Source organism: Coffea arabica, chromosome 7e, assembly GCF_036785885.1.
Source record: "Coffea arabica cultivar ET-39 chromosome 7e, Coffea Arabica ET-39 HiFi, whole genome shotgun sequence".
Taxonomy (NCBI): domain Eukaryota; kingdom Viridiplantae; phylum Streptophyta; class Magnoliopsida; order Gentianales; family Rubiaceae; genus Coffea; species Coffea arabica.
Window position 1 is genome coordinate 15,158,647 of NC_092323.1, and position 113,181 is coordinate 15,271,827.

General features: G+C 36.1%; 13 protein-coding genes and 1 pseudogene across 17 annotated transcripts; 4 read left to right on the plus strand and 10 right to left on the minus strand.

Annotated features, from left to right (window-relative positions):
- Positions 1-14,259: 14,259 nt before the first annotated feature.
- LOC113702082 (uncharacterized) lies at positions 14,260-20,566 on the minus strand. Of its 4 annotated transcripts, XM_072060256.1 has the most exons (11): positions 20,260-20,566; positions 19,793-19,895; positions 18,704-18,811; positions 18,009-18,118; positions 17,812-17,919; positions 17,658-17,703; positions 17,281-17,412; positions 16,490-16,587; positions 15,895-16,050; positions 14,730-14,794; positions 14,260-14,641 (listed from the first exon to the last, which is right to left on the minus strand). In XM_072060256.1, exons 1-8 carry the CDS (start codon positions 20,475-20,477, stop codon positions 16,567-16,569), a joined length of 846 nt encoding a protein of 281 aa, XP_071916357.1. In that variant the 5' UTR covers positions 20,478-20,566; the 3' UTR covers positions 14,260-14,641; positions 14,730-14,794; positions 15,895-16,050; positions 16,490-16,566. The 4 variants fall into 4 exon arrangements, with proteins under 4 accessions (XP_071916357.1, XP_027078855.1, XP_071916356.1 ...); XM_027223054.2 differs by lacking the exon at positions 16,490-16,587 and having other exon boundaries at positions 20,260-20,563; XM_072060255.1 differs by lacking the exons at positions 14,730-14,794; positions 16,490-16,587 and having other exon boundaries at positions 20,260-20,563.
- Positions 20,567-21,980: 1,414 nt separating this feature from the next.
- On the plus strand, positions 21,981-22,388 carry LOC140011245 (egg cell-secreted protein 1.2-like). The gene has a single exon (XM_072060015.1). The coding sequence runs from the start codon at positions 21,981-21,983 to the stop codon at positions 22,386-22,388; it is 408 nt and encodes a 135-aa protein (XP_071916116.1).
- A 5,445-nt stretch (positions 22,389-27,833) lies between these two features.
- Positions 27,834-30,448, minus strand: LOC113701527 (putative late blight resistance protein homolog R1A-10). Its single transcript, XM_072060016.1, has 4 exons — positions 29,888-30,448; positions 28,527-29,630; positions 28,275-28,413; positions 27,834-28,177 (listed from the first exon to the last, which is right to left on the minus strand). Exons 1-4 carry the CDS (start codon positions 30,446-30,448, stop codon positions 27,834-27,836), a joined length of 2,148 nt encoding a protein of 715 aa, XP_071916117.1.
- A 2,355-nt stretch (positions 30,449-32,803) lies between these two features.
- LOC113701116 (citrate-binding protein-like) lies at positions 32,804-33,895 on the minus strand. The gene is made up of 2 exons (XM_027221627.2): positions 33,516-33,895; positions 32,804-33,375 (listed from the first exon to the last, which is right to left on the minus strand). Exons 1-2 carry the CDS (start codon positions 33,762-33,764, stop codon positions 32,992-32,994), a joined length of 633 nt encoding a protein of 210 aa, XP_027077428.1. The 5' UTR covers positions 33,765-33,895; the 3' UTR covers positions 32,804-32,991.
- Positions 33,896-40,458: 6,563 nt separating this feature from the next.
- Positions 40,459-42,269, minus strand: LOC113701267 (citrate-binding protein). Its single transcript, XM_027221834.2, has 2 exons — positions 41,922-42,269; positions 40,459-40,978 (listed from the first exon to the last, which is right to left on the minus strand). Exons 1-2 carry the CDS (start codon positions 42,168-42,170, stop codon positions 40,595-40,597), a joined length of 633 nt encoding a protein of 210 aa, XP_027077635.1. The 5' UTR covers positions 42,171-42,269; the 3' UTR covers positions 40,459-40,594.
- Positions 42,270-45,922: 3,653 nt separating this feature from the next.
- LOC113700480 (zinc finger BED domain-containing protein DAYSLEEPER-like) lies at positions 45,923-50,038 on the plus strand. 2 transcript variants are annotated; one of them, XR_011818012.1, is made up of 6 exons: positions 45,923-46,162; positions 46,986-48,125; positions 48,763-48,882; positions 49,011-49,144; positions 49,257-49,362; positions 49,761-50,038. XR_011818012.1 is itself a non-coding variant. In XM_072058425.1 (6 exons), exons 2-4 carry the CDS (start codon positions 48,109-48,111, stop codon positions 49,115-49,117), a joined length of 396 nt encoding a protein of 131 aa, XP_071914526.1. In that variant the 5' UTR covers positions 45,923-46,162; positions 46,986-48,108; the 3' UTR covers positions 49,118-49,144; positions 49,257-49,362; positions 49,761-50,038. The 2 variants fall into 2 exon arrangements, 1 of the variants encoding a protein (XP_071914526.1); XM_072058425.1 differs by having other exon boundaries at positions 48,611-48,882.
- A 2,149-nt stretch (positions 50,039-52,187) lies between these two features.
- LOC113702393 (putative disease resistance protein RGA3) lies at positions 52,188-57,134 on the minus strand. Its single transcript, XM_027223585.2, has 2 exons — positions 53,522-57,134; positions 52,188-52,763 (listed from the first exon to the last, which is right to left on the minus strand). The coding sequence occupies exon 1, from the start codon at positions 56,988-56,990 to the stop codon at positions 54,924-54,926; it is 2,067 nt and encodes a 688-aa protein (XP_027079386.1). The 5' UTR covers positions 56,991-57,134; the 3' UTR covers positions 52,188-52,763; positions 53,522-54,923.
- Positions 57,135-73,618: 16,484 nt separating this feature from the next.
- On the plus strand, positions 73,619-75,049 carry LOC113700586 (gallate 1-beta-glucosyltransferase 84A24-like). Its single transcript, XM_027221058.1, has one exon. The coding sequence runs from the start codon at positions 73,619-73,621 to the stop codon at positions 75,047-75,049; it is 1,431 nt and encodes a 476-aa protein (XP_027076859.1).
- A 621-nt stretch (positions 75,050-75,670) lies between these two features.
- On the minus strand, positions 75,671-77,420 carry LOC113700587 (citrate-binding protein-like). Its single transcript, XM_027221059.2, has 2 exons — positions 77,065-77,420; positions 75,671-76,202 (listed from the first exon to the last, which is right to left on the minus strand). The coding sequence occupies exons 1-2, from the start codon at positions 77,344-77,346 to the stop codon at positions 75,819-75,821; spliced, it is 666 nt and encodes a 221-aa protein (XP_027076860.1). The 5' UTR covers positions 77,347-77,420; the 3' UTR covers positions 75,671-75,818.
- Positions 77,421-80,416: 2,996 nt separating this feature from the next.
- Positions 80,417-87,286, minus strand: LOC113700588 (citrate-binding protein-like; annotated as a pseudogene).
- Positions 87,287-90,648: 3,362 nt separating this feature from the next.
- Positions 90,649-92,627, minus strand: LOC113700589 (citrate-binding protein-like). Its single transcript, XM_027221061.2, has 2 exons — positions 92,293-92,627; positions 90,649-91,190 (listed from the first exon to the last, which is right to left on the minus strand). The coding sequence occupies exons 1-2, from the start codon at positions 92,623-92,625 to the stop codon at positions 90,801-90,803; spliced, it is 723 nt and encodes a 240-aa protein (XP_027076862.2). The 5' UTR covers positions 92,626-92,627; the 3' UTR covers positions 90,649-90,800.
- Positions 92,628-97,009: 4,382 nt separating this feature from the next.
- On the minus strand, positions 97,010-99,007 carry LOC113700591 (citrate-binding protein-like). Its single transcript, XM_027221062.2, has 2 exons — positions 98,659-99,007; positions 97,010-97,573 (listed from the first exon to the last, which is right to left on the minus strand). Exons 1-2 carry the CDS (start codon positions 98,947-98,949, stop codon positions 97,187-97,189), a joined length of 678 nt encoding a protein of 225 aa, XP_027076863.2. The 5' UTR covers positions 98,950-99,007; the 3' UTR covers positions 97,010-97,186.
- Positions 99,008-101,300: 2,293 nt separating this feature from the next.
- Positions 101,301-102,507, minus strand: LOC113700592 (citrate-binding protein-like). Its single transcript, XM_027221063.2, has 2 exons — positions 102,168-102,507; positions 101,301-101,801 (listed from the first exon to the last, which is right to left on the minus strand). The coding sequence occupies exons 1-2, from the start codon at positions 102,438-102,440 to the stop codon at positions 101,418-101,420; spliced, it is 657 nt and encodes a 218-aa protein (XP_027076864.1). The 5' UTR covers positions 102,441-102,507; the 3' UTR covers positions 101,301-101,417.
- Positions 102,508-106,186: 3,679 nt separating this feature from the next.
- On the plus strand, positions 106,187-107,032 carry LOC113700593 (citrate-binding protein-like). The gene is made up of 2 exons (XM_027221064.1): positions 106,187-106,459; positions 106,649-107,032. The coding sequence occupies exons 1-2, from the start codon at positions 106,187-106,189 to the stop codon at positions 107,030-107,032; spliced, it is 657 nt and encodes a 218-aa protein (XP_027076865.1).
- Positions 107,033-113,181: the final 6,149 nt, after the last annotated feature.

Consider the following 113,181-nt stretch of genomic DNA (forward strand, 5'->3'; position numbering starts at 1 on the left):
AAAAAATTGCAAGATAAGAAAGATAAAGGGAGTCTTCCAACTCAGTACCTTAATACCTCTAGGAGAAAGTGAAAAACCAAGGCTTCACTCTCCAAAAATCTCCACTATAAGCTTCCTTGCTACCTTATTGTAACTTTGTTCGGTTTAGATTTGTGATTCTTGTTGATCTTCACTCAAACAAAATGAAGCTTTCTTTTATCTTTTTTTTTTTTCTCTCTCTCTCTTGCTCGGCCAAAGAAGGAAGCAAATGAATAGGTTTGAGGAGAATTTACAAGATAAAGACTAGAATGGTCTTTGGTCAAGTTGGCTTGATGGCCAAGAGTTGTCGCTCTACCATTTTTCCTCTTAGGGTCTGTTTGTTTGAATTCAAAATATTTTCCAGAAAATAGTTTTCCGATTTTCTGGTGTTTGACAGTAGAAGGCGTTAGGCAAATATTTTCCAGTGTAAAATGTTTTACGCTACGGGACGTAAAATAACTTAAAGAGCAGACATACAGAAGTTAATTTCCATCAAACTCATGAAGCCAATCAGCCATTTCAGGGCTTACCTATTAAGATACTCACAAAAAATAAGAAATACCAATACTGAGACCATCATTAAAAATCCATCCCTGCGCCTGCTACGAAAAACCCCATTGTCTACCACCTTTCCCTCCTCCTCATCTTCGCCTATCCTACTCCTTTCCTCCCATGCCAGCATAAACAATGCATCCATGGAGATGTAGAAAATCTATACCGAGAGCGGGTCTTGATAAGTTTTTGGGTGAGAGAAATCTGGAAAAGTGAAGGAGATAGAATGGAGGAAGACTTTTATGCAGAAAAGTTTGCAACAGAATTCAAGAGCTGCTTTTCCGTATGATGATTGATCAATTATAAGGTTTTAATTACTGAAGTAATTTTTATTGACATATTATTAATTTGAATCTTTATTGGTATGATGTGTAATTGGTCTGAGAAATTATGAATTCCTTTCTGAAGTTTGATAGATTTGGAGATTGAAAGAATCTCTGGTTGAGATGGTAGATCCAGTGTACGTGAGATGACGGTAGTTGGAGGGATTCTACCGGGGAATCTTCTTCTTGTAGGTTTTAGTTTTGTGGTGCATTTTCATAAAACTGCACCAAACACTGGAAAATAAATGAAAATGAAAATTTTTTCAGGAAAATTATTTTCATTGAAAATGTTCTCCTTGGGAAAAAATTTTACATTGAAACAAACGGTCCCTTATTTTTGTTCTTTTTCCTCTCTTTTTTGGTCAATAATTTCAGCCAGCCATAGGGAAAAATTAGGGAAAGAAAAATGAAAGAAAAATAAGAAGATTAGGGAAAAGAAAGTCTTGGTCAAGTGGTGTGCTTGATCGATAACAAACGGCTCGAGTTAGTTCATGCCTATCTCTTTGTTTTCCCTTGTGGTTCTTATAGCTAATCCATCTCGTTTCCTCTAATACACTCTTAACACTTCTAATCATATACTCCCTCTAATACCACACTCGTTCTCGTCCACCAAATTTAACGCACACATCTCACTAATCGGTCAACTACTTTAATTCTCTACGGAACTTAACATGCACTAAAATATAAAAGGGGAATGATATAACTCTTGACTCAATCAAGAAAATTACCATGAAATTAAGGCAAGAATAAGAGAGTTTATAAACTAAATTTTTTTTTGGGTTCTCACATGGCATATCACCTAAGAGCATCTTAATTGGACCATAAGACTCAAGACTAAATGATTATATAAAATGCAACCACATAATCTGAATATTTGCGTCAAATCAGAACTTCACATTTGTTACTTAAATTTGTCATTGGGGTTTATAAACACTCTCAAAAGATTCTTGCCTGACTAGACAAATCTGTATCAAGAAATAAGCAATCAAATAGGCTTAATTTGAGTATAAAAGGAACCGTAAGGAATATGCCAAGCATATGATTGGTAGCTGACGAGTTCCCCTGCAACAACTGAAACTAGACTTGGATTCTTGCTCGTTTCCGTTTTAGCCAAAGTTTTTATACACTGATTAGAATAAAATTTGATGACGCAATCATATAGGAAAAGAAGATCGCACAAAATAGAAAAACAAAGACATTTTCAAGTGGTTCAAATGTCTAATCCATAGCAAATTTTTTTTTTTTTTAAAAAAATCTCCTTAATTTGTTTCTTTTATTTCTCGTTGGTGACAAAGTGCAATGGCTGGCAAATGATTTTATAACTGCATCTCTCTCTCTCTCTCGTTTTTTTTGGGGTAGGAATAATTGCATCTTTGGTCTTCTGGTTCTAACAAGTGTATCTCAGGATTGCACAGTTCTCTGAAGTTGCGTTATGGTGAAAGGCGTGTCTAGCATAGGGCTTGCTGCAAATTTTTGAGCCTCAGCAGGGCAAGATTCTGGGGAAGTAGGGATAGCTTGACATTGTTGACTTTTTTTTTTTTTTTTTTTTTTGTGGTGGGGTTGTTGGTGGGAGGAGGGGGTCTTAATTGTAGAAGAATGTAATTGATTTTGAGATCAGGCAGAGAATTTTCGAAGGAAAAAAAAACTTATGATTGGGTGTTACAACAATTGGAGGACAGGAGTTCATGTGATATAATAACTTGTAAAGGGTGAGACTAAAGTATGTTGTACAACTCACAACTATAAGACTTGAAAACAAGCCTTTTCAATCAACTTCTAAGGCTCGAGAACTAATTAAAGTATTAAAACCAAGGTTAATTTGTTAGTGAGCCACACAAATATACAAGAAAGGTGTATTTTAGAAGTTGTTAACTTTCTACTAATGATACCTTTGGAATAAACAAGAAAGCTATACTAACGTATATTTGTGAAGTAAAGTTATTTCACTTGTATCTATTGTAAAAAACAAAATGAAAAGATGCAAATATCAACTTATGCTGCAGATGCCTTGCTAATTAGCCCTCCTATAATCAACTTACACTATTAAGCATGACATCTTATGAACAATGAGGGGTTAATAATTGTGGTTTTTGAAAATATTGAGTAATTTAATTATGTTATCTTCTTAATTAGGAGGTGAATAGCATCACTCAACTTCCACAAATTATTCTCTGGCCCCAAGAAAAAGGACAAAGATAAAAAAAAAAGGAAGATCTTCCATAAAGAACTGGGGTGGCATTTGGCTCGCACATCGGAATCGGATTCGGATTCGGAATCGGATATCCTGGGTTTGGAACGAGATCATTCATTCCAATACATTTGTTTGGTTCAAATACCTGGAATTTGTGTCATTACTATAGTTGATGTTTGATTCGTCGACTCTTTCAGAATGGAATATAATAAATATATTATAAACCACATCGTAAATAATTGTTATTGGCTCTTTGTAAATGGGATATAAGAAATTTTCACTAATTAAATATATTAATATAAATGTATTAGTAAATTTAGTCTAACTAATTAAAAATTTCTATTAGTAAACATGTTTAGTTATTAGTATAATTGATAATATTAATTATATTACATAAATTAATATACATTATATAATACATATAACTAATAATAATATTATTATAAGTTCGTAACTAATTAAATTAAATATTATATATAATTAGACATAAATATATAATTACAATTATATAATATATACAAATATTAATTATACAAATATTTTATATAAATATAATATATATTACATATTAAATATAGTTATTATTATATTTAAAATAATAATTGTAATTATAATTATATAACTTATTAATATTACATACGTGTATATATTATAATTATATGCACATATAATAGACATTTATATTATAAATATATTATTATATAATATTAATAAATTTATAATATATATTATATAAGTATAATTATATTTAACTAAATAATTATAATATATAATTATATAATATAATAATATCATTATTATAAGTTTGTAACTAATTAAATTAAATATTATATATAATTAGACATAAATATATATTTATAATTATATAATATATACAAATATTAATTATACTAATATTTTATATAAATATAATATATATTACATATTAAATATAGTTATTATTATATATTATTATATTTAAAATAATAATTGTAATTATAATTATATAACTTATTAATATTACATATATGTATATATTATAATTATATGCACATATAATAGACATGTATATTATAAATATATTATTATATAATATTATGAAATTTATAATATATATTATATAAGTATAATTATATTTAGCTAAATAATTATAATATATAATTATATAATATAATAATATCATTATTATAAGTTTGTAACTAATTAAATTAAATATTATATATAATTAATTATAATTATACAAATGTTATAATAATTAATTATTAATTATAAAAATGTTATAATATATATAAATATTAATTATACTAAATATTATGTAATTATAAGATTTTGGAATCATACTTGGATTTTGGACAAAACCCACCCCTTTATTAAGGAATGGAGGGTTGCCAAATTTTTAGAAATCATTCCAAAATTTCAATTCCCATACCAAACACTAATTATGGAGTTTATTTCATTACTTCATTCCGATACCCTTTTACCAAACGCCCCCTAGGTTGTAATTCAGTCATGAGAAGGAGATGTAAGTCAAACCTACAGTCCAATAATTAGACCCCATCACTTTCTTGGTCTTTGGCAGCTTGTATTATTGTGGTGATGACCATTGTTTTCATTCACGTCATTTCCTTGAGGCAAAACAGGATGATTATGTAATGCCCTTTGCAGAAATCATAAGAAAAGTGCTTGTAATGTTCAAACAAAAAATTGCTGCAGTATATTAAGAAAATAACTTTTGTTAAATGTTGGAAGTTTTTTAATTGATTATGGTGCTGTTGTGAGTGCAAATTTCGTGGGCTAATTACTTTTAGGTTATAGCTAAAAGAAGGAAAAAGAAAAACAATAATGTGGCATGTGGATGCTCTTCTTTTACACCTAGTTATGATATAAAAGCTTAATGAAAATTGTTTCTTTCCCCCACAATTTTGATGCATGGAATTAGATTTTTTTTTATATAAGGAAGGCCGTATTGGTGATACATCTTGCATTTTAGTCTAGTTAGAATTCCATGTGACCTGAACATTTTCGTATAATTCTGAACCAAATATTGGAAAATTCACTGTCTTTCATAAACTTTATAACATCAAGTTGAAATAAAAATGAACGAACTGAAAAGCCACAACCTTACATTTTGTTAAATAAAAAATACAATTACTAATAAACGACTGATTATTAAATAAAACTCTTACAAATTGAAGCATAATTTTTTCCCTTACATTTTGTCATAGACTTAAGACTAACAAAATATTGCACCAAAATCATGTCCAAATGATGCTGTATTAGCTCTTATGGAGCTTATGAAATGGCCTAATTTTCTACACTCCGAGATAATGTCAAATTTTTTGGGGAAAGCTAAACTATTGACAGGGATCGAATTGATTTGTCTAATAAAGCTAAAGGACTATAATGTTTAAGTACGATTTCCTGAATGAGTTTAGGCACCTTAGGGTTACGTACCCATTTTGGTTTTTGACCATTTATAAGCTACGTGATTCACATGCATAGTGCTATTATTGCACACATAAAAGTTCAAATACAAATATTCTTAAAATTGAAGGGTTCCATCCGTCCAATCATTGATAACGTTGGCTATTTGTTGTATTATAGTAATATGACAATAGCAAATTATCAAAATGTTATGGTGTTGCAATTTTCAAATCGAAGAATCTTCATATCTTAAAAGAATTTCATTATAATTGATTAATAGGATAGGAGAAAATTGAAAGACTTTTCAGTTTCTTTTTTGATAAGAAAACAACAAAAAAATTTTATTACTGAGATTACTGGAAACCGTCCAGTACGATTTGCTTGACAAAATTTGGAGGAGCAGACCAAAGAGATTCATGAAGGGTGGCAATCTTTGCTTGGTTGGCTAAGGTATGCGCAACCTCTTATTTACCTCCCTTGGTATCCATTTGACATCAATACAAAGTTGATCTAGTAAGGCTAAGCATATGTCCTCAAGAATCAAGCCTAAGTCAGACAGGATGTCTTCCTTAGCGAGAATGAGTTTAATAATTGAAGATGCATCTTCCTCTAAAATAAAGCTTGGGATCATTAGATTTCGAGCCAAGCAGACCGCTTTCCTAGCAGCATGGGCTTCCGCTATTTCTGCACTCACCGAACCAACAAATTTCTTTGCGAGGCCAGCTATAAAAGAGCCTTCATGGTCGCGGACTACTACACCAATGCCAAAGATGCTTTGAGCTGTGGATATGGCAGCATCAAATTAATTTTAAAATGGGGGGAAGGCGGGGCTGACCATTTCAATTGAGCAATCTGTGATGGAGTCATAGTAGGACGAGCATTGGCCTCATGAAATTCACTAAGACTGTGCGTTGCCAAGTTGACTAAGGACATGGGATGCCAAAATATGCCATTGAACAGAGCAGAATTCCTGTTGTTCCAGAGTGCGTAGTACAACACAGCAAAAATTTCACATTCAGCCCCAGTCAGCGAACGAATAATTTCCTTGTACCAAAGCTCAAAACTGGAGTGTTGGCAACTCTGAATTTTCCGCTCTAGGAAGACAAGTGCCCAGACTTGCACTGCCATTGGGCAGTAGAAGAAAATGTGGGATAGGTTGCCATAGGTCCCTTTGCAGATAGCACAAGTGACATCCGATAGGATTCTGCGCTTCATGACGAGGTGCTTTGCTTTTGTTGGGGATATCGAGGGCCCAAATCTTTTCAGTTTCTAGAAGATATCCCTGTGTAGCAAATCCAAAATCTTTAGATTGTTCAATATTTTGTGATCATCTATATGTATTTGAAATTTGAATATACAGATGATCACAAATCTGATCACACAAACACACACGATAAAAATATATACATATACATATATATATATATATCACGATAAAAATATATACATATACATATATATATATATATATATATATATATATATATATATATATATATATATATATATATTGTCATTCAAAAAAGCTCCATTCCAGAACCATACGTGAAATTTTAGCTTTATACGCTCCTGCCCTCTGTGTATAAGGAAAATAATACAAGGACTTAAAAAAGATTAAAACATTCTCATTATGAACTGGATGGGGCTAGTGTTTTTACAAAAAATATCTAGCCAACCTTCCTACAAGAGATCCAAACCTGTTGGGACTATAAATAAAAATGATACCTACAACAATTTCTTTGTTTTCAACGCTTCCTAGTTTTTATCCTACCAAAATAAATAAATAGAACTTAAGCCCCCTTTTGATATGGGAATGAACTTATGCCCCTGGCCCCTACCTCTTTGAGAAGATATTTTAATTGTATATAAAATGAAATTTCCACAATAAATGCAAGTCCTTTTTTCGCCTGTTCCTCATAGAAAGTCGATCAAACAATTCCCAATCATGGTCCCCTCAATTATTTTCACCATATAGAGATATAAGCAAGCATTGCGAGCAGGTGATGCGAGATAATATATATATCCCTAAGTGTAAATTCACATGGCAAAATCTAAATCATACGTTTAAAAATTTAGAATGAGCGGCCAAATCATGAACACTAATCGCAATTGAGAGTCGACAACAAGTGTGACTCTATCCATTTAAATGGTAAACTACTTCCACCATTGAGAAAACCCACATTCAAAATATGTTAATGTGACCAGGCTATTTTCTATTCACCAAGATATTTTATTAAGGGAGATCTGGTCTCTATCAGCACGCTACATAATTTGTACTATCGGACTTTGTGTTGAATATATTAGAAACTTCGATAATTAAAAAAAATATATCAAAGTAAAAAAAAAAAAAAAAAAAAGAAGCTAAATCTCAAGTACTCATACAATTGGTGCACATGTCCATATTATTATTATGTCACTTAAGACTGTATTTCTTGATTGGGGCAGCACGCATTACGTAAGCGATTCTCCATATTTTGGAGTTTGGCTTTGGCATGCGCAAAATAGTAGAACTTGTCTAATTCATTGTACTAGGCATGATGATGGATGCCATAGTGTCAATTGCAACTTGCAGTGAGAAATGCAATAGTCAATGATGATTGTGCTAAATACGTTACATATATACATTATATACACATATACATATACATGTATATTTGTATTTGTCTCTTTGCAGATTGTAGAACTTGTATAATGGTGAGTCACATCATCAACTGCTAAGAAATTCTTGCAAGTAAAGAGATGCATATATTGTTATCTGACCACTATATATATATAAAAAAAATGTATGTGTGTGTGTTGATATCATAACTAAATCAGGTAGTATAGCCTTGCGAATAATCACGTAGTGGGTGTGAAAGGACAAAATTTGAGGAACAAGGTAGGGTTAATTGAAGATTTGCATGGATTAATTTAAATTGTCAATTGTCTTTTGAATGTGCAATAAGTTGCAAACAAAGTTTAACTCACGTTTATACTTTATAGGTTTGGATAATAGATGCCGTGAGCGCATTCTTTAAATATAAGTGTGTGCATTCATATAATAAATTAAGTGCAATATATATGTACTAACGAGTGTCCCAATGGCACTCATTAAAAATTGGATGTTTATATACTTAGGTATACTTGTATTAAAAATATATTATATCAATGAGTATAGAAGATTAATCTAAATATAATGGAATTGCCTTAGAGTTCCATAGTAATTCCCTCTCCCATGTACGCAGAGCACACAATTCTATTATCATTAATAACAGTATTGATTTTTTTTAAGTGTGTCCTGCAAGGAGTGGACCCCGCAAACTATTCACCACCCTCAGCAACTTGCTAGCAGCAAGGTTCGAACCAGGGACCTGAGACTCCATCTTCAGCAACCTCAACCACCAGACCAAGCCCCTGAGGGCAATAACAATATTGATTGATGACAAGCCACTGCCAAAAATGTGAAATTCGTATGATGTAAATTGAATAATTACTTTTTTGGGTAGGTCACTACAAGAAATTTGACTTTTTGTGATAACATTCTCAATGACAAAAGAGAAATTTGTTACAATTGCGAAAAGGGTAAATTCCACTTTGTCCCCTCAAACTATAAGCAGAATCCCACTTCAATCCCTAAACTTTAAAATGGGACATTTAAATCCTTAAACTATAAAACATGTCTCGCTTTACTCCAATTTTTAACAGAATGCACGAAACTTAACGGAATAGTTGCCAATTCTGTTAGTTATTATTATAATTAAAGTTAACCAAATCCAATAGGGACATAAGTGTAATTTCTTGAAATCCAAAGCTTTTGATACGCTCCAAATTTTTAAAAATTATTCATTCACCTTCTTTCTCTTCCTCCCCATCTCTCCCTTCATCCCAGCCACACACCACCCATGCCACCCACTACCACCTTTTGCCACCAGAAGCTCTAACCCTACCCTTGACTCGTAGCCTTGCATTAGTTAATTCTTGTAACATAATCACAAAAAAAAATAATTAAATATCAGAAACCAAATCAATATCAACAAAAAATTTTACAACAAAAAAAAGGAAAGAAGAAATTCAAAGAACATGCTTGGTATGAACAATTTTGGAGGGTCTGACATTTTTGGGGTCATTATTAACAAGCTACGAGGCTCAAGACATGCAACTCAGTTTGGACAACCTAGAGCTATAGACAACAAAGAGGAAGAGTCGAAAAAAGAATCTCCTCCAACTCCAACATAATTACACATTCCCAAACCCAATCTGAATCTCATCAAGACTACCTTCTGTTGTTGGTTTGGATATGAACACCCATTCATCTTCTTACTTTTAATCTATTTTCTTATTCACAGATCCAAACCTATGTAAAAGATAAACATATTCACGAATCCCACAAAAATTAGTCGTGCCTAGAACAAATGGAAATGAATTTAGGAGATGATATAAAAATTGAAAAAAATAATAACAACTAAATACTTTTATTAGCACAAAATAAATGTGGAAAAATAATGGGTTTTAAAAGAGAGAAAGGGATAGGGGCAGAACTTGGTGGTGGGTCATGTGGTGGGAAGAGGAGAGCAATAGAGCAATGGAAGGCTAGGCTGATAGAGAAAGTATGGAACGAGAGATTTTTGGTGGGGTGAATGAAGAAGAGGGGATAAGAAATTGGGTGGGGCGGCTATTCAAAGAGGAGACAAAAAACAAGTTACAGGTTGTGATAAGTACAATTGGTGATGTATTGGTATGGCAAACATTTTGTGATTTCTTCTGTGATAAATGTCTTATTTTTGGATTCATCACTGGGGAGTGGGGAGGAGAATGAAGTAGTAAAGCGTGGCGGACGATGATGGCAGGAGAAAAGGGAGATGATGGTGTAGCAGTGGTGGATGTGCAGTATTGGAGGAAGAAGGCAGTGAAGAAAGAAAGAAAAAAAATAGAAAAGGAAATGAAAGGAAAATAGAAAAAAAGGTGGAAAAAATAAAAGAAAAGGAAAGTTTAAAAAAATGGTTTTTTTGTTTAAAAAAGGGAAAAACTTTAATTATTATTATTAAAGAGGTAAAATTATCTTTATTTCTCTGTCTCTTTGTTTTTTTTTTATATTGGGTCTCATGAAATTAAATTTATGTCCCTATTAGATTTGATTAAATTAAATTATAATTATAACCTAAATGAATTGGCAACTATTCTGTTAGGTTTTGTGCATTCTGTCAAAATTTGGAGTAAAGTGGGACGGATTATATAGTTTAAGGATTTAAATGTCCCATTTTGAAGTTTAGGGACTGAAGTGAGATTTTGGGCATAGTTTGAGGGGACAAAATGGAATTTACCCTTGCGAAAATTAAGTGATAACTTTTGATGTCATCATAGTTGACCATGGGTACACTCATCAACAGTGACAACAAGGGATCAGTCGTCACAATATGGATGGCGCGCAACTAACGGGTGTGGCAGGAGATCACCACTGTGATGACTGGAAAATAGGTTATACTGAAAAATTCATACGGGTGCATAGTGCACCTGTCTAGTCTGATAGTGGTTTAGTTCGCATTAATTTCCTGTATATCTAGTTAGACCTCTCCCTAAGATTATATTAGAGTAGGGTAGTATAGATAAAGTGACGATGACAAAATAAAAAAAAAAAGATGATTGAGGAGAAATTTCAGTACTCTAGTCTAAGCAATTGTAGCAAAGTTATATATTGAACCGTGTATAGAATATGTCTTATCAAATCGAGTGAAGAGGACAACTCTTTCTTTCTCCTATTGACAATTCCTTCAATTTATGAGAAAATAAGATCGATTTATACATTGACTTTTTTTATTTTACATTTACAGACGAGAATTTTTCAAATCTCTAATTCTATTTGTTTCAACAAAAAAAAATTTAGTAAAAACTTGACTCGATTTTTGAATGGTGAAGCCATGTTAAGATAACACCATTAGTTGTAAAAATCAAATAATGCTAATTCGAGATAGTTTTGGGGCAGAACTATGATTATACACGTGCTACATTAGACAGATACTAGCAAAAATTAGAGAAGACAAGGGACTAAACTCATATTAGTAATTATTAAGTCTAGTTATAAACAAAAAATTGTAAATGCATAAAGCTAAGCAAGAGCGGACTTGTGCAACTTTTAAGGGTACAAATTTGTCCACTTGAGCTACGTTGATAATTCAATCAATTTATATATAGTTCATAAATATTTAGAATATCAAAATAGAGATTCTAAACTTTGCAAAGGGAAGAAAAGAAGGGAATGGTTAAATGTCAAACCATTTGTTACTTTTTTTTTTTTTTTTTTTTGTTGCTTGCGGAGTGGGTGTTCGGGTCAATCCTTACGGGGCCCGACTAATCCCACTTCGGCTAGGGAGGAGAGGCCCCATCCCCCCGAACACGATAATCACAGGACTCGGATCTTTGCGGGTACTGGACACCAGTTCCTAAGAAGGTTTGCTGAAACCAACCGAATTACCCATGAGGAACAGACAATTTGGTGGCCCTGACCTCCCACCGGTGGCCACTGAGCTTTAACCATTTGTTTACTTGGTCATTGTCCTTCTCAATTCAATTGAACCGACCATTATATTCAATTGGACAAGTAATTGTTGTATACCTTTTAATTTTACCTAATCAGCCAAAGCGGGGCAGGTCTGGTCCAAGAACACTCAGGTCTGGGCAGCGACAAATGAGCTAAGTAGAACCAATTAGTCCATGGGCATGAGCCCAAGCGTGGCATCAAATGATGGTGTCATTGAAATTTTTTTTTTTTTTTTCAAGTATGAGTGGAAGATCTCGAATTCGGAACTTCTCATTTACGTTCTCTTCCCGTACTGTTCAATCTCTCCCTCCCCCTGGTGTTATTGACTTGATTGTTCATTTGTCACAACATCGAAAACAATTGATTGTAGGAGAGCAAAAAGTTTAAATTTCATCATTAGTTCACAAATAAAAGACACATCAATTTTTTTCCTAGAAGGAGAGGATAAAAATTTATATAGAAAATATCTTCAGATAGTATTAAATTAGTAATTAACAATATGTGGAGAAAAAAATCAGTTTCACATATACTACTGTTTCTAGAAAACCCAAGTTAAAAAAAAATTTCTTAGAGCGTTCTCTGACTATATATTTTAATTCACATATGATCTTCACTATAAAATGACTATAGTAATAATTTAAAAATAAAAAACACTTTAAAAACAACCATTCAAGTAGATCCTAAGATTTGCTGATATATGGTGTTAGGAATATAACCACATATTATTATCTTTCTTTCTTGTATTTTTAGGTAAATCAAGAATTTGCACTTCATTTTCAGGAAAAAAAAAATCCCCATGTGCTATCAATTATTAAGATGATTTCCATAAGAAGAAAGCAATTAGGTCATTCAAAAATCAAAGAAGGGAAAGGTCAAAATCCAAAAAGGGACAAAGAGAAGTGAGAAGACAAGAGCTACAACTTGGATATACAGTTGGCAATCGGGAACAGGAGCACCAGCAGTTGCTGCTACAAATCACGGGTTTCCTTTGTGTTTCAGTGCGTGAATGTGTGTGTTGGGGAGGGGGTCACTCACTGTTCAGCCAAACCTTTCTACGACCTTCCATGTGACAAATTGACCAACAACACGTTCGGATGCTTCCCTGATCGAGGGGAATGGACTGCACCACACCTTGCGTACTTGAGCTGTCGCCTGTCTTGTACGCGCAACCATTTCCAGCCATTTCTTGATGTGAATGGTCATCATTATTATAAGGGAAGGAAAAAAAAGGGTTAAATTTTGTGAGAAAATTTTAACATTCTCCTAATATTATATTAATTTTGAAGGTGTTTTTTTTAGTAATTTAGTGGTGGTTTAATGTTGTTTAAGTGCTTTCACTTTGAGTTGAATTGTAATATATTAGTATTAATTTTGTCGTCGTGACATAATTGTAATTTCGTCGACAGAAGTGTTCTTGATTTGATGCAATTATGAGAATTGCTTCTTAAATTCTACTCCTCTTTTGCTAATTTTTTTTTAATAAAAAAAAACTGCTTTCAGTTTGAGTTGCTGAAATGCTGTTTTGTAATCTATTGATGTTGATTCTGTAATCATGAATGATTAAATCCCAATTTCATCAATAGAAATGTGTTCAATTTAGGGTAACTATGGGAATCATTAGTGGGCAATCTAGACTTAATAGGGGAAAAATAAAATTTAATTTTTTTGGGGCAAGAAAAATTATGCCATATCTTAGACCAATATTTAACAAAGATGTTTGGACTTCAAATCCCTAAAAACATAACTAAATGGAAATTTGAACTCTCAGTGTTTCTTTCTTTCCCTTCTTAGCTATTCACAAAGGCACGCATGATGTCTAGTAACGGTTGACCAAATTATATGCTCTCTTTTCCTAAGAATATCACATGAATTTGTACAAAAGCAACTCCATCCAAAGTCTTCATTCGATTTTTCTTATGAAGGACAATCAAACTCTTTGAGTTCAAACATGAGCTTTAGAATCTACTTTCAACTTACGTTTTAACTTTGGAGAACTATCCTTACCAACCAAAAGAGTTAATGGATTTTGCTTGCCTGAGTGAGTTTTTCGATCCAGGCAACTGCATTAACAACCCCACTTTTAGTTCAACTTCCCACGGGGCCGGTTTTGCCTTTCCCAATCCTTACCTGCTTCAAGAAAGTTTTAACCAAAAATGAAGGGAGATATCAGTTCTAGTTGAGTTGCTTTAGAGAGAGATCTGTGAGGATGAGCAAGGAGGGGAAGCAATTGCTTCCCCATCAGCAAGGGAAAACAGGAGTGTCACCCCAAAAAAGGAAAATAAAGAAATGGAGACCAAAAACCATTCATTACAAGCTTATCAGTTGCCAAACTTCCAAGTGAAACCCTCATAACTTTTTACACTTTCGGCCTAGGGACCGGCTCAAACATATCAATCAACACCCTTTTGGTTGCTTTGACATTCCTGGCTTCCAACTGGGATGATTAGGAGGGCTGCACTTGGCCAGCTCCTCCTCATGTTTAGATGCCTCTTAGAAAGGGGAAACCTGAGAACCACTGCTACAAAGCCATCAAATATGGTCACCTCCCCAAGAATATTAGCCACAAAGTCATGAATTGGTAGCCTTTGGACCCAAAAGATTTGCAAACAGGGGGCTTAGAATTTCCCAGTTGACATGTGCCTGAATATTCAGAATAAGTTAATCACTACAGGCTTCATAAGAACCAGAATCAAACAGTGGTTTTCAGCTCCTCCAAGCATTTTCTGACCTAAATTTCATTTTCTTAGTCCCCTTATACCGTGATTTGCTGACTGAAAGACCAGTCCCACAGACCTAAAAGAATAATTCAATTAGAAACATATGGAAATATGGTAAAGACCCTGAATTGCAGTAGATTCTGGAGGATATAGGGATCAAAGAACTGTTCAGCAACATAAAACAAGCCCATTTGACAAGAAGAAAGGCAATATATATACCCGCCACACTAGTTAAAATTCTTAGCCATTTCTTTTTATGCAGGGGGGATATGATAATTAGCAACTGCATGCCAGTAGTAAGCAGGAATGAGAACATTATTCCATCTGAAGCAACTCCAGCCAGAAAACAAAGCTAGGACGGGAATAATAAAGCATTAGATAGCTCGCATGCAATGCCTTATGCATCGCCAGATGACAAAAAAAATCTAATTATCACAACACAACAACCTCTTGACTACCCATTTTTATTCTTTAAAGCCAGTTACGAACACTTTCACACAGAAACCAGAGGGTAAAGTATAAGACATGGAAAACGCTCACTTTCAGCAAATGGAGTCCATGTTTTGATTGCTAACCTGCCTATAAAATATGTAGTTAAACTCCTAACCAATAATCAAAATTTAAATCTGACAGGATCGGGAATCTGATAATGAATATCGGGATTGTTTTCCCTTTGGACTTTGACCAAATCAACATTGAGTAATAGAAATGCCAAAAGAAGCTGGTGTCATCTGGCAAGTCCAGAGAAGATGTTTCTACCGCACAGACAACATTCCTATAGACGTCAAAGTACCTCAGCCTTAATAAAACAGGTAATTCTCACGTCCATACAAATAATTACAAGAGGGGATAACGGAGGATAATAAATTACAAAGCATTACTATTAACTGGTTCACTTCTCTTGCTCTATACCACATCGTACATAATGTGTCTTTACAGGAGGCCTGCAAAATATTAAAATAAAATAAACCGAATGCAGCTTTTGTCATTTTGAATGGCACATTCACCATAATTAAAACTAGAACTAACTTCATATACTGCTCAACGAGAATCATAAGTGTCCTTTGATGAACTAAGTTTACATTCAACAGATCGTGATTTTACTGATAAAAGGACATAGACAAGGCCTTAGCTTATATACTTATAAGAGAACAAAAAATACATTTATCTACAAACCTGAGTAACTCTGATGAGCAAGACCAAGAATCATGGAGAAAAAGAAAGGAAATATGGAGAAGATATCTTGTCTTAGGTTTTCCACACCCGGATAGTTCCATCAACAGATGAAGTCACCATACAGCTATCTGTTGGGTGATAGCTGACGCTAGTCACCTGCCACCAGTGAAAGCATTTGATGTCAGTCCAATTTTCACAATATAGGAAATTTAAAAATACATTCTTTCTTCATGTACAGCAAAAAATGTATTCAGATTTTTTCCCTCAGGATTATTCTTGGAAAAGGTAGGCGATCCTTTACTTTGTTGACTATATTCTTTTTGGTATAGACCAGTAGTGAAATGGCATAGTCATAAACTTTTGAGGGTTCTGGAACATTTATCTTAACTCCTCTAGGACTCCCACATACACCTTTGCCCAAGAAAACAAATAACATTAGATTTATTTCTCCTCCAACAAGCATGACGTTGGGTTGTAATATCTAATGCAATGATTGAAACCATAAATGGTTGGCTGCCTAATCTGTTAAAGATGAAGATAACTTCTACAAATTCGACAAACACACAACAAAATGTTGTTGATTGAATCCACTCACCTAGTACCAATACACAAGTGTTATCACATGTTGTTGAAGCTGAAATTGTGAAGACTAATGTGAAGTTCCAAAATGGGTCAGGTAATGATAATCACTCGCTGCAGACACAAAATACTAAATCTTCAATTTCCAGTTTTCCTCATTTAAAAAACCATCCTAACATCTATAACTTTTACATGGGATTCTGCAGATAGGTAGATTATTAGTACAAGCCCCAAGTGGCTTGAAATTAAACCCAAAACTTAAAGTTAAGAAATCTTTACCCACCTAGAGATCTAACCAAAGATCTCCTCCCTTCAGAGAGAGAGAGAGAGAAAGAGAGACAGATTTACCCAGAAAAAGGTTAAACTTCATAGGGAAAATTCATGAATGCGTACTTTATGATCCTGGATTAGAAAATCAATAAATAAAGGCATACGAAAATCTCAAGTGTCATGACACACCCTCAACGTATGCTAAATAAGCTTTTTAACATACGCAAAGCAAACACTAAATCATGCAAAATTAGAAATAAGGCATAACTTTCTCAAAAGGGTATTTTGAATTTCAAAAAGGCTATGATGCTTCACGTATCAGAAGCCGCATTCATCTATTAAAAAAGATAATTAGCCATTTTCCTGAAAATATAAACAGATTAAGAAAAGTGGACTGAAAAATTTTACTTCGTGCACTAAAAGGCAGAACTTTGAATATGAGGGTTGCCCCAATTGAGATCAACTAAAACTCAAAACAGTTATATTAGTTAAACACTGAGTAAATGCAATAACAGATATGTCAGTGTAGAATGTTACCACTGAGGAGTGAGCTCGGAAGCTTGATATGGCAGATGCATCCACCAAATCCCAGAAGTAGATAAAGCCATCTTCAGAACCCCCAGTCACATGCGCATCACTATTTGTGAGGCAGCAGTCCATCTTAAATGACTGATACGGCAAAAACAAAACAGAGAAAATTACTATTCACAGACAAAACACTAAGACACCATATAAACAAAGTCAAAACTTGCTTTGAAATGGGGAAAAAATGTAGCAGTGTCATCACAGAAAAGAATTGATCTTGAGTATTAAGACGGAGAAGTGCAGTATGTTCCTGTTCAAAGTTTAGGAAAAGAAGTATAAAACTTATACTATGTCTATATTAAGGACCAAAATGAGGCTCCACAAGCTACCTTGCAAGTATGACCTTTATATTCTTGCAAAAGTTCACCAGTAGATCTATTGTCATCAGAGAGAAAACGAGATCATGTCAACGATTCAACAGATAAAATACAAGGGCATTATACAAAAGTATATGACAAAAGAAAAACTCCCAAGGCCAATTACCTGTCCAATAGTCGTAGAGTTGAATCCAGGCAGCTTGCTAAGATACAATTACTGTCATTTGACAGAGAGATACAGTTGACAGGTTGGCCCAAGTCATCAGAAATTTCTCTAAGAAGCACCAAAAATTTGTTAAAAGATAATCCCTAAGGAATCAATCCTTAAAAAGATTAAACATTGCTATAAAGTCAAGTGCATACCTACCAATTCGAATATCAAATGTCCGAACAGTTCCATCAACACTTCCAGCAATTATCTCAGTTTTTGTTAAACAAACAGACATGACAGTATCCCGAAAAGTATCAATGATCTGTAGAGTTATTAAAATATTCAGTTCAAAGTAATCAAATTCCAATTATTAGAACTGTGAGAGTAGGGCAAGACACAGTAAACAAGGAGCAAACTAAAGGAAACACCAAAATAGTGCTCCTAAAAGTGAAGCGACATATGATATCTTTTCTTAGATCTCAAGAGTTCTGGAATTTTCATTTTCATGTAAAGCTAGAGCCAAATGTTGTTGAAGCAAAAATTGCTGCTATGATGATGGTCTATTAATACTTCTAGAGAGTCAAGAAACTTTAGGAAATTTGGCGTCAAGAATTCCTTGCAAACTCCATCTATCCAATCTATCTACACAATGTAACCAAAACTCCGATTGGCACACAACATTGTCGTTTTCACCCTTGAGATTTGGCATTAGGTAGCAACATAACCTTCAGCTTTCACATTTAAAATGGTCACTTAAATAAGTCTTATCAATGCAACCATTCCCATGCCTTTCAGCAATTACAGGAAATGCTTATCTTAACAATCCAGAAACTCCTATCTATCACCCCCAGTCAACATCACTATTCTATTTAAACAAGTCAATGGAAGAATGAATAACGAAATTGACCTGAATAGGCTCAGTACTATGAGACCTGCAGTCCCAAGCACGCAAAGAGTGATCATTTCCTGCTGATACTACTACAGTTGCATACTCATTAAACTTAACAGCATTCACCTGTAAAAAGATGAAAATGGAGCAAAATGTCAGATAAGACTGATTGACACGATACTCTTCTTTATTCTCTACATTCTAACATCTTGGGTATCAATGACAACCAAATATGCATGCAATCATTACTTCCAATGAGGCAAAAACATACAACGAGACTTAGTTTTGTTGACTTAGTTTTGTTTAAAGGTTATTAAGAACTCAAAAAACAGTTAAGTTCTTCAAGGAGATTACAGGACTATGTAAACTAGTTTTTAACTCAAATTGTTACCTTTAAGCTTTAAAATCAAGAAAATAGCTTCAAAGAATTGTAGAAAATTGGCCACCAGTGGACTACATGATAAGGCCTCTTTTACTCATTGCCACAAGTTTTCTCAAAAACTCAAATATAGAATTAAAAAAGTGGGATCGGACAGACATCATGGATAAGCATAAAATTTCAATGTCACATATAACTGTATGAAAATTATCTGAGAACAAAACATACACACATTTCATCTGAGGAACTGGGCAGAAGCTTTGAAGATTTCAATCTCAGCTTTAATTGGATAAATGAATAAAGCATTGGACTGCAATTTAAAAAGGTAACCAATTCTTTAAGAGATCAACCAACATGTCAGTCCACATTATACACATTCCAACTCCCACCACCAAGCACAATATAATAACGCCAAAAAAGAGAATCTCTATCATCAAGGAACCAAAAGGAATCTTTTATCAAATTCAAATCTGATCTCTGAAACCTTCTGAATTCAACAAATAGCTACATAGGTCATTATTGATCTCTTAAATGGAGTCAATTGGAACTGAGTGCACAGATTTTTTTCATTTTTTTGGTGGGGGGATTGCTTAAAGAACTGCTGCTATGAGAAGTGAGACGAATTTATTATTAAACTTATTCTGATAAAACTAACAATTTACTACTCCAGCTGTATCTATTACAAAAAAAAAAAAAAAAAAAATTCTAGTGATGGAATTGCCATTAACCTCACTGTCATGGCCACGGAATTTTCGAATTACTCGACCACTTGCTACATCCCAATAGAAGACTTGTCGATCACCACCACAAGAACAAAGCTTGGAATTGTCCCTACAACACAAATAACCACTATTAACCCAAAATATCCACCAAACTCGATAACTATAAAATCCACATCAGAATTCACCATATCAATTTAGTAAACCACAGATTCAAAAATAATAAAAATTGCATTTTGCTGGCGAGAAAACCAAAACAAGCTGATAAAAAACAATCCACACACAAAAAAAAAAACTTTTCATCTAATTCAACCGTATTTTTTCCTGGCATAAAAAATAGAGTTTGGGATTTGCATTCGAATTCTACCCAACCAAAAGTAGAAAAAATAAAAACTCAAAAAATTTAAAATCTTGGTTCGAAAGAATTAAAACCCATGTCAAGGGACTACTGGAAAAGGGAGAGGAAGAGTTTTTACGGGGTGACATGGACATCCCGGACTTCACGGCCATGGGATTTGTAGGTTTTGATGTGAATTCCACGGTGGGGATTCCAGAGGCGTATGGTACGGTCCTTGCCGCAGCTCAGACAATACTCGCCGTTCGAGTTGAATCTTGCTGCTAAGACGGCACCCTCGTGTCCTTTCAGCACGTTTACTTCCTTCGTCGGCAGGCTCTCGGCGCCGGTGTTGCTCATTTTCGGGTTTGTACGCCGGAAGGGGTGAAAGGCTCAGCTGATGAAGCAGAAAAGGGCGGCAAAAATCTGGGTCGGAAAAATTTTCAGGAACGAAATAGGAAAATTTTATTGGGCTTTAGCCGGATTGGGCCTAACAGACTGTAGGCCTGTCAACTGAATCAGAAATTTATGCCTGAGTCCAGCCTTCGAAAAGCTTACAAATGCAAGAACTAATCTTGGCCCATCTGTATTTGGGATTTTAATTCTACCGTAAGTGTATGCTTAGAATTTTTAATTTTTTTTCCCCTAATAGCAGCGGCGAGACGAAGGATATTAAGAGGTGGGGAAGGAAGAGGAGGATTTGAACGTAGACTGAAGTCAATATTAGCCACTAACCAAAATGCTAGTTTAGAATACTAATTTGAAAATTATTTTGGAATATCATTTTTAGCATAGTTTAGATTCAGATTAGCCCCTTATGTTTATGCTTCATTACATGTTGTCTTGTCCCTTTCTTTCTTGTGCCTGTTTTTTAACTCAATCGCTCATCTTTTGGCTTCAACACTTTGGACCCTCACTCTCACTAATTTGTAATTTTAGTACGTTGTTCATCACGTCATTGTCCTCCCACCGCATTGTTCTAGAAAGGGAAGGGTCCAAGTATGCTAGTATTCAACATGAGTCACAAATGAATGATCCATATAAAACTCATGCAACGCCTCCAGGCGGGGTAGCTCAGTGGTAATTGATCTTATTGGGTTTTTACTCATATGTCACAATTTCGAGTCCCGCCTGTTAACGTGTAGTGCATTCTTGGGACGGGTTTTACACTATCGCTCTGAAGGATTAGTCTGGTGTAAGTCAAAATACCTTCTGCGTCAAGAAAAAAAAAAAAAACTCACAGAACATATCATTATTGTAAACTAAAACTACTTCAGATGATGGATAACACTAATATTACTGTAAACGAAAAAAATGTGAATTTTCCCTAATATTTATAATGCTTCTCTTAGTAAGAATCACAAGCTACACCGCGACACTTTTGTTGTTGGAAGTTAGGAACACAATTAGAATAGTATCTATTGTAGTTCAAATGTAATATTTGAAAGTTATAGGCTGTTCAATCTGGCTCCATACGTGCATAAGTGGGCAGACTTGAGGACCAAACAATTCAAACTTCTCAGGTCCATCCCCATTGAAAAGCTGTCTTCAATGTACACGCCGCGTGAGAATCTGTGTTCTAGCACATAACAGCCGATGAATCTCAAGAGATTCAACTAGATTGCCTTCTCCTACTTAGTTATTACTGATCAAAGCTGCCTCAAAAGTTCACATATTTAATGAAACTCTAGCGCTCCATATTGTGTTGCTTCCATTACTTTGTAACAGTTATGTCTTTCCCTATGCCCTTTTGATTATTTACCATTGAATTCACTTAATAATAACATGTCCTCTCCCTCCTTCACCACCCTATAAATCCCTCCAAAACCCTTCAATTTTCTTCACAACTCTATTCGGCAAAAGATGGCTCTCAAGTCTGTCAAATTGCTTTTTCTTGTCATAACTTGTTTTATGGTGATTTCCTGCTCATCATCAGCAAGAAAGATACTGCCAAGAAACCTTTCTGGATCAGATGATCAATCCATTTCCAAGCTTAACACCCGGCCTGAGACCAATAATGGAAGTGTGCTAGATTGCTGGAATGCCCTGTCAGAGATAAAATCATGCACAGATGAGATTGCTGCTTACTTCACAAATGGCACAACTGATATTGGACCAGGATGCTGCCATGCCATCATTGTGATTACACACAATTGCTGGCCTACAATCTTGTCTGCACTTGGTTTTTCAGCGGATCAGACCTATATCCTTCGAGGCTATTGTGATGCATCACTTTCCTCCTTTGGACCAGCTCAAGCTCCATCAGCATGATCGTTAGTCGATAATCACCAATTAATTACCACAAATAATTAAGACTATTATGTTTAATGTAAGAGGTCTAAGTAATTTATTTCCAGTCCTTTGATGATTGTGGTTGTGTTGCTCTATTTCTAGATTATCTTGCAGGTGTTATCACTGATTAGGTATGTTGTTTTGGAAATTATGGGAGGTTTGGTGGCTTTCCTAGCTAGTCTCTTATGTACGAGTTTGCTTATTGAAGTAGTAATAGTCATTTTACCACTTCAATATGAATAATTGTCTTTGCTATAAATTTTTGTCTATGCTTTGTGATTCCATTAATTATCACACTTGTACTTACCTACTTTGATGATTATTGTCGAGATTAAAAAAAAAAATGTTATCTCTGGCTATGACTTCTAAAATTCAAGCGTGAGGTTTCCTGAAATACAGAAAATTCGCCTTTCTTATCGAGATTAATTATGAAAATTCCCCGAAATTAGTTACAAATTCCACAAATACGGTGAGGAGCCCTGTAATGGTAAATTATGAGAAGGCTAATTAAATACTACTTACCTCAAAAAAAATATGTAAGGGTTAAAGCAAATTCTTCAACCAAGAGGAAACTTTGATATAAAAATAAAAATAAGGAAAAAAAGACAGATGGGTAATTGACCATGATTAGAGAATTTGCCCTAAAAGAAAGCAATGAAGCAAAATGAATAGGAGATAATGAAATCAAACCCCTCAAGATAATCAGTTGTCTGGTAGTTTTTACTTTTTACTGGAAAATGGTTTATGTAAATTGATGCATGAGATACCTTAAGGTTCCACTCTAACTCTTTTTTCTTTTTCTTTTTCAAAGTTGCTTGGGTGAAAGCTTCTTATTCTTGAGTACAATTTTCTGACAGCCATATCGTTTAACCATTTGAAAGAATTTGATTGGGTACACAAAAATAAAAATGGCTAATTTTACTGCAGTATATCCGCCTATCATATATCTATATATGCACACACATATCATCTAACACAAAGTATTGGCTCAAAAAAAAAAAAAAGAAACCATTCTATCACATGAGGAGACATTCAAAGTGATCAAAATACTACTTTTGGGCAAAATCAACATAACCTATTTTCCTTTACACAACTTATTTTCCCTAGATGAAATAATTGATAAATCAAAGGAAAATTTGCCAATTTGGTCCCTCACATTTTCATAAAGAACTTTTTTAGTCCCTCACATTTAAAATCAGTCAAAATAATCCTTCAAATATAAAAAGTTTGCATGTTTGGTTCCGAAACTCATTTTCGCTCATTCCTCTAGCCAAGAAATGCACGTCTCCTTCACTTGCACAAGCCATCCTCACCAAGATGAGCACATGAGGTAGTCATGCAGTTTTTGCAGAAAAAGTGAGCAAAAATGAGTTTTGGAACCAAATAGGCAGGTTTTTTTTTATGAGGAATTATTTTGGTTGATTTTGAATTTGAAGGACTAAAAAAGTTTTTTTTGAAAATATGAGAGAGGGGTCCTTTTGGTTGGGAGTAAAATGTTTTCCTTGAGAAAATATTTTCCAGGAAAATCATTTCACTTTCATCATTTTCAGGTGTTTGGTTAGCCTATTGAAAATATTTTCTTACTTCATTTTCTGGTGTTTGTTTAACTTTTGAAATATTTTCACTTTTACCTCTATATTTACTTTCTACACATTATAACCACATACTTCTTCCCATGCAAAATAAAAAAAATTATCTCATTGTTCAACTTTAAAAAATTCTTAGAGAAATGTATATATGAATAAAAATTTTCTCCTTAAGCAATAAACAAATTGCTGGCCATTCATTGTCAAATATCAATCATACGCAATGCTTATTGTGACATATATCTTGCACTCTCACTGCTGAAAGCTTCTCTAGAAAAGAATGTCCCTATTATACATAATTAATTACTAGAATAGGGTGAGCAGGGTGAGGCCTTTTTTTGATTTTGAATATACTACAAGTTTTGAAAGTTTGACAGATACTTTTATCAAGCGGGATGCGTGCGTTTAGGAAAACAACTTCGGTAAGTTTAGAAGAGAAGTTGTTTTCCATAGGATGAGTGAAAAACTTTTACACAGTAAAATATTTTCAGTAACTTTTGTGCAACCAAACACGGGAAATTAGGAAAATATTTTCCTGGGAAAGATTTTCACCGGAAACAAACAGACCCCAAATTGGCAAATTTCCCTAAATCAAAATGCACTGTCTTAAACCTGAAACGCAAAGTGATTATAACTTGGAACTCAAGTGACATTCTACTAATTTTCCTAAACAGATGAAGCAGCAATCAGGGGACTTAATGAGCCATTTACATCTGAAACCTAGCATATATCTTGTCATTTATGATGAGAACTGAGAAGCCCCATGAACTGACGAACACTACCTAAATTAATATCACCAAGCTTAACACGTTTAATCATTATAATTACTTCATTTAAGCATTATCAAATTTCCCATGCATGATAATCACGTCATTTAATTATAAACAACTTTATCCTTCCATCGGTTACAAAATTAAACAAATCCCATGTCCATTTTTCCTTCACATAAATTGTTTATAGTCCCTTCACCTCCCCATACACATAACTTGCCTTCTATAAATACACTAACAAGTACTAATATCCTCCACAACAAATTAAAGACTTAAAAAAACCAACAATGTCTTACTCTTCCAAAGTCCTCCTTCTAGCTCTAATGGCATGTTCCATTTCCATAACACCCTCCATGTTCATGGCTCGACCGATAAACTCGAAATCGTCAACCCTAATGGGTAGGCTAAAATTGGAAGATGAAGAGGGTGATAACTCGTTATTGGCTACTTGTTGGGAATCTCTCTTTGAGCTGAGGTCTTGCACTGGAGAAGTCATTCTGTTTTTCCTTAATGGGGAAACCTATCTTGGACCGAGTTGTTGCCGTGCCATCAGAACCATTGAACACCATTGCTGGCCTTCCATGCTTGGCTCTCTTGGCTACACTGCTGAAGAAGGTGACATCCTTCGTGGTTATTGTGATGCAGCTGATGAACATGATGATTCCGGTGGTTATGGTTATCCTCAGCCACCATCTCCTCCACATCTTGTGAATTCTACCACAAATTCGTCTTCCCACGTCTTGACGCCGTAGTTGATGCTCAATGTATTTATTCGAAAAATAAAAATCCCATTAAATATTTTATTTAATGTTCTTGTAGTGACTTTGCCTCTTGAATCTCAATATCTTACATATTTTTAAGTATTTTTGTATTCCTTCGATTTGATAAATGTGTTTGAACATCTAGCCTTATAATTATCCAGGCATACAAATGTGTCTTGACTCCAGTAAAATACAGGACGAACATAGGGCATTCTAGAGTGATGTAGCAAGGGGCTTTTCAGCTGATTGGGATAAAAAGTACAAGAGAATTGAAGAAAGAATAGAAAACCAGAAAATACAAACCATTTCTAAAGGCTCATAGTTTTTTTTTTTTTTTTTTTTTTTGGGTATGTGCAATGAAGAGATTCTACAATTAACCAAACTGGATCAAAAGGGTAGCATGAATAGGATGTATACTAGGAAATCACTCTATTTACTAATACCCTGTGACAAAATAATAGATCCCATTTACTAGTACAAGCATGAAAATTTGAAAAACTATTGAAAAGGTGAATACAAGCACTAAATCAGGTTTCATTTGGACAGGACCTCTAACTCTGGCGGTTTAAATCTTGACAACTAAATCAGGACATCAACGTACCTTTTTTTTTTTTTTTTTTAGCTATTCTGAAAACACATGGTTAGTGGTAAAAGAAACCTCTACTGTTTAGTGGTAAAAATACTAATCTTTCAAGTAGAGTAATTGAGCGCTCATGGGAAAAAAAAAACTGTGTTTTGTGGAACCACACTGTTAATTCAATCATAAAGACAATGTAGACCAAGGATTTTTCTTGATAATGCTTTAGTATTATTAGTCCTTTTTCTTGGATTTTTTTAAATCGAAATCTATAATTTCTTAGCACCAACCAATTTAAAATTTCTTATTTTTTCTCATCTCAATGATGCCGTGTGCAGTTAATCAGACCAGTGTCTAGAGAACACAAATCAGCAGAAGTCACTTGCTACTGAAATTTGAAGTTACACTTCTCATTTAGCACAGATTTTTTTCTTTTTTTTCCTACTGTTCAAGTTCAACATACCTTCCCACTGTAGCACCATTTAATTTTGAGCTGCTTGTCATCAGAAATGCTAGACGATTGATGAACAAAGAAAAGCGGGAGTTAAATGAAGGCTAACAACACCAATCCAAGGTTTGAAAGGCACACAATTTTTTGTGACTAAAATTGGTTACATTGCATTAAAGAGATCCTAAACTTAACCAAGTTTTGGTGATCACAGAATTGCTGCTCCTTGCTTTTGATCTGTAGGATTTGCTTTCCCTCCCTTGTTCCAAGTAACTATCAGCAGAAAAATGAAAAAGATAACATCTCAGCAGTAGCATGAATGCAAATTATACTAAGAAATCATCCTCATAACTACGATCTTGCAACAAATAAGAGATAGTAAAGTGATATCTGAGTATAAAGTTTCTACAGCTAGGATAATTTCCACTAACAGGGACAGCTTCAGATGCATGCACAATCATCTGAATACATTGCAACCCTGCCCAACCAAATTTACTACTTCTGAATTGGGTATCAAGCACCCATTAACATCAGAAACTGTCCCTTGAACATATTTTACCTGCAATATCTTTTCTCAACCATAACATCAACGTGATATATTGGAACTTCTGTCAATCTTGTTGATTCGTTAGCTCTTCTATTAGCTTCTGTGATTCAGGTCTAAATAGTTTTAAATCAAACATTATTAGCTCTTTTATGAAGTTCTGTGATTCGACTAATTTTTCTGTCATTTTCTTGCGCCAAAACACGATTTGCTTGTTAACTGCCTTTGTGAGAATTAGAATAGCTGTTGGATGTCATGAATTGGGAGTTCTAAATTAAGACCTGTGGTGGGCTGGAATTGTTTGTAGAAGTCTGCATTACTCTGGTTGCAATGTATCGAAGGAACGGAAAAGGGCACCTCGCACATATGACATGTGTTCTGCTGCTTTTAAAAATCATATCAATCTGTAGCAGCATTTTGAAAAGTTATAGCTGAATCAAGTTGAGACCAAATAATTGGGATCTCCAGAAATTGCTTAAAGAAACATGAATAGCTGTCATTGAACTAATTCAGAATATACAAGTGGTACTGTGGTAGTACATCTAACCTACTGAATGGAATCCCACTCTGAATTGATTCTATCCAATTCAAGAAAAGACAGGAATGGCTCACCACTGTAAAATACGATGAGAGGGCGGTGAGTCTGTGACTCCTTTTGATCTGAGTAGTAAGTAAACAGAAATCACCAATAACTTCAATTTGATCTTAGTACCAAGAAAACATGGATCAGCAATAACTTCACATAATGATCTTTAGACCCTGATTTCCCATTTCCATCTGCTCTTGTCCAATTTGCTTTACAGAACATACAGCAGACTCACTACACCCTTTCACCTCAATCATTTCAAGAGTCGAACATTCCCCTAAACAAGAAGGGGCCTCTTCCAGGGCCTCACAATAATGCAAATCCAATTTCTCAAGACGGGGAAAATTATCAGCAGAGGCAGTCCACCTGCAAAAGCCTAAATCTGATAGCTCCAAGCATCGAAGATTACAGAATTCCCCTTCTTTCATTTCCCATTCTTCCCCCACAAAGGAATCTCTAACTTTAAGAACTTCAAGGTTGGGCAGCTTTCCAATTGCTGAAATTTCACTCCATGTCCGGTCATTGCATGAGAGAGTCAACTTTCTCAAATTTAATGGAAATTCAAACTCGAATGCTTCAAATCCACATACTACCTTTAGGGATTCTAGTAGACTCAAATGATCCAGCATCAGAGTCCCATAGCAAATTCCAGAAGATGCTGTTTAGAGCCCTGAGACTCCAACACACTTTAGCCTGCGGATGTTGGGTAACTTTTTCAGTATCTTTTGCAAGCTTTGAGAAGAGGGATCAATTATAAGGTTTAGAGTTTCTAAATGAACTAAATCCGGGGATTCTTCAAGATTGTCACTGGGAAAACTAAAACCGTATATATAATAACTTTATACCCAAAGATGCCTCAACGTCTTAATATTCCAGATAGTCTTTGGCAACTCGACATGAGTAATGCTTCCATAAACCACCAAAGTATGTAACCTTGAGAGATTGGCTATTGCAGATGGAACAAAGTCTATTTTCAGATTAATCCCCAAGTATCTCAAGTGAACAAGGCATAGTACTTCCAATGGAAATGATTCACAAAAGTCAAAGTTTCCCAAATCCAACACTCTAAGAAGTTTAGACATCAAAAACCCCAAATCCAGATCTGTAGCATTCTGCTCATAGCTAGGAAAGAAGAGCAAACAGCGTAAATTGGGAAAAAATTGCCTTGACTGCTTAACCACCTCTACCATTGTATTGTAAATACACAGTCGGTGGGGATTGTAGTTGCAAGGTCCTGTAGGACAAGAAGGGTCTTTATACCTATCAATTATATGTACAAAACCTTCTAGTTTGGCTTTTTCCACACAAAATTCATGTACCAAATCATGAACTTGGCAGGCTTTGGCACCTCCCAGAGTTCTTTCTCGAGTAACCATAACTAAACTTCTAGCAATCAAATCCATCAAGCAGTCATTGGCCACTTCCTCTAAGCTCTTTCTTTCAGTCTTTTGAACAAATCCTTCAGAAATATAAAGCTGTAACAACCTTTGTACAGAAATATCTCGTTCATCTGGAAATGCACTAAAGTAAAGAAGACATGGCTTCAAATAATCTGGTAAATGACTATAACTCTGCTCAAGAGTCTTCATGCAGTTTCCAGTGTCAAGAATAATGCTGGCATTTAGAGTTTCCGCAGTTTCTTCCCAGCAATCTTGATCAGTAGTAGCAAGAATTCCAGAAACCAGGACAACAATGAGAGGTAGTCCTTTACAGTTTGTTGCTATTCGGAATCCAACTTCACTTAGTATAGGAGGACATCCTTCTTTGCCAAATATCTTAGTCTGCAGCAAAGCCCAACACTCTTTATCAGTAAGTTGGCGAAGATGGTGAGGCTTGCAATCTCCTTTAAATAGCGAAGACAAATTCTGATATTTGCTGGCGAACATGATCCTGCTTCCATTGGCATCATCCGGTAGTGAATTTCTCAACAAATTCCATGCCCCAATGTCCTACACGTCATCTAAAACAATGAGATACCTATGTCCCTTCAAACGCTGGTATAGTTCTACAGCCAAAACAACTTCTTCAATCTTAACACATTGGTTAGGACTCCTAGAATCAATGCTACATAAAATCTGAACTAACAAATTGTGATTGCTGTATACTTGAGAAACATAACACCAAGCATGAATATGAAAGTGCAGTTTAATTGAAGGATCACTGTAAACTTTAATGGCTAATGTAGTCTTACCAAGCCCAGGCATACCCACGATAGGAACAACATCCAACTGCTTTGTTCCTCTTGTAAGTCTGTCAGTGATAGTTTCCACCTCGTCTCCAAGACCCATAAGATCTTCATGGCGGCAGTTAATTGAGATGGCATATGAACGGAAGCCCTGGTAACTCTCTTGATTTCACCATTATAACTTGTGCTGTCACAGATCTCTTGGGCCTCGATCTTCATAAGATTGATGTCTTCAGCAACAGCATCCAAAAAGTAATGACCTTTATCACTGACAACTATCGAGTCAATTACTAACTCTGCCTTGTATGCAATCTCCATAACACGATTCCAGCAAGTTTTGAGTTTGCCATTCTGATTGCGCTTCTCCTTCATATTCTCGAGGAAAGATCTTAAGAATGTGAGATTTTTTTGGACTATGTCGATGCTATCAACTGGGAAAGCAAGTGAATGATCAGTTTCATCGCAGCTTGCTAGTTCCTTTAGATTTTCTAGGAACAAATCAACAGAGCCTAACTCATTGGTCCTGGGAAAACTAAATGAAGATGATGATGTTAGTGGATACATGTGTGCTACTTCTGCCATTATATACTTGAGCACTTTGAGCAAATGGAAAAGTGCAAGATCTGTTTCCTCAGCCAAGCCTTCTTCATTTCATTTGGAGAAAGGGTGAACATCAAAATTCCTGCATCACAAGCCACAACTCCAATAAGATCCTTCAATTCATCATGTAGCTCATTGAACTTCTTCTTGAGTACGATACTCATGAATCTTATTTTCTGATGGAGTTTTAGCATTTGCTCCTTCACTTGAACCTGAAAACTGTTATAAGATCCTAGTAGATCGATAAGGTAATCTAGGAGAGAATCAACAAAGTTGGCCGCTGCATATTCATTCTCCTCCAGGGCTGAAGCATATGATGATCTCGATTGCTTTGAAGCTGTCAGGACATGGATATAAGTTTCTTGGACCTGGGGGTTAACAGGATTAATCTTCTCCTGTATCAATTGAGAAATTTTGTACTCCATTTCATCGAACACTTCATCATCTCTGCAAACCGACATACAGAAATCAAGCGTGCAGCCACAACTTCAACGTGAATCAAGAGATCTATCAATTGCATATGCTCAACACCTTGCACTGTGGCCAAGCCAATGAGATTCCTTAACAACATTAGCTTCTCTTGAAGGGTTTCTATTAGCTTCTCCCATTTTCTCCCGCGAAGATCATCCAGATACTCTACAAGGGAATCAATGAGATCCATAACTAGTCGTGGATCACCTAGCGAGTGGTAGTCCAACAAGGTGAGGATGCATGATTTCTTGATATCAGTTTCAAGAAACAACTTGATATTTTCCCTGGACCCGTTGAGCTCAATTTGGATGATGCGTCTACGATCCAATGCACGGGAATGGATATATCTCTGATAAGCTAAGTGAAGATGATGCGTCATCCCATTAAGCAATTCTTGGATCCTCAAAGAAATAGTACTAAGCCTTAAAGTTTCAGACATGGCATTACCCTTGTTCTCGTGACCATGCTCCACACAGGTTTCCCCATCCCCACTGTTCCTCCTTCTCCTCCTCCTACAATTTCTGACATACAGAAAAAAGGTTTTCAATAGCCTTACCTCCATCTTCAGCTTCCAAATATCAGGATACCAGTCAAAACAGGAGTTACAGGACTTGTCCAGCCAGGCCAGATAATCTAAAGCAAAATCAAAGCAACAAGTGTTATTGATGGAAGATGTCTCCATCATGGTATCTTCTTTTCCCTTGGACATCAGATTTCTATCTGGTTTAGCAATCAAATAAACTTATCTGAAGATCTGCAAATTTCTGTGATCTAACAATAGCCAGTACTACAGGCCAGACTTTTTATTTTTTTGGGGTAAATGGTACAATGCGCTATTTTGTTCACAAAAGATGCGGTACTATGATAGTAAAAAGTTGAATAAGTGTTACAACACTTTCCCAGCAACTTCTGTTGTGGCAAACAAAGACCAAGACTTCTACACACACAAGGACCAAGACCAAGAGGTCCAAGAGAATTACAGGTGTTTTTGTTCAAACCAATGATTCGTATGTAACGGAAATCATTCTATCAAAGGGAAAAATTATCATTTTTATTCCTCATTTTTGAGGCTTTGACCAGTATTGTTGTCCCTTATTAGTCACAAGGTACTAATTTGCTAGTTTTTTACTGAAATTTGAGGAAGTCTAGCAGAAGACTTGACTTCAGTTGCATTTGCTGGTTAAATTAGAATGAATAACATAAGCAAAAGCAAAGTCAAATTTCTGACTTTTCTCATTATTCCAAATCCTTATTCTCGAATTTTACCAATTATCGAAGAAACCAACTCTAACCATAAAATTTCCAAGATGCCAGGCGCAAAATCTGGACTGCGTTTTCTATCTTGTTTATAAAAGAACTCTGTCACACTTCTTGGCCACAAAACAGAGCTTTTTAAATCAAGCTGCTTGTCTTGCAATAAGTTCTCATGGGAGTTTGGAACCAGGTTTCGATTTCCTATAAAAATATCAAGGGGGTATCTTATTTATGATTAGAGGTGTCAAAATGGGTGAATTGATTGGGTTTGGACGGATCAATATAATTGAATTGTGATTGACACCTTTACTTATAAGCGATTTTCAATAATTTTTAGTGCTTATAAATTTGAGGGTACAAAGCAGGCTTATTTGTTCTTCACATGGATATCTAGAAATCACAAATGATACTTTTAGACAAATGCCCTCTCTCTCATCCCAATTTTTATGATCCCTGTCGTCCCAATTCTTCTCAATTCCACACCCTTGACAAACGAAGGAATCCCATATTTTGAGCAACTATATTGTACACTTATTGAACAACTTTTGGACCTCTATAGGCTGAAAAGGAAGGGCAAAAAAAAAAGAAAAAAAGGCCCTGCATTCCAAAACCTTGAATAAGTGCAGTAATTATTACTTCAATAATGCAAAATAAAAGCAGTACAGGGAATTGTACGCAACCATTATTTTTCACTGAGAAACAACAACCATCAAGCCAAAGTGCAGTTATTATTACTTATTAAAGATACTTAGAACTCCAAATTTTGGGCGTAACATATCCCATAATTATGCCACAATATCTCAGTTTTTCTTGAGAACTCTGATTCCAGTCCAACGAGACTCCATATAATCAGAAGGATTGTCTTGTGTATACACTCCAAACTTGAAGTAATGTGTAGCGGGACCATTATCATTAGTTTCGTACTTGAAAGCTCCATCAATGTACACTCTAACTCTCCCAGCACCTGTGTCATGTATCACATTGACGCGATACCATTTGTTGTAGACGTTGGGGATTAGGACAGGACTTCTGTAGTATGTGAGGGATGGATTGTAGACTCTTAGCATAGCAGTTGTGGCCTGAGTGCTTGCTCCAAAAACTTGCATTACGCTAACACCAGTGGTTCCAGAGGGTACATAGACACTACCCTCGAATTGCCATACACCTGAAGTGTAATCGTAGCCCTGAGAAGCAAAGTAACATAATTAATGGTACTCAAACTTCATTGTTTTGCTATGTATTGTCAAAAAAGGGGTAAAAGTTGAACGGTAAATATCGTTTTCTATTTGAATTGCCGGAAGAAGAGAAGAAGAGAAAAACTTACAGTAATGCGAACTTCAGTACGAGGTTTGGTAGTACTACCAGCAGAAAAAGGTTTGTCTGTCTTATAAACCCACAGTTTATGAACACCACCAACGTAGGAATAGCGTTGATTGACAGGGACATCGTAAGGCTTCTGAACTTGAAAATTTGCAGTACTGAGCGAAACAGGGCTGAACCCATCAGTTGGATCAGCCTTCAGAGCCCTCAGCAGGGTTAGGATCAAAGTGGTGAAGAAGAGGAAAGTTGTCATTGCTAACTCAAGAAATGAAGAGCAAGAAATTGTTTTAGGTGTAGTGAAGAGATGGAGGACTGAAACTGGGCATGGGTTTTTATAGGTGGTAGAATCTGATCTTGGATTTTATTTTATTTTATTTTTTTGGGGCGGCTTAAATTCGATTTGAAGGAAGTCTTGATAATAAAACTGGTCAAAAATGCAAGCAGTGCCCTTTTAGTACAGAAATTCTAAGCGTCTACTTTTGAACTCAAGAAGCCCATAACAGGTAAGGATAAGATAAGGGATAATTGCAGAAGCCTACCTTGAGGTTTAAAACAATTTCATTTAGCTCCCTCAAGGTTTTAAAAATTATATATACGTGCCTTGTCATTTAAAGTGACAATACTATCCCTAAATATTTTAATGAAATTCCCTTATTTGGTATGCTTGTACTTAGAATAGCTTTCAAAATTATTTTTTCATTCTTTTTCCTTCATATTCCTTTTTTTTTTAAATTTTTTGCTAGTAAAACTGTATAACTAGCACTAGTACTTCTAGTTTCTATTGTAACCAAATGTAGAACTAATGATTTTTTTATGAGTTAACTTATATGTAATCCAATGTTTTTGCTGATTTTTGTTTTCTATATTTTGGTATTAAAATTGATAATAAATAAAAAGAAATAGCCCAAAACCATTACTAAATTATGATAATCTTACTTCTCAAAAAATTCATAAATTCTAAATGAATTATTTCAACATTTTCTTTCCATCTTATAAATCTAAATCCATAATAAAATACCATCAAAAGTATCATATCATAGTGATAAAATTATTATTATAGTTGTTTATCAAACAGTAGGTATGGATATGAAAATTTTGGTACCTTTTCCTTATAATTATACTAGATAATCTTATAATTGTATAGGAAAATAAATTAAAACTCATTACACAAGGGCATTTTTGGGTATTCATTTAAAAATTTGAGCAAGTCAATATTATTTTAAGATTTAGTTACTAAAACTATCAAATCAAGAGAGATAAGTGTAATTTTTCAAACTTCAAGGGAGCTTAGTGAAATTGTTAGAAACCTTAGGGAAGGTTTCTGAAATTATCCTATAAGATTAATTTTATTAATCTTCTACTATGGTTCTACCTTGTTTTTTAATTTTAACGAAGATTGCAATCCTAGTTTGAAAATTTGTCAGGTATTAGAATCTTAGAAAGTGTTTTTCTTTTTTTGGGTGTGTTGTGGTATAAGACCATGGAGAGGGGAGACTAGATAATTTTAAAAATCCACATATAAGTACATTTCAAGACATTGGAAAATTAAAATTTCGAATTGTGCTCTTTTTGGAGGCATTTCAAAGTCGAAGTGCCGAAGTCCAGAAAATGGGGCAAAATTTCAATCATGAAGAAGTAAAATTGCATAAATTGAAAAGGAAAAGAACAGTCAAGTCCCAAATGCCAGAAGAGTTTTGCATTATTGTAACCTACTTGTTTTCAGAACACAAGAAGTGTTAGTCTTTGCAAAAGAGTTGACAAAGTGAAAATGTCCAACTAAAAGACTAATTCCATTCAATGATCTCAATGACATCAATTTGTAACTGGAATTAATGTTTTAAATGAATCCATTTGGCAACAATCATGCAAAATTATTGCACGCTTAGTATTGGACTTTGTCCCTCTGGTACAGTTGCTTGTGACGAATGTGTAATGCCCAAATCTGAATTCTTTTGAAAGTTGACTTAAGCCGGCCAATATTATAAGTTTTACACATTCTGTTACACCAAGCATGAGGCTGATGAGGGTGACGCCCTTTTTTTTTTTTTCCAGTTAGAATAAGGTAACGGGTATGTATTATAATAAATAGTGATAAATGTATATTCGATATGTGTGAAATAAAGAAATGCATAATATTTAAAGTAAATGAATTTTACATACATATGTTTATTGTTAAAGAAAATTTTAATCTTCTAAATTATTTGGATAAATTACATATAACCCCTCTAGTTTCATCTATTATCATATGACCCCCTAACATTTGAAAATATCAGCTTTACCCCCTATAGTTTTATGTAAAGTGAAAATTTAGTGAAAAATAATCCATGTAACATCGTTAATTAAAATACCAATAGTGTCCTTATTTAAATGATAAATCAATCAACAGCTTAACTACCTTGTATAAAAGTATAGGGGGGTTATGTGGATAAATGCAAAAATTATAGGGGATAAGGTGGATATTTATATAAACCATAAGAGGATTACATGGAGATTAAGATTTTATCACACGTGTTCTTAGAGTACGTTTGGTGTAAACTTCGTAATTGATTGTGTATTTCATCTATTTTCTACTTTACACAAAATCATAGGGGAGTTATGTGACTATTTTGAAACCTGAAGGGGATCATCTGGGATTATATAAAATCACAGGAGAGTTGTCAGTAATTCATCCAAATTATTTTGATAAAATGATTGTTATGTTGGCAGTTATTGCTTAGGGGATGGTTATATTGAAAAAAAAGTCTAAATAGCAAATTAAGAAATGCTTAATGGTAGTTATCTTGACAACATGTATTTAGGTAATTAAAGTAAAATTAGTTTTTATAAGGGCGAAAATGAAAGTGCATAAAGTGAGATAAATTGAAAGTAAATAAAATGTAAGGAATAATCTTCTATACATTGACAATGTATACACTTTCACCATTAGATGCATGACACATAAATCGAATTTAAATTTAAAACTCAAATTTTACATATGTGTCGTATATCTAACTGTGATAGTATATATACCGTCAATATATATATATATATATATATATATATATATATATATATATATAAGATTTACTCAAAATGTAATAGGAAGTCTGACACCAAAATTTTGATAAAATATCCAAAGCCAAGTTAGAGCACAATTCCTTTCAAAAAAAAAAGAAAAAAAACTAAAGTTAGAGCACAATTGTCACAATATAAAACTCACTATAACATGTTGAAACCGCAAGAAACCAAGGCGGCAAAATCACTTAAGTTTATGGAGATTAAAGGTGATTTGCTCCTAGCAAATGGGTTATCATGCCCCCCATTTGTTAAAGCGCTCTACTATCATAATGTTAGAATTATTTTGTTACTCGAGGACCGATAAAATCCACTAAGAAATTGTTGATGACACTCCACTTTTTGTTAATGATATTTCCACTATAATTTTTTATCATGTAATTTTCATTTATTAGATTATATAAAAATAAATGATAAGCGTGTGATTAATAAAAAGTAGGGTGCGATTACATTTTCCAATCCACTATTATATGGTATGTTAAATTTTTGCATTGCCTTTTGGACGAGGCTGAGAATTAGGGAGTAATATAATTAAGGGTTATTATCACTTCACCTCCTTAACGTTTGGTGTCACTATCAATTTCCCCCTTAACGTTATCTTTTAGTCACTTTACCCCCAAGACTAACGGTCAAACTTAACGAAATTTGTTAATTAAAGTGAAAAGACATGTTTAACCCTTAAAATTATTATCGTTTTACCCCCATAAAATATAGTCTCATTATCAATTTACTCCATAGAGTTATTTTTTAGGCAATTTATCCTACCATTAAACCAACTTAGCAAGCTAAAAATCTTTAGAAGAAATACCCTCCTCTTTGCATAATAAAAAATTTAAAGTGACTCTTCTCCATTTTAGTATCAAGAAAAAAAGTCAAAGTATTAATTTCTTTCTTTTTGGCAATCTTATTAATATTGAAAAAATTAGAAAGATGGAGAGGGAGAGGGGGAGGGGGAGGGGGAGAGAGAGAGCTCAATTTTTTTTTAAAAAAAATTACAAACAAAAAAGAATTAAATACTTTTATTATTTTAAAATTATTTCATTTTTTTGTTTACCACCAAATTCCAATCCTAATCTCGACAACCTTAAAGTAATACGATAATGTTAGACTTTTCTTTATTTTCTTTTTTTGCAAAATCTAATTTTTTGTCTCCTTCTTTCCTATCTCTTTCTCTTTTCCTAGTATTAATAAATGTGAAAAAAGGAATTTGAGAAAACCCTTTTATTTTTATGTTTTTCGATCTCTTAAAGTGAAAAAAAAGGAAAAAATAACCATTCCAACTTTTTATTTTTAATTATATATAAAAAGGGTAAATATATATAAAATTTCTTGACCATACTATTTAGATTAACGATGAGGTAAAATGCCTAGAAAATAATGTTAGGAACTAAAGTGATTGTATCACTATAATCTAAACGAATAAAGTGATAATAACAATGTCGTAATGCTATAAAATAAAAGGATATTTTTGTCTAAAATTTCTTAATATGTTGAGTTGACTTACTTATGGGGGTAAAGTAATAAAAAGATAACAACGTTAGGGGGTAAACTGATAGTAATAATATAGTTTAAGGGGATAAAGTGATAATAACCCTATAATTAATCATTAAGTAATTTGCTTCTATTAGCGGACTAGTTAATTGTTAAACCAATCATGTGGTGGAAATAGGAAAGCTGACTTTTTGACCATGTTTCTTAGCCGCCCACGCAATTTGCCTTTCCCACGGACCGTCGGGTGAGCATCAAATTAGTTATCCGAATTTTCAACCCAATAAAATTTAATTATATGCCCCCAAAAAATTGGTTATCCGAATTTTCAACCCAGTAAAATTTAATTTGGTTAATCGATTTTGATTTCGGATGTTTGATTTCAATTTTAAATAACAATCGATTTTTTGGGGGTATATTTGGTATACAAATTGATCATTCATAAATTTCTTTGGACTTAGGATTTACGTATCCCATATTGCACTTTAGAACTTATGATAGACATAAAAATACACATAAATATTTATTAGCAATTATAGGTAGGAAGTTCTGGATTCAAGATACCACTTAAAAAAAAGAGTGTAATTGTAGACTTTCATCAACTATCAATAATCATATTTATGACTTGCAATAACCTCACCTGCCCGTAGCCTCTAGGTCCTCTACCCTAATTCCCCCTCATCACTGCCTATTGACTCCATCCAAATTAATGCTACCAGCTGTGGGTGTGTCTATATATATATATACACCATTTTTTCTACTAGGTTGCTTTTAGGATCTTTTTTTTTTTTTTTTTGTCAATACAGGGGGTGTCCGGGTCAATCCTTACGGGGCCCCGACTAATCCTCATTGCGGTTCGGGAGAAGAGGTCCCACTCCACACCGAACAAGTCAACAACGGGACTCGAACCGTGACCGAAGTCAGGTAGGTTACCATACCCTAAAGAGGGGGAGCGAACCGTCACGAACTCAAGATTTTTGCAAAGCCTTTTTTCTCCCTTGTTTTTTGAGCAAGGAGGCAAAATACATCAACATATATAAATAAAGGATTACTATACTATTTTTCGGTTTTGAAATCTGGAAATGGTCCTTAAAAAAAAAAATCTAGAAATGGTAAACTTGTATTATTCCTCAGAAGTACTGAAAATTTGCAAATTTCAAAGGAACCATACAACATTTGACTTTGCAGGCGGCTTACCATCGTGTAACCATTTCTATGTCTACATGTCCAGGGTAACGACAGAACCTGGCTAAGGGGTTGAATTCATTGTATGTTTCACAGGAAATCTATATCCATTTGAAATTTTTTTTGAGATAAAATAGAAGTCAATATTATTAATAAATTAATTAAAAATCTTCCAATTGATTACTTGATTAAAAAAAAAATTGTATTAATGGTAGAATATACGTAGAACATGTCACAGGCATATCTATTAGAGACTTCTTCAGTTATTCATTTGTAAATACTTAAAAAATAACTAACTGCAAATGCCCACACTCAACACAATGTCTCTCCGCCATTGCGATGAATGACATCAACAAAACCAAAATTTGAAGCATCCAAGAAGTACATAATTAAGGGGTACAAAGTCTACATACTTTTGATCCTTTCTGAAATAATTTCATTCTGCTAATTAGTGAGCTAAATTGTTATCTTGATGAGAATGGTTATGATGAACAAGTGGTTAAAAAGATGGAAATAGACAAACAGAACTCAAGGTTTAATTGTCGCTTTTTTGTTTCTTGGTTTACATGAAGTGAAGCTTTCTTATCATCCATGAGACAATACTTTGCCTTCCATTATCTTTTTCATTTGTGTTCATGACACAAAGGGATATTGTAAGATACATACGTATAATATAGTTCAGGGGGCATTGATATTTGCATCTTAAGCTGTTTTTGTGATGATTTAGTACCCAAACTATTATTCTCTGCCAATTTCATCCAGCTATAGCAATTAGATGCTAATCATTGAAGTAAATTCAGCAATGAGATCCCCTTCATTTGTAAATTCTGCTTTACGCAGTGACAATTCAATTTGAAGTCATAGCAGTCAGTTAGGTGGGGTGCAATTGTCGCCACTTACTGGTGCCCATCCAGCAGTCTTCTCAACTTCCTTGCTGCAGATGACAAATAAGTTGGACAAAATTTCTACTCGTATCGAGTCCAATCATCTATTGAATTTCCACATAAACGAGTTTTTTTTTTATTTCTTCCAAAAGAATATGTAAATGTGTTCGGATAGTAGATTATTTGAAATGACCATGAGATTATTTGAATAAACTTAGTCGAGAGGGACATTAGTCAGGTAATCATGAGATTTCCGATTCCGTTCTCTAATCTTGTGTTTTTTCGATACTTTATAGTAGGTTTAAAGTTTCACTTAAACCAACAAAAAAAAAAAGATGAAAAACAAAACCTTTATTTTCCATTATTGAGAAATATCAACCATCAAACCCAAGTACAACGGTTATTAATATTATTAGAAGTGCACATTGGCCTTCACATATATATCCCATAATTATGCCACAATTAATATATCTCAGTTCTTCCTGAGAACTTTGATTCCAACCCAACGGGACTCCATGTAATCAGAAGGATTGTCTTGTGTATACACTCCAAACTTGAAATAGTGCGTAGCAGGACCATTATCATGAGTTTCATACTTGAAAACTCCATCAATGTACACTCTAACTCTCCCAGCACCTGTGTCATGTATCACATTGACACGATACCATTTGTTGTAGACGTTGGGGATTAGGACAGGATTTGTGTAGTATGTGAGGGATGGATTGTAGACTCTCAGCATAGCAGTTGTGGCCTGAGTGCTTGCTCCAAATACTTGCATTATGCTGACACCAGAAGTTCCAGAGGGTACATATGCATAACCCTCGAATTGCCATACACCTGAAGTGTAGTCGTAGCCCTGAGAAGCAAATTACCATCAATGTTATGTCAACTTCATTTTATTTTATTTTTTTGCTATTTATTCTCCCAAAAAAAAAAAGGAAAAAAATGAGGAAAGGAAACAATTTTATATACAAAAATATTTCAATCAGGTTACTTGCTACAAAATGGAAGGTCTATAACTTAATCAAGTAATCAAGTAGTCGTATAATTTAATCGATTAAAGGTCTATAACTTAATTCATGGTGAATTAATCAACTCAAAAAAAAATTTTTTTTTTTGGGGGTAGCTTGTGAGCTTGGTAGAGCAAAGTAGGGTCCTCTTCCAAATTCAAGATTGGGTTTGGGGCCTCTGACGTTGCAAGTGCAACCACAGAGTGTTATTAATCACTCAAAACATGTCAATTTCAGTTCGATTCAATCTGAGTCATTTATTTCAATTTTTTTTATTTTAAAATGAATGGTATAGATTAGACTGAATTATTGTGGCCTGATTTGGACCGTATATTCAACGCAATTGCAACCGCCCATGTCCCTTTCTGAATGAAAAAATTATTATCATGGACAATACTCTCTTTTTTGGATAAAATACAATATTTCATTCCATGAAATTTATACTAATAACAGAAAATACGTTAAACACGTCACAGACATGACTAATATGAAAACCATGGACAATACTATGAGTTCAACATCATTTCATGCATTTTCATTCACAGTTCATCGTTTAGTTTGAATGTTTTCCTACTCTATCCCCAACCCAAAATTAACTTTGCTAATGCCACAAGCGTATTCGGGATAATTTTTTTGAAGAAAATACTGTAACATTTTTTTAATCTGATATATGTGAGATAAAAATGTGGTTAAAAAATGTGTTGATGATGCAATTCAGTGTGTGTAAATAAGATATAAATAATATACTATCCAAACAAGTGTTATATTGGCTGGAAAAAAAATACTTACAGTGATGCGAATTTCAGTACGTGGTTTGGTATTGCTAGTTTGAGAATAAGGTTTATCTGTCTTATAAACCCAGAGTCTATGTTCACCACCAATGTAGGAATAGCGTTGATTGACAGAGACATCGTACGGCTTCTGGACTTGAAAATTTGCCTCGCTCAGCTTAACATAGCTGAACCCATCAGTTGGATCAGCCTTCAGAGCCCTCAGGAGGGTTAAGAACAAAGTGGCTAAGACGAGAAAAGGCGTCATTGCTAACTGAAGAAAGGAAGAGCAAGAAAGTGTTTTAGGTGTGGGGATGGAAGACTACACTGGGGCATGGGTTATATAGCTAGATAGTGGAGTCTTATCTTCTTTTTCATTTTAACTTCGTCTGTAGAGTTAAATTGAAGAAAGTCTTTGATATAAAAATGGTCCATGAAGCAAGTAGTCCCCTTTTAGTACATAAAAAAAATTCCAATATCCGTTTTAGGTTCAAGAAACTTTGAGCCTAATTACTAATAAGTTGCCCATATAAGTTGGCAATATCAAGTAATATTCAAAAACTGCAATTTTAATGCGAAAACAGCATGAGGTTGTCAGGACTTGGAATCAAAGATAGTAATTTACTTATTTTTTTCAGTTTGTTTATTTTTTGTGTTGTGGGATATGACCATGTACAGATGATATTTTGAAAAACTTATAGAATATAAGTAAGTACATTGAAGGTATTTCAAAGTTAAAGTGCCAAATTGCAAAAAATGGAGCAAATTTTGAAGAAGATGCATGAACTGAATACTAAAAGAACAGTGAAGTCCTTAAGGCCCGCAGACGTAGTTCTCCATTAAATGTTGACTGCACTGGCCTGCGCAGTGGGTTCTACATGTAGATAGTGGACTTTTACTGATCTGGGGTTCAATTATTTAAGCAAGTAATCCACTTTTAGTACAGAAAATTGTTTTAAGATTTTCCTTTTAATTCTATAAATTTTGGGTCTACTAGGGAACTAGTTTTCCACACATACACACATATATATCAACTATGGAAATGGAGTTCCAAGAAGCATTTGAGGGATTTTCTTTGTTAAATTTGCCAGGTGTTTTCATAAGTTAGTGCAGTCCCAATGTGACAGCAAAATGAGGTCTTAGGAATTAGAATCTTAGGAAGTCAATTATTATTGTTTTTTATTGTGGGATAAGACCACAGAAGATATGTTCAATTATGATGACTATTGAGGAATTGAGCATTCATTTTCCAGAACTAAAAAAAAAAAAAAGAAATGTTGAAAAACTTACTTTGCAAAAGAGTTGACAAAGTTCAGTGCTCTCCAATTATTGTACTTGTAATTTTTGCAGTCAAAAACCAATTTGTACCTCAAAATATATTGTCCTCAATGAATCCATTCCGTTTGTGGAATAAAACCAATCTGTACAAATTGTCCACAATTTGTACCAAAGTCGTTTGTGACAATCCAGAGATGGTTTTATTCCAAATCCGGATATTTTGTTAAAAGTCGACTCAAGTAGACCGGATTACATGTTTAGGACCAAAATTCTCAATAAACAATTTTGGACTGTAATTTATTAGAGTAACACTTTGGGTCCATGGGTTAGTCCAAATAAATTTTGATTAAAACTACAGGTTCAAAATGGTTAATTCAAATTACTTAGTAGCCTCTGAGCTCAAACTTATATATCATTTATATTTCCTTCCCCTTTCAATGTGAAATTAGTTGTGGGATCATGCATTCATCCTTATTTAAGGACGTTACTTTCGCGCAAAACTCGTCACAATCCAAACTGTTCACTTAATCGTACTCAAAGTTTAGAGGTGACTCATACGAGTTCTAAATAACCTTCAGCCTATCAAAAATTTGAAATGAAAAATAATGAAATATAATCTTGGGGCTATGGACTATTAAAAAATAATTTGGATTAACAATTTTGAATCCATGATTTCAATTAAAAAGTTACTTGAACCGGTCCATGCATCTCTGCATCGGATGAGTTGGGACCAGTACAGTTATAGGTTCGACCATGCAATGGAGTGTAAGGAGTTAAGTGCTATAAGGGTTGAGTACAACGTCCAATGGGGGCTATCTCTAAAAAAATTTCACATTGACCAAGGGTCATCTCTAAACTCTGTACGAGCCACCTATAGATTCTATGCATGATTAAGTGTATAGTTTGGATTATGATCCGATTTTGCGAAGATGCAAAATTCTTAAGTGGGGATGAATGTGAGGATCCGTCCCACATTGAATTGAAGTGGAAAGGAGTGAAATATAACTTTGGGTCCATGGATTATAAGTATAATTATTTTGATCCCATGGTTTCAGTTCGAAAGTTACTTGGGTTAACCCATGAACCCGAGACTTTTTCCGTTGGACATAAGAAACACCAGCTTATTCATTCCGAAATGCGTTCATCTATTCTTTAAACACATTTTTTTTTTTTGAAAAATGTTGCAATTCAGGGGTGAGTTGTAATATTAATGGTTATAATAGTGGGTCACCTTTTTTTTTTTTTTTTGTGTTCTTATCTGCTGTCCTAAGTGCAGCAAATTAAAAGAAAAAAAACTTCTTAAGAAAACTACCTTATGTTCGTGAAATTTTTTATCATGTCATGAAATAATGCCAGTAATACTTACAAAATTTCATTCTACTCCTCAAATTGGAGATATACATAAGTATAAAGTAAGACTGAAAGATAAACCAAACTATTTGATATTCGAATCGAACTTAATTTGGTAAGAATTCATTCAAATTTAATTCACTAACTAATTAAACCAAGGATGAACAACATTTTATATTTGATAATCATTCAAACTTGATAAAAGATTCGGTCAAACTTGATTCAGTAAATAAATAAACTAAGTTTGTACAAAATTTTCAATTTGTTACAATAATCAAATAAATTTAAACACTAGAATGCTCGACTTAATTAAACTTATTTACATCCCTAGTTAAATTTGACAAAATACTTTCTCGTTGCATTCAGTATATCAGATTATACAGTAAGATTGTTCTAATTTGTCACTTCTTAAATTTTGCAAATTGTCTAAGAATTAAAGAGTAACATTACGACATAGTTTAGGATTGAGCTGCCTCTGCTAATTAACTGACTTTTTTTTTCGGAGACGACAACAGTTGTATAACCTAATTTATTCTACACGAAGGGGGAAGGGGCGGACCTAAGGAGGTTCAGGGATAATCCGGAGGGGACTGAATCACCACTGGATCAAACGGGTACACAACACACCCGTCTGGATTTTTTGAAGCAAACCACTTAAATGTGACTTGCTTGCTTTACACAAAATTTTTTGTCTAGAGGGTATCCAAAAATTGACTATTTGGTCATGTTAGGGGGCCATCCTCTGAACTTGAATCCATATCCGCCGCCCCCTCGTGGTTTTGTCATCCCTAATTCCCTATCACAAACGAAGCTAGAAAGTTTACTTTGACAATGCAAATCTTAATATATTTGCATTCAAGTATGTGATATAAGATATTTTTAATTTTTGCATGGGCAAATATCTAAACTTATAGGGAATATTTTTAAAAATTTTCAATTTTCTAAGGGACAAAAATCTAAAATTACAGAACTGTGAAGGATCAGGGGGTTCAAACGGTTGTCAAAAAAATCATTTGGACCAATTTTGCTTCATTTTTCACGGGATGTAATTTACTTTTAACAACTTGTAAATGTAAAATAAAATTTTATAGACCTCAAATATGGTGTTAAAATCGATGTACAAGATGTAATTTGGGACATATATATATATATTTATAGCCAAATTATGGCTGTCAATCTTTCGGTACGATTAGAGGTGGCAATTTGGATTGAAATCCATTTATCCATCCATATAAACCATAATTAAATGGATTTGGATTATCCATTTATAATATTGGTTTTAAATGGATGATCAAAGTAAAACCATTAAATTAAATGGATTTATATGGATTATCCACAAAAACCACATATATCCATTTACTTAAAAACCAAATAAAAGAAATGGACAGCAAATGACTAAAAAAGGAGCTATCCTAAAATTGAACGTTGGGGTGTGAAAATGCCGTCCCCGTGCTCCCTCGTTTTCACCGGTTTCGTTCCCTCCTTCACGGCCACCGCCATCGCCTCCCATTCCCCTCTGTTCTAATCACTACTTAACTAAATCCATCCTCTCTGTCTGCATCCTCCTAAAATTTTACCCAACCCAGGATCCCAGATCGAGTGAGGATGAATTTTGCGGGCAAGTGATCGGGGGTAAATCTTCATCCTTTTCTTGCTAATATCTTCGTCTTTGTTTTCCGTCTGCGCTTAAATTGTTTGATAATTAGGAGGGAACGGGTCTGTCTCTGTTTCTGGTTCTAGGTTGTTGAGTTTCCAATCAATATTTGTTAAATCAAAGCTTTTGGGCTGGCTAATTAACTTGAATTATTGGGGTTATCGCATTTCATTTGCATGTAGCTAGCTGCTGTGACGACTAGGAGTTGTAGGTCTTTTGGTTGTAATGCTAAAACGAGTGAGATTCGGTTGGCTTTGAAGCAAACCCATTACTTTTTCCCAACGATTCCTTGTGGAGGATTAGAGTGCAAGCCTGGCACCACAGAATTTGTGGTTCAGAAATCCCAACTAAGTTGGGAAGGGACTTGTCAATTGGCACTACAAGATAAAATGGATACTTCAACGAGAGCTTCCCTGGAGTCACTGATACCTGGAATGAGATTCTGTACAATATTTTTCTCTAGAATGATTCATGTTATAGCAGACAACTAATTCCCAGGTCCTTATTCCTAGTTGAATTCATTACTGTGATGAGGACATTAGGAAATTTAGGTAGAGTTGTTATGTCTAACATTAATTAGAAGACATGACATATGATTGCATGCATCGAAATCTGGCAAACTGATCAAAATTTAGTTTTTAGAGTAAGTAATGCATGATAAATTGCAAGCTTGGGATTTCTGGACTTCTAAATGCTTAATGTTATCTTAATCCTTTCCTCTAACTAGTATTTTTTTGCTGTCATTTTGCACTTAATGAGATCTGAATTTTTTTTTCTATTCTTTGGTGCAATGAATATTAGGTACTTGTTCAAATGGAAGGAGAAGAAGAGCACAATGTTGAGCGAGTTTCATCAACAGATTCTATACCTGAAAGTGGAGAGGCTAACGGAGAAAGTTCAACCAAGCGAATTAGGAGGCAAACATCAATTGCTTGGGATGGTTTTGATACTGTAGCAGTGACTGCTGATGGAAGGAAAAAAATTAAGTGTAAATGGTGTGCACAAACATATTTATTAAAAGGTAATTCTGGAACATCTAATATGCTCAAGCATTTTGAATCTTGCAAGTGGAGAGAGTTGAAGAATACAAGCTTTGGGGCTCCTTTGGATCAACATATGTATCGTGAAAAAATTGCAGTTGCTATTATAAAACACAATTACCCTTTTGAATTTGTGGAACATGAGGGCATTCAAGATCTGCATAACTTCTTATGTGAAGAGGTAAAACCTGTATCAAGAAACACAATCAAAGCAGATGTTGTGAGAATGTACTCGAGAGAAAAAGAAACTCTTAAACATGCCTTAGAGAATGTGAAGAGTAGAATATGTTTGACATTCGATCTATGGAGTTCATCCACTACAGATGGTTACTTGGCACTTACGGCTCATTATATTGATGAAAATTGGGTGCTCCAAAAATGGATATTGAATTTCCGTCATATTCCTCCACCACATAATGGTGTCTCTTTGGCAACAAGGGTAATGGATTTACTCAGAGAATGGGGAATTGAAAAGAAAATTTTCTCATTGAGTATGGATAATGCAGCCTATAATGATGTTTTGGTGAATGTTTTGAAGCGTCATTTGAAGATTGCTGGTCCGTTGGTGTGTGATGGAGAATTCTTTCATGTGCGTTGTGGAGCACACATTCTAAACTTGATAGTAAAAGCAGGTTTAGAAATAGTTGAGCAACCTCTTTAAAAAATACGGGAATCTGTCAAGTATGTTCGGTCAAGTGAAGCAAGAAAAGTCAAATTTGCTGAATGCATTGCTAGAGTCTCTATCAATTGTAAAAAGAAAGTTCGACAAGATATTTCAATAAGATGGAATTCAACATATCTTATGTGTGAATCTGCTTTGGAGCATCGATGAACATTTCAAGAATTGCAGTTAGTTGATCCAAATTATAAATGGTTTCCAACAGATGAAGAGTGGAAAAAGGTTCATCGCATATCTCTGTTTTTAAAACCGTTTTATGATATCACTACATTGTTTTCTGGATCTCATTATCCTACTGCTAATTTATATTTTCATGGGGTTTGGAAAATTCAGCAGTTGATTTGTGAAGAAATGCATAGTCAAGATGATGATTTTGTGCAAATGGCTATGAAAATGCATGATAAATTTAACAAATATTGGGAGTGTTACAGTTTTGTTTTGAGTTTTGCCGTGATATTGGATCCACGTTTTAAGTTGCAATGGGTAGAATTTTGTTTGACAAAGATATACCCGAGAACTTTTTCTACACGTGTGAGGGAGATTCGTGAGAAACTGCATTTGATGTTTGATGATTATATGCAATTATATCCCTCAGTTATGGCAGATTCATCACAAGTAGCATCTTTTAGTGAGGGAGTTTCTTCTAATCTTGTTGATGAAATAGATGAGTTTACCATGTATGAAAGTGAACACTATAATTTGAACAGGAATACATCACAGTTGGATTTGTATTTAAATGAGAATAGGTTTCCAGCAAAAGAAGATTTGGATGTTCTTCAATTTTGGAAAGAAAATAGAAATCGATATCCAGTGATTTCATTGATGGCACAAGACATTTTGAGTATTCCTATTACTACAGTGGCTTCAGAGTCCGCTTTCAGCGTTGGCGGTCGGATTATCAACAAATATCGTAGTACCATCTTGCCAGAGAATGTAGAAGCTTTAATATGCACTAAAGATTGGTTATATGGTGAAAAATGTAAGTATTTTATATATTCTTTATTTTGTTAAAAATTTCTTTTACTGCACATAATATTTACGGTAGTTAAATTATTATTTTTCTTTATTTAGAAATGACTTATTTGCTGTTTTATGATATTAATATAGTTTCACAAGAAAATGCCGAGGAAGAAGCTGCATTAATTACAGATTTTGCTCCATTAGTTACAAAACTTCTTGGCTCCAATAGGGAGGTTTACGAAGAGGAAATCTAGTCATGTGACTTATTGGATTGCTCAAAGGTAATATGGTTACTGATTTATGAAGCAATTAAGTATTTTATTAGAGTGCCTTCATGGATGATTGGATGGGATTGTAGACTCGTAGCTGTTGCTTATTTGGTATGGTTTCTAGTTTTGCAGCTTCTTGATGGGGCCCTTTGTTCGTGTCTTCTTTCACTCCTTAGGGACTAGTATTCACTGCCCTTGCTGGACTAAAAGAGGAGCTGTGTTTTGGGAAGGTTATGATCTATAGCACTACAAACTTCTCAGTGGCAGCATCATATGCTTCCTAGGCCATGTTGTGTGTAATTTTTTAGCATGCATACTTTCTCTGCACTTTTGTTTAGACCATATCTCTACCAAGAAATTTTAATCATATTAGCATTTCTTTATAGCATCCTCTAATCACTTTTTCTGTTTGTTCTTTATTTCTTGCAAACTTTTGTGTTTAAATCTAATTTTTGTGAACTTTTTTTAATGCCGAAGTTAAAGGAGTATTTAGCTCATATGCACTACAGCTGAAATCAAGTACTTGAGCTGTAATGCATTTCTGAATTATGACAAGTAGTTGGAATTGCATACATAAATTGTAAAGCATTTAACTTCTGCATTCATATGCTTCCTTTGCCCGCTGCAGGTACCATGCCATTACCAGTGCTTACTACAGAGGAGCTGTTGGTGCTTTACTCGTGTATGATGTCACTAGACGTTCTACCTTTGAGAATGTTGAGAGATTGGATGCTGTTCAAGCTAGAGCTTGCATGGAAATCTTCAAGGACAATGGCTCTTGCTGCATAAGTCCTGTACATTACATCGTTCAACCAGCAATATTGTTCATTTGATTGTCCTCTTTGTCTTGGATCATATAAGATGACAGTTACATGGAAATACTTTAGTATTTTCATGAAATTCTTACTTGGTAGGATCAGGAATGGGTATAGTTACTTGGTAATACAAAAAAAAAAAAAAGTAACCAAAATATATAAATGGATTATAAATGGATAATTGGTTTTTATATAATCCATTTAGATCCATCCATTTAGATCCATTTATTAAATGGATCTAAATGGATTGGATAAATTTCATCCACCATCCAGTAAGTCAAAACCAATTATGAACCATTTATCCATATTGCCACCTCTAGGTACGATTGCTACTTGGCCCAACCGTGGGGAAATAGGGCGGTGGCTCCTCCTGCCACTCCTCCGGTTCCCTCTATGATCGCCTCACTACCTATTGACTCAATCCGAATGCTTCATTCTAGAGTTTTTCTTAGCTGAGATTAATACTTGTGATAATTACAAGTCGGCAGCTGAATTTTTTTTTTGTTGAAACGATAGAATTTTTCTATCGAAATTGATCAATAAAGACCGTCACATATTTTAATAAATTTTGTGAGAGGTAAAATTTGAACCCTTAAACTTCCGCACCAGGTTTGAGATGACCACTGGCGGCTGAATTCTTTGACGAATAATTTAACAAAGGTAGCTGTCCCTACGGGCCTACGCAATTTGACAATATTGCTCCATATTGTCATTTATGGAAGTGCCGGCATTCACGAAGTGGGATTTTTGCTTCGGCAGCCAAGGCTTCCCCCCCCACCAGAGGGACAGATAAACATAACGCAGTGATGTTGTTTTGTTGAAACCACTGAGTTCCAATCTGCAACGGATCTTCTGTCCCAATTCATAATTTTGTATATTATTCAATTAATAGTTATTGGATCTTTAGATAACAAAAAAGAATTAAAAAATGATATTTATGTAAAAGAAATAGAAATATAATAAAAAGCAACACAGAGAGTGACACAGAATATGGGACAGAAGATCCATTGCGATTCCCATCCTCTTATATGAGAGCAGTTACTCAGGGCCATAAAAGATCTTCAATACTACTCAATGAAGAATTTAACTTGTCACATCCTGAGATGTCTAGAAAACGTAGAGATTGGGAGTTTTCCATATCTAGGGAAGCATCTAAATTAGAGCAGTTACTCTGGGTCAGGGTAAAGTGTTGAAGAGATGCAAGGCTCTTCAAATTCCTCATATAAGCCAAACTTCCGCATTTCTTTATGCTTGAGAGATAATCAGAGTTGGTGGATATGAAAATAGAAAAGAGTTATGTGGAAGAGTTTTTTTTTTTTTTCCTTTGTTTTTTTGAACAAAAAAAATACCCAGAAGACTGGAGGAAATCTAAACTTACAGGAAGCAGTGAAAGTCCAGAGTTATAAATATAATGTCATTGATTTTAATCATGGGCATGTGTGCAATCTCCTCTGCAGCAATCGGTGACAATGTCAATTAGTAGGTATTTGAAACTTAAAATGATCAACAGGTGAAGATTTAAGTAAGATTAAATCCTATATACACTGACAGTGTATACACTATTACCGTTAGATCTATGACATATGTACAAAAATTAAATTTCAAATTCAAATTTTGCATAATTGTCATTCATTCAATGTTGACAGTATATACACTGTTAGTATAGGAAAGATTAATCTTTAAGTAAGTAATGGAGTCAGCCCAAATTTGTTCATCAATGGGTGAAAATCATAGCGTTTTGACCTTTTGAACATCATAGGCTATGAATACATAAGCAAGCTTTTCTCATTGCTAACTTTATGCATCATTTCCAATTAGTCTGAAGGATGAAATATACTACTCAATTACCTCATTTAGTTTCCAAGCACCAAGAATCTGATATGGGATTCTGACCCCTTGGAAGCACATTAACCTATTACTCGGCATGTAGCCACCACGAGTTGAATGAGCAACTAATCTGTCCAAAGAGATAGAGAGTTTCTCATGCACCCAAACTAAATAGCATTCATACATTTGATTAAATATTAATGTGTCGTTTTTTTATCCATGAACACTAATTAGAACCTTACAGCGGAATCAAGAACCTTCTCATTTCTTACGACTACTTTTGGAATCTCACATGAAGCCCATTGGCATCATTACACTAGACATTCTGAATTAGAAATAGGGATCCAAAGCAGTCCTCAGCCCATTGTGTGTGCGCTGTGGCATGCGTCTGTAAATTACCACAGAGTAGTTCATTTTGACAAATGAAAGATCTTCTCTTAACAACTGTTTCAAGCATTATTCTTGTTCAAATGCACAATCCGCTAGCCTTATTGGATCTCAATATAATTCTATTGTTTGCATATATACATGCCGTTGTATAGTTTCATCATTTGCATAACTGTTGGTCCCAGTACAAGTGCACAACAGGTCCTCCATGTACTTGTTCAACAATCTTTATCAAGTTCCTCGCAAAATCAGAATAAATAAAGTTGGTAATAGCTAGTTCTGAAAGCAAGACTTGGAAATTTTACAAGAGGTAATAACCATGCTGTTCAACATAGTTAGAACAGGTTTCATCAAAATCCCCCAAAATGTCCATCTGGCCTCAGCTCACCGCATGCAAGCTCTGCTGCACCATCGTCGATTCACAGGCACTCAGTCATTCATAACTGGACGGATGCTGATTCTCAATCTAACACAACAGGGCACTCAAGGACACTTAACACCGTAAAATGAGTTGTCTGGTTGCATATAACACTGTAAAGCTGTAACTCAGGTGTCCTCATGGAAATACTTTGGTCGGTCTTGGTGAGGAAAGGTTGTTGTCCCTGCAGCATAACAGACATGAGCTCAACAAATAGGCAGTCATTTGCTGAATCAGGAAAGGGAAAATAGTAGAACGTGTAAGAATTAGCTTAGCAAGCTATTAAATGCCAAAAACAAAATCAAGCTAAGTGACTGCAGCTCAATTATGCGTTGTTCATAAAGGAGCAGGTCAGAGATGTTAGATTTTGTTGGCCCGAAAATGCCAATAAGGTTGATTACATAACAGAGAACAAAAGTATTTCTAAGCATTTAGCTACAACCTTGTTTGAAATTGTGAGCAACTGCTTCTAATAAAGAATCCCCAGAGTCGAGAATGAATGACAAAGGGTCAAGTAGATAAGTTGTTTAGGATCAAATGCAGTTGCAACACTGGAAAAGCCTCCTTTGGCTCAGGGAAAATACCTATACTTGGGATACTTGAAAAGAAAATTTTTATTCAATTCCTAATCATTTGTAATTTTTCTTTTAAAAAACATGCTCATGTCTATTCTACCAATTCGATGGCAGGGCTCACCCAAAAAAAAAAAAAAGTAAATTTTCATAGTCCACTACTAAAAACCTGGTGCATTGAAGTTTTTTAGATGATGTAATGAATCGTTTTATTTTTAAAAAAATAAGTTTATTAATACTTATAATCTATGTTAAATTTTCTGAATCGTGTCCAAGAATCAGAATAAGACAATCAGCAGACATCTGGTATCAATAAGGCAGCTTGAGAAAACAGAATAAGTAGGATAAAACATTGGCAAAATTAACTTACAGGGCGGTTTGTTTCCCTAATGTGAAACGAGTCAAACTTTGTTCAATCGGTATCAATAAGGGGAATACATGCAATCTTGGGCCACTTTTCGCCACTTCCTTTGGTGCATCTCTCTGCTAAAAGAGGACAGTCGGCGATATACAGTAGATTTAAACTGGTGAGGTGTTGTATTGCTTCTGCAGAGGGCAATTGTTTGAGGTTAGTGCAATTGCCAACGCACACTTCTCGAAGATTTTGAAGGCTACCTATCCACTTTGGAAGAACTTCCAACCCCTCAAACTCCCGTATCTCTAGAACTGTCAAGGTAGAGTGATGCTGAATTGGTCTGGAAGAGACGTGATTTTTGGCCATCCAAACAATTCAAGTTTTTCCAGAGAGAAGAAATGTTGTTTTGCAGAATCACCATCATTCTTGGTGATGGAGTCTGGCCACGGGAAATAATCAAGGTTGTCAGAGAAGCCACCGAGTTCCAACTCGCAGAGGTTGGCAAGATATTGTAGACCCTTTGCCCAACAACCAGGGTCGTCAGAAAAGATCGTCAACCGCTCGAGCAATGTGAACTTCTCAAGATTATTACTCAATGAAGTATTCAACTTATCACATCTTGAGATGTTTAGAGTATGTAGGGATTGGGGGTTTTTCATATCTAGAGAAGCATCTAAAGCAGGGCAGTCTTCTAATCTAAAGCAGGGCATTTTTCTAAGGATGAGGATTCAAGAGATGTAAGGCTATTCAAATTCCTTATACATGCCACAATTCCGCATCTTCGTATCTCTAACTCCTCAAGAGATGTCAAGTTCTCCATATCTGGTAAAACAGCCAAACTGGGGAGCCTTTCGATTGCCAAGTACTGGAGATTAGGGAATACTTTAATTGATGAGGAAGAATTCGAGGGAACCATTGCATTTGACCACTCCTCTAGACTATCCATGTCCTCCAACACAAAACGCGATAGTTTTGGAAACAGATTGATTGGTTTCGCCTCTCTACTACTGCTCCTGGCACTATCGAGATGTTCAAGACCGTAGAATTCAGCCCCAATGCGTTTCACATTGTGTAAGGACACCATCTCTAAGGACTCGAGACAAAACAAGTCCCCCCAGTGGTAGTACTTGTTCACACTTACCCAATATCTCCAACCTGAGGTGTACCAGATTCCGAAGTACCATCAAGTGATCCTTTGCTACCATCCACAATGGAAACCTTGAACCTTTGAAACCCCTAATACCTAAACTTTTCAAGTTTGGGTGAGGTTGGAGACCTTCCATGGCACTATTGATATTGTTGTCGTCACAATGTTCTTTCGTGTCATCCCATGAAAGTCTTATTTTTTGGACAAATTTGCTTTTGCTGCTGATTCAAAGCTGCTCACATTCTCCAGTCCAAATATTTCTAACTCGCCTCAGAGGTTGCTCAAGTGTTCCAACTCCTCAAGTTGACATCCCTTGGCTTGGCTTACCACAAAGTAGGGCAATGTCTGAAGATTAGACAACTGCCCAGTTCCAGGGAACAAACATGATTGGACCAAAGCAGCACGAAATAAAAACTGGAAATGCCTCAAGTTAATTAAATTGCTAAACTTCTTAGGTATCTCCTTCACGCAAAATACTTTCAAGGTTATCAAATTGTAGAGCTTTGTGATGGAATCTGACAGAGCAGTGACACGAGTTTTGCTGATATCAAGATGTCTTAAATGTTTCATATCACCTACTGCATTCGAGAGATGAGTACCATTCGTGCAGTCTACTTTTAATACACAAAGGTGTCTAGACATTTTGGAGATGTCTTCGAGCATGCCATCACCCACAAGATAAAACGTCTGCCAATTTGGAGGAATCCCTTTGATATTCTTGAGCATCTTCCCTCGACTCAGAATGATGGTCAAATGCATAACTTCATCATCATGACTGACTTCCATGCCATCCTCCGTATTTAAGCAACAGTTATTTGACACTTGCAATGAAAGACCATGCACAAGGTCGTGCATCCGGCAGAACTTGGTTTTGTTAATGGAATTCCCAAAAGTGGCTTGCAACAAAGAACTCCGAAATAATATGTTGAAATAGTCACTGCCTATATCCTCCATTTGCAAATGACCTCCTCCCTTGGCATCATTAATCAATCCTTGGATCATCCAAATCTGTATCAAGCTTTCTTTTTCCATAACAGTGTCCTTCAGGAAAATGGAACAACTTGCAAAGCATTGTTTCATTGACAATGAAGGTAAGTTTTCATAACTCAGCTTCAGGACAGAAAAGACTCCATCTGCAACATTGCTTGACTTATTCCATATTTCACTTTTCTCAATCGTCAACCATTCTGAGGCATCCTTTTTAGAGTACAATAGACCCCCAATCACTTTGATCGCTAGTGGCACATCACCACACTTTTTCAGTATCCTTCTGCCAATGTCCACTAGATCTAGAGTCTTGGTTGCACCACCGTCTGCAAAAGCTAGTTTTTCAAACAACATCCAGCTATAATCATCTGAGAGGATCTCTAGATGATACAAACCAGATGTTTGCATTGCTGAGGCTACCTCATCACTACGTGTGGTAGCCAATATTTTGCTTCCTAGAGCACCCCCTATTGCCAGCAAACATTTCCTCATGCGATCCCATTTCTCTCGATTGTCATTCCAAGCATCATCAAGCACAAGCAAGTAACTTTTTCCTTGCAAATTTTCTTGAAGCCTCCTCACCAATGCTTCCCTGTTTGTCGTCTCAGCGTTCTTTTTCCCGAGGGATTGAAGCATCTCATTCAACAGCCTTTCCACTTTGAAATCATCAGACACACAAATCCATATTGTTTCATCAAAATGCTTCACTACACTCCCATTTTTTAGCACCAGCTGTGCAAGGGTTGTTTTTCCCTGGCCACCCAAACCAACTATTGACATGACAGGTAAATCCTTCTTATAGTCTGAGCTAATTAACATCCTTACAACATGAGATTTCTCAACTTCCCTTCCCATCATTTCCGACTCATCCATAAAAGGATCAGTCGACCGATCCTCTTTGTGATCAGCAGATGTCATGGTTAGCTGAACTGGATGAAGCCCTATCTGATTTGCTTCTCTGTAAGCTTCCTCTAGAGATGCGCTAACATTCTTGATCTTGTTAGCCATCTCTAGATGAAAGGAAATAGGATTTGAGGAAGAAAAGAAGTTGCGTACCTTGTCGCGCTTCCGATTCTCAACCTTCTGCTGCAAAACTTCATATCCGAAGTCATCCAACACGATCTCAGCATCACGTGCTACGGACTGGAGCCTTTTCAGCCAAAGCTGCACGGCTTTGCTTGTTGATTTCTTGCATTTAGCATCAAAAATCAAAGCTTCCACCATCTCTACTTTCTTGGCAAGCTTCTGAAGGTCTTTCTTTACACCCCATACCCGGCTGATCTCGTCGGCAGTAAGCGGAAGTATCTTATTCAAGATTACACTAACAAAACTGAGTACAGCTTCAGCCATCTTCAGGGAAACTCTTAACAGATGGAGGTAAAATGCTTTGGTTGAATAGTTGGACTACTTTTTGCAGCCAGAGATGGTCAACATTCAACAGGTAAAAGTTACAAAGCACCGAATCCATTACTTATCTTTCATTTTTTCCAAAACGAAATTTCCTAGTATTCACTGAAAGAATTATTAATTATATTCTAGCCGTACATTTTTTTGTTTGTCGTTTTTTTTTTCCTTGGCTTTTGGTAGGGTCTTCACATGTTAAAGCTAGGACAACAATAATTAGAATAGTACGAGTGAGATTCCCACACAAAGGGTGTGAAAAACTAAAGAAAAGTTTTGCCCTTGCACAGACAAAGGGTGTTAAACGACACAATCAACTGAATATTGCAAATATAATATACACAATACACGATGCATATTTCAAATAATGAGATTACAAGGACTTCATTCATTTAATCCAAGTGAAGTTTATTTAATGACTGAATTTATTGTATTGAGATATGTGACTGTTCTACAGATATTTTAGCACAAAATTAAAATAAATTAGTAATTGACTAAGTCAAGTTCTTAGAGTTGTTCCACACTTGTTGTTTTTGACTAGTTCAAGTTTGTTTTTTGTTCTAAATATTATGTTGAGATTTGTTAGGAGAGATTTGGATAGTGTGTTGAGGTTTGTCACGAAAAATTTGTGTAGACTTATTACTTACACTTTCGATTAATAGAGACATATTTAATGAGAAATCTAAAATCGTTTTTCAACTCTCAATACAAGTCTTAGTAAACTATTTTTTTTTTTTTTTTTTTTTGCAGTTCTAAATATTGTTTTAGTAGTTTAAGCTCTAAATTCTAACATATTGGTGGGTACTACAAAATAGAGATGTTCCAATTTCTCTTCAGTACGTGCAAATATTATCACTTACAAGAAGCTAGTGTTGAGTATAGGACCAAGAGTTTGCTTCAATCCAATTGAAAGCAATCGGGCTCAACAAACCATCAGGAACGCCAATGGAGCTGACCAAGAAAGGTGCAAGTGGTCTCAGTTCCCCTCAAATCCAGCATTTTCTATTGAAAGGTGGAAATCTGAGTCATCTTCCAAATTCCAAAGTAACGAGGGCATACATCGATTTTAAAAGACCTAATATGCCCTGCAAAAAGATTCATAAACAACCGTTCACATGGTGAGATCTGCTGGGGGATGGGCATCCGTCCCACATCGCTAGGATGTGGGTTCTTTGACCTGGACTTAAGGTCCACGGGTTTGCCTTCCAGTTATCAATTGGTTGGATAGGTAAGCTTTGTAGGTCCCCTTAGATTACCTCTTAGATCCTCCTAGCTTTAACCCTCAATTATATTTAATTAGTTGGGTGTGTGTGTCTTATATTTTTTTCGATAAAAAAAAAACTAGTCATGCATTGTAAGTTGACATTTAACCGACTGTGGAAATTGTTCATTTTATTTGTCAACAATCAATTGTCAACTAATTTCCATCCACGAACCTGCAACATGAACTCAAGATATGAGGATAAGCCCTGGAGAAATATCCTTCCCTTACGCATTGTCTCTAATTTAAAGCCATAAAAACACTCTCTGCTCCTCTTGTTTTTCATATAGAAAGGGTAACCCTAGAGCTTCTGTTTAGGATGCATTACACCAGAGTACTTCACAAGCATGACAATTGTTGTTTAATCTAAACACGCCGACACATACAGAGCATATGACTCCCATAGAGCTGAAGATTCTTAATCATGTCATTCACAGGGAAGAGAAGTGTTCTGTTGAGAAATTTGACAATTGAGAAATTAGGAAGGTTGGGGGTAATTTGCCGTTAGACATAAGAAACACCGGCTTATCCATTCTGAAATGCGTTCATCCATTCTTTAAACACACAATTTTTTTTTTTTTTTTTTTTTTTGCAAAATGTTGCAATTCAGGGGTGAGTTGTAATATTAATGGTTATAATAGTTGGTCACCTTTTTCTTTTTCTTTTTTTTTTTTTTATCTTTTTTGTTCTCATCTGCTGTCCTAAGTGCAGCAAATTAAAAAAAAAAAGGGTAAACAACAAAAAAGTCCTCTATAGTATAGCTATTTTATAGAATAATCCCCTATGATTTCAATTCATACACATCGGTACCTCATGGTTTGAAGTAAAGTGAAAAATCAAAGGAAATTGTTAAATTCAATGCGTGTGATGTAAACGCGCTGGAAATGGGCGTGGTTCTTCCAAAAAATAGTTTTTGAAGGCAAATTTTGATCTAAAATACCTATTTTATCCCTCGTACCTTAATAAAACAACCATGATTCTTTTTCAAATTTGTTCTAATCTTGTAGAAATCGACGTTTTTTGTTTATATTATTAGTGAATGAAACTAATGAATCAAAAATCGGTTGTTTTAGGCTATTTTGTCGCTTATATTATATGGGCATTTCTGTCATTTCACTCAAAATCGTTTCTTTTAACGATTTCCGTCAATGTTCAAATTACTTCAAATCATGAGATACCAACACATATGATTCGAAATCATAGGGGGTTTTCTGTAAGATAGCTATACCACAAGGGTTTTTTTGTTGTTTACCCAAAAAAAAAATCTTCTTAAGAAAACTACCTTATGTTGGTGAAATTTTTTATCATGTCATGAAATAATCCCAGCAATACTTACAAAATTTCATTCTAGTCCTCAAATTGGAGATATACATAAGTTGAAAGTAGGACTGAAAGATAAACCAAACTATTTGATACTCGAATTGAATTTGGTTTGGTAAGAATTCATTCAAATTTGATTCACCAACTAATTAGACCAAAGATAAACAGCGTTTTATGTTTGATAAACATTCAAACTCGATAAAAAAAAAAAAACTTGGTCAAACTTGATTTAGTAAATAAATAAACCAAGTTTGAACAAAATTTTAAATTTGTTAAAATTTTAAACTTGTTAAAATAATTAAATAAATTTGAACACTAGGATGTTCGACTTGATTAAACTTGTTGACATCCTTAGTTAAATACAACGAAATACTTTCTCGTTGTCGTTGCATTCACTATATCAGATTATACAATAAGATTGTTCTAACTTGTAACTTCTTAAATTCTGCAAATTGTCTAAGAATTAAAGAGTAACATTATAACATAGTTAAGGATAGAGCTGCCTCTGCTAATTAACTGACTTGCTTTACACAAAATTTTTTGTCTAGAGGGTATCCAAAAATTGACTATTTGGTTATGTTAGGGGGCCACCCTCTGAACTTGAATCCATATCCACGCCCCCTCATGGCTTTGTCATCCCTAATTCCCTATCATAAACGGAACTAGAAAGTTTACTTTGACAATGCAAATTTTAATATTTTGCATTCAAGTATGTAATATATGATATTTTTAATTTTTGCATGGGCAAATATCTAAACTTGTAAAGAATATTTTTAAAATTTTTTAATTTTCTAAGGGATAAAAATCTAAACTTATAGAACTGTGGAGGATCAGGGACTCAAACGATTGCTGTTTGAGTCGATTTTGCTTCATTTTTTACGGGATGTAAATTACTTTTAATAACTTGTAAATATAAAATAAAATTATGTGAAATTCAAATATGGTGTTAAAATTGATGAATATGATGTAATTTAGGACTTATATATAAATATATATTGGTCAAAACACGGCTGTCAATCTTTCGGGACGATTGCTACTTGCCCCAACCGTGGGGGAAATAGGACAGGTGGCCCCTCCTGCCACTCCTTCTGTTCCCTCTATGATCTCCTCACTACTTATTGACTCAATCCGAATGCTTCATTCTAGCCCCTCCTGGTACATCGAGTGGTTTCGGTCCCTCATCAGGATATATCGATCACGATTCGAGTCTCAGGAGTACCTTGCTCGAAGTTCAGCTTGGACGCCTTTCCCCGGGCCCTGGGGGATTACTCGAGTTTCAAGGCCCGGATACCCTTAGGCGAAAAAAGAAAAGAAAAGAATGCTTCATTCTAGAGTTTTTCTTAGCTGAGATTAATTCTTGTGATAATTATAAGTCGGCCGCTGAATTCTTTGACGAATAATTTAACAAAGATAGCTGTCCCTACAGGTCTACACAATTTGACAATATTGCTCCATATTGTCATTCATGGAAGTGCCGGCATTCACGAAGTGGGAGATTTTTGCTTCAGCAGCCATGGCCTTTTCTTTTCCCCCTTTTTGGGGCATGCGACCAGAGGGAGAGTTGCAATAAACAATTTCTTCCTTATTTTTCCCTTCCAAAAACCATTAAAGGGTTAAACTTTATTTTATTTTATCCGAAATACTCAAAATTAAAGGTATTAACCACAATCCAATTATATTGATCCGTTGAAACCCGCTTACTAATAAGTGGACTTGGGTCTGTAATGAACTTTAAATGGGTCTAAATAAACATACAATTAAGCCCATTTAATTGATGGATAGTGGGTTGATTTGGTTCATCAATTTATATCGATTTAAAAATAAATATGCATTTAAATTCAATTTTTAGTGGATGTTAAGTGGACAAATTTGAATTTTTTTATCAATCTAATATTAAAAAAATGTCGTTATTTCTTGTTAAACAACGTGCAAAAAATAAGAAAAAATAAATAAAATTTCAAGTGAATCATAAATTGGTAATTGAATATGTATCTATACCCATTTCTTAAATAGATATAAATAGACTGACTCATTTTGACTTATTTATTAAATGAGTATAAATAAGTTGATCTAATTATATTTATTACTCAATTATGACCCGTCCAAACCCTCCATAATTATCCATTTTGACGCCTCTACTTAAAATTGTCGAAGTTCAATGGAACTATAACATTTGAGTCATTGAGGCGGCTCCCTCAAGTGGGGGTTGGTTATTGGATGTATGCACCACGGATGATTTATATCCATTAGAAACCTTATTGAGTTATCCACTTGTAGGCCTTTGAAAATACCAACTTGCAATAGATGATATGTGCGAAATCTGGTGTAAGTATAGATGCATGTCAGATATGTAAAAAGAAAATTTTGAATTTGAATACATGGGCTAATTCATAAAAAGTTTAAAATTAAGTAATTATATCTTTTTTCAAGCTATGGCTGATGGTGATCCAACCATCTACATTAGAAAATTTTGTTAGTGACATCCATATGGCTAGTGAGCAATAAGAAGTTTCAAATCACAAGTTGACAAAAACTTAGCAAAGCAATCCTAGGTCTGTGGTGCCACTTAATTGTTGTCTTGAGGTTCTGTCATTTATCAAGGAGTTATATTCTCATTCTTATTGAACGGACGACCAACTATTTTTAGGTTTATTCATTTAGCGCCTGTTTTTATCGGCCGTCGGCTAGGGTTCCGTCATGTCTAGAAGAGCCAAAATAGATAAACAATTCTATTTTCTGGCCTAAGTCCTTGGTGCATCTCTCCGTTGGGTGGTTCCCATTTATTTTTTGGAGGATTTTCTTCTTTGTCTTTCACTTCTCCTTGCCGGCCATTTGGCAACCTTATCTTCTTCCTTCCAGTAGACCAAGAGAACAATGAAGTATTTTTGGGCTTTAATATAGTTCTGATTTGTGTATTTTTTACAACATTTGGTGTTTCCCTAAATAATTAAGTTAGTATTCTTATATATTAAGCTGTTATATGTGAATAAAATTTACCTGTACGACAAAGTTACACAAAATCATTTAAGAAAGATATCAACTCAACATAAAAAGTCAACTAAATTCTTACTAAACTTGTCACATTCCAAACTTTGGATTAACTGTTTTTGGGGATATTTTTGAAAAATTTTGCTGTAGCAGAGTTTTTAGATTATATTTTGGGATATTTTTAGAAAATATTTTGGGATATTTAAGAGTAGATGAGTCTCTAGAATATATTTTGAGATATTTTTTAAAATTTTAAAAAAATTTAAACTAATTTTTAGATTACCTTTTAGAGTACTTTTTAAAATTTTTTATTATTTTTGAAAAACACTCCCATCCAAACAGAGCAATAATTTTCCACGACTATATTTGAAGCATTAATTGGGTACTCCCGATTTAAATTCTTCATAGTGGCCATCCGGGATTACAGTCACCTTCCTTGTAGCAGATCAAGAAAATGTACTTCTATTTCTAAAAGAAGAAAATTGTGTAGTACACGATTTCATTTGAACCGTTTAAAGGTTAAGAATCAGATTAAAAAAACGAAGCAGCATTGTAATAATTTTCTAAAACTAGAAATGCATTTGGAATTTCCCGAGTAATTAGATGCAAAGTTTTATGAGTGTACATTTTTTAAAAGTATTTGTTATACTTGGTTTTAAAAAAAATGAATTGTGCATGTGAACTTTGTCTGTCAATTTTATGCTTGTTTTCGTATAAATAAAATGCAAAAATTAGTAATGAATACAGCACTAAAATTTCTTTGAAAAAAAAAAATTCTATTCAGGTAAGTTAGTCAAAAAAGTTCCAATTTTTTTTGAGATTCTTTCCGAACAGGTTAAAATTCTCTGAGCTTCTTTCCGCACAGGTTAAAATTCTTGAGGAGGGAAAAAAATGACGGACTTCAAATGATATGAAGCTGAAGTGTTATAGCCGCCTTAATACAATAATAGAACAACAGGGAAAAGGATGAAATTTGACCACCCACTCCATAGGTATTGAAGAGGTCGTTTTTGCCCTGCTGGAGTGAGTCACCCGAGTTGGAGAAGACCTCTTATCCTGGGTAGTTATCTTAGATGAGGTCACCTGCTTAAATTGTAGGAGGGACTAAAGTCCCCGGTATAACTCCGAAACTTAAGTCAGTTCGGGAGTGAAAGAGTAATAAGTATAGAGAAGACTAGTATGCCTTTACCAGAAATTTGGCCGTCCCACTTCTCAGTAGAGGTGCTGAGTATTTATAGAAGTCAGATAGGAGAGAGGGACTGCTTGCACGGGTCCCTAGAGATCTGGCAGGGTCAGCGTATCAAGATGACTTGATGGACTCTGCGGAAAGGTACGCCGGAACAGTTGTGTGTCAGGCGGCGCATGTCAGGGCAGCTTTATCAGAAATGTCAGAGGTATCAGAGACCATGTTCCACAACTCCGGTTGCCAGGTCATTATACTTGACTTCGGCTTGGTGAGGGAAAACCTTGGCCGAGGCGGTAACTAGGCCGAAGTCGATTCCCGATGGTGAAAGGCCGAGGCAGTCGGAACGAAGAAACACAGGACGGGATCCCAGCTCTAGGCGAGCTGGAAATACCCTCCTCACTAAGCCCCCCAAGCTTCGGGAAGAGCGAGATCGTGGTCTCACGAGGTCATCACTTCCCGAGGCTGACACGCGTGTGGAATACGGAACAGGATTAGGACACGTCACGACTGTGGAGATGTGACTGGGGAAAGGTGAAACGGGGGCTGGCAGCTTTAACGTCGGATCAATACGATCGATTGTCAGGTGAACAGTACCTTCATTAATGAGGGGAGAGAGAGAGCTTTAGGGAATCCCAAAGATCGCGTCTCTTCGGTTTCCTCCTATGGCCTATAAATAGGGGTCTCTTTTCACCGTTCCATTTTTTACCAAAATTCGAAATCACCTCAGAGCTCCGTCTTTCTGCTTATTCATTTCGGCAGTCTTTCTGAACCACATCTTCTCCAGCAACTTCTTTCTGCATTCCCTAAGTAAGTTCACTTCTTCTCTTTGTGTTAATGGCTAGAACAGCTCGCACATTCAAAGAGACGGTGAGGCCTGACTTCACCGAGGCAGAAAGGCCCGACCCTTCCGAGGAGAGAACGACCTCCAACGCCGAGGAAGGAGGTGGGGAAGCGTCTGATCGAGCCCGGGGAGGAGGTGCGGAGGCATCCCGCCGATCTGAGTCTCCGGCAGAGCAGGCCGAAGAGATTGAGATCGATCCCGAGGTCTTGTACAATGATGACCTCGGGAATGAAGTCCCTAGGGACGTAGGTGTACAGGAGCTCTCCACTCCTCCAAACGTGGCCACGCTAAACTATGGCCAGATGCCGGCCTTCACCAGTGCGGTGGATCAAGCTTCCATAGCCGAGGTGATCCGCAAGTACCCGTGGAGGAGGGAGTACAGTATTTACCTCACGCGCCCACATCAGTCCGCCGCCCTGCCTCCAAAGGGTATGGTAGCTATCTACATAGAACAGCTGGAGGCCGGACTCAGGGTGCCCACCACAAGGTTTCTTCAGGACTGCCTGAGGTACTGGGGGGTGAGGATTACTCAGCTCACCCCAAATGCAATTCGTATCCTCGTCGGCTTCCAGCTACTCTGCCGACATCAAGAGATAGAGCCGAACGTCAACCTCTTCCGCCGTTGTTATTCACTCAAGAACAGTGGGAGCGAGAAGGGGTGGTTCTACTTCGGGAACAAGGTTCCCAAGTTTGTATATGATGCCCCGAGCTCAATAAAGGAGTGGAAGAATAACATTTTCTTCGTCCCGGCTGAGGACTTCCCCAGGGGATTCTGGTGGAGACCTCCCATTTCGGTCAAAGAAACCTCCCCGGGCAAATTGGAAGAACGCAACTTCCAAAAGTTGACGGGGTCGGGCCTGAAGATTAACTGTTGGGACTTCCCTGAAAGAGTGCTCGTGAAGGGCGAGCTCAGCCGAGCCTTGATCAGCTCGGACTTTCCCGTCCTCATCTTCACTAGGCTTCACATACCTCGTACTTTTCCACTTCTCACTTTCTTGTTTGTTTTCCTTGAATTCTAACTAACTTCATTTCGTGCTTCGCAGTAATGAGGGTTTCCGACCTGATTATCTCGGGAGAGGTCGAGGTGGCAAAGAGGCCAGCAAAAAAGCGCAAGGACGCTGGTGAGTCCTCTTCCAGGCCGGCTAAGAAGACCACTGCAGCGGCAGGCACTCGCGAACCTGCCGTGGTGATTATAGGTGAGGGGTCGCATACCTCGGACACGCCGGGAAGATCCAAAGCGTCCATTCCAGTGGGAGTTCCATCCCATGGAGTAACCATAGCCTCTCAACCTCGGGGGCGGGGTCGAGGTGCGACCGTTGTCCAGGGTGACTCCGTCTCGGGGAACTCATTATTCAACCTCCACCACGTGCCCTCTCTAGCAGCCGGGGAGGACAAGAGGCACTCCGGAGCACAATTTTGCCCGGAGTGGTCGGTCAATGTCAATGACCGCTGCAAGAATCCCCAGGTCGCGCACGAGCTCCTGGTGAATTCAGTCCTGCCACGGGACAATACTTACACCAGGAAACTCAATTCGGCCGAGCTGATGCAGGGCGCCTCGGTTTCTTGGGCTTCCACCACGGCGTTCCTCGCTGAGATGTACCAACGCTTTGGTGACTTCATAGAGACTTATGAATCCCCTGCCGAGCTCCAGAAGAAGATCGCCGACCTGGAGGGGAAACTAAAGGCCGTCGAGCTGGCACGTGACAAGGCCGAGGCGGCGAAGAAGAAGGCCGAGGTCTCGAATAACTCCCTCATAACTGCTCTTGATGAGGAGAGGGAGAAGAGAGCTCAGGAAGAACAATCATCCAAAGTGGCCATAGACACAGCCGGGGCCACCGCCGTGGAAGCATTCCGGAAGTCGGAGTCTTTCATTCGCGACCTCGGTGAACTCACTCGGCCGAGCTTCATGTTCAGCTATACGTCGGCCATTAATGATGCGGCACCCTTTCTTCCCCCTGAGCAGCTGGAGTCCTTCCAGAGTGCCTCACACTACAATGAGGATGCCAAGAAATTATGTGACCGCGTGGGTGAGGGCATCCAGGCTGGAAAGGACCTGGCCGAAGTCCGAGCTGAATTCAACAAGTGGCTCCAGGAGTTCGAGCTGGATGGTGACAGTGCTGAAGGGGACCAGGCCGGTGGAGGAGAGGAAGAACAGCAGGATGCTGGACAGCAGGATGCCGAGGCAGGCGGAGAGACCCTGGGAGGACAGGACCCCAGGGCAGGAGGTGCTTAGAAGCACTCATGTTTTGTAATAGAGGGCCGAGGTCAACTACGACCTCGACATTTCACTTTTGTAATTATGACCTCGGCCTTTTGCTTTTCATGCTTCAATAAAGTTGGGTTTTGCATATTGTCTTCTTTTCAATTGAGTTCAGTTTTTCTTTCTTTTAACTACTGCTTTGTCCCCTTATTTGTTACTTGTAATGAAATAAGAACGAGTGAGAAATAACTTAAAGAAGTGGACAGAAAGAACACGTACCCTTCAAGGGTAGTATAATTTAAGATTTTCAGCATGCCAAATTCGGGGTACCCGAGATCCATCTCGGTATGCCAATTTACGATATCCGTTTTGGCTGGATTCAACAACACGATATGGTCCTTCCCACTTTGGATTGAGTTTTTCCTGAGTCTCAGCTCGGCTAACCGAGTTCTTCCGGAGCACAAGGTCTCCCGGACTGAACCTTAAATGTTTGACCCGAGCATTGTAATAGCCAGTTAGGATATTTTTGTAGATCGCAACTTTGGCCGCGGCCATATCACGCTTCTTTTCGGCGAGGTCGAGGTCAACTTGCCGCTCCTCTTCATTGACTTCGGCAGCATACGCAGCCATTCGCGGGTTGGGTGTGATGAACTCGGCTGGAACGACGGTCTCAGACCCATAAGTTAGGGAAAACGGCGTTTCTTGAGTCGCTGACCTCGGCGTAGTCCGGTAGGACCACAGCACGCTAGGGAGCTCTTCCATCCACGATGATCCAGCTCGGTGAAGCCTGGTCTTGAGGCCATGGAGGAGAGTTCGGTTGAAATTTTCGGCTTGTCCATTCGCCTGAGGGTGCCCCACCGAGGTGAAATGTTGTTTGATCCCTAAGTTCTCGCACCATGCCTTGAAAGGGTTATCAGCGAACTGCCTTCCGTTATCCGAGATGACAACTCGAGGCAGTCCGAAGCGACAGACCACGTTTTTCCAGAAAAATTTTTGGACAGCCATTCCGGTGATGCTTCTCAGGGGCTCTGCTTCGACCCATTTAGTGAAATAGTCCACTGCCACCACCACGTAGGCATAGTTGCCTGGGGCTCTGGGGAATGGACCGATTATGTCAGTCCCCCATTGCTCGAATGGCCATGGCGAAGTGATGGGGATCATAAGATTAATCGGTTGGTGGTGCTCAGAGGCATGGTGTTGACAAGAAGGGCAACAAAGAACCATGACCTGGGCATCTACCCTCATGGTGGGCCAAAAGTACCCGAGGAGCAGAGCTTTCTTCACGAGCATCTTGAAGCCGACGTGGGCACCACAGAGTCCCTCATGAATGTCCTCGAGGATTCTCTCGCCTTCTTCCGGGGTGATACATCGTAGCCAGGGGCCGAGGTAGGATCTCTTGTACAAGAGGCCTTGCCGGAGGGTGTACCGAGCTGCTTTTCGTTGAAGCTTCCGTGATTCAGCTCGGTCTTCTGGGAGCTCACCCCGACTGAGATATCGAATCAGGGGCCCCATCCAGGTGTCCCCAGGGTAGACGGGGTACACGACCTCAGCTAAATATCCCGGCTCAGCTAGAACTTCTACGAGAACTGTCTTGTTCAGATCGGAGAAAGAGGTAGAAGCAAGCCGGGAGAGGGCGTCAACCCTTCTGTTTTGTGACCGCGGTATTCTTTGGATTGCAAAAGACTCGAAGTGTGCCACCAATTGAAGAACCTTGGAGAGGTACCAATGCATCACCTCATCCCTGGCCTCGTATTCACCTAGTATCTGGCACACAACGAGTTGGGAGTCGCTGTAGACCAAGATATGCGCGGCCCCGAGCTTTCGAGCTAGTTGTAAGCCGGCAATGACAGCTTCGTATTTGGCTTTATTATTTGAGACTACGAAATCAAACCTTAAGGCATACGAGCAAATTTCTCCTTGGGGATCTTCGAGGAGCAGGCCGGCTCCACTACCCTCACTATTGGATGAACCATCCACATGCAAGGTCCATCGTTGAGGCTCGGCGCTGGACGAGGTGACAGCCTGGGTTGTAGCCGGGATGGTCTCACTCACTTTCTCAAAAGTAAGCTCGGCAAAGAAATCCGCGAGAGCCTGGGCTTTAATTGCCGTGCGAGGCTCATAAGATAAGTCGTATTCTCCCAGCTCGATGGCCCATTTGGTGAGGCGTCCAGAGGCCTTCGGCCGCGATAGGACCTGCTGAAGTGGTTGGTCTGTCCTTAGGCAGACGTGATGGGCCAAGAAGTAGGGCTTAAGTCTACGAGCTGCATGGATTAAGGCCAGCACAAGTTTCTCCGCCTGAGTGTACCTGGTCTCCGGATCTCGGAGGACTCGGCTGACATAATAAACAGGTGTTTGGGCATCTTCCTCCCTTATCAGTACGGCACTTACGGCTTCAGCCACAGCAGACAGGTACAAGAATAACCTGTCCCCTGGACGAGGTGAGGTGAGTGTTGGGAGGCGGTTGAGGTAATCCTTCAACTGCTCAAACGCCCGTTGACACTCTTCCGTCCAGGAAAATTTGTCAGCTTTCTTGAGAACTTTGAAAAATGGCAGTGCCTTGGAGGCGGATTGTGATAAAAACCGGTTCAGGGCGGCCAATCGCCCCCTGAGCCTCTGGACGTCGCGGACGCACCGTGGTGGGGACATTTCTTGGATGGCTCTCACCTTGTCCGGATTTGCTTCAATACCCCGCCTAGAGACGAGGTAGCCCAGGAACTTTCCCGAAGTGACCCCGAGAACACATTTCTTGGGGTTCAGCATCATTCGTGTCTCCCGAAGAACTTCCAGGACTTCTTTCAGGTCGGCAAGGAATGTGGAGGTTGTCTGGCTCTTCAAGAGGACATCATCTACGTTAGCCTCGGCAGTCCGGCCGATTTGAGATTTAAAGGCTTGATTAACCAAGCGTTGATACGTGGCCCCGGCATTCTTCAATCCAAAAGACATGGTGGTGTAACAATATGTGCCTCTGTCGGTGTAGAAGGCGGTCTTCTCCTGATCCTCCGGACTCATCCCAATCTGGTGATATCCTTTGAAGGCATAAAAAAAGCAGAGGACATCATAACCCATTGCCGAGTCTACCAAGGTGTCGACCTTGGGCAACGGGTAGCAGTCCTTGGGGCAAGCCTTGTTGAGGTCGGTGAAGTCGACGCACATTCTCCAGTCCCCGGTGTCTTTCTTTACCATGACCGGGTTGGACAATCAGGTCGGATATTGGACCTCCCGGATGATCTTTGCAGGGAGGAGCTTGTCTACCTCCTCGCCCACAGCTCAGCTGCGCTCAGGGCCGAGGCGCCTTCTTTTTTGTTTGACCGGACGGACTTGGGGATCGACATTCAGCTCATGTATCATGAGATGATGCGGGACTCCTTGAACCTCTTCTGCGGCCCAAGCAAAGACGTCCCGGTACTCTTTGAGGAGGTCCACCATAGCTCTTTTGACAGGGCCGGGCAGTCGGGACCCAACACGAACTGTCTGGTCAGGCTTCGTGGGGTTGAGAGGGATCTCCTCCACCTCATCCCCAGTCTCCAGCCTTGGGATCTTCTCAGCTCGCTGAGGATCAATGCTATCTATCGAGAGGATATTTGACCTCTTCTCGGGCCTTGCCCCGGAGGTTGATGGGGAGGCTGCTTGTAGAGTGGCGAGGTAGCATTCTCGGGCAGCGCAGACGTCGCTGCTGACTTCGGCCACTCCCGCAGGAGTAGGAAACTTGAAGCTTAAGTGGTAGGTGGAGTATACTGCCCGCAAAGCATTAAGTGTTGGACGACCTAGGAGTAGGTTGTACGGCGAGTCAGCCCTAACTACTACGAAGTTAACGGGGATAGTTCTGCAGCGGGGGTGACGCCCTACAGTCACTGTCAAAGCCACCATCCCTTCGGGGTGCACAATGTGTCCCCCGAACCCAACAAGAGGGGTTCTCACCGGGGTTATGCACTCCCTAACCAGTTTAAGGCTCTCAAAGGTACGGAGGTACATGACGTCAACTGAACTTCCCGGGTCAATGTAAACCTTTTTCACGATGTAGTTATTGGTGAGGATTTCAATCACCAAGGCTTCATGACTGCTGGAGGCAGCCGGGACGGGGTCAGTAGGACCATAGGAAAGGACTTCGGACAGGCGAGAGCTCGATTCTGCCTGGTCCGGATTAGCCTGCCTGTAGGTCCTCTTCCGGGAGTTCTGGCTATCCCCTCCCGTCGGACCTCCGGCAATCGTATTGATGACCCCGACTATGTTGGATCCATACCCTAATCCATGTCCAGAAGATCCATCTCGGGGAGGCCTTTTTGTCTCCCTAGGTTCCTCTGGAGGCCTGCAACTGCTCCTAGAGGGTCGCCTTTCATCTCGGCGTTGATCACCCCGGCTATCTCGTCGGGGTTCATTACGTGGCTGTCCGCCACTTCGGCGGATGAACTGCTTCAGGTGACCCTGTCTGATGAGGTTCTCGATCTCTTTTTTGAGATCGTTGCAGTCCTCAGTTTCGTGCCCGACGTCCCGGTGGTACAGACAGTAGAGGTTCGAGTTCCTCTTGTCTCTGTTGCCGAACATTTTGGGAGGGGCTTTCCCGAGGTTGTTCTGTTCCATTACAGACAGCACGCGAGATCGGGAAGTGTTTAAGGGAGTCAGTTCGGATTCAGGAATGGGTGACTTTCCCTTTGAGATCCTGTCGAACACACTCCGGCGATCTCGGCCGGGACTCTGGAAGCCACTTCCTGTCCCCGCTTCACTTCAGCTAGGCTCCTTCCCTCTTCGGGCGTCAACCCTCGGGCGAGCAGGTTGGACTTCTTTTTTCATGCGGTTGAGGTCCTCGGCCTGTATGCCCTTCTCGACCTTCAACCACAATTCGTGGAGTGAACGGGGATACTTCTTGTGGATCCCCGTGTTGAATACCCCGGCAACGAGCCCATGGGTGAAAGCGGCAATGGTGACCTGCTCATTAGGGTTAGGTATCTGCACGCTTTCTTCGTGGAACCTCTGGACATACGACCGAAGTGATTCCCCCGGGTTCTGCTGCATATTCAGCAGATAAGCCGAGGTCCGGGTCGTCGGTCGGGAGGAAACAAAACGGTGAAGAAATTTCTCCACTAATTCCCCCAGAGTTGAAATGCTTCTAGGTTTTAGACCCCAGAACCATTTTCGAGCTGTCCCCTGGAGGAATACTAGAAAAGCCCGGCATATGACGGGATCAGGGATGCAATATAGGCGGAAGGCCGAGATGAAGGCATGAATGTGGTCTTCCGGATCACCTCGGCCGTCATAAGACGGTATCGAGGGAAGCTTGAAGTTGGGAGGAAGTCTCTCCTCGTTGATGTCATCGGTGAAGGGTGGATCCCTCTGGTAATCCACCCCGGCTCTCTCCATGGGCCGAGATTCCTTAGGTCGTCGGCCCAAAAGCCCTCTTGATAAAGACCTGGTCAGGGAGGATACCTTAGAGATGGCCTTGGAGAATGCTTTCTTCGAAGCACTTCGGCTCAAGCGTCTCCCATCGGACTCTTCTTCGGACGAACCTTCAGGGGATCCATCCGACTTCCTTTTAGAGGACTCGAGCTTTTGCTTGCCTTGTCTCTTGAGATACCTCCCTAACTCCTCGAAAATGTTAGGGTTCTCGGTCACAAACTCGGCCATACGGGTTATGGCTTCTCCGTTTGCGGGCTGGGTCCTTGGGGATTCTTGCCCTTCAGAGATACCTTCTTGCTGAGCTACATTACTCTGCTCAGCCCCAATAGTGAGAGCTTTCCTGCTCCTAGAACGCGTAGGCTTCATTCTTTGATGTCTTCGCGTTCCCACAGACGGCGCCAATTAAAGAGGTCGTTTTTGCCCTGCTGGAGTGAGTCACCCGAGCTGGAGAAGGCCTCTTATCCTGGGTGGTTATCTCAGATGAGGTCACCTGCTTAAATTGTAGGAGGGACTAAAGTCCCCGGTGTAACTCCGAAACTTAAGTCAGTTCGGGAGTGAAAGAGTAATAAGTATAGAGAAGACTAGTATGCCTTTACCAGAAATTTGGCCGTCCCCTTTCTCAGTAGAGGTGCTGAGTATTTATAGAAGTCAGATAGGAGAGAGGGACTGCTTGCACGGGTCCCTAGAGATCTGGCAGGGTCAGCGTATCAAGATGACTTGATGGACTCTGTGGAAAGGTACGCCGGAACAGTTGTGTGTCAGGCGGCGCATGTCAGGGTAGCTTTATCAGAAATGTCAGAGGTGTCAGAGACCATGTTCCACAACTCCGGTTGCCAGGTCATTATACTTGACTTCGGCTTGGTGAGAGAAAGCCTTGGCCGAGGCGGTAACTAGGCCGAAGTCGATTCCCGATGGTGAAAGGCCGAGGCAGTCGGAACGAAGAAACACAGGACGGGATCCCAGCTCTAGCCGAGCTGGAAATACCCTCCTCAGGTATCTTTCCATCTTAGCATATGCACAACGACATTACGTTCGGGCTATACTGGTAGTGTACAGTAAAACTTGTACTCTATCCGTTTTATTTAATTTGTTACATGGTATAAAGTACATTAATTCTTTTGCAGTAATGTTCAATTTAGTGGAAGATCAGTAGTTGAAACTGATCAATATTTATAACATGTTTGAGGAACAAAAAAAGGAAAGGGGGGCAGTAATATTTGTGAAAAATTAAATGAGATGAATAGATATTTCCATAGCAATATGAAGTTATAAATATCAAGGCAAATCCTTTGCAGGCATAGCAAGCAACTGTATTATTATATAGTCAATCTCATCTCCCTTCTCTCTTTTCATTTTGCTGAGTAACTTACGAAAGTAAAAGCTCTGAAAAATGGATTCTGAAAGCTGCAATAGTCTTTCTCCTAACCCTCATGTTTTTCTAGTGTCGTTTGCAGGGCAAGGACATGTTAATCCTCTGCTCAGACTAGGCAAGCTCCTTGCTTCAAATGGTCTTCTGGTGACCCTTTCAGCACCAGAGATCATTGGTGCACAAATTAGAAAGGCCAATAGTAATATCAGTACTGATGAGCCGACCCCAGTCGGTGATGGAATGATCAGGTTTGAATTCTTTGATGATGAAACAGAAGTGATTAGTGACTATGACCTGTACATTCTTCATCTTGAGTTCATTGGCAAGCAAAAACTCCCTGAACTGATCAAGAAACAAGAGGGAGAAGGTCGCCCTGTTTCTTGCCTAATTTACAGCATTTTTGTTCCTTGGGTTTGTGATATAGCCGAGACCCTTCACATCCCTAGTGCTGCATTTTGGATCGAGTCTTGTGCCTGCTTTTCAGCTTTTTACCACTATCACCATGGCCTTGTTCCTTTCCCCACTCAAGCTGAACCCCAAATCGATGTTCAACTGCCCTGCATGCCTGTGCTGATGCACGATGAGATACCGAGTCTCTTACATCCTTTCAACCCAAAACCAGTTATGATCAAGGCCATCTTGGGCCAGATCAAGAACCTATCGAAAAGTATTTGCATATTGATGGATACTTTCCAGGAGCTTGAAGATGATGTCCTTGACTATATGTCAAAGCTTTGCCCAGTCAAGCCTATAGGGCCATTGTTCATCAATCCCAAAGTCTCAAGCTCAAATATAAGTGTTGATATTTTGAAGGCTGATGACTGCATGGGGTGGCTCGACTCAAAGCCACCGTCTTCTGTCGTGTACATCTCTTTTGGAAGCGTCGTTTTCTTGAAGCAAGAACAAGTCACGGAGATTGCATATGGATTGCTGAATTCTGGGGTCTCATTCTTGTGGGTGATGAAGCCGCCCGAGAAACTATACTCCAGCAAGCCACATGTTTTACCAGATGGTTTCTGGGAAAAGGTTGGTGATAAAGGGAAGGTAGTGCAATGGAGTCCACAGCAACAAGTGTTGGCACATCCTTCCATTTCCTGCTTTTTGACTCATTGTGGATGGAACTCGACTCTGGAGGCACTTGCTTCTGGAGTGCCGGTTTTAGCTTTTCCCCACTGGGGTGATCAAGTCACCAATGCCAAGTACTTGGTCGATGAATTTAGAGTTGGGATAAGGATGTGTAGAGGAGTGGCGGAGGACAAAATTATTCCAAAGGAAGAGGTGGAAAAATGTTTGGTCGAGGCCACATGTGGTCCGAAGGCAGCAGAGATTAAAGAGAGTGCGTTGAAGTGGAAGAAGAAGGCTGAGGAAGCCGTGGCACTAGCCGGTTCCTCTAACCAAAATATGCAAGACTTTCTCAATCAAATCATCTTGAGATCCAAGGTCAAGCTGTAAAATACGTTCTCGTGCCACTGATGACACATGACCAAGTATGGTAGCATGAAACTATCAAATGTTAACTAAGGGTGGTGGATTTTGAAAGATGCCTAAATGTAGCAATTATGGACAAACTTATTTATAGGTCTATAAGTGGAGTCATGAACTTAGTTCACCTAACTATTTTATGGACTTTAGAAATGGTAAATGTAAGAAAAATTTTATTTGGGTTAGTGACCAAGTACTTAGTCTTTGAATTTTTTTTTTTAAGAGGATCGAAACTCAAGATCTCTTACTTGTAATTTTGCTCAACTTACAACCAATCCAATCCTCCTCCTACTTAGTCTTTGACTTGATAACACTAATTGGACAATAATTTCCCACCAATCTTATTTAGATAATATACTTCACAATCTTATTCAGAACATTTTCGTTGGTCAAAGATCATTATTAAACATGTTAAGTACTCAATTGATCTGGATTGACATAATTTTTCGTTCAATGTCTACAAACACAAACCGTGTATTGATTAGAAATTACACTGAACTTATTTGTTGCTGTATAGATGATAGCTTACTCTCCTCTCTATTTTAACCCTTCAAAAATGAAAAACAAAAAGAGGAGAATGAAAATCATACATTGTCTAAAAGAAAATGTTCATGGACTATAGCAATTATATATATATATATATATACATATATAGTTAAGGAAAACATCAAAAGATAGACATAGTGATTTGGATTACAACCAAAAAAGCATCAATAGCACATTTCTTGTCGTTAATAAATTAATTTTTTTTAAGAATTTTGATTCCTTTCCAACGTGACTCCATGCGATGAGAGGCATCATCTTGTGTATAAACTCCACACTTGAAGAAATGGTCACTTCCACCTCTCCCATCAGTTTCAAACATTTGGACTCCATCAATGAAAACTGTGACTTTGCTAGCTTCCACATCATGAATTACATTGAGTTTGAACCACCTGTTGTCGATGTTAGGGACTATGACAGGATTTTTATAGTATGAGAGGTTTCCATTGTAAACTCTAAGCATTAGAGTCGTAGCATGAAGCTGTGCTCCAAAGACTTGCATGATGCACACACCAGATGTTCCAGATGGTACATATCCATAACCTTCAAATTGCCAAACCCCCGAAGAGTAATCGTAACCCTGAAAGCAAATTAGTGAGAAAAAGATAATCACCATGTTTCTTTTAATCTGTAGAAGGTCTACAAAAAAGAAAGGGTGAAAAACAAAATGTTAGAGATACATGTTACTTTTATTTCTTTAAGCTGCTATATGGACTTTAGGAGACAGGTTATACCAACTATGTACATGGTTTCGCAAAACACAGCAGAAGATTATGTATTTGATAAAACAAAAAGTGATTGTCTCGTCTTCGAAAGCTCATAGGTCTTGGGATGTTTTCCTCCCTTCTTTCCTTTAGATTCGGATTTTGGCTCTCAATAATTGATACGACTCTTGACGAGGAGCTGTTTATTGTTTGATTATTTCATCTGATTATATATTTTGATTTTTAATGATCAATTTTCTTTTTTTGGTTGATGTTCTCGTCTAGTACTTTTGCGTCTAGGTTTTATATTTTTCTTATAGCAAAGGATTTAATACCGAAGAGTAGTTTTGATTAATTTTCATTATTCTCTATAATTACTTTTCACAATTAACTTTAACAAAATCTACTGCAATCAAGAACAAGCTCAAAACCCTTCACTACTTTACAGTGATCTCTTTGTAATTAAATTAATTAACTTGATCAATAATTTCAAACCTTGTGCCTCGAAGCCTATTAACTAGTGAAATGATCACGCTGTGTGCTTCAAAATTCAAAAGGTGCAAAACTTGTTTGTGTTAGAGAAAGTCCAATTTCAGAATTTACCCTTAAATTTTCAGATAAGCACCATACGTAATTGCTTTTACAAAACATATGCAGACTTGCTACCTTTTTTTTTTGTTCCATATAAAACTTGACCAATATGGCAATCATAAATTTAGCTGCAATATGTAAACTTACCTCTATTCGAAGTTCAGTACGAGGTCTGGTATTGCTCGCAGGAAAATGAGGTTTATCGGTATCGAAAACCCACATTTTATGAACTCCATCAACGTACGAATATCGCTGATCTACTGGCACGTTATAAGGTCTTTGAATTTCAAAGTTTGATTGATTTAGTGGAAGAGAAACGAAGCCATCAGTTGGATCAACAACCTTCAAAGCTTCTGTTTTGTGATATATTGTTACATTGATGAAAAGGGTGAACAAGAAAGTGGTTAAAAGCTGAGGAGAAGAGGCCATTGAGTTTGTTTTAGATGAAATGTCGATGGAAGAGAAAAGCTAATCAGGGCCTGAGATTTATAGGCAGCCTACAATTGAAGGTGCAGATTAATTATGCCATTGCATTCATTGGTCTATTATATATTCTCATGGGGTGAAATCCAGAGGCAATTAACCTTTCTTTTTACTGAAGAATTCTTTACGTTCGGTTGATGTTTCAGTTGTGGTATGTGACAAAATTTCAGTCAGAGGATTTACAAAGTATTTGGAAGAAACCAAATTGTTGGAGAACAGAATCAAACTTACAATGTTTCCTTTGAGGTATACATTATATTAAGGTTTTAATGTTACTGCTTTCTATCAAATAAGATACTAAGGCTCTAGTTAGATTCTAGTGTTGGTGTCTTTTTTTTTTTTTTTTTTTAAAACAAATTGCTATATTGAGGGGCAGAGCTACATTAACAATTTTGCAGAGTTTATAGAATAATCATAAAAAATTTACAGAGTTTTTAGATTTTTGTCACAATTGCTCCCCTCAATTCTAAGAAATATCCTTCTCCCTTGAAATTCCCCACCTATATTTTGAAAAATCCTATTCCCCAAATAACCAATAACTTTAGACATCTCTCCTTTCGGTACAATTGTTTCAAAGCTAATTAAAGAAAAAAAATTAATACTACTTGAATAAGTAACAAATTTATAAAAATGTAAAAATGACTTAAAATAAATACATAATTTCAAATCAAAATATCTCATTGCATAGTAATTTTATCATTTTTAATGTATAATATTGTCTTCACTGACCAAAGGTTCTGACTCCATCATTGACTATAAAACTTTTTTTGCATAAAGGTGTATTAAAAAAAGGATTAATTTTTTATACATTGACAGCGTATACACTTTCACTATTAGATGCATGACACATAATTCAAATTTGAATTTGAAACTCAAATTTTGCATATGTATCGTATATCCAACCATGATAGTGTATGCATCGTCAATATATATATAAGATTTACTCTAAAAAAAAGCGGAGTAGGAGTACCATTTTGAAAGTGTTTCATAAGAAGAGCGGAACCAAATAGTGAAGATCTGCTCGTGTATATAGTGAAGACATGCGAGACAATGATCCCCTATTAACCAGAGAGTCAGGAAAATATAGTAGTTAAAATTATACTAAAAAAGATATTGAGCAAATTAGACAATTGTGGCATATAAAACGAGATTGTTTGTTAAGGAATTCAAATTAAAGTATGTTACTCAACTAGGGTAATTTTTTTTTGGTCCTCAAAATCCAAATCACAAAAAAAAAATAAAAATGAAATTAACAGCTCTACGTCCTTCCTACCCTCAATTGTTAGGCACAAGATTTGAACTCTGTATCTGACAGTGAAGATAACCGCCGAGCATATTCACCATAGAATACTGCAAACTAAATGTTAAGGGGTTTCTTTTCTGTCTTGAAATTGAAGTATTTATTGGAAAAAGAGAAAGTTGTCTTGTTAGAAGATATTCTTGCCTTTACAAAAGAATTTACAGAATGAAAAATGCTTGACTTTAAGACTCAAATAATGCATGCAACTTCCATTCCAATTTGTCTGGGGGATAGCGCACTCAAGAAGTAGAAAAAAGAGTAGCAGGCTACAAATAATACGGCAACAACTATTTGGGTGTGTACCCCTCAATCCACGCACAATCAAGAAAATGCGTGTCTTGAAAGTTGAAAGCAACCCATTCAAGACACCCCAATTGGTCAACTGAACAAAAAAGGAAGTGTATTTGCAGTTGGTTTTATTAAGAAGCTTAGATGGATCGAGATAAACAGGACGAATTGGTAAACAACGTTGCTGTTCATCAAATCTGGGGATACGGGGAAAAAACAAAATAATTACCGCATTCTTTAAACACTTTCACACCAGTGAATCCTACATTGGCGACAAAACTCTCTCCCCAGATTAGGACTATTCGACAGCATAAAATTCGAAAATTACTGCCACAGACATCACAGCCATGAATTTCTGCCATTTTGCATTTGGATGTCTACTTTATTCATATACGTCTTCATGGACAACATAATTTTTTAGATGTTCCTAGAAGAAAATGCAAATGCAGTAAGTTGAAATAATAAAAATTAGAATATTTCAATCAAAGTTAGTTTGACGGGATGAATTAGAATAATAATTTTTTTTTAAAAAAAAAATTCTTGTCTTATACTATTACCAGTAATGAGCAATTAAAAATTTCATGACCAAATGCATACATAGGCTTTTCATAGACAATGGACAAGATTTGGTCGTTTCCTTTTGTTCCTTATTGATCTTGATATTCTCTATAATGTTCTTCTATTGGTTGGAGTAATCAAATCAAAATGTATTTTTTGTTTGAAAATTTTTGACCAACTGATGACATTCGTTTACTTATTATATGGTAGGAGCACCATATTTTTTTTCGGCCCCATTGCTCATATTTTTGCAAATACAAATTATCAATTCTTAAGTGAACATTTTCGGATCAAAAGGAAGAATCCAAATTAATTACGCTCAAACCAAAACTCGACCAGTGGGCTCGATTACCTTATGTTTTAGTTCATACGGTAGTCTCATAATTACGTTCCTCGCAATTTCTGAATTATATTCCTCAAGTAAATAACCCGCTGCTATGGAGATGAGTCCCCGTTTGAGTTAATAGCTATTAGCTACCACAAGAATAATGACTAAAACTTTTTTTTTTTATCGAATTGTTATAATTGGTTGAGTAAAGGCACAAATCACCAATTAATTAAGCAAATCCAACCTAAACAACATACAATTCTCCAAGAAGTAGTGTGCTGTCAGAATTGAATAAATTCAGTTTGGCTTGGTTCCTCCTGGTTTTCTAAAATCAAGACCTTAAATTTAGAAATTAACCAACAAAGAACTAAGAAGACTTTGTTTCCTTCTTGTTGCGTGTATTTTGATTTCTCGTTCATTCGTTCTTGAATACCCTATACTTTTCTCTATATTCCACTTTCTTTGAAACCACATATACATTATGTGGTTATTTTAAAACAACGGGATGATTATGGTAAAAACCACAAGTGGGTTATTCATAATTTACTCCTTAAAAAATTCACAAAAAAACAAGAGGGAAAATGGGCATAGATATGCCCACTTAAACCAAGAACAGTACACAGGTCACAGAAGTAACAAGTCACATTTTTTTGAGAACTTTGATGCCCTTCCACTGGGACTCCATGTAGTTAGAAGGATCATCTTGTTCATATACTCCAAACTTGAAGTAATGGGACTTTCCACCTCTTCCTCGTGCTTCTTCAAGCACTTGAATCTGTTAGGACTGGGCCAGGAATAGACAAACTCAAGTTAGCACAAAGTAGGCGGTATAACCGATCATATAATAGATAGGCGGTAGATACCAGCCATATAATAATTAGGCGGTAAAACCGACCATATAAAGACGGATAACAAAGCAAATACAAGACACAGAAGATTTACGTGGTTCGGTCAAATTGACCTACGTCCACGGGCGAGGGAGGAGCAATATTTCTACTATGAAGAAGAAATACAAAAGCCGTAGGAAAGTGGTTCCTAGGCCAATAGGCACTTACAAAAGAGTTTAGAAAATATTCCTAAACTCAAATCAAGAGAGCCTAAAATATTTGACTGAATGGGCTAGATGACTCAAGAAGCTAATAGCCCATATAACTCTCTTGAGTGGTGCGAGTTAAATCCTTCAATGGACCCTTCTATTTATAGGCCTCGAGTAGCCGGCTTCTCTTCAGCAGGCTCCGATGTGGGATGAGAAGGAAATGAAAAATTATGCCACAAGTCAAAGCTTGCGGCTCTGACAAAACAACAAATCTCCACCTTGGCATAATTTTGGTTCCACCATCGACAATAGTAAAATTACTCCACCTTCTCCACATAAGCCCCTAATGGGCGTAAATCACCAACAATGAACACTAATCAAATCCAAGCACTGCTTGAATTTGTAAACTGGAAGAGGCTTCGTAAACATATCGGCTAGATTGTCCTTGGTATTGATTTTCTGAATAAGGACTTTTCCCTCAGCAATGATATCCCGAATGAAGTGATACTTCACATCAATGTGTTTCGTCCTCTCATGATACATCTGATCTTTAGTCAAGTGTATGGCACTTTGACTATCACAGTGAATATCAATAACACCTTGATATAGACTTAGCTCGCTAAATAAACTCTTCAACCACAAGGCTTCTTTGATTGCCTCGGTCACAGCCATATATTCTGCTTCAGTAGTAGACAAAGCTACGACAGGTTGTAGAGTAGCTTTCCAACTAACAGCACAACCGCCAATGCAAAATACATAGCCTGAAAGTGATCTTCTCCTGTCAAGATCTCCAGCGTAGTCTGAGTCTACAAAACCAACCAAAGTGTTATTATTTCTTCCAAACTCCAAACATGCATTTGAAGTACCTCGCAAGTATCTGAGAATCCACTTCACAGCCTGCCAATGTGTTTTACCAGGGCAAGACATATATCTGCTAACAACACTGACTGCTTGTGCAATATCTGGACGAGTACAAACCATTGCATACATAATACTGCCGACTGCACTGGAATAAGGAACCCGTGCCATATAATCTTCCTCTTCATCTGATTTTGGTGATTGAGCAGCAGATAGCCGAAAATGGCTAGCAAGAGGAGTAGATACTGGTTTAGCATCTTTCATGCCAAAACGCTCCAAAACTTTCTCAAGGTAATTTTTCTGGGTCAAGAACAACTTTCCTACTCCTCGATCTCTTTTGATATCCATGCCAAGAATTTTCTTAGCTGCTCCCAAATCTTTCATTTCAAATTCACTATTTAACTGCAGTTTCAAAGTGTGAATTTCTGACAAATTCTTGGCAGCAATGAGCATGTCATCAACATAAAGCAGCAAATAAATGAAAGAACCATCATTTAACTTCCGGAAGTAAACACAACTATCATACATGCTCCTCAAATAACCATGACCCAACATAAAGGAATCAAACCTTTTATACCATTGTCTTGGAGACTGCTTCAATCCATATAAGGATTTCTTCAATAAGCAAACATGGTCTTCCTTACCTTCAATCTCAAAACCCTGGGGTTGTTTCATATAAATTTGTTCTTCAAGTTCGCCATGTAAGAAAGCTGTCTTAACATCAAGCTGCTCTAACTCCAAATTATACATGGCTACTAAAGCAAGCAAAACACGAATAGAGCTATGTTTAACAACAGGTGAGAATATATCATTAAAATCAACACCTTGTACCTGACTATAGCCCTTTGCAACCAATCGTGCTTTATATCTTGCATCTTCAACCCCTGGAATACCTTCCTTCTTCTTGAAGACCCATTTGCATCCAACAATTTTCTTAGCTGACGGCGGCTTTACAAGAACCCAAGTTTCATTACGATGAAGAGATTCAATTTCTTCATTCATCGCAATCAACCACTTTGCAGAATCATCACAAGAAACTGCTTCTGAATAGGTGGAAGGCTCACCAACTGCATCAGTTTCTTCTGCAATAGACAAAGCATATGCAACTAAATTTGCATATCTTTGTGGTGGTCGAATGTCTCTCCTTGCTCTATCTCTGGCTATGGAATACTCTTCTTCTTCAGAACTATCTTCAACAGTAGATTCAGGTGTATCTACTGGCATTTGAATAGAAGATTTGGTCTGAGAAGGACCAGAACTGCCAATATCAAGCTCCACCTGCTTCTGTGTACTATCAGTAGTACAAGGACTGGAAGACTCCTTCTTGGAAGATAACATAGACAATTCATCAAAAGTAACATCTCTACTGATCACAAATTTTGGAGATTTGGGATCAGGACACCATAATCTGTATCCTTTCACCCCAGAAGCATACCCAAGAAAAATGCACTTTTTAGCCCTAGGCTCCAATTTTCCATCATTCACGTGCATGTATGCTGGACACCCAAAAACTTTTAAATTGGAGTAATCAGCAGGAGTACCTGACCAAACTTCCTCAGGAGTTTTGAAATCAAGAGATGCAGAAGGAGAACGGTTGACAATATAACAGGCCATATTGATCGCCTCTGCCCAAAAGTCGTTTGTCAACCCTGCATTGGAGATCATACATCTTGCTCTCTCCAAAAGCGTTCTGTTCATACGTTCAGCTACACCATTTTGTTGAGGCGTCATCCTGACGGTGTGATGCCGAACAATTCCTTCATTCTTGCAGAATTCATTAAATTCACCTCCACAAAATTCCATGCCATTATCTGTTCTCAACCGCTTAATATGCTTTCCTGTTTGTTTCTCAATCAAAACTTTCCATTGCTTGAAAGTTAGGAAAACATCATTTTTATGCTTAAGAAAATATACCCAAACTTTCCTTGAATAATTATCAATGAAAGTCAACATGTACCTGGCACCACCTTTAGAAGGAGCACAAGAAGGCCCCCAGAGGTCTGAATGAATGTAGTCCAAAGTTCCTTTTGTCCTGTGAACTGCCGGCAACTGGAAGCTAACTCTCTTCTGCTTTCCAAAAATGCAATGTTCACAGAGTCCCATCTTTCCAATACTTTGACTACCAAGAAGACCTCGTTTGCATAAAATAGATAAGCCCTTCTCGCTCATGTGCCCCAATCTCATGTGCCATAATTTGGTAAAATCAGAATCAGACAAAGTTGATGTAGAAACAGCAGCAGCACCTGTAACAGTAGATCCCTGCAAAATATATAAAGTACCAGATCTGTGTGCCTTCATAACAACAAGGGCTCATCGACTGATTTTGAGAACTCCATCTCCACCTGAATACCTGCACCCAATAGACTCAAGAGTGCCTAAAGAGATGAGATTTTTCTTCAAATCTGGAACATGTCTAACATCTGTGAGCGTCCTCACAATACCATCGTACATTTTAATCCGGATTGTGCCTTTGCCAACAACTTTACAAACAGCGTTGTTGCCCATTAAGACAACTCCACCTTCAGCTGATTCATATGTTGAAAACCAGTCCCTGTTGGGACACATATGATACGAACAACCCGAATCTAAAATCCACTCATTGTTAGACCTAAAATTATTTTCCGTTGCACAGAAAATGGTTCCATCATTCTGATCAGCTGCTATACTAGCTTCAGCGGATTCAGTATTTTTCTCAACAAATTTTCCCTTTTGCTTTTCTTTATTTTTCAATTTAAAGCAATCAGAGATAACATGGCCCTTCTTTTTACAATAATTGCACACCACATTTTTATGTCTGGATTTGGATCTACTTCTATTTTCTGTGTTTTTCTTTTCAGATCTACCCCGAACAAACAAACCATCGGCTTGACTCCCACTAGTTTCCCCAGTAATGTCCCTATCTATCTGCTCTTTAGATTTTAATGCAGATTTAATTTCCCGATACGAAATTGTTTCCTTTCCATAAATCATAGTATCGCGGAAATGCTTAAAAGATTGGGGAAGGGAACACAAAAGCAATAGGGCTTGATCTTCATCATCAATTTTCGAATCTATATTCCCCAAATCCATAATAATGGAATCAAATTTATCAAGATGGGAGAGTATAGATGTACCTTCAGACATCCGAAGCATGTACAAACTCTGCTTCAAATATAGCCGATTCTCGACTGTCTTCTTCATATACAAGGCTTTCAATTTATCCCACATAGCCTTGGCTGAAGTCTCCGTTGCTACCTCACGCAATACCTCATCGGAGAGATTTAAGATTATACTGGATCTGGCCTTTTTATCCATATCAGCGAAATCCGCATCCTTTACATCTTCTGGTTTGTTCTCGATTCCGTGAATCGCTAGATCAACTCCGTCTTGAACAAGAATGGCCTCCATCTTGAGCTGCCACATTCCGAAGTTGACATTCCTGTCGAATTTCTCGACAACCGTCTTTGTTATCGTCATTGTTGCCACAAAATCTGTAACGTGAAGTTTGTCTCAAAAAACTGGCCAAACAAATATGCAAGTCTCGTGAGCGGGCCCCACAGGGTTAGCGGACCCCACGAGATAAGCGGGCCCCACGGGGATGAACGGACCCCACAAGGTGAGCGGGCCCCACGGATAAACGGACCCCATAGGATGAGTGGGCCCCACAGGATGGACGGAACCCACCAGACGAACGGGCCCCACCAGATGAACCTGTCTTGCAAAATATAACAACCAGCTCTGATACCAGTTTGTTAGGACCGGGCCAGGAATAGACAAACTCAAGTTAGCACAAAGTAGGCGGTATAACCGACCATATAATAGATAGGCGGTAGATACCAGCCATATAATAATTAGGCGGTAAAACCGACCATATAAAGACGGATAACAAAGCAAATAAAAGACACAGAAGATTTACGTGGTTCGGTCAAATTAACCTACGTCCACGGGCGAGGGAGGAGCAATATTTCTACTATGAAGAAGAAATACAAAAGCCGTAGGAAAGTGGTTCCTAGGCCAATAGGCACTTACAAAAGAGTTTAGAAAATATTCCTAAACTCAAATCAAGAGAGCCTAAAATATTTGACTGAATGGGCTAGATGACTCAAGAAGCTAATAGCCCATATAACTCTCTTGAGTGGTGCGAGTTAAATCCTTCAATGGACCCTTCTATTTATAGGCCTCGAGTAGCCGGCTTCTCTTCAGCAGGCTCCGATGTGGGATGAGAAGGAAATGAAAAATTATGCCACAAGTCAAAGCTTGCGGCTCTGACAAAACAACAGAATCCCATCAATGAAAACCGTTAGATTCCCAGCATGAACATCATGAATTACATTGAGACGAAACCACCTATCACAGATGTTGGGAACAGCTGGGAGAGGAGCTCTATAATATGAGAGGGATCCATTGTAGACCCTAAGCATTAAAGTTGAGGCATGAGGTGGGCTTGCTCCAAACACTTGCATTATGCACACACCAGAAGTTCCATTTGGAACAAATCCGTATCCTTCGAATTGCCAAATTCCAGAAGAGTAATCATAACCCTGACATGTAAATTAGCCAAAATTTCTAGCTTAAATGTGTTCTGTAACAATAAAAGAAGGTGTAAAGTTAAAATTTCTGTAACTGTGGAACATGTTGAGACTATTTAAAGTTTATCAGATTTTCAATTAGTCAAAACTAAGAGGTGTATTCATCTTTATGATGTACTCTATAAAAATGTCTTAATAAACAGGTCAGAGTCTATGTCTAATCCCTCAACACATCAATGTGGTTTTTTCTTTTTTTAGAAAAAATAAGGGTAAAGTTAAATGTTCCATATATGTGCTAAATTGAACTAAATTCTCAATTATATGATATATATGATGCCCTTAATTATTAATGGACAAAAAAAGTAACCTCTAATTTCATATATATCTCACTTTGTCACTTATATCAGTAAATTTCTAAACATTATTGCCCATATAAAAAAATTTGAACGTACGAGAAAAAATATTAAAGAAAAAAGGGACCATTATTGGCAGAAATAATTATCAATTTCATCACAATCCTTCTGTTTTATATCTTCTTTTTTCAAAAGCAGACTTTTCTCTTTTATTCATCAAAAAAAAAAACGTACAAGGAATAGAAAGACTCTAAATACATCACTATACTCTATACAACCCAAAAAAAAAAGACAAAAAACAGAAGAATTGTGATGAAAAATTCTGATTCTGTTTCATATCTTGTCAAGGGTATATATATACATATGATGTAATTTGTATATACACATAAATAAATTTGTATATACTGCAGAATATATACTTACAAGTATACGGATTTCTGTACGAGGTTTAGTGTGACTTTCAGGAGAATGAGGTTTATCAGTCTTGAAAACCCACAATTTATGCACTCCATCAATGAAGGAATAACGTTGATCTTCTGGTATGTCATAAGGCCTTTGGATTTGGAAATTTGATTTCTTTAGAGGAAGTGAGATGAAGCCTACAGTGGGATCAACAGACTCCGAAGTATCAAAAATCTTGATGGAAGAAGCTGCCATTACTGCTTACTAATTAAGTTAACTAGAAGATTAAATATGCCTTAATGCAGTGACGATGGAAGAATAGGAATTTCACGGTTCTATATATATATATATATATATATATATATATATATATATATATATATATATATATATAGTTGAAGGTGCTGGCTGAAATATTCATTTTGAAGCTTTGTTGTCATCAGAGAATTCCTTTATGTTCCAATCACTATTATCTCTTCATAGGAATTTAGAGCCAAGAGCTAACTATCCAGATAAATAACTCATTTGAACGAAAATCCATGCAAGTTAAATATCCATCATCACAAATAAGTTTGGATATTGGATTCTTTCAACATCTTTTTTCCTTTTCTTCATGGGTTTTTTTTTTTTTTTGGGGGGGGGGGGGGTCGGTGTGGGGGAGGTAGATTCTTTTAATTGAACCCGAACAAATTCATGAAAGATATTCCCCAGTCCTCTGATCTTTTCTCACATAATTAGTAACCTGCCCTTTTCCTAGAAACCAACAAATGAAAAGGAACCAAGCAATAGAAGATTGAGACCACTATACGAATCCACAAGTGGAGAATTAGAATTAAAATCTTTTGCAGCTGTCTAAAAAGAAAAGATACCACATGGTGAAGGTATGTATCCATCTCATCTGGTCCTTCGTGACTGAATTTCATGGGTGGAACAACGAAGGGTCGCTGAGGTGACACTGAACCAAGTTCTAAAAATTTAGGTGTTTCTTCCTTGAAATTGAAAATTTTCTGAAAAATATTTTGTAGATTTAAATTTTTGACCTTGCAAAAACATGAACAAATTTTTTGTTATAAAACTAAAAATTTCCCCCTCAAAGTAATTTTTCTAGTTCCATCTATGCTGAATTTGTTATAGTAGAATAAGGAATATAGTGAAAGAAATATTTGCAATTGAAGCATATGCCTTCTAAAATACCATAGCCAAAGTTAGTCTTATCCCAACTTAGCTTGGTGAGATGCATTTAAGTGTAGCTTTGCCTTCCAATCATCCCCAGGACAGACAATTTAAAAAAAAAAAAAGAAAAAAAGAAGGCATTTCGTTTTTGTTAATCAGATTAGTTAACCATATAACAAATTAATCGAAACAAATAAAAGGGGCTAACATGCCTTAATTATAAATTTGAGGAGGAAAATAGACAAGGAAACCGAACCTAAGGGGACAAACTGAAAATTAACATACTCAGATTTGGCTTGGAAGGACCATTGGAAACCAATTTGTAAGTTGAGGAACGTAATAAACACTTTCAAAAGTTGAGGGACCAAATAAAATCTCGAGCAAAAATTGAGGGATCTTTGAAATCGTTTACACAATCACTTTACCTAACCAAAAATAGGTTTTGCTCCAATACGTTCTGGTATTTAACTAATATTTTGATATGACTGAATTATTGGGAGCGGGTATAGTATAACAGCTCCGAATCTGAATTTATTAATTCCAATCTGGATCCGAGGCCTAGAGGTGGCGGTGACGGTGGCGGTGGATTAAATGATTAAAACAAAAGAAGGCTCTCGGCCAGCGCAAAATTAGGGCGTCATCAAATCTTAGAATAAGCAATCGTCTCCCTCTTCTGCTGTCCAACTCCAGCAAAGGCTTTGCAAGAGATATTTTCACATCTAGCCGTCGCCCTTTTTTCTTCTGTTCTTACTCGAGCGCTTTTGCTAGAGATTAAGCATGTTGCGAACAACAGAGAAAGGGAGAATTGGGAGACTTTCCTTCAGCTGTATTTTTGGAAAGCATGAAGAAAAACAACAGGAAACCTCGTGGTGTGCTTCACGCAAGTGGATGGTTATGCGGATCCAATGGTTTATTCTTTCAAGTCTTTTCCAATTCGGAAATTGATTCACCATTCTTCAAGCAGGCTTAAACCGAAAGAGGAGTTTGTCTGGCGTGAGATAAAGGATGCATCTGATGCATGCACCCCACAATACTTTGCTATGAGTTTGATTCATACTGGAGGTTTGGTCTATGCTGTTGGTGGTGTGAAGGCCGATGAGGAAGAGAGGCACTTGTATGAGCCAGGCAGGTTGTCCCCAGAGTTCAGTTGCATCTCTCTCTCAACTCCTCTAGAAAACTCTCAAACAGAGATTAAGTGCCCAATGCATGGGGCAAAGTATTTCCCCCTTATAGAGGAAATTGATGGTCGCATCCATGTTCTATCTGGGCCCCTGCCCAGCTATGGATCTCCTGATATAATTGACATTGGCTTTGAGGTTTATTATCCTTCAGAGGATAGGTGGGCTGATCTGCCGATTCCTCCTTTTCTCAAAAAAGGTAGTTACTCCACTATGTTTAGGGGCTTCTTTTCATATGTAGTGATTGGTTCAAGGTTGCGTGTTTCGACTGGGGAATACGCGTGTGCTTTTGACACTGTGCAGTGGGAGTGGGAGACTTGTGAGTTATTTTCTGATTTCCCGATTCAACCTCCCGAACGTTATGTGCGACACCTAGATGGTTGTGGTCCTCCATTTCTTTTTGAGAAAAAAGCCATCCTATATAAAGACAATATCTTGTTGTGCATTATGTCCAATGACGGAGCCAAGGGGGGCAGAGGGGGGGCCATGGCCCCCCCTAAGTTTTGAGAATTTTAATTCATAATATGTAAATATGTGTGTAAAATAAAATTGGCCCCCCCTAAATTTTTTCAATTTTAGTTTATATTATGAGAGTTGATATATATATATATATATATATATATATATATATATATGAATTAGTCATCTTTGAATGGAATTTCAATTTTGGCCCCCAAAAAAAAAAAATCCTGGCTCCGTCACTGATTATGTCTACCTTCCATCCTCCTGTCTGTGCCTATCAAATTTGTGATGAGAAAGCGGTAAAAATACCACTTTTATTGGATGGCATACCAGATGGAGTTCCAGTTGATCTTGTTGATTTAGGAAATGATTACTTTGCTGTAATACTTTTTGAATACGAAACAGAGGGACAGGCCGAAGATCTGACAATTGTCACTTTCAAGGTGTTTTCAGAAAGAGGGGGAGATGGAGCTCTGAGTTGTGCATTGGTAAGTACAAGGACTTGTAATACAACAGAGAATGGCTCTATTGTGCGTCCCATCTGTTCCTTCATATTGTAAGTTAACGAAAGATTCCATGGTAAAGAGACAAGTGCAAAAAATGCTACTACTAGCAGCTTTCATGGTAGCTGATCCCATTTTGTTTTTGTTTCTGGCTAATTCTCTTGTGTTTTCCAATATATAGAAAATGGAGCTTTTGATGAAACTGTTATAGCCAACGGTTTCTTGTTTTTGTGGGGTTTTGTTTCCTTCGGATTGTGTCATATATATAGTCTTGGAGTTTGCTTCAAAAAAAAAAAAGACATGACTGAATTATTCATGTATTTTTCACTAATCAAACTTCACCAGCACTAACTAATGCCTTTTCCATTACTTCAATACAAAAGAAGTAAAGACAAGTGAAGTAGTTTGGCAAAGGTGAACTAAATCCAAGGCAAATATTACAAGGAAAATCAATCACATTTGTTTAAGAACTTTGATTCCAATCCAACGTGACTCCATATAGTAAGAGTCACCAACCTGTGAATACACTCCACACTTGAAATAATGTGAGTTTCCACCTCTACCAGCTGCTTCAAATATGAAAACCCCATCAATGTAAACCTTCAATTTGCTAGCAGCCACCTCATGGATTACATTAACTCTGAACCACCTATCATATATGTTGTGTACAAGTACGTTTGCTTGTTCAAAGTATGCAAGGGATCCATTGTAAACCCTAAGCATTAAAGTTGTGTTATGAGGTAGGCTTGCTCCAAAGACTTGCATAATGCACACACCAGAAGTTCCATTTGGAACAAATCCATATCCTTCGAATTGCCAGACTCCTGAGGAGTAAATATAGCCCTAAGCAGTAAGAATGAAGTAATTAGTGAGCTCAAAATTTGTCATCTCAATTAGTGTACTTGTTATTAGGAGAAATGGTAAAGAAACAATAATACTTCTGTTTAATTTGTGTTTTAGTACTTAGTAGTGGCGAGCCCTATTACAATGATTGTATTTTTTGTTTTTCTCATCTTCGATTGTTTATTGAACGAATTGCACCCAAAAGCTAGTACTTCCAGGCGGACTCACATTTATATATTGAATAGATCTGCAATAAATTCCATGTTATGTGGTAAACAATAAAAGAGATCCTGGAAGTTTACAAGTTTTCCCTTCTTGCCTTCAAACAAAAATTAAATAAAAGAGACCCGGCAAGGAATTTTACAAGTACAAAAAAGGATATAAAATAACTATAAGTGAAATCTATAGCCTTGTTTTCAGTTGCTCTAGATTTTGCAAAATTCGATTATGGAAAGTGATTGTAGAGAATAATTAGAATTAGTAAAAACTACTCTTAGGTGGATTATGGATTTTAACTTTTTTGGCTATTAAAAAAATTATAATCGAAATACGAAAACAAACAAGAACATCCAAAAACTGATAATCCAAAATCAGAATGTAAGCTAAAATGATCAACGTAGAACAAGCTAGTGATACCTGGATTATGAAAGAGAGCCACTCATGAAGATTTTAAATGAAAAAAAAAAAAATTTTCTCCTTTTTGTTCTGTTTTAAGATTTTTTGTATTGAAAAAGAAAAATGTACCTGAAAAAAGGGAAACAGAAGAAAAAGATAAAAGAAGAAAAAAACAGAATAATTTTTCGAAACTATCAGAGGTAGTCCTTTATCACCTGGAGTTCTTGCTTCCCCAGGAATAACAGTAGAAGATTATAATTACCCTATGCAGTACAATAGAAGAAAATATATAATATCGGCTTTAAAAAAAAAGACGAAGAGATAATTCTTTAATGAAGAAGAAAGTTAAGATGCAAAAGGAACATGTGTGGACTTTCAAAAGAATCATTACCACATTAAAATTTAAAGCACTGAAGCATAAAGACCTAAAGTAGTGAATGAGAAATTAAATATAATCCAAAAAAAAACAAGAAAACGAGGGATTTACCTGGATCATAATTTCCGTACGTGGCATCGTGGGACTATTCCGAGACAAAGGGTTATCTGTGGAGTAAACCCAAAGTTTATGGACTCCATCTACGAAGCTGTATCTTTGGTCTACAGGGAGGTCATATGGTTTCTGAATGTGATAAAAGGATGTATTAAATGGGAGTTCAACAAAGCCATCAGTTGGATTAGTTGAGTATACTATGGCAAGTTGAGAAGTATACAAGAGAAAAAAGGCTGAGAAGAAAAGGAAAATTACACGGCAAGTAGCCATCCCTATGTATTGCTTCATGCAATAAATTTTGGTATTTGTAGAGCCCCTTAACCATATCATGGCTCGGGACAAAATAAATGTAAGAAAATATAGGTGCTATAAAGTACTGGCCATATTGAATACTCTCATTTGCAGTGATATCATAAGCATCCAAACGCTGGCAAGATGATTGCAATCAATCACGTATAACCTCAATTCATTGATGTAGTGACTTCACATTTTGGACCTCTTTCTTTAAACGATAGCTAAACTTTGTGTTGTTTGTTGATAGTAACAACACCTTGTGCTATAACATTTTCTGTTTGTATGGGGTTAGTTAATTGGTAAGAGCTCTACACTTTGTGAGGAGCTACTAAACTTTGGCTTTTTAGGCCTTGCTATTAAATATTGCCGCCTTCTATCATCAGAATTTAACGTTTCAATTAGTACATAAAATTTAATATTGAACATCTTCTTGTTATTGGTTAATTAAAAGAGACTCCTTGAAACTACTTCATTCTTTGGAAGGTTCATTCAACAATTAAGACTTTCATAGTCCAAATTCTTACTTGACATAAGATCTAACAAAAAGGAAATCTAAAGTCTAATTAGATGACAATATCCTGAGTTTGGTGGCATTTTCATCCCTCCAAATAGACATGATTTTAACCATTTTTGGAGGGAAAATCATATTATGATTTAAGGTTTAAGATGTTTGTATGACTCTAAAGGACCTAAATAGTTATATACCCGACTACAAATCACTTGAAATTTTTGTTATAGGACCATGTCTATTTAGTATTTTCCAGTTTGCTTTTACCAAGAGAACCTAGCTTTCGGTCTACAATAGTCAATGCGCCTCCCCGAGATGTTACAGCAACATTTGGTCTTTTCTTGCCAAAAACATTTCGCTTGCCAACATTTGGTCTTTAATTGACTTGCCGTTTAGTCACAAAAATTAAAGACATTTAAACATTTCGCTTACACGTTCTTTCATCTTCTGTCTATCCTCGGGTTCTATAGTAAAATTATACTCCCTTCATCCCATTTTAATAATTTTGTTTTTCTTTTTCATCCGTCCCAAATATAGGTCACTTTCCAATTAAAGAATATAGTTAACTTTTAACTTCTTTAAAATGCCCTTATATAATATATTTTGCTATCAGTGAATAAACCTACCTTATTCATTAATTACTTTGATTCATGTTTTGAATGGTGCAACTTTCTATCAATATTACTATTGTTATTAATATAACGGTATAATGGTTAGTTATACTGATAATATTCATATAAGGGTATTTTAGAAAAATAATAGGTTAGATTTACTCTTTCAATAAAGTTAAATAATTTTTCTTAAATTGTGTGAAAAAAATCAAGACTTTCAAAGTGGGACGGAGAGAGTAATAGAAATTTCTACACATATCGTAATCATATGTTTTACTCTCCAACTCTTTATTATAGGTATTACTCTCTCTATCCCACTTTGATAGTTTTGATTTCTTGTCCCACACAATTTAAGAAAAATTAGTTAACTTTGTTGAAAGAGTAAATCAAGCCTGTTCTTTTCTTAAAATACCCTTACATTGATATTAGGAGTACGATTAATCACTATACCTTTATATTAATTACAACAATAATACTAGAGAAAGTTGCATTTTTTAAGGTATGAATCTAAGCAATTAATGAATGAGGTAGGTTATATTCACCATAACAAAATACACTAAATAAGGGTATTTTAGAGAAGTTACAAGTTAAATAGATTTTTTAATATAAAATTTTAAAAGTAGACTATAATTTGGGACGGATGAAAAAAAAAATAAGACTATCAAAGTGAGACCGGAGGGGGGAGTAGTGAACACCACTATCACAAAGCCAACAATTTATCTGCCATTTGGAGGCAAATTCTCACCAACGATTAATTCTAAGTTCGGATCATCCTAGGAAACTAAAGAAGATTTATCAGATTGGGAAAAAATTAGATAATGTTTGTCTGACATGAAAAGAGAAGGAAAGTGAAGGAAAATAACTTTCCTCTGATATGTTTATTTGCAGAGAAAAGTGTGGGAAAGTGAAGGAAAGTCAATTATTTTTTCCTCCATGCATGTTTTGTTGGCAGGAATGTTGAAAAATTTTCTTGCATTTTGTCTCCTACAAAATTTACAGGATTTTAACGGAAAATAGTTAGTTACTTACAGAAGTTTCAATAACTGCTACTAACTATCAATGACTTCCCATATTCTCTTGATATTTTTCTTAGTAACCAAACATGTATGAGAAACTTATTTTCATTTTCCTTTACCTAGCTTTCCTATATAACTTCCTTTCTATTCAAACAGAGCCTATAAATTTTGAATGTTTTTTTGTTAGGAAATTTATGAAACCCACCATATAAAATCTTCCCATAATTGTTCATTTTCCTATAAATCTTTTCCTGCTGAAATTCATAGGAAAGTGAGTCAAGGGAAAGTTTCAAATAATTAGATTTTTTTTACAACCATTTTCTTTCTAAACTATTTCCTCCATTCTAAACTTCTACATCAATTAGAATAATTTAGAATGTACAATTCAAGCAGGTGGCTTGTAGTTAAACATTTTATTCTTATTTTAACAATTAATGAATTAGTAATTTATTGAATTTATTTGACATTAGTAGTTTTTTCTTTTATATTTTATGCTCTTTTTTAATGTTTGTATATTTTTTAAATAACTTATACACATATAACACACACACACATATATATATATAAACTTTTTTGTTAAAGAATGTGATTAATTTTCAAGTAAACAACTTTTCCAATATGCAAAATGTTTTTATTATTACATGTTTTTAGTATATTCAATACCAAAAATGAAGAGGTTCAGTATTGAATATTTTCTATTAATGAACGCACTAACCAATTTTTTCATGATTTTCGGCTAAATAAACACAATAATTTATATTTTCTTGTATAATTTTCTAGTTAACCAAACATATGTGGAAAAGTTAGTTTCTTTTTCTTTACCTTATTTCACTTCCCTTTTCTCATGACACACTTTCTTGCACAACCATCTTGTCAAACAAACAAACGGAGCCTTAGCGTCGTTACCGAGCAGCCAAGATTGAAATTAATAACACATCAGTAAGTTGGGTTTTGAGATTCAGTTCAATGGGTATAGAAATTTAATTCTCCAAAAATTTTAAATTCTTTTTGGTAAATGAGCATGTAAATTAGCTTTGTAATGTTACCCTCCATTTTTTTAAAAGCTATTAGTGTTTCATGATTCAGTTGAATTATTCTATGTATACTGAATTTTAATGGGAAAATAACCGCATATTTTTCAGCGAATCACGTGTCTTTTCGTCTTGTAGGTAAGGTAACTAAGCATAATCATTAACTTCGTCACTAAACTAAGCATATTTCAATCATGTGGCCTCAAATTGGGCCACATCAGTTGTCACACTAGTGAACATTATTCTGAAATAAATTCTTAAAACTTTCTAAAATATATCCGTTTGGGCCAGTGGTGGTTCATGCCCTCCAGGTTGTCCTTAGGTGTCTTTAGGTCCCTTTTTCCCCTAGAGTAGTGTATGCCTATCATATCTGGTAAAAAAAAAAAAGAAATCATTTTTACAATGATTTACTATAGCCAAAGATAGGTAATGCTCCAACTTCATTTTGGCACAGATGCCATTACTTTCATATTTTTTTTATCTTTGGGTTTAGTTTGTGACTGTTTATTGGGTACTTATTAAGGTATTAATATTTAGTAATTATAAAACTAATTCGTCAAAGCATCTATTTCTAGGGTGAAATAAATATAAATATTTATTTACATATTAAGTTAAATATAAGGGCAAAATATACTTTATCCCCCTGTGATATAGCTATTTTTCACATAACACCCCTATAGTTTTAAAAGCTATATATAACCTTCTCATAATTTAGATTAAAATACCCTTATTTAAAAACTAAAATGACTGAAGTGACCAAAATATATAAATAAGCATGACACTCTAATCCTGTATGATTTTATGTTTTACAACATAACCCCCTTATGGTTTAGTGCTTTACCATATAATCCCCTTATGATTTTAAAAAAATACATATATATATATATATATATATATATATATATATATATATATATATATATATATATAATCCCTCCCGGTGGTTAATAAATAATTTTCAACTTTACATAGAGGTATTTTTGACATTTTAGTTGATTCCATTATGGATTCAAATTCCGTTACTTTGACACTTTAATCCAAATCATGAGGGGATAATGTATAGCTTTTAAAACCATAAAAGGGTTATATAAAAAAACACTAAATCACAGGAGGACAAAGTGTAATTTGCCCTAAATATAATGAGTACCAGCTAAAAAAAATTTCTTTTTGTTTTACCTACTTTGATATAATTTAATTATTTGAGTATTTTTTTTTTTTTAGCTTTGTTTCTCGTGTCTATTTTATCTCTTGCACTTTTTGGCTCATTTCTCATGCATTGTTCCATATAAGTCAAGCTTCACAAGCATTAAGTCATTGACTAGTACCTTATCCATTACCTCAACACCAAAGAAGTAAGGACAAGAGAAGTAGTTTGGCTTTAACATGCCAAACGTAAACTAAATCCAAGACAAATATTACAAGGAAAATCAATCACATTTGTTTAAGAACTTTGATTCCCTTCCAACGTGACTCCATGTAGTAAGAGTCACCAATCTGTGAATACACTCCACACTTGAAATGATGTGAATTTCCACCTCTACCAGCTGCTTCAAATGTGAAAACCCCATCAATGTAAACCTTCAATTTGCTAGCAGCCACATCATGGATTACATTAACTCGGAACCACCTATCATATACGTTGGGTACAAGTACATTTGCTCTATAGTAAGTGAGGGATCCGTTGTAGACTCTAAGCATTAAAGTTGAGGCATGAGGTGGGCTTGCTCCAAACACTTGCATAATGCACACACCAGAAGTTCCATTTGGCACAAATCCATATCCTTCAAATTGCCAAACTCCTGAAGAGTAATTATAGCCCTAAGAAATAAGAATCAAGTATTGAGTAAGCCCAAAATTTGTTATCTCAATTAAGTGTGCTAGTTGATAGGAGAAATGGTTAAAAGACAATACTCCAGTTTTATTTGTCTTTTAACAGTTGGTAGTGGCAAGCCTTAGTATAATACAGTTATTCTTTGTTTTTCCCTTCTTCAATAGAAGTGTTTAGTGAGCTAATTGAACCCAAGAGCCAGTCCTTCTAGGCAGACTAACACTTGTAAATTGCGTAGATTTGTAATAAATTCTGAATTACATGGCAAACAACAGGAGAAACCCAGCAATGAATTTGATAGGGATACAAAAGGGGGTGTAAAATAACTATAAGTGCAATCATAAGCTTTTTCTCAGTTGCTCTAGATTTTGCAAAATTTCTCGGTTGCTCTAAATTTTGCAAAATCTGATTAAGTATAAAAAGTAATAGTAGAGAATAATGAGAATCAGCCAAAGTTACTTTTGGTAAATTGTTGAATTTACTTTTTTCTATTATTAAAAATATATAATTTAAATACCGAAGCAAATGAGGATATAAGAAATTGATTATTCAAAATTAAAATCTTTAATCAGCTAAATAATTAGCCAATAACAAGTCCATAATACCCAGATTGTGAAAGCGAGCCATCTTATGAAGATTTTGAATAACAATTATTTTCACATTTTCATTCTATTTTAAATATTGGTATTGAACAAGGAAATAAGTACTTAAAAAAATGGAAACAGAAGAAAGAGACAAGAGAAGAAAGAACCAGTATAATTTTTCTTAAGTATCAGAGATAGTCCTTTATCACATAGAATTCTTGCTTCCTCACGAACAACAGTAGAAGATTATAATCACCACATGCTATACCATAGAAGAAGATACATAAAATTTTGGCTCAAAAAAAATGAAGAGAAAATTCTTTAATCATGAACAAAGTTAAGATAGAAAAGGAGCATCTGTAAACTTTCATAAGAATCATTACTACATTAAAACAGCAAAAATAAATATGCAAAGCACTAAGAATCAAAACCTGAAGTAGTGAATGAGAAATTTAATATAACCCAAAAAAAAAAGAATATGAGGAATTTACGTTAATCATAATTTCCGTACGTGGCATCGTGGGACTATTCCGAGACAAAGGGTTATCTGTGGAGTAAACCCAAAGTTTATGGACTCCATCTACGAAGCTGTATCTTTGGTCTACGGGGAGGTCAAATGGTTTCTGAATGTGATAGAAGGATGTATTAAATGGGAGTTCAACAAATCCATCAGTTGGATCAATTGAGCACGCTGTGGCAAGTTGAGAAGTATATAATAAAAAGGGCAGGAAGAAACGAAAGATTAAATGGTAAGAAATAGCCATCTCTGTCAATTGCTTCATGCAAGAAATTTTGATATTTATAGAGCCTTAACCACATCATGATTCCATACAATATACATGTAAGAAAACAAAGATGTAGAATACTCTAGTGTGTGATGAAATCATAAGCTTTCAAAAGCTTGCAAATGATCTCAATTCATTGATAGAATGACTTTACATTTTGGACCTCTTTCTTGAAAATGATAGCCACACTTTTGTGTTGTTTATTGAAAGTAATAACAGCTTGTGCCATGATCTCTTCCGTTTGTATGGGGTTAGTTAATTGGTAAGAGCTCCACACATGATGAGAGATATATTTTTACGATTTTGGCACTATTAAACATTGGCTATTTAGTGCTTGCTTTTAAATATTGCCGCCCTCCATCAGCAGGATTTAGCTTTTTAATTAGTCTAAAAAATTTAATTTCGAATATTTTTCCTATTATTGGTGAATTATATCGAGTCTCTTTGAAACTATTTCATTCTTTGAAAGGTTCAATCCACAATTTAAGACTTTCTTAGAACAAACTTCTCACTTGCCATGAGATCTAACAATAAGAAAATCTAAACTCTGTTTAGATGACATTATCTTGAGTTTAGTTGCATTTTCATCGCTTCAATTAGACATAATTTCAACTTTTTTTGGAGGGAAAATAATTTTTTTAGTTTAAAATTTTAGATGTTTGTATGGCTCTAAAGGATGCAAGTAGTTATTATACCCAACTATTAATTACTTGAAATTTTTTTGTTTACGAGACTATGTCTATTTCAATATTTTTATTTTTTCTTTACGAGACTTTGCCAGTTTGGTCTACAATGGTCAATGTGCCTCCCCAAAATGTTACAGCAGTATTTGGTCTTTACTTGACTTGCCTTTTAGTGACAAAAATTAAAGACATTTATACACTTTCTTCTCATCTTCTATCTTTCCTCGGGCTCCATAGACATATTAGAATAGAAAACTTTATCTAACAATCCACAAAATAAAAAATAAAAAATTGAAGAGTATTTTGCCTTTCTCTCAAACTGTTTATTATAGGTATATTTGTCAACAGTAGTATCGAAAAGCCAAAAATTTATCTGCCATTTGGAGGCAATTTCTCTCCAACGATCAATACCAATTTCGGATGATCCCAAGAAACCAAAGAAGATTCATCAGATTGGGAAAAAAATTTAGTGCCATCATCGAACAGCTAATATTCAAATTAATAACATATCAGTAAGTTGGTTTTTGAGATTCAGTTCAGCGGGTATAGTAATTTAATTCTCAAAATTTTCAAAAATATTTATTTGGTAAATGAGCATGCAAATTAACATTTTTTTTGGTAAATGAAATTTATTATATTGCTCTCCAATTTTTGTGACGTGCTTATTTGTCCTTTTTTTTGGGCAAATTCCACTTTACCCCCCTGTGGTTTAGCGTTTTTTTACATAACCTCTTTATGGTTTCAAAAACTATATATAACCTCCTTATGGTTTGGATTAAAATGTCAAAATGACAGGAATGATCATTCGTAATGAAGTCACCTAAATATCAAAAATACCCTTATGTAAAGTTGAAAATTATTTATTAACCAAGGAAGGTTATGTGTATATTTTGAAAACCATAAGGAGGTTATATGGTAAAGTATTAAACCATAAAGGGGTTATATGGTAAAATATAAAAATCATACGGGATTAGTGTGTTATGTATTTATAAGGGTAATTTCGACATTTTTAGAAATTCCATTACGAATGACTATTTCCGTCACTTTGACACTTTAATCCAAACCATGAGGGGGTTATGTATAGCTTTTGAAACTAGAGGGGGTTATGTAAAAAATGCTAAATCACAGGGGGGATAAATTGCAATTTGCCCTTTTTTTTTTCAATCTATAACTGCTTCATCATTCAGTTGAATTGTTTTTTGTATGCTGAATTTTAATGGGACAATAAGGCCATACTTTTCATAGAATCTCGTATCTTTTCGTCTTATAGGTAACTAATCATATTCGTTAGCTCGCCATTTAAAAATTTTGGGTATTTCACTGGGGACGATCACTCTACATCTAAGCTTCCAATGTTCCTCAATCCGTCAAAGGGCTACTTCAACAAGATTGAGTACTCAACTGTATTCAAGTTGGCCTGAAATGGGAAAAGAGAAGTGTGTATGCCACATCCCTTGTAGTTATTTTGTATTTCTTTTCTTTTTTGGATAATTCAAAGTTTGGATAATTTCGCCATCACCACCACGAGTCAAGTTAAGCCTTGAGACTATATATAGGTCACTTGAAGAATATTTACAAATTATCTACTAATACAATTCTCACATGATTTGAATATACGATTTTTTTTTTTTATGAAGAAACAGTCTGTTTTCAACATTGACAGCGTCCATGTCAAACTTTTTATTACTTATAACAGATAACTTTTATTCCACGAAAAGAAAATAGGTATTAACATTCCACACTTAAACCAAAGCCCAACATATAGATCATAAAAGAAACAAATTACATTTTTTTTAGGATTTTGATTCCTTTCCACCTAGATTCCATGTAGTAAGAAGCATCAGGTTGTGAATATACTCCACACTTGAAATAATGATATTTTCCACCTCTTCCAGGTGCTTCAATCACTTGAACCCCATCAATGTAAACCGTCACTTTGCTAGCATCTGCATCGTGAATTACATTGAGACGAAACCACCTATCATAGATGTTTGAAACTAGGACAGGAGCTCTATAGTATGAAAGGGTTCCATTGAAAAGTCTGAGCATTAGAGTTGTGGCATGAGGGCTTGCTCCAAAGACTTGCATGATGCAAACACCAGAAGTTCCATTGGGAACAAATCCATATCCTTCAAATTGCCAAATCCCCGAAGAGTAATTATAACCCTGAGAAGCAAATTAGCACAAAAATTAACATGTCACATGCTGTATTTCACATGTAGCAAAAGGATTTTTCCCGTCCATACATGCAATTCAATTTGTGCTTAAATATATATTTTGTTGATCTAATTTCATACGTATTTGTAAAACTTGGCACACTTGTTTCTAAGTATCATCTGTTACCCCATAGACTATGCTATGAAAAAATGTGCTAAAATTCAAAACAAAAAAAGGGCAATTATGAAATAGTTACTCTAACACTACTAATATTGTTTTGCTAATTGATCTATATCTAGTAACTTAAGGTATGGGAACTGAAGTGTAAAAACTGGAAAAGAATTGGAAGAGATAAAGAGATTAATAGTGATTTACTTGGATTATAATTTCTGTACGAGAATTTGTAGGACTATTCTTAGCTAAAGGCTTGTCAGTGGAGTAGACCCAGAGCTTGTGAATTCCATCAATGAAGCTGTATCGTTGGTCTACAGGGATATCATATGGCTTCTGGATGTGATAAAAGGATGTATTAAATGGGAGTTCAACAAATCCATCTGTTGGATCAGTTGGCTCTCCAATAGCAAGCTGAGTACTTGCTAGAACGACGACTAAGAGGGAACAGATATTGTGGTAAAAGCTACTACCCATCTCTCTACCTTGAGACCAAGAAAATTTTTGTGGTACTTATAACAACGTATTGAAAGCAACAATGAGAGAAAAATTTGGTGCTGCATTGGCAATTGTTAAGGCGATTACATGACAGTGTTATATCTGTGATTTAGATCAGATCGCGTTTAAACTGTCAAATTCATTCTTTTTAAATGTGCTGTCTCGATCTATGCAGCATCAGCATGGCCGAACTACTGAATATGAAATTCCATTTTGAAAATGTACCAAAAGCAACAAAGTAAAGTTAGTTCTTTGACCATTGGATTATTACAACGTTGCCTTCTCTTTATTCTTGTGAAATGGTACACATGTAATAGCATAAGTTATGTACATAATTTGAACAGTTCATTTCAGGAGTTTCAATAGCATTTCCTACTAAGGAGTTCAATAATTAATACGTGCTAAGACTCACTTATTTATTCAATGAGCCAAATATAACATAATTTGAATTGTCAAGAAATTCTCTTGTAATTGTGAAAATCTTGGATTTACAATGGAACCAGTCTAGAACATGACCGGTTTCAACTGTAATTTTATATTTTCCTCGTATAAAAGTACTTCTATTTTATCCCATGAAAACTGAAGACGAGATAAGTACAAAAGTTGCAGGCCAGTGTTTTGGTTTTAGTTCTCCGTTTTTACTAGTTGACAGCTGATAATTCATTGAAAAACCAAAAACATGAAAAACAAAAATAAGAAAAGAAAAACGAACGTAGTCATCTGCCTCTGTTTAAATCAGGTGTGTAAGAACGAGTATAAATTAATTCTCCAATTCCCATTATAACTTCTCTGTACATTCACCCTGTGAAAATGACAATGCAGGTATCTGGATTTGGTAAAGTAGAAGTAAAAAAATAATGTGAAATGAGGTTTGAATAATCTTTTCCTTGGATCAAAAAGTGATAAAAAAAATTTATTTGTCTTCTTGTATCTTGTCATATCATACCTTCTCCTTCCAAAATTGAACTTGTTTGTTTGATCCAGTTGCATTAAAATAGACAATGATTTGTAATCTGCTTTACACATAAACAGACAAATATATGTATCATATGTAATTTGAACAAGTCAAACAAGAGAAAAAGTCAAATAGAAAAGCTCTAAAAGCCTTTTAAGATTAATGGTAAGAAACTTTCAAAATCATGTGAAGAGCAGTTAGCAAGAACTTGACCTTTTTCCATAAAGCTAGTTTAAAAACATAAAACTAGTCTTCTTCTTGTTTGCTGCATTATACACTTTATCCCTAACTATGACAATGTAACGACGATGTGACATTTTGTTCTAACTATGATCCCTAACTTTTTTGACCAGCTGCCCGTCATTATTGATTTATATGGTTTTAGTTACTAATGTTATTAGCAAAATTAGCAAGATAAAAGATAGTGCAAATTAATGATAATGTATCGTTCTATTTTTGTTATGATACCTTGGAACCTTTGGACCAGCTTTAGCACGTTATCATTGATTTGTTAGGACCTCTATGCCATTAATTTTTGGTAAAGTTGTCATTGACTATATTTAAATAAGATAAACTTGAGAGTTTAGGTTGCAAAGTGTTCAAAATTAAGAATTTAGCTTGTAAAGTGTTCAAAATTAAAGTTTATGGTGCAAAGTGAAAAAATTATACAAATTCAGGGATGCAATGTGGAGTTCGTCCTTTGAATTAAGAACTTTCTAGGTTTAATTTAAGTACCAAATAATCACCTCAATTAAAAGCATAGGTTAGTATGTATTACTTCGAATTGGAAGCAAGCTAGTGCTAAGAAGCAGAGCCAAAGATGATATTAAGCCTTTTTTTTAAGTGATCAAGTAGGATATCATATCAGCTTCTACTTTGAATATGCTTTTCTTGCCTTCCTAATATGTTTTATGACTTCCATTATTCTCAACACACTGTTCTCAACACACTTTTCTTGCCTTCCTAATATTAGTTATTAATATTCAAGAGACTTACCTATTTATCCTCAACACACTGTCTTTTCTTGTCATATTGTGCCATGGAAGCCATATACCAGGAGGGTTGCATTAACGGCTAAGGTGAAGTATAGATAAGAAATTATTTCCCAAAGGTAATATTGTAGTCGGTGGATTTTACATATTCAATCAAATGTTCAGATTACATTGAATTATTTCCTTCTTTATTTTTGAACTTGGCTCCTGGAGGGGATTCTTTCTCTCCATTTTTCATAGTACACATCTGGATGAATGACACGTGTCTTCATTTATTAACAAGTGTTAAGATTAATCAAATTTAAAATAATTATATCCCTTCTTAATAAATAAAAACACATATCATATATTAGATGTGCATTGTCAAAAATGGAAAAAGAATCTATTGGAGAGGAGCTAAATCCCTTTATTTTCTTTTTCCATTACATCTTAGCGTCATACTAAGACTCTTTCTTAGTAACGGAGAAAGAAGGAAAGAAAAACGAGCAAGATGACCACCATGGTCTCTTTTCTCTGTTTATGTTTATGTCTTTTCGGCTTTTTTTCGATAAGCTATCAAGCGGAAAACCCAAAACAAAGAAAACCGAAACAATTACCTACTCTACACCTTGAATATGTTTATTCTTCAGTTTTCATGGTCTAACGAGAAAAGTACAAAAAAGCTGTTGAAACCTGTGTGATCATGCACTAACCTCATTCCATTGTAAATCAAAGAATATCCCTATGAAGATTACTTCAAAACAATTTGAACAATGTTAAAGCGAGCCAAATGTAGCAAATATGCGAGTTTCATTATTCACATCTATTTTCATTTGCACTGACTGATAGATATGAGATTAGCACGTCAATTATAATCGGCACTCCATATAACAACGTGCCCATGGCTTCAATCCAATCTTAGGGTTGGTCAATCATATTGTTTCACAAATTAATCTGAAAGAGTCTAAAAGTGAACTGGGCAGTAAATATACTTTATCCTTACAGCTAAGATAATAGATACGCTTTTTTCTTCTAATAATCAAGTAACATAGAGCTTGTTGGTGTGAAGACTAAGCCATCTGTTAATTACAAACACTTAGTAGTCTAATAGTCAATCGGGCTGTAATTAACTTTACATATTTTACCCTAACAGCTAAGGAGATAGATGCATTTTTTTCTTTTAAGAACCAAGTAATTAACATTGTCCTTAAGCCATCTGTCAATTGTAAACAATTTTTGTGGATTTATGAAAAGAACCACAGCTATGCATACTATACATTTGCTTATTTCTTGTTTTCTTTCGCTTAAGCAGCCTGCTCAGGAGACAAACTATAGGGAGAAATCCCGAAGTTAATGTAACTTAGGGCACATTCTGTGCTCTATAAATATAAATAAGATTCAAACTCCCAACTTGTCATTGAAGAAAGTATTAAATTCAAATGTTTAAATAGGTTGGAATATCATTATTTAGAAAATGTACAAAGAATCAGTATTGTCCATATGTCCTTTACACGACTTAACTTTTCTCTTCTATGGATATAAATTTCTATGTCATGTACAAAGATTAGATCTACGTACCAAGATTGCATTATGAAATTAAACTATGCTGTTTTACCGAAATTGCGTGACGTTGGCTCATGTTCAAACTAATCAAAAAGTTGAGAAAGTCATTTCCTTCGCCTTAGCAATTAAAAATTCGCGATAGTATGATAGTATATGAGGAATCTAGGAAGGTTTAATTTTCTATAAATCCCTTCTCAGGTATTCATTGAAGTCCACTACTTTGTTCATGGTAAGAGATGACATCTTTTTCCTCAACCTTCTTGCAATTTGCCATTCTCCAATTCCTCTTGTACAAGGTCCTCTGCTGTGAAGGACCTGTGGATCCATCCAAGGGCTTCATTTCTTTGCCTTTTAATACATCATTTTACCACATTCAGAAACCATATGATGTGCCTGTAGATCAAAGATACAAGTTCGTAGATGGAGTTCACTATTTGTGGGTATTTTCAACCGATAAACCACACACTCCCACTAGTCATACAAAACCTCGAACTGAGATTGGGATACAGGTATGAAAAATTCTATTGCCTATCCATTTTTGACAAAAATATGCTCATGTAGTACCGTCAATGTAGAAAAATGTTCATACCAGTAGGTTTGGATACATATCACGTAACATTCATATAATTTTCAGATACTCTGAAATTCTTTCGAACATCCGACACCAATATGAATTTTATTTTCGCCAATTCTTGTAGGGGTATAACTATTCTTCAGGTGTTTGGCAATTTGATTTTTACGTGCCATCGGGGACATCAGGTGTCTGCATCATGCAAGTTTTCGGGGCAACTGCTCCTCATGCCACAACTCTGATGCTTAGGGTTTACAATGGCTCACTCTTTTACTATACTGATTCTGTTCTGGTTCCAAGCGTCTATGACAAGTGGTTTCATCTCAATGTGGTTCAAGATGTTTTAGCTGCAAAGGTGAAGGTTTTCATTGATGGTTGTCTAAAGATTGTCGCAGATGGCCGTGGAGGCACCTCACATACTTTCAAATGTGGTGTTTATGCTCAAAATGATGATTCTTATCGCATGGAATCACGATGGAAGAACATCGAAATTCTAAAAATAAGAGATTGATGTTGTATTTAAGATGGTTTTTCTTTTGTAATGCGGAATAATATAGTGGTTCATTAGTGATTAAACATTATTGGTGTTTGTTTGTTGTGTTGTTGTTTGAGGAAATTATACCAAATGGGAAATTAAATTCTACAAGGTCATTACTTAGATTACCATATCTACTTTGATGTCAATATTGACGGGTTTTCACTTTAAGTGCAAGTTTAATTCCGATTTTACACCCGTTGGACTGCAAGTATACAGGTCGCAATTTTAGTACAAGATGCGTATCGGGTCGATCCCACGAGGAGCAATTTAAACAATTACTAAGCCCCTGTTCTCTCTATTATTTAGACTTACAATTAATTTTTGAGCAGAGAAAGTCTAATGCTGTAATCTACAAATCTGATATACAAATCTAGTTTAACAAATGCTGAATGCAAATAGAGAAATTTCACTTAATGAAGATTCTAGGGATGTAGATTCCACTTATGGCATAAACTACACAAATGAATGGATTTACTTCTTGCTATTATTCTTGCTTAACCAGAGATTTATTTCCAAGATTACCAAGTCTCATTTTCATGATGAAATGGCTTAGAGCAATATAGATTTCCCTATTTTCATGGTGAAATACTACTACTACTCCGTTTTATTTCATGAAATGCTCAATAATCCACCTAAGTGTATCTCTATTTTCATGAACATACAACTCAAGCACTACTCATGTGTTTCAATTGTTATTACCAATTCTCATTGAATAATAACACTATAAACATGCTATTGGTGATCAATCAATAACAAGAAATCACAGCTACACAAGTAGACAAGTTAACTCAAGATATAACAAGTGTAAATCACATTCAATTAGTATTATTTAGCCATAAGTTTCATCTACTCCCTAGATGAAGGAGTTTAGCTACTCATGAATGATTTAACAATCAAATTCACAAGTTTATTACTGCAAAACATCATAAAGTACAAGTATAAGAAAGATAAAAGAAAGCTTAGCCAATTGAAGGTGAAGCTCTCCAATTCCTGCTATGTTCTTGCACAATATGATTACAAGTGAAAACTCTAAATGCTTCTCTAAGAACTCTTAACTAGAGAGAAAACTTGTTGCAAGAAGGAAAACTAGCTACGTCTGGTCATCCAGGCTTCTCCCCTGTATTTCTGCATAAAAGGTGGTAGAAATTCCATTCCTCTCACTTCATAATTTCCTCCACTCAGATTTTGTAAAAAGAAGTCAAAGATATGATGTTTCCTTTTGTCCACACTCATTTGGTCTTCTCTTTTATTGCAGAAGCATGTGCACCGAATTCCCTTGCATCTTATAGCTGGAAAGTGGTATGCACACAAGAGAATTGACTGAGTCAAATTGCAGAATTTCGGCTATAAAACGCGCCTACACAAAACGCGGTATAAACTCGCGTTTTTTCTACTCGCGTTTTCACTCTGGCCTTATTTCAACTGCGATTTTCTCCATGATAAAGGCCAAACTAGCTTTTGTGCAAAACACAAAAGTTGTAGCCCTTTGAGTTAGCTTTCCAATGCTTCAAGAATCATCCAAATCTGAGCATTGTAGCCTGAGATATGATCGAAATACTGTCACCTGTTCAAACCTCTGTTTTAACTTCCGACCACAGAATGCAGCTTCTGTATTCCAACGTTTTGCCCATGAAGATGGCAGAAATGGATTTCGATGTCTTCATACGAATTGTAGGTCTCTTTCTTAGCTTTAAAATGGTATAAAGATCACCTCAATCCGATAAGTGTAGCTCCAGATATGGTCAAAATACTGAAGAGTGTCAAAACTGACTTGTATTGCATTTCCTCACTTGAACATTTTTCACTTCATTCTTCTTGTTGCCACTTGAATTCATCACCAAATCTCTATTTTTTACCTCATTTGACATCCTTTGGTGATTGAATCATCATTCCTGCATAAAAATGAAGTTTTTACCATTAAAATCAATAGAAATGCAATATTATCCACTTTTACCAAAAATATATAATTTTACCAAAAACCTCTTTATTTTATTTATAAAACTAAATAATCAACTCAAAATTAACTAATAAAATGCACTTAAAAATACGTAAAATAAACTCTTATCAAATACCCCCACACTTGAATCATTGCTTGTCCTCAAGCAATATGAAATTCCAACCATCAATGATCCAAAAATTGAAAATAAACATATGTAGTATTTCAACTCCATTTCCTTGAATCAAGGTAAATAACCCTTATGTGATCTTTCCATTAAGTTCAAGTACTCATAATATCAAGCAAAGAAGAGCCAAGTATACCATAATTTTACCAATTCAACTCAACTTCTTATTTTTATCCAATTTCGCAAGCAAGCAACTCCTATAGTCAATAAAGATGCTAACTAATCTCATGATCAACTTCTTATTTTTCTTAAAGAGGGATTTAATTTACTTCTTCTTTTTTTTTTCTCTTTTTTATATATATATATATATATTTTAAGGATTAAATATTACTTAAGTTGTGAAAAATGCCTTTTGACGCGAAGATCAACATTTTTAGATGCAGATCCCCGGTTACTCAACATTTCACATACTCAAGTTGCTTTGCATACTCTTAATTCAAGTACCTTTTTACGCGAATGTCGACATTTGTAGATGCCAACCCCCGGTTACTCGGTACGAGAATCATTGGAGTAGAATAACCCTTTTTTTTTTTTTTTTTGATGTATATATATAATAAAATTCCCTCTAAGAGTAATCATGAGAAGAGTATGACACTTATTAACCATATTAATTTCTTATCTTATAAAATTAGATAAAAAGAAGAATTTTCATCAAATATACAAAATGTAGGCATAATTTTCTCCACTTTACTAGATATACTTTCCTATAAATGTAAAAATTATAATCACATAAAAATCATTTCCAAATTTCATAAGAAAAGAAGTATCAAAACCGCATATATTTATTTCAAAAGGATAAGTGACAAAATTTTATTTATTTATTATAGTTAATAACATATATATGTATAAGGTTTTGGAAAAATTTTGACAGAATCTCCCCTTAAAAGTGGACTAAAACTCCCTGCCAGCAACCACAAGAAACACCATTTAAGCACAAGAATTATATCAAACACAACTAAAACCACAAGTATCACACATATTTCTCCCCCCACACTTAAATTACACATTGTCCTAAAAACTTGACGGGTATTTTACATACGTGCAAGCTAAAAAATACCGAATTACACCCGTTCACTGCAAGTATACAGATCAACTAGTAGTTTAGGGTATATATCGGGTCGATCCCACAAGGAAGAGTGAACAATTACCGGTATTACTAAAGCTTCTCTATTATTTAGACTATCAATGAATAATAAGAAATTTAACCTACTGCACTTATACAAGAAATTAACAAATAAAAGCTCCTTAGGTTGTGGTATCCCTAACTACTCATGCAAGTGTTATATTTGGATCATTGAGTACTACATCTAGGCTAGTTATGGTGTAATTTCCTTATGCATTTGAATCCTACTTTCGTAGTGAATCAATTATACTCATAACTAATCCATACCTATTTTCATGGTTATGAAATTAGCTACAAGTTCATTTTTTCAATGAAATTACATGAAATGAATCACTAAAAACCACATAAGTGCACCTCTACTTTCGTGAGTGTACTCCCTATGTTTAGCACTTCTTGAACTAGTGTTAAATCTCAATTTTCATTGCAGAAACAACACCTTAGATAATCACAATTAATGGTACCAGATTAATCATGATTTCAAGAGCTAAAGTGCTAAATAACTTGCTCAAATCATAGCAGTCAAATAACCAAATAATAAACACTAACAATTATAGAAAGTTCAACCAAACCCAAGGCTTAAACTTTAGATACACATATTAAACACAAAATCCAGAACTTGTATATTAACTAAACTTGGAATCAAGTACAAAAGATAAAGAGTTTGGAAGGAATACAACCCTTGTCACATGAGCTTTCTTCCTTGCCTTCTTCATCCTCCATCTTCATCCTAATCTAGATAATAAACAAGAGTGGATGAACTAACTAGCTAAACTATACTACACTAATCTAATACTAAGAGAATGGAAAAACTACATTTCTGCACTTCCAAGCTTCTCCCGTATATTTCTCCCTATTTTCCTGCTATGAACTCCAATCCCTCTTACAATGAATTTGGCTATTTTTTTATGAAAGGTCAAGGAATGAAGCTTTACACTTTCTCCTTACAGCTGGTAATGTCTCTCACATGTCTAGCATCCAATGTGAGTTGGTGGGGGTGAAATTGAGTTTTACGCGTACAGAGCAGCCTTTTCTGACCACAATCCGGCCAGGAATCCGGCCACAAATCCGGCCAAATTCCGGCCGGATTGCTACAGTGACCATTTGGTCACTTCTGGTTCAATTTCCAGCTCTGCTCCGATTTTGCATCAACTTCCACTGAACTTTTCTTGATGCTAAAAGCTGATTTAGCTCTTGACCAAAACATAAAACTTGTAGCCCTTTGAGTTAGCTTTCCAATGCATCAAGAATCATCTCATTTGAATCTGTGTAGGCGGAGAAATGACCGAAATACCCTTACCTGCTCATTGCCCTGTTCCAGTTTCGACCAGTAGAAATTTGCTATTGTAATTCGGCATTTTGACCTGGAAAACCTTCAAACTGGATTTAGATGTCTTCACCAAAGTTGTAGATCTATCTCTTATCTTCAAATTGGTTCAAGAATCATCTTAATCCGATCATTGTAGCTCAAGTTATAGCCGAAATACAAAAATGTGTCAAAACTGTCAAAATACACAAAATCCAAGTAAAAAATGATAAAAACCTCATTTAATCACTTAAAAGCATTTTTCACCAATTATAGCCAAAATGATTCATATTCTACCAATAATATAACTAAAGTGACTAAAAATAATATAAAATATCATACAATTATTACGTAAATTAGTCACTTATCAAACTCCCCCACACTTGAACCATTGCTTGTCCTCAAGCAATAAAAATACAAACCAACAATGATCCAAAATTTGAAAATAAACATATGTAGCATTTCAACTTCATTTCCTCAAAACAAAGTAAATAACCATTATGCAATTATTCAATTAAGTTCAAGTACTCATAATATCGAGTAAAGGAGAGCCAATTATACCACCATTATAACAAATTCAAGTCAATTTCTCATCCTTAACCAATTTCATACGCAAGTAACTCATATGGCCAATAATATGCTTTCTAAACCCATGATCATCTTCTTATTTAACTTTAAAGAGGGATTTATTTATATAATATCGCTAAATATTACTTAAGTTGTGAAGGTATCTTTTTACGCGAGGATCGACATTTTTAGATGAAGATCACCGGTTACTCAACACTTCACATACTCAAGTTGCTTTGCATACTCTTAATTCAAGTACCGTTTTACGCGAAAGTCGACATTTTTAGATGAAGACACCCGGTTACTAAGTACAAGAATCATTGGAGTAGAACAAATCTTATTCTATTTTTGTCTTTTTCTTTTGTTTCTTCATTTTTTTTTTTCATTCATTCATTTTTTTTTTTTAAAGTAAAGATAATAACATTCCCTCGAAAGCATAATCATGAGAAGAGTATTGCAATTATTGACCATATTTATCACTTAACTTATAAAATCCAATAAAGAGAAGAAATTTCATCAAATATGCAAAAAAAAAAAAAAATATAGGCATAATTTTCTCCACTTTAAAAGATATACTTTCCTACAAATGCAAAAATTATAATCACATAATAGTCATTTCCAAGTTAAATGAGAAAAGAAGTGCTTAAACCACATATATTTATCTCAAATGTAGAAGGACTTTGAACTACTAATGGTATGGAACTTGTTACCCCTTGGATAAAATCGAAAAAATTTAAAAATTGTTGAGGCAAGTTTGCAATTTTGGACAAGATTTTGGAAAAATTTTGAATTTTAACACAAGTCCAATATTTGCAACTAATACGTCAATCACATACAATATATATAATCTCAATTCTCCCCTCACACTTAACATACACATTGTCCTCAATGTGTAAAAAGGAAAATCCAGATAAAGAAAGTAATACTCCCCTATGATGTGATTGAATATGAAGCTTCAAGGTACGTTGTTCGCTTGTCTTCATTGCTTCATGAGTTCCATTTGGTA

Excerpts from the sequence above, each read along its gene's own strand:
- LOC140011245 (XM_072060015.1), top strand. The coding sequence starts at position 21,981 with ATGGCTCTCAAGTCTGTCAAATTGCTTTTTCTTGTCATAACTTGTTTT.
- LOC113700480 (XM_072058425.1), top strand. Across the intron at positions 48,883-49,010 it reads TTGGTTATATGGTGAAAAAT|TTTCACAAGAAAATGCCGAG; the intron begins GTAAGTATTTTA and ends ATATTAATATAG.
- LOC113701116 (XM_027221627.2), bottom strand. The coding sequence starts at position 33,764 with ATGACAACTTTCCTCTTCTTCACCACTTTGATCCTAACCCTGCTGAGG. Across the intron at positions 33,376-33,515 it reads GTACTGAAGTTCGCATTACT|GGCTACGATTACACTTCAGG; the intron begins GTAAGTTTTTCT and ends TTTGCTTCTCAG.
- LOC113700593 (XM_027221064.1), top strand. The coding sequence starts at position 106,187 with ATGACATCTTTTTCCTCAACCTTCTTGCAATTTGCCATTCTCCAATTC. Across the intron at positions 106,460-106,648 it reads GAACTGAGATTGGGATACAG|GGGTATAACTATTCTTCAGG; the intron begins GTATGAAAAATT and ends CAATTCTTGTAG.
- LOC113700592 (XM_027221063.2), bottom strand. The coding sequence starts at position 102,440 with ATGGGTAGTAGCTTTTACCACAATATCTGTTCCCTCTTAGTCGTCGTT. Across the intron at positions 101,802-102,167 it reads GTACAGAAATTATAATCCAA|GGTTATAATTACTCTTCGGG; the intron begins GTAAATCACTAT and ends TTTGCTTCTCAG.
- LOC113701527 (XM_072060016.1), bottom strand. The coding sequence starts at position 30,448 with ATGGCAGAAGTAGCACACATGTATCCACTAACATCATCATCTTCATTT. Across the intron at positions 29,631-29,887 it reads GGATGTTGTTCCTATCGTGG|GACATTGGGGCATGGAATTT; the intron begins GTATGCCTGGGC and ends GATGACGTGTAG. Across the intron at positions 28,178-28,274 it reads GTCTACTAGAATCCCTAAAG|CAATTGGAAAGCTGCCCAAC; the intron begins GTAGTATGTGGA and ends GTGAAATTTCAG.
- LOC113702082 (XM_072060255.1), bottom strand. The coding sequence starts at position 20,477 with ATGAGCAACACCGGCGCCGAGAGCCTGCCGACGAAGGAAGTAAACGTG. Across the intron at positions 18,812-19,792 it reads TCCGTGGCCATGACAGTGAG|GTGAATGCTGTTAAGTTTAA; the intron begins GTTAATGGCAAT and ends ATCTTTTTACAG. Across the intron at positions 17,413-17,657 it reads ATAAAGGTCATACTTGCAAG|TCATTTAAGATGGACTGCTG; the intron begins GTAGCTTGTGGA and ends TTGCCGTATCAG.
- LOC113701267 (XM_027221834.2), bottom strand. The coding sequence starts at position 42,170 with ATGACGCCTTTTCTCGTCTTAGCCACTTTGTTCTTAACCCTCCTGAGG. Across the intron at positions 40,979-41,921 it reads GTACTGAAATTCGCATCACT|GGCTACGACTACACTTCAGG; the intron begins GTAAGTATTTTT and ends TTTGCTTCTCAG.
- LOC113700589 (XM_027221061.2), bottom strand. The coding sequence starts at position 92,625 with ATGATATGGTTAAGGGGCTCTACAAATACCAAAATTTATTGCATGAAG. Across the intron at positions 91,191-92,292 it reads GTACGGAAATTATGATCCAG|GGCTATATTTACTCCTCAGG; the intron begins GTAAATCCCTCG and ends CTTACTGCTTAG.
- LOC113702393 (XM_027223585.2), bottom strand. The coding sequence starts at position 56,990 with ATGGCTGAAGCTGTACTCAGTTTTGTTAGTGTAATCTTGAATAAGATA.
- LOC113700591 (XM_027221062.2), bottom strand. The coding sequence starts at position 98,949 with ATGAAGCAATTGACAGAGATGGCTATTTCTTACCATTTAATCTTTCGT. Across the intron at positions 97,574-98,658 it reads GTACGGAAATTATGATTAAC|GGCTATAATTACTCTTCAGG; the intron begins GTAAATTCCTCA and ends CTTATTTCTTAG.
- LOC113700587 (XM_027221059.2), bottom strand. The coding sequence starts at position 77,346 with ATGGCCTCTTCTCCTCAGCTTTTAACCACTTTCTTGTTCACCCTTTTC. Across the intron at positions 76,203-77,064 it reads GTACTGAACTTCGAATAGAG|GGTTACGATTACTCTTCGGG; the intron begins GTAAGTTTACAT and ends ATTTGCTTTCAG.
- LOC113700586 (XM_027221058.1), top strand. The coding sequence starts at position 73,619 with ATGGATTCTGAAAGCTGCAATAGTCTTTCTCCTAACCCTCATGTTTTT.